The sequence below is a fragment of the Mustela putorius genome, unplaced genomic scaffold, assembly GCF_011764305.1.
Source record: "Mustela putorius furo isolate JIRA1106 unplaced genomic scaffold, ASM1176430v1.1 tig00000083_pilon_pilon_pilon, whole genome shotgun sequence".
Lineage (NCBI taxonomy): Eukaryota > Metazoa > Chordata > Mammalia > Carnivora > Mustelidae > Mustela > Mustela putorius.
The window spans coordinates 932,831-1,077,009 of NW_025421273.1; the positions used below are offsets into that span (position 1 = coordinate 932,831).

At 34.6% G+C, this 144,179-nt stretch overlaps 1 protein-coding gene and 1 long non-coding RNA gene across 3 annotated transcripts; one reads left to right on the forward strand and one right to left on the reverse strand.

Annotated features, from left to right (window-relative positions):
- Nucleotides 1–6,769: 6,769 nt before the first annotated feature.
- Nucleotides 6,770–38,398, reverse strand: LOC101688729. The gene is made up of 5 exons (XR_006603546.1): nucleotides 38,123–38,398; nucleotides 36,939–37,054; nucleotides 36,457–36,533; nucleotides 27,372–27,627; nucleotides 6,770–11,808 (listed from the first exon to the last, which is right to left on the reverse strand). It is a non-coding gene; the product is annotated as an uncharacterized LOC101688729 (long non-coding RNA).
- Nucleotides 38,399–39,363: 965 nt separating this feature from the next.
- PCDH10 (protocadherin 10) lies at nucleotides 39,364–99,405 on the forward strand. 2 transcript variants are annotated; one of them, XM_004747911.3, is made up of 5 exons: nucleotides 39,364–42,029; nucleotides 43,563–43,621; nucleotides 44,175–44,281; nucleotides 52,000–52,305; nucleotides 98,935–99,405. In XM_004747911.3, the coding sequence occupies exons 1-5, from the start codon at nucleotides 39,399–39,401 to the stop codon at nucleotides 99,000–99,002; spliced, it is 3,171 nt and encodes a 1,056-aa protein (XP_004747968.1). In that variant the 5' UTR covers nucleotides 39,364–39,398; the 3' UTR covers nucleotides 99,003–99,405. The 2 variants fall into 2 exon arrangements, with proteins under 2 accessions (XP_004747968.1, XP_004747969.1); XM_004747912.3 differs by lacking the exon at nucleotides 98,935–99,405 and adding an exon at nucleotides 78,827–81,359.
- Nucleotides 99,406–144,179: the final 44,774 nt, after the last annotated feature.

Genomic DNA, 144,179 nt, shown 5'->3' on the forward strand with positions numbered 1-144,179 from the left:
CTGAGCCTAGGCTGAGGGGTGGGGGAGGGAAATGGGTCCCACAGACTCCTTTTTCCCTAGAAAGGCAATGCCACCTCTCTCAGATGCACTCCAAGAAGGGGGAAACTTCTCTTCTAGTGCTTCTCTGGGTGATCTTCAGATCATGCGGTCTGCCCACCCCACCCCCCCATGACCTGCCTGCCTTCTATATAGGAGCACTGCAGTGCCATCAGGGTTCTACACCAGCCACACAGCAGACCACTAAAATTCCAGTCTTTGAGCTCCATTGGTTGTAAAATCTCAGGAAAATCAGCCCCTCTCATTTCCCCAGTCAATGGCTTCAGAGAAGTGTTTTCCTTATGGGATCCACCCCTCTACACTCTCTCTCAATACTGCCTCTTTCTGAGACCAGGGCTCCCTCCCCTCTGCAGCACCTATGATCCTTTTCTCCCCCAAAACACATCTCCATAACCCCTACTTTCTACAACGTGGCCTCCTCTCTCCCTCTAGTTGTGCAGTTTATTCTGTGAGTCCTCTGATCAATTTCTTGGGTATTCAGGATGATTTCATATTTATCTAGCTGTGTTTGAGGGAAGAGGCAAGCTTCGGGTCCCCCTACTACTCTACCACCTTAGCTGCTCTTTGCCTCTTTTTTTTTTTTAATTTAAAAAAAAAATTAATATATTTTTTAAAGATTTTATTTATTTATTTGACAGAGAGAGATCACAAGTAGACAGAGAGGCAGGCAGAGAGAGAGAGAGGGAAGCAGGCTCCCTGCTGAGCACAGAGCCCAATGCAGGGTTCAATCCCAGGACCCTGAGATCAGGACCTGAGCCAAAGGCAGTGGCTTAACCCACTGAGCCACCTGGGCGCCCTGCTCTTTGCCTCTTAATGTAGGCATCTATTACTACAAGTTTTGCTGCATCCCATAAGCTCTGGTATGTGGTGCTTCCACTTTCATTTGTCTCAAGAAACTATTTCTCCTTTAATTTATTATTTGGTCCATCAGTTTTTCAGGAGAGTGTTAATTTCCATGTGTTCCTGAATTCTCCAGTTTTTCTCTTGTTATTGATTTCTAGTTTTATGCCACTGTGGTCAGAGAACATATTTGGAAAAAATTAAATATTAATGAATTTTCAAGAATTGTTTTGTGCCCTAATATATGTCTGTTCTAGAAAATGTTTCATGTGCCCTTGAGAAGAATATGCATACTGCTGCTGTTAAACAAAACATTCTGTACATGTCTGTGAGGTCCATTTGGTCTATAGTGTTCAAGACTGCTGTTTCCTTATGGATTCTCTGTTTGAATGATCTTGCCATTGTTGAGAATGGGTATTAAAGTCCCTGTTATTGTATTGCTCTTTATTTCTCCCTTTACTTCTGTCAGTTTTTGCTTTACATATTTAAGTGCTCTAATTTTGGCTCTAAATTTGTAAAAGTACAACTAAATTTGTGGAAGTACTCTTAAAACTTCCTGATGTACTGACCCTTTATCATTTATAGAATGACCTTTGTCTCTTTCTCACTGCTTTTATTTTAAAATATGTTTTGTCTGATATTAGTATAGCTTCCATCTGTATTTCTCTTACATAAGTATAATTATACTTTTTTTTGTTTTTTTTTTTTTTTTTGGTTATCATTTGTTTGAAATGGCTTTTTCCATCCCTTTATTCTCAGTCTGTGTGTGCCTGTAAGGCTAAATTGAGTCTCTTGCAGCAGTATATTGTTGGACATTGACTTTTTGTTTTTTAATCTATTTAGCCATTCTGTATCTTTTGATTGAAAATTTTAATCCATTTATGTTTAAGTGATTATTCATAAGTAAGGAAATATTATTGCCTTTGTTAATTGTTTTCTGGTTGTTATGTAGATCTATTGTTCTGTTTCTTATCTTGCTTTCTCTTTTGTGTTTTAATGTTTTTTAATATCAGTATACTTTGTTTCATTGTGTTCTTTTCTGTAACTACTACCAAAATTTCCCTTATAGTTACCATGAAGCTTAAATAAAACATCTTAAAGTTATAAAATTATTTTAAACTGCTAACTTCAATAGAATTTATAGACATTACACTTTTTTTTTTCCTTCTCCCCTCACATTCTAGGTTATTTCTGTTACAATTTACATGTTTTTTATATTCTGTAACAATAACAGATTATTGTACTTATGATTTCTTTTGCTACATTCAGTTCCATTAACCTACTGCTTGGAGTTAATGCACCACCATTACCTGCAAAATCTAACTATGACCATATATTTACTATTACCAATGAAATGTGTGCTTTTTGTGTTTTAATGATGTTAATTAGCATCATTTTATTTCCACTCAAATAACTCCTTTTGACATTTCTTATAAAAGAGGTATGGTGCCAATAAATTCTCCCAGCTTTTGTTTGGGAAATCTTTATCCTTCCTTCATTTCTGAGGAAAAGCTTCAGTGAATATAGAATTATTGATTGAGTTATTTTCTTTCAGTATTTTGAATGTCACTCATTCTCTCCTGACATGAGAAGTTTATGTTGAGGAATCCACCTATATTCCCTTGTATGTAACTTCTCTCTATTCTCTTGCTGCTCTTGAAGTTCTTTGTCTCCGACTTTTGACAAAGTAATTACACTGTTTCTCAGGGCAGCCTATTCAGATTCAATCTATCTGGGGTCTTTGGGCCTCACACTTCTGCATGTCTATCTCTCTCCTTGGATTTGGGAAATTTTAGTCATATTGCTTTAAATATACTTTCCATCCCTACTCTCTCTTCTTCTGGAATTCCCATAATGTAAATATTTATTTTCATTACATCCTACAAGTCCAGGAGGCCTTCTTCCCTATTTTTCATTCTTTTATCTTTGTGCTTCTTTGACTAGTTAATTTCCAATATTTCTAGGTGGCTGATTCTTTCTTCTACATTATAGAAGTCCACTTCTAAAATTCACTATTGAATTCTGTAGTTCACTTGTTGTATTTTTCAACTCTAGGATTTCTTTTTGTTGCTGTTGTTTTTAATGGCTTATATTTCCTTGTCAAACTTCTTATTTTACTCATGCATTCTTTTTTTTTTTTTTTAAGATTTAGTTATTTGATAGAGATCACAAGTAGGCAGAGAGGCAGGCACAGAGAGAGGAGGAAGCAGTCTCCCTGCTGAGCAGAGAGCCTGCGGGGCTCAATCCCAGGACCCTGGGATCATGACCTCAGCTGAAGGCAGAGGCTTTACCCACTGAGCCACCCAGGTGCCCCTCATGCATTGTTTTCTTAATTTCATTTAGTTATCTAGGTTTTCTTACAATTCATTAAACTACTTTAGAGGATTATTCCCTATTCTCTGATGGTTCACAGATCTCCATTTCTTTAGGTTTAATTATTGAAGCTTTATTTATTTCATTTAGAGGTATCATATTTACCTGATTTTTTGTGATTCCTGATTCCCTACATTTTTATCTGTTCATTTGAGCAATGGGGCTCCTCTTCCAGATTTTACAGGTTTGTTTTGGCAGAGACTGTTTCTCACCAGTCAGCTCAATTAGAGTTTCTGGGTATGTCTGCTGATAATGTCCTTGGGCAGCTGGGGCCTGCTATCATGATCTATTTTGAGGCTAGGCAACTGTTTGAACTCTGAGTACAGGGATAGCAGGTGTCTCACTGACAGAATAGTTGGATAGGATTGCTGGCTTGGTTCCCTACCCAGGTGAGGCTTAGGATGGTCTCTGTATTTGTGAATATTCTGGTCAGACTGGGACTGGGACTATAGTAGTAGACAGGGCTATGAAAGATTCCCTGCCCTAGAAAGAAAGCAAGCCAGGGCTATAACCTGTACAGCTTGTTGCTGGGGGTGGAGGGGAGGTTGCTGAATCAGGACTGAATGTACACTTAGTTCTTGGGTCAGATAAGGCCACCAGTTTTGCTCTGCAGACAGGAGAAGCCACAGGCTACACTCTGGGTCAAGAACCACTGTACATAGTCCCACTGTTGAATCAGCTATGTAGCTTCCTGTTTGCTCTTATTAAGTTCTCTGGTTAAACAGACTAGATGCTGAATTTAACAATGAACAGGGCTATGAACTAGATTCTTTGCCTGGGTGCAGCTGAAGTAGCTCTAAAACTGGTGAAGCTCTTTGTTGTCTTAATTTAGGATGACTTGTACCCCAAGGTCCCTGGCTGTACAAGGCCACTGGATTTTCTCTATAAACTGCTGTTTTTGTCTGTCATTTCTTTTGGCTTGAGCACTAAACTGCACACCTTTCAGGTGTTTTTGCCAGATCTTCTGGTTACAAGGGACTGAAGACACCCTCCACAGCAAGTGGGGCTATATCTCAGCCTCTTTGCCAGGACAGGATGGGAAGGAGCCACTCCACACCACTCTCAATTTCCCAAACAGGCTCCATGTTTCAGTGGAGACTGAGGCCACTCTCAGCCTTCTATGAATTAATTCTCCCACCTGTGCATAGCACAGGAAGCCTCAACATGAGGTACTAGTTTTGCTCTGGGGGCAATCAACTCTGCTTGTCTGCCTCATAGCCCTATGAGTCACATGAGAGTCTCCATAGTGGGTGGGGCTATGGCTCATGACTCAGCCTCTATGTAGACATACTGGGCTTTAGGCTAGCAAACTCTTCCTTTGAGGATCTGAATCAGGCAGATCTGCACCCTTCCAAGTTCCCTGGTCAGAGTGCACCCCTGATTAGGTTCTGCAGATGAGCAGATGTGCTCTTTGGGATCACTACTTGGGCACTTCATGTATCAACTCAGTCTGCCAAGATACAAGTGCTGGTTGTTAGAAATCCCTCCCACTCTTCTCTATGGCAGTCAGATTCTCAGTGATTGAGCCCCACAGATTCTCTTGCAATCTTCATGATGCAAGATCAGAGTGAGGGCTCCCACAAAGACCTGCAAGTTCTATTTTCCTACTGGAAAAAAAAGAGGCTCAAGGAAGACCACTGTGTATGGTACTATGCTATCCTGGGAAAGTGCAATGCAGTCAATATGTAGCTCTTTCTGTTATCCTTCTAATGCAGTTTGTCTTGGTCTCTGAGGTATAGAGGTATGCTTCAGCCTCACCCCATGTTCTAGAATTCTCTCAGTGATATCTTGTTCTTGAACAGATATCAGCTATTATTCTTGTGAGGGGAGCAAAACCAGGATTGACCCATGTTGGCATACCGGTGATGTAATTCTCCAAAACACCTAATTTGAAATACATTCTCAGTATCCTTAGTTTCACTGTTGAAATTCACTGAAATCACTGAAATTCACAAAATCATTAAATAAAGATTTACTTATGAGCTTACTATTCATTGACAATATAGTCAGCTTAATAAAAATTATACTACTAAGATATTAATTTTGAATAATGTGCCATGAACTTGTATTCCACAAGGAGAGAAGACGTAGCTCTTACCTACCAAAGATGAGTTTAAGGCTTCTAATCTCTTAAAAAATGTTCTAGAAAATTAATTAAATTACTATCCCACCATCTATGAGAATTCTTGAAACAATTCCTCAGGATTTCATTTGGAGAATAAGGCCATAATAAATCAACTAAAATCCATGAATTTATGCTATTTGGGAATACACAAAATAAATTTTTGGTTTTTGAAAATACACTCTGTGAACACAAAAGCACCGTGTATGTATCATGCTTATATTTTTTTTTTTGATTTTTTATTTTTTATAAACATATATTTTTATCCCCAGGGGTACAGGTCTGTGAATCACCAGGTTTACACACTACACAGCACTCACCAAATCACATACCCTCCCCAATGTCCATAATCCCACCCCCTTCTCCCAAACCCCCTCCCCCCAGCAACCCTCAGTTTTTTTTGTGAGATTAAGAGTCACTTATGGTTTGTCTCCCTCCCAATCCCATCTTGTTTCATTGATTCTTCTTCTACCCACTTAAGCCTCCATGTTGCATCACCACTTCCTCATATCAGGGAGATCATATGATAGTTGTCTTTCTCTGCTTGACTTATTTCGCTAAGCATGATATGCTCTAGTTCCATCCACGTTGTTGCAAATGGCAAGATTTCATTTCTTTTGATGGCTGCATAGTATTCCATTGTGTATATATACCACATCTTCTTGATCCATTCATCTGTTGATGGACATCTAGGTTCTTTCCATAGTTTGGCTATTGTGGACATTGCTGCTATAAACATTCGGGTGCATGTGTCCCTTTGGATCACTACATTTGTATCTTTAGGGTAAATACCCAATAGTGCAATTGCTGGGTCATAGGGCAGTTCTATTTTCAACATTTTGAGGAACCTCCATGCTGTTTTCCAGAGTGGCTGCACCAGCTTGCATTCCCACCAACAGTGTAGGAGGGTTCCCCTTTCTCCGCATCCTCGCCAGCATCTGTCATTTCCTGACTTGTTGATTTTAGCCATTCTGACTGGTGTGAGGTGATATCTCATTGTGGTTTTGATTTGTATTTCCCTGATGCCGAGTGATATGGAGCACTTTTTCATGTGTCTGTTCGCCATCTGGATGTCTTCTTTGCAGAAATGTCTGTTCATGTCTTCTGCCCATTTCTTGATTGGATTATTTGTTCTTTGGGTGTTGAGTTTGCTAAGTTCTTTATAGATTCTGGACACTAGTCCTTTATCTGATATGTCGTTTGCAAATATCTTCTTTTAAAAGTCCTGATTTTGTGCGCGGTTGCTCCGCCGCTTGCCGGGAGCCGGCCCCTCCCCCCGGGGTCTATCTTCCCGTCGCTTTGGATTCACTTCTCCGCCAGTCCTACCTTTCAGAAAGTGGTTGTTTTTCTGTTTCCAGAATTGCTGTTCTTCTTCTCTTCGATCTGCCGATGGATTTTCAGGTGTTTGCGATCTTTAGATAAGCTATCTAGCTGATCTCCAGCTAGCTGAAGCAGTCTCAGCTTGCTACTTCTCCGCCATCTTGACTCCTTCCCCTGTATCATGCTTATAATGCTAAAAGTATTCTACAATATTGGTAAGCTAAAATTTAAAAGACAACTAAATGCAGAAATAATTACAAATATGTCTCTAAACAATCAAATAGATTTTGCAGTGTAAAAAGAAAAACAATGATTCTTTTGAAACATAAATATCAACAAAATTCTGAGGAAGCTAAACTAAATATTTAAAGAAATTTTTTCTTAAAGGTTCAAGAGGTCTTCCTCATTTTAATCCCATTACTTAGGAAACTCAACCCTATGCAAGACAACAGTAGAAGCCAGGAGACCAGGTTCTAATTGACATTTTACCACTCTTTCACTTTGCCACTTAAATCAGTTAAATCTGTCTACACCTTAGCTATCTCCTCCTTAAAATTAAGAAATAGATTAGATGATTTCTATAGTTGTTTCTAGTTTTAAAAGTCTAGGATTCTGATTACATTCTAGCTTGAGACCAAAAATCTTTAGAGCAAGATAAAGGCTGCCACTTAATGATGATGTAACCTTTATAGATTATATTCTCACAAACATTATAAGAGGGGCAAAAGCTTGAAGATAATTGAATGAAAGACTTAAACTCCCTCAGAGAGGTACATGACTCATTTCCTCACTTCATTCAGGTCTTGGCCAATAATGCTTAACAAAAAGTCTTTCCTGAACACCCCATGTAACAACCCACCCATTGTTCACTGGACACTATCATTTTTATTTTTCTTCTTAGTACCCCTTACCACTGTGTATTTTACATGTTTAATATTTTGGATGTTTATTTTCTCCACTAATATAAACTTGATGAGAACAGTTTTGTTCTTTCTTAATTCAGAGTAGTGCTGCCAAAAGAATGATACTTAGTCTACTCAATGAATGTTTGATGATTGAATGGCTGATGCTTTCAACAATAAGTATATCCCCATGACTGAATCCATAATGCTGGAAACGTAAGCTGGAACATGTTGTGGAAGGGCCTGTACAAGATTCTAAGGCAGAGTTATCCAATAAAACTGTGTGATGATAGAAATATTTTAAATTGGTGCTATCCAATTCAGTAGTCACTAGCCACAGTAGCTTTTGAATACATGAAATGAAGCTGTGATTGATGAACTTATTTATTTTATTTACTTTTAATTAAGTTTACATTTAAATGTAAAGACCTGAATATGGCTGTGGCTACTCTCTTAAGCTGTGCATTTTCTAAGGAATTTGGAACTTTAAAACCAAAGAGCCATGGAAGATTTATAGGAGGAAAAATAATGGGATGAGAATTGTATTTCTGAAAAATAATACTGAAAGTAACATTTAAAATGAGAAACTGGAGAACTAAACAACCAGACAGAAACTGCAAAAATCTGGATATTAGGGACTGAAGACCTGAATTAGGGCAGTGACAGGATGAATGGAAGGGGAATAAATGACTGGGAAACACGGAAGAGGCAAAATAAACAGGATTTTAACCTTTTTTTTTTTTTTTTAAATATCTGCATGGTCAAAGGTTAAGCGAGAGAGACTATCCACCATGAGTCATGTTCAGATTTCCAGGAAGCCCTCTACAGTTCACTCTTGCAATTCATGCACAATAGGGATGTTAAGAATTGCTAAGTATTCTCCTGCCTTCCAAAGTAAGTGTGTAAAACAATCCACATCTTTCAATCACTCTTCCCCAAGTTTTGGTGTCCCTTCTTTATCGGTGGAAAGATACCCACCCCCTTCCTTTTGGGTTGGGTTTTGAGACTTTAGAGGGCTTTCTAGTATAAGTACCATAACTCCTAGAGCATAGAACAAGGATGAAATAATAGCAACAACTGGCCTCAGGAAGAAAAAAGGAAGAGGGGTTTATGGAGAAGAAGAAGACCAGTTTTTTTACCAAAATATGCTGAAGCATGTGCATTTCAGCTCATTCAGAGTCTGCTTCTGTAACTGTTCAGGAATCAGAGTTCTCATGATTCTCCCCAGGATCTGGCTTGAATACTTTCAAGCAAATAATAGATGTCTTCCCTATCATTCTTCTACACCTCACTCATGAGCCATCTTCTGGCACTGTAGCACCATTCCAGCACCATTGGGACTTCTCTTTCCAGTCATGCCTAAGAAATCTTGGCTCCTTCAACTCCCAGGCCCTTGGCCAGAGGAGCTCTGAGCCAGGATTTTGATGTTTTTTTAAATCTGAATCCATCTTTGCTGCTACAGGTGATTAGAATGAAAACACCATCACTAACAAAAGAACCTAGGTAGCAGAGAAAAACCATACTAGTGTCAAGAAACACTCACTGATAAAAATTCAGATCATTTTGGATACTCTTTAAATCCAAATGCCAAAGTATCAGTCATGGTTCAAAAATCAAATGAATACATTTCAAAAAAAAAAAAAAAGTCTTTGCTTGCTTGCCTAGTTGGTCAAAAACAAGTCCAACTAAATTCTGTGTCCAATTTAAAGCTGACATTAAATCAAGACATTTTCTCTCTCACACACACATACACATACATATATAAAATATATGTAAGCACATACACATATGAATTGAAAAATAATTTAAGATTTAAGATGTTATCAAATAAATCCACTTTGTTCCTCATTCCTGTAGAAAGCCATCTGGGAAAAGCAGGCACAGGCTTTTTTTTTTGTTTTTTTTTTAAATGGAGGAATACATTTTTATTTTAAGTTCACATCTAAACAGTGAAACCCTTTCTATCACAACACAAGGAAGACTTCTCCCACACTGGCAACTGTTTTTATATGGTTGGCAGGTTTCAATGGATCTGAACTCATATGAATAAATTCCAACTACTCCACTGGATGAAAGCTCACACACTTCCGCTTTTACAGATGAAGTAGAAAATAACTGTCAGATGTAAGAAGACTAAAGAGTGATTTAATATTTCATCAACAAAGAAGCCTTGACCCTTATTTGCACTATTAAAATCTTAATATAACAAAGTCATAAAATGGTACAGTCAGAATTTAGAAGCAAATAAAATTCCTTGGCAGATCAAGAATTCTTGCCACCTGTATCTCAAAGCACAAGGAAGCATACTCTGCGTTCAGGCTCTGTAATAAGCACATTAAAGTCAAAGGTGTATCTATATATCTCAAGCTAAGTAAAAATGAAAAGAAATGCCTGAGGGCTCATGTTCTGAATAAAACTGTCTACATTTTGAGAAATTCCAGTCTCTATGGACTTCTAATAATTACAACAGAAGGAGATTGAGCCAAAGAGACTCAAAGGAAATTGAAAAGCATGATTTTCAGGGAAAACCCCAACACCCAGAATGACAATATAGATTACTTAGATTTCAATCTATATCAACTAGTAAGACAGTGTATTTGTGTTTGGACTACAGCAGCATGATAGAACATAATCCATCTGAGAGACTAGCATATAATAGCCACCTTTTGTATTGTTCTTCTGAAAGACAAGTGATTATAATTATAAAGTACAAGAAACTTATGAAAGAATTAAATTTAAAACCTAGGAACTACTAAAAATTTTCAAAATAAGAAATAATACTAAAAAGCAACCATAGGTAAGAGCATGTGCAGAATACTGCTTACCACTTAGTGGCTAATGCTAGTCAAGTTTCAGTCTTATTTTGAATAACTAAATTTTCATTAGAATTTAGGTATTATATGGATAATATAGTAATTTCTAAGAATTAAACAGATAATAAGTTATTCATAGCCTTATGCTAGAAGACAAATGAGGATTAGAAAATCTCACAACTGTGAGCATATTTATCTGAAGTACTATATTGAACTATACACTATATTTTAGTTTTTTTCTTAAAATTTATCAATTAATTACTACATTTTCATCACTTTGTTAAATAGGGTCAAAAGATAGATATTCCCTTTTTTTTTTTTTAAGACTTCCGTTGCCTATCCCATAACCTCAGAGGTATAGCCTTCATCATTGATTTGGACCTAGTAGAAGAATCTGGAATTACTGTCTGTTTTCAAAGAATAATTCCTGAGATACAAGGTTGGAACTTATCCCATTACAAACATCAAAGTGTGATTTTCAAGGTTTTAAAGCAAATAAAACTGTATTAGCTTAACGGGAAATAAGTATCCTCTTAGGAATAAATTTCAAAATGGCAACCATAGTCAAATCTATTGCCGACAAATGGTAAGTGAACTTCTCTAATTGGATCTTTTTTCTTGTTTTGCCTATCTTGCCCTTATTTCACTGATCTAAAATACTTGCTAAAAAACAAACAAGGAAGAAAGTCTATTTGCTAAGCAAGTTGTCCTCGAAAGACTCCCTATGACTCACCCAAAAATTCCTCAAAGAAAAAGAAAATACATTAACTAACATGTAAAACAACAGGAATAACTTTTAAAAAGATTATAAATGCAAATAATTTTACTTGAATATGGATAAGGGATGAATGCTCATAGGGAGAAATTTGGAAGTAGTTTAAATTAGAGCAGGGCTCTTTCACTTATTTTTAAATTGGCAATGTCATAAAAAATATGTGAATTTGTAACTTTAAAGTTTGAAAATGCATTTAAGGAGAGACATCAAAGGAGTCTAAAAAAATGAAAGTTAAGCACATATTTTAACTCATAATTTCCTAATGCGTCCTTGAGTATATTAATGCCATTCAATCTCATAATTTTCATTAGTAATATGATTATAATTATATATAAATATATATTTGTAGTTTTCAAGAGATAATTGAAATGTCATATATAAAATATCTGGTAAAGAGGCATGTAGTCAGATACCTAACCTAACATGAAGTAGGACCAACACTGAAATCAGCTGAGGAGATTCTCTATCCAAAAAACACTATCAAAGTAAAACCAGTTTCAAACCCAGCCCATTTTTATCCATACTTACTAGATAGCGAAGGCCCACTGTAAACAAATCTCCCAAGAAGATGAAAATGAGCAAATTAAGATCTGCCTCCAAGTTAACCTAGAAAAATCAATATACAAGAAATGTACAACACGCCAAAAGTGACAGAATTGCTCGCAATAAGTAAGACTTGATTAAAATACCACCATCTCTAAAAAAGGAAGTGTCAATCAGAGAAGGTTTGGTTGGTCAGAGAAACACAGACAAAAGGAATTACAAACAGTAGCACTTTTAGGAAAGAATAGGAAGTTTTTTAAGCACTAATCTTTATTTATTTAGTTAGTTATTTGACAGACAGAGATCACAGGCAGGCAGAGAGAGAGGAAGGGAAGCAGGCTCCCCACCGAGCAGAGAGCCTGAAACGGGGTACCCCTAAAAGCACTAATCTTAAAAAAAAAGATGGACTGAACTGATGTTAAAAGAACTCTTGCTCGGGACGCCTGGGTGGCTCACCGGGTTAAAGCCTCTGCCTTCGGCTCAAGTCATGATCCCAGGGTCCTGGGATCAAGGCTAGCATCAGGCTCTCTTCTCAGCGGGGAGCCTGCTTTCCTTCCTCTCTCTGTCTGCCTCTCTGCCTACTTGTGATCTACTTGTGTCAAATAAATAAATAAAATCTTAAAAAAAAAAAAAAAAAACTCTTGCTCATCAAAACATATACAGAAGGAGAACAAGACAACCATTATATGAAAGGAAATATTTACATAACATAAAATAAAAATTTTATTTAAATATTCTGGACTCCTACCCAGAATAATTAAAAAAAAAAAAGATATAACAAGAAAAGATAAATTGGAAAACGGGAAAAAGAACTGAACTGGCAGTTCATAAAAGTACAAATCCAATAAATTTATGATACTCATTGGTAATTAGAGATACTTAAGTGAAAACTGTCATGGAATTTGCTGCACACCTATGAAATTATCAGATAATTAAAATTTCGGTCAATGTCATGGATTATTAAATATGTGAGAGCAACGGAACTCAAATAAACTGCTGATGAGAGATATATTGCTACAGCTGCTTTGAAAATATGTTATCATCTAGTAAGCATATATCTCACATAAAACTGTGCAGTTACATGAGGACAAATATACAAAAATGTTCATAACAATAGTGTTTTTGATAGACACAAAAATATAACAAACATATGCAATAAAAATAAAATTTACAAGTTGTAAAGAAAACAAATTAAGCACAGCCACTCTCAATAATATCTATGATTCCTATACAGTATTAACTGAAAGAAGCATTACACAAACTAAAATATGTGATAATGTTTCATTTATATAAATTAAAAAAATATATAATACCATTATCTCACTACATGAAAAGCAAAATTTTAAAGAAGAGTAAGGAAGTGATTCACTGTAAGTCAGAACAATTCTAATGAACACGGAGAAAATCATTAAAGGAAACAGTGTACTTTCAGATTGCTGGGAGTGTTCTATATCTTGATATGGGTGGTGGCTACCTAAGTGATCACTTTATAATTACTAATTATATTGTACATTATGTATTATATATTTTTCTGTACTTTTGTTATATTTCAAATTTTTTTAGCATTTTAAAAATTTGGCCATGCCCAATGTAATGGGTTGAAAAGTGATGTTCCAAAAATCTTCCCACCCAGAACCTCAGAATGCGAACTTATTTGGAATAAGGATTTTACAAATGTAGTTAAGAATCTCTAGAGACCATGCTGGATTAAGGTGGGTCCTACATCCAATAACAACTTTCCTTATAAGCCACAGAAAAAAAGAGACACTCACATACAAGAAAGAAGGACTGCCAAGACAGAGGAAGCAACTGGAGTTACACTGTGATATGCCAAGGAAAACTGTTAGCCACCAGAAGCTAGAAAAGGCAAAGAATTCTTCCTTAGAGGCTTTGGCAGAAGCCAACACTTGATTTTGGATTTCTGGCCTCCACACCTTTGAGAGAACAAACATACATCGTTTTAAGCCAGTAAGTGTCTGGTAACTTGTTGCAGCAGCCTGAAGCACTAATACATGCATCCTACAGACAATATTATACAGAGTCCTTTACATTTTGGGCTGTGGAAACGGCCTTGGTTACGATTCTGACTGAATCACTTATAACCCTTGGACAATTCATAATAATTTGTAACCTCAGTTTTCTCATGTGTAAAATGAGAATAATATTATTAACCTTAAAATGCTGCATTAAAGGGTAAACAAAAAAAGATCTCATTACATTAATACATGTTAAGGGCCTGGACAATTACACACATTTATGTAACAGTGTGCCACAAATAATAGCCTATTCTTCAGAGAAGACCACCATGAGATGAGAGATGAATTAAACAATTTTAGTAATACTATAAGATTAAATTAAATCAAGTTGTCTTATGTCTTATTTCAGGAACACCTACCAGCTGGTCCCAGAGAAGGCTTAACTACATGAAATAAAGATTTTTCTAGTCATACAGGTTTTTACGACTCTGGTCTCTTTGAAGTTACTCACTATTGTGGTTAAATACATTCTGCTCATATGCATCAGTCTTATACTGTTGGTCAATATGAAATGATACTAGACAAACAGAAATAATTTCAATACATTCAGAGAATCAGGTTATTCAGCAACCTAGAAAAATCCACTTAAATGAAGACTTTTTAGGAAATAAACTATTGGTCCCTCCCTAAAAAGTAATCATACCCTTTTTCTATTCTATAAACTTATTTGAACCTCTACAGCAAAGCACGGTTCTAAAGGACAAAATCATCTAAAAATGTAGTCACCAGGGTGCCTGGATGGCTCAGTGGGTTAAGCTTCTGCCTTCGGCTCAGGTCAGGATCTCAGGGTCCTGGGATTGAGCCCCTCATCAGGCTCTCTACTCAGCAGGGAGCCCGCTTCCTCCTCTCTCTCTGCCTGCCTCTCCATCTACTTGTGATCTCTCTCTGTCAAATAAATAAATAAAATCTTTAAAAAATAAATAAATGAATAAAAATAAAAGTGTAGTCACCATCTCAATGGACATTTATGGTATCATTTTCATATAAACAAAATTAATTCTAATTATAACATTATCACAGTTATCATAATTGTTCTTTATTTAAATTTTTAAACAAGAGACCAAATGAAACCAAAAATAATGAAATGTAAAACACAACTACTATTTCCCTTAAGGAAATATTTATAGTTCAAGAGAATTAGTAGTATTAATTTTTTTAAAATATGATCATCAGCTTCTGCTTTGGAAACATAATTAGAACATGTACCTTTGGCACCTTTGGCACTGGTAAAACTGTTTTGAAATTTCTCATCTTTAGGAAGTTTCTTTTTCCACGAAAAACTTATTCATTCTCCATTCTGACTAAACCTATCCATTCCCCTTCACTGAGCTTCTTACCTTCCTAACTAAAAATGCAAGTATTAAGTTGAATGGTGGTTCAGAGTAGAAATCCTGCCTATTTTTTTTTAAAGACTTGTTGCTTATTTATTTTTAGAGAGACAGAGAGCAGAGGCAGCAGGGGAGGGAAAAAGAGAAAGAGAAAGAACCTCAAGCAGACTCTGTGCTGAGCACAGAGACCAAAGAGGGGCTCAATCTCTTGATTCTGAGATCAGGACCCTGAGATCATGACCTGGGCTGAAACCAAGAGGTGGTCCACTTAACCTGCTGAGCCACCCAGATGCCTAGGTGCATCTCTCTCTAGGGAGATCCTGAATAATTAAGAAGAAATAGGTAAACTGTGATTATGAGTTGACATAGGGTCTCTTACGAATAAAACTCTTAGATCTAGTATTTAGCAACTCCGGGTCTCAATTTAAGTCATTTAATCTTTCAGACCTAAGTTTATTCATTTATAAAATGGAGATTATTACACCTACAGAAAAGGCTTAGTGCATATAAAAGCATTCAATACATTAATAGATAGCATCACTTAATAAATTTTAATTGGTCCTCAGCCTCAACACATCCTCCATTTCTGAGTCACCTTTTACTGAGTTAGCTTCATTCTTCACAAACCCTGTATTTTTGGACTACTGTCCTATCTTCTTTCTTATCTCTCATCCAAGCTTTTTTTTTTTTTAAGATTTTATTTATTTATTAGACAGAGATCACAGGTAGGCAGAGGGGCAGGCAGAGAGAGAGGAGGAAGCAGGCTCCTTGCCGAGCAGAAAGCCCAATGCGGGGCTAGATCCCAGGACCCTGAGATCATGACCTGAGCTGAAGACAGAGGCTTTAACCCACTGAGCCACCCAGGCGCCCCTCTTATCCAAGCTTTTTGAAGGATTTTTCTGTTTCTCTTTAGTTCCTCATCTGCCATTCATTGCTCAACACACAAAAATCTGACTTCAAAATAAGGCTTTTTTAATATACATGCTGTGATTTATACATATCCACATTTCGAAATGCAATCTATATGCCAGTGACTTAACATAGAACTGTGAGATGCATACTCAATCTTCCATTCCCTTTATCTATTTAAATATAAAAAGTCATTTTTTTTTGTTTTGTTTTTAGCTTTCCATGTTACCATACAGAGTAAAAGATAATATTTCCAAGGCATCCTGGTAACCTGGTGAGATACAACTAAATTCTTGTGAAAGAGATATAAACAGAATGGGGTGAAAATTTGGCTAAGTCTCCTTAAAAGGGAGGAGTTATGTCTTCTTCCATTTTGCTACTGGATACACCATTGTGATGGAACATTTACACTAGAAATATTGAATCCTATGGAAGGGGTGCCACACCTTGGAATGGCAGAATGAATATCTGAAATAAGTCTGGATGAATGACTTTTTAGTGTTCAATTCAGCCTAAGTTGGCTTCCACTATGCTTCTTTCACAAGTGAAAAAAGTTAAGCACCTGTGATACGGGAGTCTTCCTGTGTGTAAAGCTTAACTAATTCAATCAATTCTATATACTTTAACCAAACCTTTTTGATGAGGTCCAGTCCTCATCAGATTGCTGATTGCTATTTAATATTTCAAAAGATTGCAGATTACAGGTTATTATTTAACATTTCCAAAGATCCTCAAGGTTAATGCATCTGAAACAAAAACAGTTGTCTCTTCCAAACTTCTTTTTCATATATCTCATAAACCTACATTCCCATAAATCTACATTCCTTTGGATGTTTCTGCTCTCATTTGTAATATGAAATAGTCAACAATATTACCTTGAATTGACTTGAATTCATCTCCTTCCAGAGTTTACCCCCATTTCAATAGTACACTCTTATCTCTAGCTCAATTATAGAAATTTAATGCTACATATGAATATGGTCACTGAATTTCATATATTTGAGCAGGACAATTTATATTGGCCAATGATATCAACATTTTTATAAGCATTAGTGATGTCTGAAACATGGACAACAACAGTGGCAGTTTTTCTAGAAACAACAGATTCCAATATTTCATAGGATGTCTCACCCATACACTTTTTTTTTTAAGATTTTATTTATTTATTTGACAGATCACAAGTAGGCAGAGAGGCAGGCAGAGAGAGAGAAGGGAGGAAGCAGACTAGCTGCTGAGCAGAGAGCCCGATGCGGGGCTCGATCCCAGGACCCTGAGATCATGACCTGAGCCGAAGGCAGAGGCTTTAACCCACTGAGCCACCCAGGTGCCCCTCATCCATACACTTTTAACATTTGGAACTTAGTACTTTAGAAAATCAATTGAACACTCTGGTAGGACTGGTGATACGTTTTTCCTGATGAAGGAATTCAATCAGTATATAAATATACGTATTTTTTTTAATATTTTATTTATTTATTTGACAGAGAGATCACCAGTAGGCAGAGAGGCAGACAGAGAGAAGGGGAAGCAGGCTCACCACCGAGCAGAGAGCCTGATGTGGGGCCCAATCCCAGGACCCTGGGATCATGACCTGAGCTGAAGGCAGAGGTTTTCCCCACAGAGTCACCCAGGCGCCCCTATACGTATTTTTTAAATCATCTTTATTCCAGTAAAAGATCTGATTTGAATTCTGTTGTTAGCAAGTAATTATTTCTCATAAGAACATTTCACAATTTCAGCTAACATAAAGTTATTAATGTGAATTCACTACAATAATCAAAATTTTGAATTACCGAATTGTTTTACAAATTAAAATTATTCTACATGACTTCTGGTTGAACATGGTTTCCCTCTGATGCCTCTCAAAACTGTATTAAAATGACATGTAAAAAAGTAAATAAATAAAATAATGAGTAAATTAATTTTTAAGAATTACATATACAGAAGAGAATGAGAAGAAAACACAGTGGATGAGAGATGTCAGGAAATTTTTTGGTAAAAGAAAAGTAGATGGATACTTGATAACTGACATAGCACTGCAAACAAAGCCAATGCTAAAGTGTCTTCACAGGAAGAAAGTCATGTCCCTCCTTAGACACCAATGAATTGTTCAGGAATTGGAGTTATCAGTAGAGCAACATGGAGAGCACATGGGATAAGACTGAAAATAAAGATTTGTTAAAAGATGGAATAGATCACTTCTCAGATATTTCTAATCATTCCCCCAGTCCTAAACATACCCCTTCCTTCCCTCAACACACATTAACTTTATGCAATTGGGAAGTACAAGAGGCTGTTATTTCTGGGTCACCAAAGGTGACAGAGGTAAATAAAAATAAAAACAAATGTTTTAACACGAAAACCTGCAGAGTCAAAAGTGGCATTTCCAGCCCATTTTACATCTTTCTGCAAGAGATTAGAAGATCCTGCTTTGTGCAAATTAGTCCCAGATAAGTGATCACAAACATTCATTTTTAAGAATCCCTGATTAGATTCTTCCTACTGTGAGGGACACATATTATTCTCACACTGACCCTGGTACACTGAGCATCCAGTGAACTCTTTTATTCTGATCATTAAAGCAACGTTTTAGTTCTGCTTTAAAACTGAATTGATGGTCAACAAGCACCACACATAAAACAATCCTATAAATTAAAAACATTGAACAAAAATAACAAACAGAAAATAGGATCTGAGAAGAAGAGTATATAGGAAAAGAATAATAATTCAGAAAAAAATCTTTTTTATTCCTCAGAGAGGTATTAAAAGGGTACATTAAGAATAAAAAAACCTCTTATGAGTTAAATATATGATAGCAGACATAAAAATATCCAAAAGAAAACCTGGAATATTAAATTGAGAAAAAAATTAGACAGCAGGAAAAAGATCACAAAGATATAGAAAATAAATAGGAAAATATAATAAAGGTAAGACACTGATTTAATTAAGTTTTAGAACAACAAAATAGAGAAAGAAATAGTATCAAAGTATGTCCCCAAACTGAAAGATAACATATATATGTATATTTAAAAAGATGTATTTTTAAAAACACACACATTTTAGAGTGGAAAATGGCCCAGTGAGTACTCAGCTCAGTGAAATGTGTTTTTGTTTTGTTTTGTGTGGAGCAGCACATAGGTTGTATCATCCTGAAATTTCAGAATACCAAAGATAAAGAGAAAAATCCTAAAATCTTCTAGAAAGATAAATAAGCACAACAGGTCACATTACACAGAGCTAGATTTAGGATCAGAATGTCAGATTTTTCAAGAGCAACCTTGGGAGCTAGAAGAAATGAAATCTTCAACTTTTGACAAATAAACATTTCTGAACTAGAATTAGATCTTCAGTCAAAATACAATGTTCAACAATGTTTTTCAGAATTCTATGACCTCAAAAATGTGACTCCCAAGACAAACCCCTTTCTCCTTTGTTTCTGGACAACACATTCACCTAAAATTAAGGAAAAACCTAGAAAGAGGATAAAGATACACATAAAAGATAAACTGAACAAAAGAGAACACACAGGAAATCTCCAGATGATGGTGAAAGGAAATCCTGGGATTGATAACTATTTCTCTGACCTGCAGCTCAGCTGCTGCAGAACAGAGTAAGATGCTGGCAGTGAAAAGAGAAAACAAAACAAAACAAAAGAATCTAAAAGATTATCTGATATTTAAGTACTGAGGGAATTTTATAGCATTTCTGGAGAATTTGGAGAGATAGGTATATACAAATTAAAGACATAATTTATCATCCCCTCCATATAAAATCCATTGCACAAGAAAGCAATTATATTCATAGCATATGGCATTTAACTCAGATATAAATAAATTTCATACTTATAATAATGTAATCACCAAATAATATTTTAACCAAAATTATAGTAAGATTCCAGTGGGATAATGGAAGGTATAGAAGCATGTTTTAATATGTATGAATGCATTGTTAAAAGAGCTTCTACTCTGGGACATTCCTAGCTATATGCAGCCTAAAATTGAAAGGTCAAGAAATAAAAATATCAATGGAGTATTTAGATACATAGCTAGAAATATCCAAAGAAAAAGCTTATAAAGTTCAAAATACTTGCCCTTGGTGACTGGGTATCTTGGATGGGGAAGGTGGGAGCAGACAATTCCCATTTTTTGCACACTGAACTATTTAGTTAAAATGTATGCAAATGTATTACATTTAAAATTATAATTAAAATTAGTTACTTTTAAGCAACTGTAACCTGAAACATGCTAAAATCTAAAATATTTCTTAGGAACATAAATGTTATGATTAATAAATAAGTTGAAACTGTCATATCAAAGTGATTGAAAAAGAATGCTTTCAACAACAAAAAAGAATGTTTTCAACTATTTTTAAGACTTTGAAAACTGCTTGATCTCTATGTATGTATACTTCTCATATATGGTTTTTTACACTATTTGTTTCATATACTCTTTTCCACTGGGCCAAAAAAGTTCAATACTACACCAAAATTTTCAAAAATTCCAAATTAATCAAGTGTGAATTGATAGATGCTAGACAGCAAAATCCCAAATGCTGGCATAAATTTTGCCTTTGAATCAATCTCAACTAAAAAGTAGCAAAACTGAAAATAATCTCCAAAAAAATCCAGTATTTTACAACACAAAAAAATCATTGGTAAGGGGAAAAAAAAGCAGTCTTCATCATCTATTCGAGTTGAGGTAGGAAACACAAACAAAATGTTGCTCATTCTATTACTTGTGCATTCAATTCTGCAATTTATGTTCTCCCTGTCTTGTGTTCATTTTAAGAAAAGTTACCCCGCTTTTTTATTAAAGTGAGAGGGAAAGGAAAACATTAAAGGGATTGGCCTGGTATAATGCATTTGCAAAGGTGAAACCTTAAAGTGAAATCTAATGGGGCACAGGATATCAAATGAGCTTAAGGATTTAACTATAACCAGGGAATAAAAGGTTATTCACTTTGCAAAATCAAAGCAGTCTCTGACGAATCTAATTAATGAATAAAATTATTGTTTCTTTTACAATAGACCTTTAAACTATTTCTACTCAGCAGTCTCAAAATGATCTCACTAGGAGCTACTGGAGTTATGGAGCTGAAATGGCAGCTACTGTTTTTCCTAGTTTCCTTTATTCCATAAAAGGATTAGTAACTTACATTGGGCTTCAAAACACTTCTCCACTAGCAACTCCCCTCGGCTTTGTTTCTCCCCAAAAAGTTTAATCTAATTTAGAGTATTCAAAGGGGGAAAGAATTGGGTTAATTTTATAAAGTAATTAAAAGCATGATGCTTTTTATTCAATTGCTTCTAAATTAGGACTGCCCTTTCAAAAGAAATATTAAGCTGAAACAGGTAAAGTTCACCTTCATAAACACTACAATTAACTGGGGACAGAAGGATCTATATGTAAGCCATGTGATTTACCAATATCCACAAAATAGATTAAGCAGCTCTCAAACTACATTTTAAACTATTCAGTAGAGGTCAAAATATTAAATCCCTTACTCTTAAAGATCAATGAAATCTATTTTCATATTTGAATACGTCTTTATCAAAAAAACATATTCATGCTTTTCTGGTAACAAAATAAGTTAGATATTGGCCCTAGATTTGACCATAGAGAGACTTCAACAAAATATTACTTATACAAAAGTATATAGTCTGGAATTTTTTAGTGAGTCATTTAGAATGACTACACCTAAATCAAATGAGTAGAGAGAAATGTAAAAAGGTAAAAAATCCTCTGATTCAATTAACTAAAGGCAAGCTCCCTCTGACTTTTTACAACTCAAGATTCTTCTGTGGATACAAGTAGGCTAATTAAATAGGTAGCTTTGTGCTGCTTAATTACTCACATTTCTCCCAGAAAGATATTATATGAAATTTAACAATTATTCTATAGAAACTAAAACACATATTTCTAATATGTGATAAAATTATTAGAAACAAGACATCCACAAGCACATATGAGATAATTACATATATGGTGTACTGTACCGAGCTCAGTGTATGTAAATGCAAGAATGATTTTAATATGATTTTTTTAACATTTAGAATTAAAAATATATTCATTAACTGCGTTATCAATCTGTAAAATAGGAAAATCTTTATATAAAAAATAGGTTTGCAGCAAACCAGGTACAGCAAATCAGTAAGCTAAATATATATGAAGCATCTTTTTAAAAAATGTAGATTAAATACAATCTATAATGGTACAATTTATTTACCAAATTCTAAAAATATAATCTATACAAAATAATTTTCTTTATGAAAGAACTTTAAAAATAACTAATCAAGGACTTCACAAACTTATTAAATACATAAATGTAAAGGATTATTACCATTAATGTAATTTAGTATTAACTTTGTATAAATGTGAACCACTGTGTTGAAATCATTCTGAAATATATTAAAAATGTCTCTTTCTTATTAAAAGGACTACAAGCAAAAACATTTAACTTTTTCTCCTTGTCTTCATTATGTACATCATCACATGTGTAGCACTTAACTGAATTCATACAGATACCTCTCCCTGTTTTCTGATGTATCTGGTGTATCAGAAATATATAGTGATACTTCTACCCATATCCTGCGTGTCTTCCATCTCTTCTTATCTCTATACAGCTATAACCCAGAAAGAACTAAACCATGGCTCTCAAATCAGGTACTCAGACTAGTGGTATCACTTTACCACTTTTCTTTCATATGAAATTTTTTAACTAGAAAGTTTTTGTAAGCACTGAGCACAATGTGCCAAACATATAGGACTTCATTTCACATTTTTAAATAAGTGAGTAAATAAGTATATGAAGTTAGTAACAAATAAATATGTAAGCTTGGAAGATAGGAATTTTGCTAAAATAAAACTTGGAAATTGAGGCAGCAGGAGAAAATCTTTCAGAGCATTAAAGCAAGAGTGAGCATTTTGTAATCACAGAGTATGCATTCACAAAGGAAAGTCTTATGCAAGACTTCTGCTTGCATAAGAATGATATTTTTGCAAAGAGCAATGGAGGCAGGCTCTTGGAGCAGTCAAGTTTGATAAAGTTCTTTGTTGTCAGTTTCCATGTGAAACTTACGTGTTCAAATGACAATAACTACATTTTCTTTCTTGCTTTTAATTTATTTTTATTATTGTTTAGCCACTCTTCATGGAAAATAAGGGTTATGATAATGTAACCAACAAATTCTCCTAAGGTCTTCTGGGAACTCAAGATCTTAAACCACAGTTTTACCTTCAGTGACACATTCTTAAATACTACCTTCCATTACTGCCAAAGGGGGGAAAAAAAAAAAAAAAAAAAAAAAACAGGAAACCTCCTCTCTATCCAAACAGCCCCTTACACCTTTTCTTTAAAAACCTTTTTGCCATTAGAATGACAAAGTTATCTTAGTGGTTCTCGCACTAATTTAGTGTTTGGGGCAAATCCCCTAGTGGGAAAACATTCAATTTCATGGCTAATGAGAAATCTACTTTAAAGCAACTCCTGAAGGAAATCTTAAGAAAGAACAGTTAAGGTTGTGTTTTTCTCTTCCTATGGCAAAACAACCATAGTCACTTAATAATAACACACTCTATGTCATCTCTGAATTCTATAACCCTCACAAATTTCAGAGGTACTTAATTTTAAAGATCCTCTTAACCTGTTCAGTTTTTTCTTTTCTCCATAGCACTTTTCACCTTCTGACATGCTAGATGATTTATTTATTTAATACATTGATTTGTTGTTGTCTGTACACACAAACACTAAAATGAGGGCAAAACATTTGTCTATTTTATTCACTAATATATCCCAAACACCTTGACACATGGTAGATGCTGAATATGCATTTCTTTAAGGAATAAATGAATGAACCAAAACTTCCTGCCATTTTTTATTTCATTATATTTCATATTGAAGCATAAAGATGTATTAACTTCTGGGGAAGGCCCTATATTAAATAAATTTGAGTTCATGAACTTGAAATCTAGATTATCATACAGATCTATGCAAGCACAACTGAAATAAATGATTTTTTCCTAGGCTCTAGACAAACACGCAAAATAAGGCCGCTGTACTCACTGCAATATCTATCCGCATCTTGAACATGTTTATTCATTTATTTATTTTTATTAAACCTAGGCATCTGTAGTGGGAAAGATTGAGATCTCAACTAATATAATAATAAAACATTCTCAGAAAGACATAATCTGTGGGAATATGATAGCTCCAAGCATAATATGTCTTTCATGTGAAAAGATATTCATTCTTAACATAACTATTTGACTCAAAAGCTATCTGAAAGAGTAAACTATTCAAAAACAGGGAGGCTAATTCCTGGGGTCCATTGTATTTCTCCAATCCAAATGGGAGGAGATTTGGGGTTTATTTTCATGATTTCCATTTGTTTTTCAAATGAATTTAGCTCAATAATTTAACTAAAGTCTTCTTACATTTCTGGAAGCCTATGCCTACCTCTGGACTCCAAATGCTTAAGGTTATTCAGACTTCCAAATGCTAGAGAACCACATCTTATCAAAAAACAATAAAAACTGTTGGAAAGTACTTCAGAAACACTCAAGTTTTGAGAACTTATCTTTTTGACCTTGAAAAAAATCTGAAGAAACTGTTTCTGAATTCCTCTACATCTACTTATTTCTTATTAGAATTAATAATATTTCAGTATCAGCTTGAGAGAACCAAATGATCCTAAAACAACAGCCCAGCATTAATGTGAGCATTTGCAAGCAAGCAAATTTATTTGAAAATTATAAGTTACATATAGGCCAAAAATTGCAAGATAACTGACTGCATTAAAATAAATAAATTATGGTAGGAAAGGGACAAAGCAAGCAAGTAAACAAACATAAAATATCCCCACAACAGAGAAAACACATATACAAAGTAAATACCACTTATTGGTTAGCAGTATAGTAGCAATACTGGGTAAAGTCAGCCCTACACTACTAATTATTGACTTGACCCTCAGCAAGTATCTCAGTCTACTCCATTGTCAATTTTCTCCTTTATATGAAAGGATTTGGGATTAAATAAAATGGTTTTAGGTTAAAAGGGAAAGAGATTGTTTTATAAAGTTCAACATGTAAAACAAAGCAACAGGAAAATCCAGGGCACTGGAGTTTGACCTGCTTGCCTCTTTGGCTCTCACCTCCACTCTGCCACATCTTCCAACCCTGCATGTCTCTGAGTAACCTTCATAAATCCTTTGAACACACTTTGTGAAAATTTCCGGAAGGAATGGTGTCAATGGACCACTTTAATGCCTAATGTTCTTATTCTCCATAAGATGGGTATGGGTATTGATCATCAATTTAAAGTTTTTCTGTTTCTCTACAACATGTATAATTTTATAATCATAGTCATGAATATAATGCTTTCAGAGTGGAGATGAGGCATAAAGAATAGCAATTTTCTACTTCTTCTCAAAGATAGATATCACACCTCAAGAAAGTAAATCAAGAAAGTATTGAATTTTTATAATTAGCAGTCAAAACACATTTGCTTGTAACTTTTAAAACAGAAGATGTAAAGACAGAATAAAAAAATCTCCTCTCACTGGTTTGATATATAATTCTAAGAGAATTTTCAGTTTTAAAATTCTGATGTTAATATTAAATCAACTGGTCAGTGAATATTATCTGTTTCTAATGTACCTTTAATAACATTACCAAAAAAAAAAAAAAACTTTATATCTTTCAGAATAAACTTAAGCTTTAAAATACTTCCCAAGAGCATATTCTTATTTGAGGAAGTTTATCTGATATTTTTATATCAAAAACAAAAAGATGAGGGGAGTTTAGAATGGAAGTTAGAATTATGAAAAGGTTAAATACGAAATTGTTAACCAACTGAGATATCTCCTATCTACCTGCAATACAACATAGAATTTAGCTGTGTATACTGCCACCTATAATTCACTGAAATAAAACACATTCTTCTCAGATAAAAAAGAAAATTTGCAAATGTTGCTGAATACAATACAAATTCAGCAGGGATTCTGTGATCATCAGCAATTTAAGAGAACAGCACCCTATTAAAAAGATGTTCTTAAATGCCATAATGTTTAATTTTAACCTATTTTATTCATAATTATTTAAGTTAGAATAAACTATAAAATCAACAGCATTTCTATCCTTATATCTAAAATTCTTCTTCATATGTAAAAGTTCAGAGCACAGAAATAGAGGCATTCCTGTTAAGTCTTCAATCTATAATCAGATCTCACGCTCCCATGAGTGTCCTTATTTTAAACATAAAAATGCTACATAAGTCATAAGAAAGTCAGCTAAGTCTAAGCCACCAACTTTAAGAGTAAGAAAAAAAGGAGCATTTGTTTAAATGAGCATTTATTTTAAATTTGTGAATGAATTTTCCCATCCTAGATTAATTCAGGTGTGCCATTAAAAGAATCATGACAAAGATCAATAGATTTTTTTTTTTTTTGAGATTTTATTTGCTTACTTGACTGATCACAAGCAGGCAGAGAGGCAGGCAGAGAGGCAGGCAGAGAGAGAGAGAGAGAGAGAGAGAGAGAAGCAGGCTCCCTGCTGAGCAGAGGGGCTAAGGTGGGGCTTGATCCCAGGACCCTGAGATCATGACCTGAGCCCACGGCAGAGGCTTAATCCACTAAGCCACCCAGGCGCCTCAAAGATGAATAGATTTTTAAAATAAACCGTGTGTTCTAGGTTGATATTTACCCTTTTTTTTCTTTTGCTTTTCAGAGATAAATCTTATGTATTTGATTATAGAAAAATAGTTAAATAAGAAATGATATACTAAAACATGAAAGAAAAACAAACATTTCAGACAAATTTTAATTTGAATTTCAGTAAGAAATAATCATAAAACAACCAATATCTTAGTTTTCCGATCATAAGACATCATCCAAGCTATCTATGCATGTTAGAAATACTCTCCACTCGGAGGGTGGGGGCCCCTGGGTGGCTCAGTCGATTAAGCAGTTAAGCATGTGCTTCCAGCTCAGGTCATGATTCGGGGTCCTCAGATGGAGCTCTCTGCTCAGCAGGGAGTCGCTTCCTCCTCTGCCTCTGCCTACCACTCGCCCAGCTTGGACTTACCTGCCTTGCTCTCACTTCGCGCATGCGCTCTCTCGCTCACTCTCCAAAGAATAAAGAAAACAACAACAACAACAACAAAAAACTTTCCACTCAGAATCTGAAAAACAGGTTATTAGTTCAGGATTCCCTAACTGAGTAACCTTTTACGAGTTTCTGGGATCTCAACACCAAAAAATGGGTATTTTTCTAACCCTGGTAATGAAGAAAGGCTAACAATATTAATTCCCCTCCTCCTAATTCCCCTCCTCCCACATCAGTGTCAAAAGGGAACTCACATTGCAGTAAGGAGAGGTCCAAAAAGTTCAAGCCTCGATTTCCCCTTCCAGAATCTCCATCTGTTGCCACCATTGGCAGTTTTGGTTAATTGGGGTGGGGATGCCAGGAGCGCCTCAGAGGAGAAGGCTACTGTTCTCCGTTGGAGGGCCTCACGTAGTGGAAGAGCACAGTTTCTGCTTTCTCTCACGTTTTTGTTCCGGAAGTGTTTTTTTTACTTGCCTTCAGGAGTAAACCCGAAGAGCACAGCGTTAAGCCCTGTTGGAAGAAAGGTATCTGAGCTACATAAACCTGCCGCGTTTGAAAGGATTTCAGTCTAAAACCGAAACCAAGTCTCAGAGGTTTTGGAGATGGAGAATCTCACGCATGCGCTCTTAGGGAAACCTGGGATACTGATTTGCCGTAAAAGCCCCATTTAAAAAAGAGGAAAACTTATTTCTGGGCCAATGGACAACCGCGAAGAATCTCTCCCTCTTCTCAAGCCAATAAATTTACTGCTTAGATTCTGGCTGGACTCCCCACTCTTTGCACACCTTGTCCATTGCAGCGACCTGCGGCCCTCAGGGTCACAAAAGCTCGGTTAAGTTTTGCCTTCAGATTTGTAGTTCTTTTGCTATTCCTGAATAAACTAAATTTCTGGTAATTCGAGTTTACCTCTTTTTTCAGTTGACAGATGCTATAATAAATCTAATTATCCCATGGTTTTATATCTTTTAATTAATGCTCAAATCCTGCAGGTAATTCAATTTCATTTATCATGAAATATGAAAAAAATAAACCTTTCTTTTCACAACAGACATCAAACTTCTCCTTTTTAAACCAAGCAAACTTATAATCACCTGATGTGCCATCTATCCTTTTCCATTGGTACTTCTTAAAAATTTTCCTATACCAAAAACAGTTTTAACTAATATGCTTTTTTTCCCCCTAAAGTGTATACTTTACCTTTACACTGAAATCTTTCATTCTGGTCAACTAATCCTGACTTTATTAGTCTGTGAAAAACCTCACAGGATTATTCTGAATCTTGCATATGTAAAACTGTTATCAGACTAATTACAGAATTATTTCCAAACTCCATAACATCTAAACTACAATATGGGTCTGGCAATTATGGAATAAGGAAGCTGGGGATTATGAAAGATATATATATAGATATATATATCTATATATATATCTATATATATATATCTGTACACACTAAGGCAACTGATAGCCTTTTCTTGAAGTGACATAATTCCATTTAGGGAGATTAAAGAATAGAGAAGCTTAGAAGCAAGACAGTGTCCCCTCTGGCTTGAAATTCAGTGTATCACTTAGAGTCTACAAAATTAATCAACATTTTTTTAACTTAATCCTGAAATACTCTTCTAAAATTATAGTATCTTCTGATTCTGTCTGAAGCAGCAAATGTCCTCCCATCTCATCTATGCTTACCCTTAACATCTAACATTCTAATCACAGAGGACTCCTTAGTTTGTCATGACCTTATAAAAGGAATAAAATAATTCAGAATATTGGCCATTTTACTTACTCTATTCATATTTGTATATAAGGTCAACACAGTATATATGAAATAGGGTGAAAATTAGAAAATAAAATCATAATGATACATCACTTTTGAGTAGTAATTGGAGAGAGAAGAAATGTATTTCATTAGTTGTAAGCACTTACATGGTGAACTTTCCATCTTGGGTTTCTTTGCAATAACCAACTTAAAAAGACCTTTCTCAAATACAGATTATTAAAAACATAGATTGTGGAATTGAGCAAAATATCTTAGAAATATCTTTTAAGAAGAATAATAGTAGAAATTTAAAAGGTCAATCATTCATTTATTTAATCAGCACATTTTTATGAAGTACCGGTTATGCTGCCAACAAATCCATCAAAAATGTGACGAGTTAGCTGAATGTCTGTTAGGTTCCTTAGACTTAAGTAATACTTCTCTCTCTTATCTGTCCAGCAGAATGAAAATATGTTCTTGTTAAATTAGATACTTAGGTATTCTGAGTAGGAAAGGTTAAAAAATGGTTTGAGAAAATCAGCAATCAGCACTTCATCATTAGATTAACAACAGCCCCAAGGTCCTCAAATATATATGCTAATGAACAAGCAATAATATTACATTTTATCATAATTCTAAGGCTGAACTTTGGCTATTAGCCCAAACCATACCAAAAGCATTACTCAGGTATGTATGCTGAATGAGGATATCACCCTTGTCTACTGACCTTAAATTTGGCCAAGTTCTTGCGGTGGTGATGGAGAGGAAAAAAATCCAATGAAACAAAATTAAGGCCTTCGGACATGGCAGACTTAAGGAACTGAGTCCAGGGTCAGGATATTGCCCCATAATTGCAGAGATTATTTTGCTGTTTTATGATCCCTACAGAAAGCTTTTTGCTCTCACTGCCTTCACTTCTCCACTGTGCAAACCCCTCTACCCTGCTTCAGATAGTTTTAAATCATAACAAGAGGCACTTGGTTGGCTCAGAGTGACTGACTCTTGATTTTAGCTCATGTCATGATCTCAGCGTCCTGTAATCAAGCCCCAGGTCAGGCTCTGTGCTCAGCATAGAGTTTGCTTGAGATTCTCTCTCTCCCTCTCCCTCACCCTCTGCCCACCCCCACCCGTGTGTGCTCTCTCTCTCTCAAAAACCAATCAATCATAACCAAAATGCCCTTTAATGAAAATCTTTGCTTAACTAATTGGTTTTATTGTAGTCTTTTCTTTATTCGTTATGCACTTGGTGGTCATAGTCATATGGTCATATAAAACTATATGTTTTAACAGTTTTTTTTCATTCCGTTCAATGATGTTATTCAAACCTTTTAACGTATGTTCTTTATATTTCAAATTGAGTATGAATCCTTAAAAAAATATATCCATGATTTACATTTTTTCTATTCTTTCAGTATTCCTATGACTGTGCTCCTATCACACTAGCACCCATGCATATTTTTGTTTCTAAAATTCTAAGAAGCTGCTGAAGAGAATACAATACTAGTAACAGCAATATTAGGCAGAAAAATTACAAGGAGAAGGATGCTGAGGAGAAAGTCAGATACGATTGAGGCTTGAGACTCAGAATTGAGTCTAATTCTAACAAACTCATTCTGTCTTAAGTAACTGATATTCACTAATTTGTTTTTAATTTTGAGAATTTTAGTACTCATCAGCATGAATAGAATAGTAGGTATAAAGGCTTTACATTAAAGAACTGGAAGAAAAATAAGTGAGCCTATCAAATAAGTGTACTTTAATCCTAAAATTTTGATAAAAACAGAAGAAAAACAAATTTGCACAATGAAAGAGCATGTTCTTAACAAAATGATTTTAAAAATCTGTCTACATGTCAATATTATATAAATTAAAAACATAGAAAATTTAAAATTATCTGGAAGAAAACAAATAAAAGTTTTAAAATAAAACACGACTATGAGAAAAGGTCATTATTGATTTTTATGTCTTGGTACCTAATTAAAATGTTGGTTTAGTCTTTTTCTTGTATTATTTGCATCCAATTTTCAAAATTATAATTTCCTGTAAAATAGAAACAATGTGAAATTGTTTTTGCACCTCAAAGTAAATAGTTTGTGTTTCATGAAGGAGATAAAATAGTTAGGAATCAGTGCCAATTATTCTCAGTAAGCATCCTATTTAAGGACACTTTCTTCCAAACATCTTGCTATAATAATATTTAACATTTATTGGGAGTCTACTATGGGCCAAGAGTTTTACATTTTAGTTAAGCCTCACAATGATTCAACAAGGTCCATATATATTATCATATTTTAACAGATGTTCAGCATGTTAAATACACTTTCACAGAATTTCAAAGGAATTAAGTAAAGTGTTCAAGTTCTCAAATATTTTGAGAAGCAGGGATTTGAGCCTAGTTTGACTTGATTCTCAAGTTTATGTTCTTCATAATTGACTGTACCATTGCCTTTCACAGTTGGGTACTTTTAGAAATGAGTAAGATATAGAACCTACCCTGTAGAGTCTACATTGCACATTCTCTGAGTGACTGGATACACTTCTAAAAGAAATATGATATTTTCCCCTGTCAATACTTATTATCAAAATAATAATACATATTTTACTTACAGCAGGTAAATAAGATTCCATAATCATCTTCATTTGATTATTTCTTTCCATATTAAAATTATTTTAAAGTTGTTTCCTTTCATTTTCTGCTGGCACAAAATTGTCAAATAAATTTCTTTAACTTTAAAATAGAAAGTTATAACAATCTTTTCTGAGCAACACTGAAGAAATTAGTATGAAATGATATTAGAAATTTTGCTCAAAGAAAGTTTTCCTTTTAAATTAAAGACAAGTTCAGAAACCTATAAAAAGTAAACACTAATATTTGAATTGTAAAAAAACTGATATACTTCTTGGTATTTTCCTAGCTTTTAACAAACTCTAATAAACTAAGACAATACTTCTGGAACCATTGATTAACATTGTATTTTTCAGGACTGGATGAAGCAGAGCTCCCTTCCTTTTGGACATATTTGTTTTATCAATTTCCATTTTCAGTTATTAAAACCTACAATTCACATGTCAGACACTTTTGCATGAGAAAGAGGTGGGTGCTAGAAACCATTCACTCTTGTAAGAAAACATATTCAAGCTTGGGTTTCCTGACAATACTCCCTCATACATACACACACACTCACACACACACACACACACACACACACACAAAATAGCTCCTTAAATTCATTTATGAATTTCTCCATGGCTCAACTCAATTTACTAGCCATTTTGACTAAGATAAAACCAGCACTATTGCCGTACAAAATCTGGATAAACCTCACCTCTAAATTAGCTCTTTTTTGTTTGTTTGTTTCACCTCTTAAATAAATCTAACTCAAACTAGAAAAACATCATGGTATAGGAAAGTGAGCCTCAACATGAGCATCAAAAGGCCTGAATGTGAATTTTGTATTCATTCAAAGAGTTACTTAAACTCTGAACATCCTTAGTATCTTTACCTATAATGTTGAAATGATAAACTCATTCTAAATTCTCATTTTGTATACTTATAGATATGGGGAGGGATATGATAACTCATGTAAGAACGCTTGGAAAACATTGGCTGTTGTTAAAAGTCATTAGTCAAGGGGCGCCTGGGTGGCTCAGTGGTTAAGTGTCTGTCTTTGGCTCAGGTCAGTGTCCCCCAGTTCTTGGTTCTTGGATTGAGCCCTGCATCAGGTTCCCTGCTCTGTGGGAGGACTGCTTCTCTCTCTCCCACTCTCCTGTTTGTGTTCCCCTCTCTCTCTATGTCTCTTTTAGTCAAATAAATAAAATCTTTAAAAAAAAAGTCATTAGTCAATTTCATCTAAAAAGCCTCCAAAAACTGTAATAAAATAAAGCACTTTACAGTGTAGCATACTAGGCCCATTGAAATAAGACATCAGGAAAATCAAGTTTCTGATTTATAAAAAGCTATACTAAGTAGGGTGGCAATCAAACCAAAATAGATAATTTTTTATTAAAGTATCTATTTACTGTTTACTATTATAATTCCAATTATTAATTATTAATGTAATTCTCAAGTTATGTTTGATATTCTTTGCTTGGTGTCTGTCTCCAATAACATTTTCAAACTCTTCAGAAAATAATGCTATGGCTTATAACCCTAATCACAATTTGGGTAATCTCATTTTGTATTTATAAACTCAAGGGGCTTTCCCTGAAGAACACAATTTATACTTACCAGACAAATGCTATTATTATGCTGACTGTATCATTGTCAAATAAGAAGTAAACACACTGGGGAAGAAAAAAACACAGAATTCTAAACATCTTTTTTTCTTACTTATATAAACTTAATCAGGGCTTGCAATTACTTTTTGAAATTGTTCTGAATCGATCTTAATGTTTCAACCTTCATTTCTACCATTGGGCTCCATCAGTAAAACCCACACATCACTTATATTAGCAAAGCAGCTTGCCTTTTAAATGTGATATCTTGTAGTTCTTATTTACAATCCTAATCACTTCATTGATTTCAGTAAACTTGCAGTAAGAGTGATTATTAATGCTGTCAAAAGCAGAAGCTGTGATTCAATTTTTCTCTTTTTCTTTTTTTATAAACCTGGATAATTAAGATTAAGCCTAATAATGTGGCTCTGGAGGCCTCTGGGTAATTAGAAGTTTCCTGTGGTTGAGTACATAATACAGCAAAGACAGTCTTCACTTAAAATTCTACCCATGCCCTAAAATACTTATATAAGCCAAAAATGGTTAAATAAAAGTGCTAGGAGTAGACACGCATCATAACACAGAGGTAACTAAACTTTATTTTTTCCCAGACTCAAAAAACAAGCACCACATAAAATTTAATCTGATTTTTTTCCCTGTAATTTATGACACCCATAAGATCTATTCTGTCTACTAAGACCAAAATAAAATCAAGGTATATGACCTTTTTACTAACTCAGGTGTGTCTTTAACACACTAAGGAATTAAACAATGTTCTGGAAAAATAGGATAAAACAAATATGAAGAAGGTAAGAGACATTTTGGAGAAACCAGATTTTTCAATATCAAAAGCAATAAAAGGAAAAGGTAAGATGAGATTATGCATTTTGATTTTCAGAGAATGAGGTCATGATGTAATAAAGCTTGTCATTCTAAATTAGATCTATTTATTTGCATTCTGAAAGGTGTGGAACAAAACGTAAGTTTCCAAAGGACTATTAATCACTCAAAGACACGATATGTGAAGGAGCTGCTAGAATATTAGTATTTTCAATGTTCACCCTCTGTCCCCTACTCAGAAAAAAATATATATATTTGGAACCCATATCAGACACCATTGCCTAATTTAAAAATATTCCTGGACCTCTTATTGATCAATATCTCTTATAGAAAGAATGAGAGTGTAGCATCTGAACTGAAACAGTATTATTAGAAAATGATATCGTGAGCATTAGGATGTATAATTCATGTTGCTTTCATTTGCTCAGACCATTGTAAAAATCCATAAATCATTTTCTTCTTCATGTATTGCTTAAGTGCAATTTGTCATTTTGCATTAGAGGGCTGCTTCAGCTCATCAGTGCTTTTAATTCACTGTTTAGAGTTTAACAAAACGCTGGCCCTGTCTGATAACTGAAAAGACATTGAAATGTGAAGCCGCACCAATATTAACTAGGTTAAACAAAATGGAGAAGAACATTTCTACTTTGAACATAAGTAATGTTTTAATGGAATAGCTAGTATTCCCAATCCCCAAAACATGGATTGGTTTGTTCTCTGTTGACCAGAACATTATAACACAGTACCTAAAGAGTCACCTAAATGCTTATAATAGCGTAAGTTATAAATCTTTTCTAGAAACTCTAGTCAACATTCTCTTTCTAAAGTAGATGATCAAAACTAACACAATGTCTTGCCCCCAAAGCCTTGCCTTCCTACCTCTTAAGTTAGGTTATACTACTACAAATAAACCTGTCTCATGGATACCCATAAGAAATGCAGTAAGGTCCAGGTCCTCTAAGTTTGCTCTCTGCACTCTCTTTGCTGGGAAGATAAATGCCAGTATCATGTAGCTCAATCCTGGTTGGGTCGAGTGTTTGAAAGACTTCTCATTGACAATTTAAAATTTTCTCTTCCATTTCTTAAAAAAAAAAAAAAAAAAAAAAAAAAAAAAAAAAACCTTCTCAAAGCTCTGGGCACACTGCAATAATAAGAGGATTTAGAAACAAATTGCTTTCAAGTCAAGTTAAATCACTGCAAACACTCATTTATCCAAACGCTGGTTAACAAACTTATTTCCCTCCCGCCTTTTCCAGAAAAGGGTAGAGAAGAAAGCAACCCTGTTACCTAGTTTTGAAGTTTGTAACTATGTATATAAAACAAATTTGTGGGATCCTTAGCGCCCCCCCCCCCCCCCCAGTTTCTGATGTACTTAGAGGCCAATGCAATACATGAGTGTGCATTATCATTCTCATACACCAAGCAGGACTTTTATGACAATTGATTTTGATACATCCCTCGAAATAATAACTACTTTCCCCTTCTAGTTTAGGATGCAATTTGTTTTAGCCCATATGGTTGGCTCCCCTGGAGGGGGTGTTGCGGGTGGGGGATAACGTGTGCTCGCTAGGTGCTAGGTGTTACTGCTCCCTCTGCGGTCCATAATGGGAGGAGGGAGGAGAGTGGGATGCAGTACCACAGTATATTCTGCACTTCAAAGAGGTCGTGAACCCCTCTACCGAGGTTCTCATTTTTGTAATCATGGCCTCACTAAATTCCGGGGTTCACCGAAGGAAATGTAAAAGGAAAAGGAATTAAGAGGCCTTTTTAAAAGGCTTTTGTTTTGTGGGTGGCGGGGTGGGGCTGTGTAATGGTTCCAGGGTAAAGAGGCGGGGAAGGCTATTGATGCCAGTATCTGAATCTTGCCCTGAATAAAATACTCTCTCAAATGCCCTTGGATGGAGCTACCTAGAGGGAGGAGGACGGCTGGGCTCGGGTATGTTCTCCCTGGCAGAAGACCCCGTTGTCACCCCGAAGGTCCCGGGCAGCCTCAAAGACTAGAAGTCAGAGAGGCGAGACCTCTAGGGGACCCGGGCCGGCGTCGCCGGCGCGGACACAGGCCTTCGCGATCCAAGAAATCCTGCAGAGCCCCCAACAGGCGAACCCTGCCAAACGAGAAAGCGCCAAAGAAAAATTCTCTGGCTTGTCCTATGCTGCTTTAGCCGCTAGGAGACGCCTGTAATCCACGTTTGCAGAGAGAATTCCCAGCTCAAACACAACAGCTACCAAAAAAAAAAAAAAAAAATGCAGCTCAAGTGTTACAGTGGATGTAGTGATTATTTACAGGCAAATCTGGCCATCTTTCCACGTTCTCATCTTCACCTCTGGAAGCTCTGTGGCTCTCAGCGAACGCCCCAAGTCGGCTCAAACTTCATCTACATTTTGAAAACACAAACCCTCTTCCTCAAACAATTTCTGGATCTGCATTGTCATTCAGCCACATGTCTCTCACATGCTAACACGCGTGCACTCGCGCGCACACACAAGTGTTTCCAAACGTATAAATGAAAACATTAGAAAATTACCGTCATTTTAAAAATGCTCCAGAATTCTGATGAGTCAGTTGGAAGAGCTCAAAATATTTCATTTCAATCCTGCAGATCTACAGAAAAGGAAGGGGGGTAGAAAATACAGATGCAATGCCGTTATTAATATTCAGATACACTATAATCTCCTTTTCATTGATCCACAGGTTCTTTTTATAAACTGCCACTCCATTCTCAGCAGTAGACACGATGCTAAAAATCATTTTAACTGCAGCGGTTTTCTCTTGGCTATGGCCAGTAGTCAATTTACTGCAGCTGAAAAAGGATTAGCCATTTTTGCTGGCATCTTTTCCTTCTAACCGCTCAAAGGCAGGACCCATCTCCATGAAAGAGCCAAGAGTGGGGGTGTCAGGGCACTAGACACGCACTCACGGGACTCACAGAGCCATGCCTCAGTCTGTAATCACGCCTGTGGACACTCGCTCTCCTTAATTCCCTGCCACGAAGAAATGTCGACGTACCTCGGGGTTGGGTAAAGGGCTCTCCTTTTCTCGCAGGTTGTGGCGGTGTTACTCTCGGGTCATTCATTACCAGGAAGCCGCAGGGGACCATTCTATATTGTGGCATAGGAAAAAGACTGAACAGGGACAGCTTTAGTGAATAACAACCCTCTACAGCCCATTAGTTAATATAAAAAATATGCTTTAAAAATCTTTTTCTTGGAGAATTGACATTCATTCCACACTCTAGATTGAAGAGTTCGCGCTGTATTTTAACTTCACAAGAACTGGATGCATGGATGCGCTGCTCTGCCCTCGCGTCACGGCAGTGGGCACTCAGAGCTCCTGAAGCGCATCCTTCGAGATCGGGGTGTGTGGTTTGGCGCTCTTTTGGGGCTTTGCACAGTCTTGTGCACCGGGCCAAAGAGGATGGATGCGAGCACCATTAAGTGTGCAAGCGCATTTTCCGATACCCGGAGCCCCACAGACTAGGGCACTGCATGCGCTCGGCTCCTGCCCACCTACCCATCCTCACCCCAGCCCGTGTTCTCAGCCGCTCCGCTGTTCCCATCCAGCGGTCTTGTCTCAAACTGGGCAGCAATCGGTGCCCCGGTTTAGTATGGGGGTGAGGAGGGGGATCTCCAAATGTCAGAAAAAGCAGAAAATAGCCTGAGCGCGCCGCCGCAGCGTAGCACTTGGCAGGGTGAGGCGCAGGGATATCCAAGGCGCCGCGCAGCGCCCAACGATGCTCCGATGCCAGCGAGTCGAGCGTTAGGCTGGCGTGCTTGAAGGCAGTGCTCAAACGAAACTCCTCAGTCATTGATCAAAGCGCTCTCAGTTTGAACTAGGTCCCCAAGGGAATTAATCTATTTGGTAAGAATGTCATGGATATACACCGAGGAAGGGAAGAGGCAAGTCTGAGGGGTCTGAACATCTATAGTACCTGTCCTCCCACATCCCTTAGCGTGAATCCCTGGGCGTTTCAGGACCCACCTCCACCCCACACTCCAACCGCTTCACTCCTTTCCACACAGCCCCTTCAGACCCTCACGCTTAGTTTTACACAATCGATATCTAAAAAAAAAAAAAAAAAGTCAAACTCTGCCAGAGTCCCTTAATTAGGTAACCCCTGTAGTTAGTGGCCCCTCTGCAACTTTTTCCCTTCCCGGTGATTTATTTCCACGATCAGTAGTAAAGGAAAATACCTTAAAGGAAAAAGAATGTTAGCGTCATTGGAAACCCCGATCCGAAGAGAGGACACCGCTGCTGTTGCTATTATGTTTTCGCATTTGCTGATGCAAACAGGGAACCTCTGTATTCCCTCTCCATTACCTGCGGCTGGGGACTGGGAACTTTCCGCGGCAGAGTCCCCAGCCAGCGCCTCGGGACCTGCGGGGCTGTTCTCACTCTCACACTCACACTCACCCCGACCGCCAGCCCGGACGCGGGTTCCATCCCGCCCCTCCTGGCTGCCGAATGACGCACCTGCTTGACAGCCAGTTTGGCCAATTAGCGGCGACTCGGTGGGTGGTGCTCCTCACCGATTGGTTGGCAGAATGAGGGCGCTGCGCAAAAACAGAAAAGCGGAGCGTTCGGAGCTCAGAAACTGCCAGCCGAGATCAGGCTGTAGGGCTGAAGCAGGAGGAGGGAAAGACTGGAAGGAAGAGAGACAGGTTAGAGGGAAAGAGGCTTGGGAAGAAAACAGCAGGAAAGAAACTGGTCATCACACTTACAGAGAGGCAGATGGTGGTGGAGATGAGGACAGAGAGACACAGAACTATGAAAGCCAAAAAATACAGATAGAGCGAAAAGAGGAGAAAATGCCAAGAAGAACATCCATCCGGAGAAATGAAGAGAATGAAAGTTTTATGCTGCAGAGCCGTTCTATGTTTTTCCGGCACAAAATTCTCTTGCTGTTTTTAAGCCCTTTTGCATTTGCCAGCCGTTGACATTGAGGCATGTTCAGCGGTGCCAGCAGCATCTCCTCTTCCTTCTCTTCCTCTTCATCTTCCTCCTCCTCCTCCTCTTCTTCCACCTCCTCCTTCTTCTCCTCCTCCTCCTTTTCCTCCTCCTCCTTCTCCTCCCATCAGCAAGAAGACAAACCGAGGACAGTCTTGAAATATCGAAATTTCCTCCTTGGGATTTGCCAGCGCCGCGTTGCGCCAAGACTGTCGGAATAAAGGACGCTGACTATTGTATTATTATTTTATTAATTGGTCAGTGGGAAGATTACAGATGAGGAAAGGGGATGCCTGTCACCCTTCCTGCGCTAAGATTGAAAAATGAGGCTGATTTGGGGGAAGCCCTAAAATGAAGCAAAAGGAATAAGATTTTTAAGGACAGAAAGCCACAGGAGCCCCCCACATAGCGCACTTTTATTTGTATTTTTTTTTTCAGATTTTTTTTTTTTTTTTCGTGGTGGTGGGGGAGGTGATTGGGTGGCTGGCTGGCTGCGGGAAGCTGCTTCCTTTCCCTTTGGAGATGATTGTGCTATTATTCTTTGCTTTGCTCTGGATGGTGGAAGGAGTCTTTTCCCAGCTTCACTACACAGTGCAGGAGGAGCAGGAACATGGCACTTTCGTGGGGAATATCGCTGAAGATCTGGGCTTGGACATTACAAAACTTTCAGCTCGCAGGTTTCAAACGGTGCCCAACTCGCGGACCCCTTATTTGGACCTCAATCTGGAGACCGGGGTGCTGTACGTGAACGAGAAGATCGACCGCGAGCAAATCTGCAAGCAGAGCCCCTCCTGCGTCCTGCACCTGGAGGTCTTCCTGGAGAACCCCCTGGAGCTGTTCCGGGTGGAGATCGAAGTGCTGGACATCAATGACAACCCCCCCTCCTTCCCGGAGCCGGACCTGACGGTGGAGATCTCTGAGAGCGCCACGCCGGGCACCCGCTTCCCCCTGGAGAGCGCATTCGACCCAGACGTGGGCACCAACTCCTTGCGCGACTATGAGATAACCCCCAACAGCTACTTCTCCCTGGATGTGCAGACCCAGGGGGATGGCAACCGATTCGCGGAGCTGGTGCTGGAGAAGCCGCTGGACCGAGAACAGCAAGCGGTGCACCGCTACGTGCTGACCGCGGTGGACGGGGGAGGAGGGGGAGGAGGAGGAGAAGGAGGGGGAGGCGGCGGGGGAGGGGGCCTACCCCCCCAACAGCAGCGCACCGGCACTGCCCTACTCACCATCCGAGTGCTGGACTCCAACGACAATGTCCCCGCCTTCGACCAACCCGTCTACACTGTGTCCCTACCAGAGAACTCGCCACCCGGCACGCTCGTAATCCAGCTCAACGCCACAGACCCAGATGAGGGACAGAATGGCGAAGTCGTGTATTCCTTCAGCAGTCACATTTCGCCCCGGGCGCGGGAGCTCTTTGGACTCTCCCCGCGCACCGGCCGGCTGGAGGTGAGCGGCGAGCTAGACTATGAAGAGAGCCCAGTGTACCAAGTATACGTACAAGCCAAGGACTTGGGCCCCAACGCCGTGCCCGCGCACTGCAAGGTGCTAGTGCGAGTATTGGATGCTAACGACAACGCGCCGGAGATCAGCTTCAGCACCGTGAAGGAGGCGGTGAGCGAAGGCGCCGCGCCGGGTACAGTGGTGGCCCTGTTCAGCGTGACCGACCGCGACTCAGAGGAAAATGGGCAGGTGCAGTGCGAGCTGTTGGGGGATGTGCCGTTCCGCCTCAAGTCTTCCTTCAAGAACTACTATACCATCGTGACTGAGGCCCCTCTGGACCGAGAGGCTGGAGACTCCTACACCCTAACAGTGGTGGCTCGGGATCGGGGCGAGCCGGCGCTCTCGACCAGTAAGTCGATCCAGGTACAAGTGTCAGATGTGAACGACAACGCACCGCGGTTTAGCCAGCCCGTCTACGACGTGTATGTGACCGAGAACAACGTGCCGGGCGCGTACATCTACGCGGTGAGCGCCACAGACCGCGATGAGGGCGCCAACGCCCAGCTAGCCTACTCAATCCTCGAGTGCCAGATCCAGGGCATGAGCGTCTTCACTTACGTGTCCATCAACTCTGAGAACGGCTACTTGTACGCCCTGCGCTCCTTCGACTACGAGCAGCTCAAGGACTTCAGCTTCCAAGTGGAAGCTCGGGACGCCGGAAGCCCCCAGGCTCTGGCTGGTAACGCCACTGTCAACATCCTCATCGTGGATCAGAACGACAATGCCCCTGCCATAGTGGCGCCCCTCCCTGGGCGCAACGGGACTCCAGCGCGGGAGGTGCTGCCCCGGTCGGCGGAGCCGGGTTACCTGCTGACCCGCGTGGCCGCAGTGGACGCGGACGACGGCGAGAACGCCCGGCTCACCTACAGCATTGTGCGGGGCAACGAAATGAACCTCTTCCGCATGGACTGGCGCACTGGGGAACTCCGCACCGCGCGTCGGGTGCCGGCCAAGCGCGACCCCCAGCGGCCTTACGAGCTGGTGATCGAGGTGCGCGACCACGGGCAGCCGCCCCTGTCCTCCACTGCCACCCTGGTGGTGCAGCTGGTGGATGGAGCTGTGGAGCCCCAGGGTGGGGGTGGGGGCGGTAGCGGGGGGTCAGGGGAGCATCAGCGCCCCAGCCGCTCTGGCGGCGGGGAGACCTCGCTGGACCTCACCCTCATTCTCATAATTGCGCTGGGCTCGGTATCCTTCATATTCCTGCTAGCCATGATCGTGCTTGCCGTGCGTTGCCAAAAAGAGAAGAAGCTCAACATCTACACGTGTCTAGCCAGCGACTGCTGCCTTTGCTGCTGCTGCTGTGGCAGCGGGGGCTCGACCTGCTGCGGCCGCCAAGCCCGGGCGCGCAAGAAGAAACTCAGCAAGTCGGACATCATGCTGGTGCAAAGCTCCAATGTACCCAGTAACCCGGCTCAAGTGCCGGTGGAGGAGTCCGGGAGCTTCGGCTCCCACCACCACAACCAGAATTACTGCTACCAGGTCTGCCTGACCCCTGAGTCCGCCAAGACCGACCTGATGTTCCTTAAACCCTGCAGCCCTTCACGGAGTACGGACACTGAGCACAACCCCTGTGGGGCCATCGTCACCGGCTACACAGACCAGCAGCCCGACATCATCTCCAACGGAAGCATTTTGTCCAACGAGGTAAGGCTGAAGCGAAAGGACCACCATCTCTCATCTCCTCCATCTGAAAGCCTTCTCTAGCCCGGCCCTTGTATCTCTGGTGCACTGTGTATTTATATTTAGGATATTAACTTATTTGTATCTTTGTGGGTGCAGGAATTGGGGGGAGGCTATCCCACCCCTTCGTATGTAACCTAAACTTCGTGTTGTCCCTAATTTTCTGCGCTCCACCCCTCCACATTTACTTTCATTTCCTCCCCTTGGTGCTTTGCCACCTTGGACCCTCCTTCTTCCCTCTGGCATAGTTCCTTTAAAATCCTAACCCCTTCTCAGTCCTTCCTCTTTTCAGAATTCTGAGGGGAGCGAGGGAACTGCGATGGAGGAACTTTTTGGTACTGGCAAAGGTTTTTTTGCGTTTGTCCCAGGCATTAATAAAGTTAATTCTGTTTGCTTTGTTTATCGATGCTTTCAGTCGCGTGTAAAGTAAGCTATAGATTGTTTAACTTCGCACAGTTGTCTAAACTCAAATGCATGTTTTAGTGAATAAGTTATCAGATCCTTGTCCTCTGAACTCGGGTTGCAGAAAAGCCTTCAGTTCTGCTCTGGACAGCATTTACAGACGCTCCTCAAGTCCAACGCCCACACAGTGTGAATTTGAATGAAGTTGCTTTGGCACAAATCCCTGTAAGCGTAAACTAACAAAAGGCTTAAACAATTGTTACCTTAAATACATCTTTTAGCTAATAATCACATTTTGCCACTGTTCTTGATAAATCACTGCTGTTGGCTTTCTTCCTCAAAGAATTTGGCTTGTCAATTCTGATTTCTTTTTAAAAATGGAGAAGTGGCAAAGTTGGAAGGAGGGAGGGAGGGGGAGAACAGAGTTGATTTATGTACAAGAAGGTTTGGAGCAGAAAAGGTGTGTGGATGGTGGAGGTGGGGAGGAAAATGCAGAGGGTGTTTGGAGGGGGATTATGAATTCCTTTCCTGGCAGGTTATTTTATTTATTTGAGTCTTAGATATTATTAATTGACTTTCATGAATATTTGTACAGCTCATTTGTATCTTAAGCACATTTTGAAAATAAACAACAAAATAATTCCATAAAATATCCAAACTTTTTCTTATTGAGCGTGCTGTTTTTCTTGTGTCAAACCAGTATGCACCTAAACACTTTTTTAGGCCACTGGAGAGTATACCTAGGTTGATTCTATTAGGGATAGAATAAAATAAACTCTATTAGTTTATGAGCCCTAGCTATGAGGTCATTTGCATTCTCTCCTTAATGACACACACACATGCACACACACGTTTAAAATTGGCCTTTTATTTTTGCAATTTTTTTTAACTTTTACTGAAAATCTAGACTGACATGTCTCTGCATTTTGCCCTTACCTTACCCAGTAATCACTAGGATGAGGTCTTAGAACAGCTTGAAAATACATAAAACTCCACACAATTACTTAAATTAGACTCAGTTCCTAACCTCAGAAGAAGACTATTAGTTAAGCCCTTAGCATTCAAATGCTCTTGATTTATTTATTTTTTTTCTAGACTAAACACCAGCGAGCAGAGCTCAGCTATCTAGTTGACAGACCTCGCCGAGTTAACAGGTATGGACTTTTTTTTTTTTCCCCTAGCCGTGTGTGGACAGTTTACTACCTACTAAAATTAGGAATTAGGTGTATTGTCCAATATTAAAATATAAGACGTATAAAGCATCTCCAGCTAGGTCAGAACATAAATACTGATTATGTTGGGGTTCCTAGACAATACATTAAAAATATGGATATAATTCATCTATATAAAACTTACTGAATATATTTAAATATTTTAATATTTTATCAATTTATACCCCTACACTGCTTCTGATAGCCTCCCTTTTCCAGGTGGATATATACTCTCTTTTATGAAAATGATATACACATATGCATAACGCTAATCATAGAATGACTAAAGTGACATGTCTTAAAGGCTCGAACTGACTGTTCTGCTCAGTTTTAAAGAATTAGGCTTAAAGTGATGAAAACTAGCTTTCTGCAGAAATAAAGCCAACTGAGAGGTTTATGAATCTGCAGCACCATTGGTGACCATGTGGTGGCAGAAGAATGTTTTCTGTGTTTCTTCACATTTTTTATTCTAATATTCACGTTTTTGTACTTCTAGTTCTGCATTCCAGGAAGCTGACATAGTAAGCTCTAAGGACAGTGGTCATGGAGACAGTGAACAGGGAGATAGTGATCATGATGCCACCAACCGCGGCCAGTCAGCTGGTAAGTGTGTTCAAAAGGCAATGCTGACTTTTAGTTTGTTGTTGTCGTTGTTAAAAGTAAATCTAGAAAGAATGATGTCCCGGGTAATTTTCTGTAGGTTCATGGTTGGTAAGTCCACAGGAAAATGGTGTCATCCTATGTTGATAATTGTATATTCAAGGGGGATTATAAAAATCTAATGTTCCTTTGGGTAAAGTTAGAGATGCGTTGTGAAATATGATAGAAAATGAGCTATTTCTTTCTTATGCAATGTTCTTTAGTGTAATCATATTGCATAAAAAAACCCTATAGATTTCTCACCTGGTCAGGCCTCAGTCTTCAGTCAAGTAAGGTATTATTAGACTTGTTTATGGATGAGGTAACTGAAGATGAATGAAATTAATTGACCTGCACAAAATCACAGAGAATAAGTGGTGATTGGGAAATAGAATCCAAATTTATTCCTTTTGAGAGCAATGCATTTTGTAAGCCACTGAGTATTGAATGAGAGAAGGAATGGTGATTAAAAGTCATGAATAGGCTGAAAGCAAGATTTCCAATGCTGGGTTCTTAGCTTTCAGGTCATTAGTAAACATTTCATAATGTGTATTTTCTCAGGCATCCTAGGCTTCCCCATATTTTCAACAGGGTCCCTGACCTGTCAAGTGTTGACTCTCATGTGTATTTGTATGTAAGGCTAATGATACCCCCTGATGGGGTTGCAGTATAATGCATATATTTTACATTGTTTATTTTACTTTTTTCTATATAAATTTAACTGTTAAATTTTATAAGAGGCTGATAACTCTGTTTACTAATCCGTAAAGAAAACACTTTTAAAAATAAAACATATACCTTATAATGATGAAAATGATTTCACAATGGTTGAATTTTCTTCCCCCTTCATTTGCATTTCAACTAAGAAAGGTGCTTGTTGATTTTTTTTTTTTACTTTTTATTTTTTGATTGAGTTTTGTGTTTTTCTGACACATAAAGAAATAGAAAGGCAAGTTAACCTTTATAACTTATAAAAATGTCTATCACTGGGCCATCTCTAGATTCAACTCTGTTCACTTGATTTTGAGCTTCATTTTGGTTAATGATGTAACCACAGAGAGATAGAGCCCTCATTTTCAAGGTAACCTTGGTCCTAGAGAGCACACATTCCTTAACACACTTGGTGGACCTCTGAATGGTGCTGAGGCAGTGTGTCAAAGGGCAGTACCCGCCCATGGTCTCCTGGCAGCAGTGGTTACTGCAAGCCTCTCACTTGGCTAATGTGTGCTGTGTCTGAGGCTGCCTTAGCCTTGGGAAACACAGGCAGGAGGAGGGGGAAAAAAGGCTGCTCAAGGGTCTCTTTATATTGCTGCAAGTCATTAATATGCAGACCTAATGAGACTTGAGAACTGCCAAGAATCCCCGGAGGTCCCTGCCCCTTGCGGGCCTTCACGCTAAGTGAACAGAGCATCTATTTAGTGTCTGGGAACCTGACAACAAACCAGATCTTGCCAGAAGTTTATATTTGAGTACAAAGTCCCTTTCATTTTTGGCCTATATATGGCATATGATTTATTGTTATCTTTAAAAAGCTATATGTTTAGAATTGTTCATTCCCATTCGTTTTTCAGGGTTTCTAATTTAAGTTAGCCTTTTTAAACTTTTAAAACAAAATGTTTAATATTTAAACAGTATCTGCTGCATGTTTCCTTGGGTGCATTTTATTCTTTTCCCACTCCCCCACCCCCTGCTTTGTTTTTTTCTGTAGCACTCCAGTCTCAATGAACATTTTAATTAGTTTAGTCCGTCAGACATAATGAGCTATAATAACCTAACCAAAGAAAGAGAAACGAATAAACATCTGCAAAAAGTGCTAAATTTGTAAGATGGTTGGGAATAGATTCTAATCAATGCGCCTTCCCAGTACCTATTTTATTTCTCAGAGACTCAATGTTGCCATTTTGGTAATGTTTCTTTCAAATTATTTGAGATGTCAAAGATTTAAAAGGAAAATGAAAATGCCAAATTGTGTCCTGGAAAACATTTTTAAAAAGCAAGGCAGTTTGTATTTTTCTTTATCAATAGCAAAAAACATTTCCCTATCCCTTTACATTCTTAAACATGAAAAGTGTTACAGAATTAATTTATTTTTGTATTTCTTTGGTGGTTCCAGGGCAGTTGCAACATACTGAGCACAATAATTGCTGTTTGAGAATTGTAATGACACATTTGTGTTAAGAAGTAATCTCACCTTTGTGTATTGAATAGCAATCAGATTTAATGTCTAATTTTATTGTAAGAATGCTTTTGAAGTGTTTTCTTTTTTAAGTATAAAACCCTAAATGCAGAAAATTGAAATACATTTACTTTTATGACTTTCTCCAGTTCACACTAATGTTGTGTACCATAAACTTTATAGCAAGCAGCTGTAATATTTCCTTAAAGTTAAACCCATTTCAGGTGAATAAGTAGCTCTGTTTTATTTTCTTGTAAAGCCAGGTATTGATGACCTTCCAATTTTGTAATATTTAGGAAATATTATTCACAGCACATCTATTTCCAGGTTTACGATATGGAAAAAATTCATACCATGACAAATTTTACTTAGGCAATTTTTAGGGGGAAAACACCAGGTTATCAAGGAAAAATAATACTAGAAAGTCATAGACCCTGACTTCTGTCTTTCAGTCTGTACCTCATTCCATATTACATACATTATATATACTACTGAGCTTAGTGCTTCACCTGTTTAAACTTCTTTACTTACTGTTTTTTCTCAATTTCTTTTCCTATGTTAACATTATTTTGTATTTATTTATTTAGATATGTCTTCTATTTATTCTTCTATGAATAGTTTTCTTTTTTGTTCTTTCTTCCCTACCCCCATTGCTTTTCTCCTTTCTAAGCCATTTGCAGTCACCAATCTTGTTCATAGAAGGGCTTTAAACACGGAGGCAGCTGCACAGAGAATCACATAAGCTTTTTCAGTTTTCTACTGCACCTGGCTCCATGTGTGAAATTCTTCGGCTTGACCACTGCTCTGTGGCATTTTCTTTCTATAGCCTTGTCAAGGTGCTTTCCGTTTTTTTCAGTGCACTATTGATGTATTGGTTAGATATGGCAGAAGTCCAGGGAGATGTGGTAAATATATGCATAAAAGAGGAAAATCACAAGAGGAAAATCTGATTAATCACAACTCAAATAGCCAAAAAAAAAAAAAAAAAAAGTCAAAGTGTACTTAAAAGAAATATAGTTTCACTTTTGTTTAGTATCTTATTAGATTAAAAGAATTTTTTTGTGATTTGCAACACTGATATAAACAGTTTAGTTGTATATTCTTAAACATTTTAACATTATTGCAGATACATCTGAGGAGATTTATTCAGTTGTAAGAATGGTTTTTGCCTCATTTTTAAATATTTGCAATATGCATACCCCTGGAGTTAATTGCTCCTTCTTAAAAAGCATATTGAAGAAGATAACCCTAATAAGTGATTCTGTTAATGTTACTTGTTGTGGTGTACCTGAAAGTTGTCAAGTCACTCGTTCTTGTAAATTCTTCTTTCAGTGACAGTTAGCTTCTAAGTGTGTTTATTTTTTAATTAATTCTTGAGCTTGATACATGATACAGGTCAATATTAGGCTATACATAAAAACAAATAAAATGATTTGAATTGTCAGTATCTTCAAACTAGTAGGTAAAGTATATCATGAAATGTGCTCAGCCATTGCACAACTGTTACATTATCCACAAGACAATTTATGATTTATCGAAAGTACAAATTTCTCTTTCCCAACTCCAGTAAGAATTTAGATGCTTGTTGATTAGTGTCTGGACTTACAAATAAAATGAATTTACATGATTGTTTTCAAAAGCTTATTCAGGTTTCTGGTGAAAACCTGAACTACAATTGATGTTACAGAAAGATTTATAATTGGAAAAATATATGACAAAATATTAGATAAAATAGAGAAAAATATAAACATTTTAAATGATAAGTAGGGAGAAATTTTAATGTACATGTTTTGACTTTTTCACGAGTGAATTATGCTGATAAATATCTGACTATGAGCTATATTTTCCTAAAAATTATAGCAACTTTTGTGGTTGTAATTAATATCTCTCCATTTTTTTGGTGCTAAGTGGTTAAAGGAGGACTGGAAATTTCTTCAAAAAATTCAGTATTGATTTTCTTTAAAATTAATTTATCATGTTATGAAAAATTAAACATTTTTATGAAACTTTGGTGCATGAGGAAGAAATGTACCCATAACTTCATATTAGTACATTCATCAGAAAACAGCACAAATTGAATACAATTATAATATTTTTGAAATGACAATTCATTCTCAGTGGTACTATTACTGCCTCTGACTATAAGGAACAAGTTACTTGCTGGTTAAAAAATATGTATTTTAAAATTGGCCTAAATATATCTTTGCATTAACAGGCAGTCTATCACGTCAGCTGTCATGCCTTGTAGAACAGATCATTTCTGAGAAGTTGTAAAAATAAATAACTAGGAGAAGAAATTTCAAATTATATATATATATATATATATATATATATATATATATATATATAGACATATTTCTTAGAAAATACCAAAACTTCAAAACTGAGGTTTGGTTGGCCTGTATTTTTCTGCTGTACAAATCTTATAGGTTCTATAGTAAGGGCATTTGAATAAGAAAAACTAAAATCAAGTTGAATTTATTTTCTCTTGGGACTTCAATTTGAGATATTAAAAAATTCCAAGAGCAATGTGAAAGGCATGCATTTTAATATGTCACCTGCCCTATAATACCAGGCATTCCTGTATATCATGTAATTTATCACAATAAAATTGAAATATAATTCTGTTTATTTGGTTATTAAAGAGTATGTTTAATGGGCCTGGGGATAAATAAAAAAAAGGTAAATACTGTTAGTCTTTTAGAGACTCCCTGAAGTGAGGAATGATTATAGGAACATTTATCTGTTCTCAAACTATATATCTAAAAGGCAAATGATTTGAAATTTATTGATGTACTGTTTTTTATTTTTCTTTTAATTTTGTTGGTATGTCTCATATTTTTTTCCTCATGAGAAATCGGTACACTTGTTTTATAAGTAAAACTGGTGAAATATATTCATGCACAATTTGTGGCACCAAATTTCTCATTCTGGTCGTATAAAGCTGTGTGTTATTACTATGGGAATCACACTTTAAAAGTACTAATTCATAAATACACTAAGAACATTGTTTACAAGTGTTTTCTTTCTTCTGTCAAGTAAGATTATTCTTCCAACAAAACTTTATCATATTTCACATTTTTCTTGTTATGCACACGATATATTTTCTGTACAGTTTCTTAACTCATGAGAATTTGATTACATCATCTAAGGGAATTTTAACTAGCCTTTAATAACTAAAGAAGCCAAAAACCAGAAAAATCATTAGCTTCAAGGAAAAAAAATGGGCAGAGCTGCGTACACACTATCTATAAAAACCAATCCTACTGAAAGTAACTTCTAATATAATCAAACATTTTAATAATGTTGAGAGACTAGTTTATTACAATCTTTCTATAAGAGAGATGATCATATTTAAAAATATGAGAGTCTGGGTACAGGTGCTCAAAAAGACTTAGAAGATTATTAATGGTTCTGTGTAATATATTTAAAATGATATTTATCAGTCCACGTGAGGAAAACTTGCATTAACACCAAATTTGCATTGTATACCCATCTTTATTAGGGTCTAATAATACAATTTGATCTTACTATTTGAATTAATTCCACCAACTTCAAATTTAGTGCCTTGAATTTAATTTACAAACAAATGATTGCTCATAATAATTGGACTTTTAACAGTAGTTCCATCTATCAAAAATTCTTCTTTTCTCTATCACACTGCAAATACAGAGCAGTTCTAGTACAGTATACAGTATTCAAAATACAAATCTCTCTGGTTCTATAGCTTCTGCCGATTTTGTATGTCAATTTGTATCAGGGACATTGTCCTTCCCTTACTCTTTTCCTTTATACATAACTCCTTGAAGAAATTGGATAAAAAAACTGAGCTACTCTGGTGTCTAGAAAAACATTGACTTGTTTTACATGCTTTTTTAGTCTGGGTCCTTATCCTGGTTTCAGCTCACGTTTTAAGTTCCTCAACAGTTCACTGATCAGTAATTTATTTCCCGGTTTATGCATGACAATTATCAATGGAACATTATAATCGAAGTCAGACTCGGCATTATACATAGTTTAATTTAAAATAAAAAAGTCATAAAGTGACTAAACTATTAATAAAGTGAGATTAATATAGGATAAGAAGCTTTGTTTTATTTCTTTAAACATAATTTACATAGTTCACTTTTCTGAAATCCAAAATACTTGTGGATAATCTAGAAGATTAATACTCTGAAATTTTTTTTCTATATTTTATTCATACAGATGTTACCATACACACACAAACAAGTAAAGCAGTTTGTGACACAATACCATCAGGAATTTATAAACTAAAACTGACTCAAGAGTTCAAATCGCTCATGGTATTTATAAGAAGAAACAATCAGATGGGTTCATTAAACAAATATTAATCTGTCAGTTAAAAAAAGAAATCTATACTCATTTGAGAGTTTCTTTTATACAGAATAATCACACTCAAATTACTTTAAATTGATCCTGTTTAAAAACAAGCACAGTAAATGTGTTGGTATGTTTAGAAAAATATTAAAATGTGATTTGGGTTTATGTACTTGTTTTTCTGCGTGGGGTATTTAACAAAATAAATATCAAAAAGTATTCTATAATGCTCAAAAATTGTTATGCTTTGCTTAAGAAACTGAACTTTTTTGAGTCATAATCAGGTAATGTTGAATAATCTTGTTAATCTGTGGGAGACGGTGAAATTTGAAGATTTCATTTGAAATCTGAATATTCTTGGATTAGTAGGGAAACAGTTCTTTTGTTGACTAGGACAAGTGTTTTTCCAATATGGGACAAGTAATAAAGCATTTGTCAATAGTATCTGTACCTGACTCAAAATACACTTGATTACCCTGGTTTCACTAATTACAGTCGTTTGTTCTGGGTTTGTCTGCTGTGGTAAGTGATAAGTGGTTTGTAGTAATATGGGCTACCAGAATGTCATTAAAATATACCTTTTAGGGTCATTTTCTGAGAACCTTAGGAAGCATGCTTTTGGCCCCTCATGTAGTGTTTCATTCTTGTTATTTATGAGTTTATCAATATGAGTGCTGTATTTCTGTTGAATTTCACTTTTTTATTTCATATCCAGATTTCATAATCTATATATCATCATTTGTGCTTCACATAGTTCGATGCTTTTGTCTCTAAAGAAGAAAAAATGTTGGATGTCTTATCATCGTTAGAGATTATGGATTATAAAAGAATTACCCTGTGCATTTTTCTCTCTTATGAATTTCACCAGAGATTAAAAAAAAAATTGTCCTTTTTCTACTCACCATTCCCTAGTTACTTAAATAATTTAGGGTCAGACTTTTCTCCCAATACTCAGAGAATTTTAGAAACATCTATCTCAGGGTCCTCTTTGCTAGAAGTCTAACTCTTTGGAAAACAGTACAAAGACATATTTGGTTCTTATGAGGTTAAGGCAAGAAAATTTGGGCAAACCACATTTACCCAGCACTCTTTATGTTACCTGTAAACTCTCACATTAATGAAACCTGAATCTGGAGTTTCTTTTTTTTTTTTTTTCCCCTGGTTAAAGGTATGGATCTCTTCTCGAACTGCACTGAGGAATGCAAAGCGCTGGGCCACTCAGATCGGTGCTGGATGCCTTCTTTTGTCCCCGCTGATGGACGCCAGGCTGCTGATTATCGCAGCAATCTGCATGTTCCTGGTATGGACTCTGTTCCAGACACTGAGGTGTTTGAAACTCCAGAAGCCCAGCCTGGGACCGAGAGGTCTTTCTCCACCTTTGGCAAAGAGAAGGCCCTTCACAGCACTCTGGAGAGGAAGGAACTGGATGGACTGCTGTCTAATACACGAGCGCCTTACAAACCACCATATTTGAGTAAGTATTACATAAAAGGCTTTATCAAAGTATTCCCTTTGAGGGAATAAGTTCAACATGCCATTCTTCTTAGTAAAAATAGAGTTCAGGTTGTTTTCCAAAACAAGATAAAAGTGACTCTTGGATGTAGGCAGCACTTTACTATGGAAAAATGAATATACGTATCAGGAAGACAGGTTCCTGTGTTAGGACATGGTTGTTGACAACAATCAAACATAACTTTTGATGCTGAAAACATTTTCAAATGTGTTTCATATTTCCTTTGAATATTGATCTCTTGTTTACTTGATTTCCATGTTTTTTTTTTTTTTTAAAGATTTTATTTATTTATTTGACAGACAGAGATCACAGGTAGGCAAGAGAGGCAGGCAGGGAGAGAGAGGAGGAAGCAGGCTCTCTGCGGAGCTGAGAGCCCGATGTGGGGCTCGATCCCAGGACCCTGGGATCCTGACCTGAGCCGAATTATCACATAATGCCAGCATTATCACATAATCATCCTTTTTCCATAGTGACATTAAACATTTTAGGCTACGTTAGGAAATCAGTGCAGCCATCACTTTGGTCATTCAATGTAATTTAGAAATATGTTGATATGGAGTAAGTCTCTGATCAGACTCAGAGGAACTATGTGAAGGAAACATAGAAATAAAGCAATAATCTTCATTTACTTAAAATAATATGTTCTTCTAACATGGAGACATTGAAACCTGTATTCAGCTCTTTCAATATTGGGACCATATTCTCTAAGTGGATTATTTTATACAACCATTGTGTAAATAAAAATGCTTAGAGATTTTGTAGTGTATTTCCTTTGAGGATCTTGGCAATGAAACAATCCTATATTCTCTACTACATAGTTATCTTTTCCTTAGTTAATGGGTAAATGCCACTGACAATTCAATAGGTTGGTCGAACCATATAAACTAATGTTTGATAAAGGTGAAGCTCATAAAAACTCAGTCAAAAGATGACTTTTATCTTAAATAGCAGCTCCAACATACATGATGTTTTCTTTCTTTCCTCTTCTAGTGTAAAAAGTCATAGAATCATAAGCTAGGAACAAAAATGAGACAGATTGCTGATGTGTCATTTCTTTTATGATTTATGGATGGGAGGAAATCGAAAAAATACTGAAAGGAAAGAAAAAAGCTAGAAGAACATATATTTTAGCTCTTGTGAATGTAAAGATGAAAGGCATTTCATTGAATGCATTGGGGACAAGATTGCTACTCTAGACATTGATAAGTCCTATGAATAACGGAATAGATCTGCCACAGGATATATACATTGTGATGGCAACAATGATTAAACTGTTTTATGAAGGATTGCCCCTAACTTTTCAAATTACTCAGAAATACCATTACCCCACACATGATATAGTAAGTATTTTAGCATTTCAGAACCAAATAATTGCTCCTAAACTATTAGGAGTATAAATATAATTGTATAAATACAATATGTATGCTGTATATTGTATTGAGTATAAATAGTTGTTCCTAAACTATGCTCTCTATAAACTATTGATACTTGTTTTGCTTTATCTTTCGAAGTTAAAAAATACAAGGAGAGCACATATACTTAAGGAAAGTGTTGAAATGTCAAACATAGTAACTATGATGAAATTTGGATGCTTGAGTCCTAAAGTTTAGCTCACACATCTGCACACATTAGTGATTTCAAATAGCCTAAAATAGTTATGTGTGTTGCTAGAAATCAAAGAATGCATATGTTATTTAATTAAGAAAATTAAAATTTGTTTGCACATGATGCAGAAATGGTAAAATAAGTTAGGTTTTAAAAACTATTTTATTTTTTCTGTGTTAGCCAACTCACACCACTTAAAATTTAGGGTTTGGGCTGAAGTGTGACCTGGCTGAAAAATAAGCAGAAATAGAAGTATTTTATTGTTTTTACTTATACTATCCTTAGTTCTTCATAGAACTTCAGATTTCAGGGCTTAATGCTGTCTTATCTTAAAAATTATATCATGGTTCTGATTTAATAGACATAGACAATTTTATGGTTAATTTGATGGTATAAACTACAAATAACATCCCTGACCATTTTGCCCTCCAAATTCACATGAGAATAGTTGTTAATACTTGTACTATTTATCATCAGGCATGGAAATATTCTCACCTTCTACATTGAAAAGAATGTCCCTTACATAATTAAACTAAGAACTTGGCACCTATAACTTGTTTTTAACCAGAATGCCTAAATAATTATTGGAGTAGTAGTTTTCTTTTGTTGGACATGCATTTATTTTTTTAGTGAATATAAAGTTTACTTAATCTGAAGAAAGTAGCTGAATATTTATTTTTGTAGAGCTCTAAAGATAAAGCCTAATGAAGCTACCACTGTCATTTATAAAATGATCAGGAAATGATAATGCTTAATAATACAAATGAAATCATTGTCTATATCCAGGAACTTCCCATTTCTATACTTCTGATTATCAAATTTAAAATTAAAAATCACAAGGAACCACTTCTACACAAAAGCACGTGTATGCAAATGCTAAAAAACAGTTTGTGTTTTTTAAAATGCCCAAATACAACTATGTTTCCTTTTTCTTTTTTTTATAATGTGTAGGGAAAGATCCACAAAGATGATGCATTTAATGAAATGGAAGTTATTTTTTAAATCAAGAATAGCAATTCAAACTTGTTAGTCACAAGCACTATGAGCATGCTTGCTCTTATTTTTGTTATAATGTCGTAGTTTGTTAATACTTTGATGAAAACCAAAGGGATACACTGAAAGATTAAAGAAATAAATACAAACGTGTAAAAAATGGTTGTATTCAAAACTCAGTGTTTTGATTTATCTTAAAGTGCGAGTGAATTTTAGCGTAGCTTTACCTTTTCAAAGTCATAAAAAATACTAAAATATCACCTTAACTTTTAATAAAAATTAATCACTGTTTTTGACACTTATTAAAATAAAACATGAAAAAAATATTACCTGGAGTTTAAAAATAATACCACATTTTATTGTGAAGAATTCAAGAATTTCTTTAGTATTATAGACATCTTATTTAAAATAACAGTATTTCAAATGACACAATGTTATACAGAAAAAAAATAAGGAGCATAAAAATGATTTAAGTTCAAGAATAAAATACATAAAAGCTATATTATTAAGAAAATTTAGAAAAACCCAATAGTTAACACAACACCTAAATATGACTCTTGCAATCATTTTTACTTATGATTTTGACTTCACATTTTGAACATCATTGCTTACAACTTTTGTTAGTAAATAAGCATATCTTTTGGTTCTAATCAGCATAAACAGTACAGTAGTAAAGGTGTAAGGGTTCATTGGAAACTTGCTGATTTCTTGTCAATAAACCTAATCAGTGCCTAAGAATTGACAACAATCAAAAGACAAATAAAATGAAATTTCACCTAAAATACATTTGTGAAAAATCCTTCTTTCATTTATTTAAAGGGTCATACAGTAATAAATTATACTGAACGAAATGAAAAACATACATTGACATAATTTTTTAAACCCTTAATCCATGAAATTTTCGAGACTCACAGGGCTGTAGGGAACTATTTATTGAAGTGTCATGGTTCATCCTCTGTTCACATTACACAGCATTTAGACTAGTCGGTGTGTGCCAAAAAATTACTGGTTTTCTCCTGACCTAATTTTATTTTTGCCTACTTTTTGAGTCCTTTTGAAACTTCAATTCAACTCAATCTTAACATAACACAAGAAAAGATGTCGGAACTTTGAACCATCCCATTTGAAAAATTGCTGACATTTTACCTAGACTTTTTTCAATAAACATCATTTTGAGAAAGTTCTTTTGGGCATCTATGTTATTTCTATGGTGCACTTCAAGTTTTTAGTTGATTAAAATTGTAGAGCATGTTTTAAAATAACAATCCCTTCATTGTCTCAATCTGCCTTCTGTGCGTTTTTGTAATTTAACTCAATAGTTTGGTAAGAGCATACATAAGATTCAAAATAAAACAACTTTTCTTATTGATACACATTACCCTCATATTTACGAATCCTTGTGTATGTTTTCTCTGGGATTTCTATATTCCTGTAACGTCATAAACATAGCATCAGTTTATCAAATAATGAAGTCCATAAATAAGCATTATTATACAGGGCCTTTTTAACGTCTGTCTCTAGGTCCATACATCACTAAATGAATGGACATCTTTTTCAGGATATTGTTTTCCTAGTACATATGTTAATTTTAGTACATATGTTCCCTTTTTCTCCAAGTTGTGTTACTTTTTAATAATATCTTATTTCTGAGACTTTGGCTTCTCTCACTCTTCTTTATAAGAATAGCTCTAGATTTGTGAACCTAACTTTCTCACTTTTTTAGTTTAAATCTTTGTGACAAATCCCTGGTCTTTGAATCACACCAGTCCTTCTGTTTTTCATTAAATTCCTTTGTTTAGTAATTAAAAATTGATCTCTCATAATTAAAGTAGTTTACTCACCTCAGTTTTGTGAGCAGGAAATAAATGATAACTCAGGGTCAGGAAAAAACCCAATCCCAGTTCATATTCTCTGTATATCTACTGTTAGATTTAATGTTCACTGAATTTTATATTTTACTTCTTTGAAAAATGATAATCTATTCATGATTTGTATTCTTACTGCAGTTAGCTGATGCAACAGCTGCCTGGAACCTTCCTGTAACTCCAGATAACGGAGATATTATCACATTATCTTATTTCTTCTGTAGTTGTTCAGTAATGGTCTACCTCAATTAATACGACTTCAAGTGAAAGCTATAAAAATCCTTCTGAGGTGGATGTTCATTTTGCATCTACACATCTGGCAATTTCTGTAAGCATTTTGTTCACTTTCAGACATCAGTGCTTCTCAGTGACTTATCACCTGTCATTTAAAACCTGTGCCTTTGGGTGCATTGGAACTGGTTGGTATCCAATACTCTCTTGGCGTATTTAGACTCATTATCCAGCTATGCATGTTATAAATGCTAAAAAATTACGTGATAAAAAAATGAATGAATGGCTGAATGAGTATTTTGAAGTACCCAAATAATCTTTAATGCTGTCATTATACTATCATTCACACACACGTCTGTACACAGTTTTGTTTTGTTTTTTTCATCTCTAAGCAAACTTTATTTTCTTCCAATTTTTAAAATATGTTTTAAATTAGTTATCCTTCTCTCGTGGCTATTACAATACTACAAGTTTTTATAATGGGAAAGAGATTGTGAACTCATTCAAAATATTGATATGCACATATCCAAGGTGCTTTGTAAAATATGATGGAGTTTTTCAATACTCTGAGATTTTAAACACCTTTTAATTCATTCTAAAAACTTATATTCTAAAAAGGTGTTAAATTTGTTTCATACTTGTTAACTCTCTTAGAATTTAAATACTCCCTTTCGTACCAGATCTTTGAGATAATCTTTCCTTGACATATTTTACTTACTAGCAGCTTTCATAGTTTAGGTCTTATCTTTCACTTCTTTGTAAAGCTAATAGATACAAATTTTCATCTAGTGTAGTTACTTATTTTTCTTATATAATTCCCATGTAGGAATTATTTATTTGCATGTTATTAATTATATTTTTGAACTGACAGATACTTGGCTAAATAAAAAATATATTTAAGGTTTTTAGAGAAGATTTAATTGAAAGAAGTAATTAATATCTTTACTCAATATTTTATAATCCTTAGTATATGAGTCTCCATCTACTATTTAAAGAAGTTTATTTCATGTATACTTTGCATTTTATTGAGCTAACATTTAGCATGTTAATATTATTTATATACCTCATTTTATATTACAGATCATTTCCATCTTCTTTCTTATTTTGTAATTGGAAGTAAATCCATATAAGCACTTGCCCATCATGTGAGCCTAACAAAGGAAGATTATCAATTAAAATATAAATAGAATTATTCAATGAAAAGGATTATCTACTTGGGATTTTTTCCCCTGGCTCATCATACTGAAGATGTGTGGGTCAAAATTCAAATGCATTAAGTAAAGTAAAGAATCTGGAATATATAAATTCAATTGCTTATAAGCATCATTAAACATTATTTAATACTCAATGTGCCAGACAATTTTTGGGTGAGTCTGCTTCTTCTAAAGTCCTTTTAATAGGAATTAGATAGCATCATTTAGACAATATAGCTTGGAAATTTGGACTGTGAGGTTCATTGTTCAGGATTAAATAATACTATCAAATTAGGACTAAAATCAACATAATGGGAGTCAATTTAATGTTTCCCAAAGTATAATAAAAATCTTGGAAGTTTTCTATCGAGATCCAATAAGACTCCCTAATTACTTCATTAGTGGTCCCTAATCACCTACATCAGTTTAGGTGAGGACAGTATGGAGGATTTGAAAACACTGAATCCCAAATGTAATTACACACCAAAGGACATGGATAAGGACAAATTATAAACTAGAAATTTTCACAGATAAAAGTCAGGGTTTTATTTCTGAATCTTTCATCAGTACATTTATGACATTATACTTGTACATTATACCTAGGCACATACCATTTTCTTTTTCGTAGGAATATCTTTCTTTTAGCTATGAGATTGAAAAGATTATATGCGAATTTAATTTCAACAACATTTCCATTATCTGTACAGTAGAGTGTTATTACAAAACTTCCATAATCTGTAGAGTGTTATTAAATTATCAGTGACAAAAAAATGATCAATGATAGCTTTTAAATCATTGAATTGGACAGGTGATTGTAAACATATTTTCTGTGTTTCATTTCATGATTCTGTTGTGTGGATACATTTGTGCATATAGATATCTCATATAGAAACATTATATTTTTAATATGATTTAATTTTTAATTTAATCTCCCTATTATTTTAGCATGATTAAGTAATGGTTCCTTCATTATCAGAAGCTGCTAAACATCAGAATAGTGGTTTTTGAGAAACAGATAAGTGATGTAATAAATTTTGGTCTGTTTCTTTATTTTTAAGATACTGATTGTACTTTTTGAGGACCAGTGTATTATAGTAAAATTAATCATGACAGTGTGGAGGAAATAGAGGCCTATATCCTGAGGAAAGCATTATTGTTACTGTTTGTAAATATGTTATAATAAGTAGGACTTTTTTCCTCTTTTCATGCTGCTATTAGACACAATCCTACCCTAGATTTCAGTATTACCTGTGTTGGATATTCAATGGTGTATCTTACACGTACTAGACAAGTGAGTTAGTTTGTCATCTAGTGGTGTAAGATTCATTTTATGCCAATGACTGTATTTCAGCTGCCAGTTAGATAAAGACTGCATTATTCATAAAAAGTGTTATTTGTAAATATTCTTTGTTATAATTTTCAAATAAGTGTCTTAAAAAGGAAAAAAGACCCAAGCCGGGGAGAAATACATAAATAAAATCAGTATCAAATATATATTTCTTGAGTTTAATTTTGAATCATGCTAGATAAAGAATAGCCATAATGAAGGGAGTCTTTGTGAGCTCACTAAACATAACATTGGTTTTTGTCTCAAAGTGCGACACCTGGTAGAAAGTTCTGAGTCAACAATGACAACAGTATATAAAGTGTACATAATAAGTTTCTGGGATACACTTGATCGTGTATATAAGATAAAACATTTCCCATGTAGGTTTAATCAAAATAGTGTTAGGAATTGGTCCATAGATATGAAGGTGAATGTTAAATAGTTTAACTGTTGCTGTCGTTTCATTCTTACAAAACATAGAAAATCTGGAGGCTGACCTATAAAATTAATATGAAATTATTGTGTTCTTTCTTCCCTACTGTTAATAAACCTAATGCCAAAACTAGTCCTTTTGCTAGTCACTGGTGGTGTGGGTTTAAGATTTATTTGCCAGAGAAGTACTCATCAGATGATTATATTGAAGGTCATGAAATCAAGATATGTTTTGGTAGCTGTATCTTGATTCTTGAATTACCTCAATCTTTTTGATAAGAACAAAGGTAATAGAAAACAATACTATGTAGAACCCACAGAGTTCTACTAAATTATACTTTTAAACATAAAAATGATGGGTAATTTCATGCATATACAAAAATTGAGTAGTACTAAACTCTCCATATTCTCCAGCCTGAACAATGATCAATTCTTGGCCATACTTGTTTCATCCAAATGCTAAAACACCATCTTTTCACTCAGATTTTTCAAGCAAATCCAGAGATCCTACAGCTTACTCCATTAATATTTCAGCATATGTTTATTAAAGATTAAGTTTATTTTTAACATAACCACAAGAACAGTATTTCTTTAAGGAAAGTTCTTACTATCATTGGTTGTCTCATTATTATTCAAATTTCCATAGTTGTTTCATAAATATTATTTACTTTTACATTTATTATTTATAATTTTCTCATAAATATTATTAATATTACCTACATTTTATTAACTTGATTCATAATTAAAATAAGCTCCATACATAGCAACCCATTTTTAGTTTTTTATTTTTAAATTTTTATTAAAGTATAAAATACATGTAGAAAGGTGTAGAAATCACAAATGTATAACACAAGTTTTCACAAAATAAGCTCACTTGTATAATCAGTGATCCCAACATTAACTTGGTACCATGTCTAGTAGCCAAAAAGTCCTAGTACTTCAAAAAGTACCTCAAAAAACCTTGTATTCTGTCCTCTTCTACTACCACCCCAGGAAGTGTCACTATCCTGACCTCAAACTAAAAATGAAGTTTTCTGGGTTTTTAAATTTATATAATTGAATAAATGAAATAGAATATTTTTGTTTCACTAAAATATAATAGCCAGATATTCTCTCTGATAATATAGGGAAAGCAATCAGCAGAGCCTAAAATATACCAATATGTAAACTAAAAAGACAAGTTAGTTAGCATGTACTCCCCTTGAACATGATTGCTCTTAACTATTTTTGGAATTCTTACCATGTCTAGTCTTTCACAAATGCTTGGTACCTGTCTTTATATCTTTCTTATTTGTGGAAACATTATCTGTTAACTTAGTGGTATTTTATAAAAGCAAATATTTAAATATGTTCATTTGAATACCAGATTATATGTCTGTATTTCACATTTCTTTGAGTCTAGGTTAGAGGATTGTGGCAAATTGGCACTCAGGATGCTAAAAGGAGACTTACTAAAATAAAGAGATTAACCTTTTGGAAAATGGCATATCTAAAGAGAGTTTAAAAGGATTGAGGGACTGTGAATTGAGAAGAAAAGGGGAGAGGTGACTTAACAAATGTTAAGTGTTTAAACAAATACTACATAGATAAGGATCAGTTAATCTGTCTTTATTGAGAGCAGAAAGGAAAAAAATGGATCTATATTGCATCCTGAGAGATGTGAATTACACATTATGGGAAATATCCTGACCCTGACATTGGTATTTGCTCCTGAGAGATGTGGAAACGCTTTACCTAGAGAGCTTTACAACTACAAACGTAGGCATATGTCAGCTGTGATTTAGTAGAATGGCACTTTCTAGCCCTGATATGTATTTCCTGCGGAATACGCCTTTCCCAGCACTGGGGCTGGTGAAGGAGTGAAGAGGATGAGGCTCGGTTTTACTGGAGGACAAAGGAAAGGCAAGTGAGAAAGCCTAGGTTTTTATACATTCCTTTCCCTTTCTGTTTCCGTGTAGATGGCTTGTATTCCTGAAGGATTTTGAAAGGGAAAAAATTGGATTCGTAAAGCCTTTTTTGTCCCCCTCACATTGAATTGCAAAGGATGGTTAAATATCCAGGACCAGAAATTTAGAAATCATAGTTTTAGAAGGAAATTTGCGGACATGTGTATAGGGCAAACGTCGAGTATAAAATGTCTATTACATTTATAAATATATAGAAAGATACGCAATATATAACATAGATCATGTCTTTTGAAAGTATGTGTTACAACTTAAAAATGTATATAATAATAATAAACAAAAGGAAGACAGATGACTAGATTTTAAATATCTGACTTTGTCAAATACTGAATCTTCATTGAGCTGCTTTATTTCTCTTATAATCAGAATTCTCCACTTGTGGTATCATTTTATCTTCTGCTGAATTTTAAGGAAAATCCTTGATATCAGTTACTGTGAAATGGCTCACGATTAAATAAAAAAATGAAACAGACATTAATAATGATTCAACGTCAAGTTGCCTCTTTTTTTTTTTTTTTTTTTTTAAAGATTGTATTTATTTGAGAGAGAAAGAGATAATGAGAGAGAGCAGGGAGAAGGAGAAGCAGGCTCCCTGGAGCAGGAAGCTTGATTCCAGGACCCTGAGATCATGACCTGAGCTGAAGGCAGATGCTTAAACCGACTGAGCTACGCAGGTGCCCCAAGTTGGCTACTTCCTTAAACCTAGTAGTAACATGTGCTTTCTTAATTATTTTGAAAGATATTGCAACACACTGTATATGATTATTATATTTTGGTTACTTTGGAGAATAAATTAAAATGTAGCATTGGCCTGAAAACAGAAATCATGAATGAATTACATACTTAAGAAAAATAAAATGAAAAGAAAAATAATCAAATGGGAAATTGTATTAGCTAAACATTAAGTCTAAATCTACTAACAGTAGTAGCTACTATTGAAGGTCCATTTTACAGGCAAGAAAAGATGAAATAAGACACGATAAAGGCACTGATTTCATAAATACACAACCAGTGTTATAAGGTGATAGTTATTTTTATCTATCAAGGGTAATGAAGTAATTTTTGAATTATATATAGGAATAATTTGTGATTATATAAATATACTTAATTATATAGAACCAAAGGGGCTGTTTGGTATTAGAGAATGTAAAAATGCCTTTTATTGATAGACTGGAATGAATTCTATCTCCTTTGAACTTTACTAAGCTAAGTATTTGGGAAATCAGTATTTTTTAATTATTTATGGGATGGTGTGAAGATAATTATTTCTCAAATTATAAGAACAAAATATTGACTCATTGAAATACTGAGAAAGGTACTTTTTTTTGATGCAGGCTTACTTAGAATTATTTTTAGGAAGTACTTGATATTAAATGATTTAATTTTCATCGCTCTCATTTAATATCGAGCTTGGAATCTAGGGACATAATTCTTGGGAATTTAAATTACTTGCTTTGTAGGAATTCTTCATAGAAATTATATTTTCATAATGCTTATAGGGAAGTTGTGCTAATATATCTAAAATGGGGAGATATAATCTTCCCCTTAAATAAAATCATTTAAGATAGTTTATAAAAAATATATTATATTGCTTTGAGGTTAATTTATTCTATTCTAATTTATTCTAATTTAATTTAATTCTATGCCCTTTATTAATCTTTCAGAGTTTTTCATATTTCAATTACTTCCTAATTTCAGAAGGATGTTGATAGGTCCTATTATTTGTAATACTATTATATATTGTAAAGTAGTGCCATGGCAGTGTAGAAGTATAAGGAAAGTGTTTAGCTAGCTGTTTAGGCATGTCTTCCCAAGCTACTGACAAAAACAGGGTGACCCACATTCAAGAAAACTTATTGTTGAGATCCTGTTATATTCCAAGCATAGTGGTTTTCAGTTTTGTTCGCCCTAGAACTATATTACATAAATGTTTTCTAGGCCAACTATATAGGAAAATGATTATGGCTCATGAACTCATAACCATCACATGCGAAAATAAGATTAATATCTTAACTTAAATACATATGTAATAACGGAATCAATTGAAATACTTGAGAGATATCCAGGAGGAAAACAGAAATATTATGAGAAGTTTGGTTGAAAAAGTAAAGGGCATAAGGTCAGGTTCATTGTTAGTGATCATATATAGCCTTATGCATCATCATTAAGTAGAAGGATACAGTATCTTCTGCATAGATCGACATACTCAGATCAGGTCATCTCAGTGTCACCTGCTCTGTGCCAATCTAGAAGTACGCAAATATATATTTAATTATTGATATCTCCCCACCCTATGCCTCATGCTAACTACCAGCCCTCTTTAGAGGTAATTTTGGGGAAAAAAAGAAAAAAAAAAGAACCATATTATGACACTAGTAAAAAGTTCTCAACTCCCTCTTTAAGATGTGCATGAAGCACAACCTTACTTACCTCATTGGATTGTGGTCTTGGCAAATACTTGAAAAATATTCTAGTTTTGTTTTCAGGGTAAGTTTTCCCAAGCGTCACCAATTTTATCGATTTTGACTTTATGATAACTCAAAATTATTTTCAGCAAATACCACTTTCTGATTTTGTTCTTATGGTATATGTGTACTTCCTTTGGACTTGTAGCCCATGATATAATTACAAGAGTAGGTCTTTATATCTGTCCTCCTATCAGAGATATGATGTGGTATAGTTAAGAGCTCCGTTGTAGGGCTGATCTGCCAGGGTTCCAATACTGATCCAGCCAGTTATTAGCTGGGTGACTTCTATAATTTCTTTAACCTTCCTGTAACTCATTTACCTCATCTGTGACATAGATCCTCAAAAGCTCATTGTAGAGATTAAATTATTTAACATATCTGAAGCAGTGAGTGCTTGGGCCCAGAGGAAGCACTCATTAAGTGTTCAAGGCAACCATATATTCAGTTAAAATTGGAACAATGACATCAGCCTGAGTATGGAGAAAATTAAAATTCTGGCTCAAATAGAACTAATTATGCTTTCTTTTACTCCCAGAGAAAAATCAGACTCCAAATGTTCTTTTCACAATATATCACTATTTTACATCTGCAGTATATATTCTTTCATATAATACATATTTTTTAAAAGTACAGTATCCCTATTTTTCTTTTATATCTATGAAATCAATGAAACCGATTGAATAGAACCAAAGGTGTAATGACCACCATTTTATGGTGATGTTAGTGACAAAGTGTGATTTTAAAATGTCATGTTCTCATTATTTTACTTACCTTGTGCATTTACAATGAGTAAAGATACTTGATCGTGTACGACAAACAGTAAAAATAATCTGACAAAGAATACACTTTTGAGATGATAGATTCTTATTTCAGTATAAGCAGCAGCATATTATATTTGAAAATAAAGAATTTATATTTCTTCAGGCCAAAAACAAAAATTTTAAGTGATACGAATAAATGCCCATATCTAATTTGACACAATCTACATTTTGACAATCGTACTAACACATTAGAATAAATTCTGGCCTTAGGCAGGGCATTGTTACTCCAAAGAGTTCTGATATCCTTGTGTCAGAGACGCAGATGCCCAAAGATCATCACAAAGTAAATGTGAAAATGGAGTCTTTCTATAGGATATATGATAGATATCTCTGTCTGTCATAAATCAGTATTTGAACATGCAGAAGCTCAGATATTTTCTTGCCTCTTTTTCTTCACTAAAATCCCATTTGATAAACCTAATTCTCTGAGGCAGCATTGTATATTTAGGTTTTTGTAACTTTGTCTTTAAAAGTCACATAGAACTAGCAAGTGATGTCAGATGCTCATTTGAGAAGTGCCTAAAAATCTACCCAAACTTTACTTTTTGTTTATGGTTTTTTTCACTGGGCTCTCTGTGTACATACAGTCCATGAGTATGATTCTATGTATTTTCTGTCTCCTGCCTTCCAGGTTGGTTTTGCATGTATATCACTAATCTGCCTGAATAACAATAGCCCTAACAACTAAGTTTTAGTGCCTGATTACAATTCAACATTATATATTCCTTTTATGTGCATATTTCATATGTTTTCATATGAAAATAAAAACTTCTCATCGTTTTATAAAATGATGAAAATTCCTGCACTTAATAGTACTGTTGCCAAACTATGGGGAAAAAAATGAAATTTTAAAACAGATTTAATTGTTTTTTCATTTACATATCTATGAATGAAATCACAGCGTCAACTGCAATTAAGCATTTTCTCTCTTCTCAAAATGCACTGTTTTTCAATGATTCTACTTTAAGTTTCTCAGCTCATTAACAGATACAGATACAAGATATTTACTTTACTATAATAAATGCCTTTGGCTATCATTGGAAAAGATCTCTCAGAGTGTAACCAAGGAAGGATTTATAGAATTCTACTTTGCCGCCATTATTGGAGCACTATCTGAATGATTTTAACTGATAGAGAAAAAAATGTGTTCTTGGAGTACAGAATTGAACAAAAGTGCAGAAATAGAGAACAAATGTATATGAAGAAGTAAATAATATAGGTTGCCAAATCTATAACATAAATCCAGGGGGAATAGTTAGAATTAGTTTGAAATAGTTTAGGGAATAGGGAATAGTTTGAAAGTTATGTTTTGGAGAAATTAAGACTCATTTTATGTAATAATACCAATAGTAATGGTAGCTAACAATTCTTAAGAATTTATCAGCCTAGCACTCGTGATTCTAAAAACTTTTCAGATATTAATACATATAAACCTTACAATAACCAAATGAAATAGGTATTCTGGCCCATTTAAAGATTATAAAATTAAGAAAAAGAAATGTTCAGTAGCTTGTCTGTGGTCTGATGGCTAGAAAGAGAGAGCTAGACTTTATTTGAGACCCCCTGATTCTAGAAGGAGCTTTTGTTTGTAACTCATTCACTATTTGAATCCCAGGCTTCAGAAAGCGAGCACTGTTTAGAGGGGATCAGAAAGGATGTGTTGGGTGGTGTTTTTGGTTTTGTTTTTTTGTCAGCAGAGTGTTATTGGCATTGTCAGGCTTTGTGGCAATAAGAGCCTGGTGGACGACGACAATGAAAGGATTACTATTAGAGAAATTTTGAAAAAAAAAAAAGAAAGAAATAGAAAGTATTAGAATTCTCAATGTAGCAATAAAAGATAAAGAAAATAGTTATCCAGGACCATTCTGAAAACTTTAGACTGAATGATTGGGAAAAGTTTGCACCCCCACTGTACTACTACTGAGGATCCCGTGCTGGAAGGCAATACATGTTTTTGTTTTTATTTTCTAAGATTTCATTTATTTATTTGAGAGAGAGAGAGAGAGTGTGTCATTTATTTATTTGAGAGAGAGAGAGAGAGAGTGGGAGTGCGGGTGAGGAGCAGAGAGGGAGGGGCAAGCAGACTCTGTGCTGAGTGCTCAGACTTAGAAAGGGCTGCATCTCACAACCCTAAGATCAGGAACTGAGCCGAAACCAGAAGTTGGGAGCTCAACCCACTGAGCCACCCAGGCACCCAGAAGGGACTACATTTTGATTGGAAAACTAATAACCAGCTAGGAGCATCCCTGAAAGTACGTATCAGTAAGATGGAGAAGATGAAATATGTGTACTTTATTAAATTAATATTTAATATTTTTGGAAGTGAAAAGTAGATACAAGGAAAGATGATAACAAAATATTAGTAGGTTGAGGTTATTTTTGGATAGGAAAGATCTGATCAACGCATGTGACCTTTAATCACTTAAAATATGTTATTTTAAATGTCATAATTAAAATTGGCCCTGTGTTTTCACTATTTCTGTGAATTGCCAACCAGATGTTCCCAGGATGAGACTTAATTGTGTGTCTCTGTGAAAGAATAAACCAGAAGCTATATTTTACTTAAAAAAAAAAAAATCAATTTCACAGTTGAAAAGTAAATTTAATGTTTGTTTATGATCATTATCCTCCTTATATTTTTGTTTGTTAAGATGTTTGGGAAAAAAATGTTTCGTGCTTTTCTGTAGGTATTTAGCTTTTATTGCTACTGATACTACTGGAGGCTTGAGATTCCATACAGAATCACGTCTTTGAACAGCTCCTTTCACCACTTTTTTCTTTCACAATTAACTTTGTATTGAGTGATCAGCTCCAAAACACCCAGGTAATCATGTGATTGCAAAATATTTTATTAAATTTGGGAGATTTAGGGTGATGGAACGCAAACTATTTCCAGATTCATAAAGTATAAACTCTCGGTCTTCACTGGGCTCTGTGAGGAGATGCAAGTGTACTTTCTTTTGCATTCCCCAATCCGAGTCCTTTCTGACTAGTTTGCCAAAATTAACGAAGACCCTTCTGTTTTTCCATCTGGCTTCTACCGCCAAGTGGAGTATTAATTTATATTTATAGACATTTGACTTCAATAGCCTCCTCTGAAAATTTTGGGAAGCTCCCTGTTGTGACCACAATATTGTTCTGTAGCTTAAAGTTTGTTTTATGTTTAAACCCTGCCTACAGTCTTTGCTTCCTGTCATTCAATGATTGTCACCTTCTTGATACACCATTTTCCCCAGGTCCTTGTGCTTGGACACATTCTGTTCTCCCTCTGGAATTCTCTCTCTTCTCTAAAAGCACTCATTACATCCGTGTGGCCATCTCTTACTCATTTATCAAAATTCAACTCATTTTACCTTTAATAGGCAGCCTTTCCAGACAAAGACAGATACACCTTCTTCTTATAACTTCTAGATTTTTATACATGATTCTCTTTTTAAAATATCTTGTAAAACAATTGTTTTTACTATTGGATTGTTAAATCTTTTAAAGCAGAATCCATGTGTATTCATTTTAGAGTCTCAAGTCCCAGAATTTTGTCTGGAGCAAAGTAAACACCCATAAATGCTTATAGACTACACCAATGAATCAACAAATGAAACATCCTAAAGCTAAAGAAAGCAAGTGCTATTTTTTTTTCTCTTTAGTTATCTAGATAGGCATCTTCCCAACTTACACAAATTAATATAATGATAATAATGTCTTAATGCCAAAACAAATAATCAAACAAACCCCCAAACCTAACCATTTTCATTCTTAACATAGACTTCCCTGATTTCACCATCTTTCAAACTTCCATAATTTCCATGTCCTTTTATTCTGGCCTTAACTATATTAGTCCTTTTATTCTTTTTTTCTGATTGATCACTTTCTCTTTAAAAACTCCTTAAGCCTCAGGGTGACTGGATGGCTCCCTTCGTTAAGCATCCAACTCTTGATTTCAGCTCAGGTCATGATATGAGAGTCCCTGCAGCAGAAAGTCTGCTTAAGATTTTCTGTCTGTCCCTCCTTTTGACCCTCCCCCACACGCAGGATCCTGCACAAGCACACCTGCTTTCTCAAATAAATAAATAAATCTTTAAAAAAAAAAAAACCAAAAACCCTAAGCCTCATGTTTCACCATCACCTACTGCTAATCTCACTAATATATTTTTTCAATGGTCTGTTGTGTGTCATCTGTTGTGTGTCATTTGCAAACACGTATGTAAAAATTTAAGTAAATATAAGGTAATTAGACATGAGCATAAATGGAAATCCATTGTAATACATGTTTACAGGCAGGGACAAGAGATTATTCATAGTACAGGATAACTATGGCTACAGGTAATTTATCTGACTTTCCTTTAGCTTTGGGGAGTTTCAGTGTAAGAATTTTTAAGTGTTGGATATTTTCACTCATCATCATTATTGCATAAATTATTTCCAGATTGGTTCTTAGATAGTTATTTTTCTGTGGTCTTGTGGCAACTGAATATCTCAGATTTTTTTTTGAATAAGACAAAATTTTTATTTGTGTGTGTGTGTGTGTGTGTGTGAGAACTTTATTATATATGCAGGTAGGTTTGTACAGTTATCATGTTTTAATAATGTTATAGATATATATAAACATACATTGTTAATACTATTTAACTAGAATCTGTTACAAGCCTCAGCAAAGGTTGATTATTTAAAATTTGAACTCTTTCCTAGATTTATTGTGATATTGTTCATAAATAGTAAGTGCATAGCATGACTTTTATTTATTATGTGGTTAAATATTTATAGTAATTAAGACGAACTCTATTGAAACACAAAATGTAAAGTCATGAGAGGTAATATAACTATTTAAGGATCCAAATCTTGTCACTTAATTAGTACATAACTAAACTTTAATAAGCACGATATAATCTTATTTCAATATTAGCATTTCTGAGATTTTTTTAAAAGGTGAGTTTGGTTCACTATCAGTTTTCAAAGATTTTATTTATTTATTTGAGAGAGAGAGAGAGCATGAGAGAGCAGGAATGGGGGCAGGGAGGCAAGGAACAGAGGGAGAGGGAGAATCAGGCTCCCTGCCCAGCAGGAAGCCCAGAGCATAGGCTGAGATCCTGACCTGAGCCCAAGGCAGATGCTTAACTGACTGAGCCACCCAGATACCTCGCCTATCAGTTTTCAAATCTTTATTTATCTGATGGTAGGTTAAATTGAAAGGGCAAGGGAGAGGTGGTTAAATGAGTTTCTAGGGAATAACTAAAATTAAAATGTACACAAAGGCTTAGATTTTAAAGTACTTAAAATTATGTTTATTATGCAAAAGAAGAACATTTTATCTAATATGCTATATCTATCTCACAAAAACAAAGATTTCATTCAAAACAAGGTTAAAATTTAATCCTGATACAAGGAACTAATTTAAATGACCATTAAGTGTCCATCTATGTATGATATTTAATTCACTAAATATGAATTTATATTGTAGATAATGGAGTTTCATTTCTCTTTTTCTAAATTTTATTTGTATATATTTTCTTCTTTTGAATTTCAAATCTTAATTTAAATTTATAAAATTTTTTGATATCTTAATTTTAAATCATTTTAGATGGAAAGACATATAGAATATATGAATTACAGTGTTATAAAATAATTAGAAAACATAATGCAACATTTTTCTAGGAAACACTGTAATATTGGCCTCAATTTTAATATTGACATTTGCAGTGTCATGAAGCAGACAACTTAGGGTAGGTGTGCCAGGTTTAGCAAATAAAAGACATGACACCTGAATACTGCATGGGACATATGTATACTACAAGATGTTCATTATTGATTTGAAATTCAGATGTACTTGGGCACTCTGTATTTCCTCTGCCAACCTTGCTCAAGGGGTTTTGGAAGTGCATACGTAGTCTTGGGTTTCCTAACCTGTTTTAGTGTGAGTGGTCAGCCTTCCAACCCCTCTCTGAGCCAGTAGTTCCTGTTTTTAATCTGCTATTTGTTTTGACGTAGAAGCAACTGAATCATGTTAGGGGAAATCATAACATTAACAATATTAAATAAACGGCCATTTTTACACATAGTTTCTAAGTCGTGTGTATTGTGTGTGTCTTTCTTGAAAATAAACGTGTATAAATTGTATTTTAGTGACCAATCTAGAAGATTTTCCACTTATTTCCATGGCTTAATTATCTAAGCTTTTACTTAAATTATTTTGAAATTGTATCTCTGTTTCAGTAGGTTAGTGGTGCTTAATTAGATGTATGTCTACATATTTTTTGAAGGCAGGTCTTATGTATTTATTTTTGAAGTTTTTCCTTTCTTTGGTGGAATTTATGCTTGGTTTTCATATAAAAGACAAAGTTGCACACATCACTAATAGTTGATCGAATATCACAGTACAATGATGTTTGTTGCGGAGAGATCTATATGATCCCTATACCTGTAGGAATGACCAATCCCATTCAGGCATTTTTTCATGCCTTCTGCTTTGAAAATTAATGCTAATTTCAACCTTACAGCGAAATAACTAATTTGATCTTATAATGTTGTTTTGAAGGAAATTAGTTGAAATACAAGTGTCTAAATGTCAGTAAATGTTATCACTCATGATTCTCAAAGAAAAAAAGAACTATTTATTCTTTAAAGGAACATACAGATATCTTGTTAGAATTCTAGATACATAGAATAATGTTATTTATTTAACTTGAATGAAAGTATTCTTTGTCATTACTAAAGTCAGATAGTTGAGTGGATTGTCTTCAAAACAAATTTCAAGGATCCTTCTGCATTGCCAGGATAAAAAATGTGATTTTCAAATCAATGTTCATATTTTAGTGGATTATGATTCCAGGAAAATTTTAACGATATCATAAACATAAAGGGCCACATATGTTAGAGTTCTATTGCCTCATTATATACCAGTGTAGGGTGGAAGCATTTAAAACCTAATTCAGTCTCCAAACTCCATTTTAAGACACCAATGAGGTAAGGTGGTTTAGTTCATCAAAGAGAGCCTGATGGAGTGGCCAGAGTGTGCTGGGTAGGGTCATGTCCTATTATTTTTTCCCTTCAGAAAAAAATTTGTTAAGCTGCTGAGTCATAATTTTCCACATTTCTAGATGAGTTTGGAATAGATACCTTCAATCTATAAAATTTTATGCAATATCTTGCCATAGTAGGTTTTTACTTTTCCCCAAACATTTTAACTTTAAAGTGTAATGTTTTTAGCATTTAAAAACAGGTATTTAGAATATTGACAACTCTTGTGTTTAGATGGAAAAATTATGCACGATTATTGTTTTTAGCTATCTTGCTTAAATCAATTTAGATAATGATAATAATCAAAGTGTATTGTCTAATTAAAGGAGCTGATACACTATCACTGGTTTTTGCTGTAGTGTTCAAATCACTCTTAATTAGTCTAGTTAATTGGAGTCAAAGATTTTTTTTATATATAATTTTTTATTTTTTAAGTGGGTACGAGAAGAATAAATGAAAGAAAATGGGATTGGGAGGGAGACAAACCATAAGTGACTCTTAATCTCACAAAACGGAGTCAAAGATTTTTAAACCAAACAAAACCATGATTTTACATCTATCCTGTCAAAAATATTAGTGGTACTTGTGTGGTTGCAGTAACCCACGGTCCAGAAACTTTCTAGTGAACCAGTTGTAAATGTACCAACACCTTTGTGTGAAGGTAATTTTAAATTACACATCCCACATACACACAAACGCATGCAAGTATATAGAAACTTCTAAAAGCTTATGGATTCTCTATCTAGAAGGAACCCATGATGTTTTAGGGGATTCATTTCCTCATGCAAAGCTATGTGAGAGTCATGGTATATTGTCACAGTTGTGGAATGTACTTCTGGACAAATGAAGCTACTATTTTCAAGGTTGTTAAGTCTTTTAATTAACTATAAAACTTGGCTTGAAAATAAACTTTGAGCAATAAATTCTGAAATTTTCACTGATAGTAAATTCAGTTCTTTGCACAGTGCATATACTTGAACTTGGGGGTCACATTACAGCTTACAAAAGGAATTCCTTCTTTGCACATACTGTTCTTAGCAAATTCATTTTTAATCCGTAGCCTCAAATTACTATGCGGTCTTCATCATAACTAAAATAGAGCAGTATGGGTTATGCTGACTATTGTTCAGTAACAAAAATTCAATGGAGTACATATTAAAGATCTAATTAGCTTTATTAAATGATTCACAATCAGATGGCATCCCTTCTAGCAAATACAAGAGCCCTCCAAGGAATTTTACAAAATGGAAGGTTTTTATAGAAGAAAGGTGGGGCAAGAAAGTTGTTAGCAAAAGTAAAGGATTGTTCCAGGCAAGGCTGCTTTCCCTTGGGGGAATAAGATAGGGAGGGGTCTTAACATGCAGATTACCTCATCTTCCTTTGGGGAAGGGAGAGGGCACTTGTGTCTGACTCACTGGTGCTAATGGTTCATCAAAGAGTTTTTTCTGACTGGTTAATACTACATTTCTCCGGGAGACTGAAACTGCATTTAGATTAGGTATGAGGCTCCAGTTTAGGAATTTGATCTAAGTGATGTCATTTTGAAAGATGAAAATGACAGGCAGTGGTTTTCTTTTTAATAGTAGTTAAGGGTGCTAGAATTGCTAGAGCTAGAATCCAGTCTCTGGAAAAAATGGGCTCAACATCCTAGGCTCCTCTCTTAGAAAAGATCCATTTTACTCATTCATTCATGTCAATTTCTCTACCACAAAACTACACTTGCCAATTTCTTACCTCTTTAAATACGCATGAATTTATCTTTTAACAAACATTCATTAATTGCAATTCACATTGTAAGCACTACATACACATATAGACTGACCTGAACACTTGGCTTTAATGTGTATCTTTCTTGCATGTGTGTTCTGAGGGATTATTTGAGTCATTTATTTCACAAACTTTTCTTTCTAAAAGACTAATCAAGTTTACATATGGGAACCACTTCTCCAGATGAATTCTTGTTTTCCAAATATATTCTATAATTCCTTACTGCTTGACGGAAGGAAGAAGGGACATTTAGCATGAGGATGTTGTGAATGTTACAAAATAAATGTAAGAATACAAGTTTATGCTGCACTAAGCTAGTACTATTGGACAAAAGACAACATATATTAACTGAAGGCTTTCAGTCTTTTTATAATTCATAATAAACTATACACTTGAATCAATTTTTTCATTATGTATATCTTTTTTTTTTTAAATATTGTATTTATTTATTTGGCAGAGAGAGATCACAAGTAGGCTAAGAGGCAGGCAGAGAGAGAGGAAGGGAAGCAGGCTCCCCGCCAAGCAGAGAGCCTGATGCGGGGCAAGATCCCAGGACCCTGAGACCATGACCCAAGCCAAAGGCAGAGGCTTAACCCACTGAGCCATCCAGGAGCCCTCATTATATATATCTTAAAATTTAAAATCTTTCTGTCATTTTTTTGTGGAAAGGAAACATCTACAATGTGAACCATGTACAATTATATTTTAAAATATAAAAGCAAATCTAATACTCTTCAAGGGGGAAGGAAGGTAAAAGACAAGTCAAGCAGTGACCCACATTTAGTAGTTACCGCTACTATGCTTATTGCTGGACTTTACAGTTAAACAATAACAACAACAACAACAAAATTAGCAAGATTATGAAAGAGAATCCTCGAAAATATCTCAAGAATAAGATAGAGGAAAGTTAAAAGAATTGATTATTCAACTGGACAGACCTCTAATGGAGGCTTGCTTTTAAACGATATTTCAGTTTATGATATGCTTTTACTCAAGGAACAGAGGGCAGGTGTTTCTGACTTCTCTAAGGGTAATGGGCTTTAACTCTTGTCTGCTAGATTCACTTTACATATAAAGAAATATCCTGACCGTGAGGCTCATTAAACATTTTAATGTGCTTTGGAGTAGGTTACTGATCTCAGCCTCTGGAAGTTTTTCACTGCAGTGGAGTCTCTGGGATATTTGAAAGCTGTTCTTTCTTTCAGTCACAGAAATAGGTTAGGTCCCTTCTCATATTTATATATTTCTTTAGCTTCTGTGCTTCATACTTTGATAAAGTATAAAAGGTACTTTGCTTCCTGTTATGCAAGTACATAAATATGAATATTTAAATTATTATGTTGTCATTTTAATATATTACACCAAACTATTTTTCACCAAGGTAATTATACTATTATACATGGTATAAAATAGGATATCAGTACTGATATTTTTACTATTGTCCTTGTAACATACATGCTTATAGACATCGATCAGAATTTGTAGAGTCCCAAAGTTTAATATTATACTTTACAAATTATCAAAGGCAGTAATAGGAGTCCACAATATGAGGAAAAATATGCATCCTGGAACTTTCATCAAAAAATATGTTAAATATATGCGTACATATGTATTAAATATATACACATGTATGTGTGCTAAACTACAAAAATGTAAATATTTGAGTATCTCTTTTCCTTAAGAGTGATTTTTTTTCATCCATAGTTCAAACAATAAGATAAAGCCCTTAAATGTGAGATTTCTGTGATTTACTTTGAAGAATAAATGCAGTGAATGAGTAAGTAGAAATAAAAAGAAAAACTAACAGTCCTTTTCCTATTACTTTAGTTTTGACTGAAAAAATCTTTCATCTTTATCAAGTGGCAAGTTCCCTACATATGCTAATGAATAGCTAGGGGGAAAAAAACTGCATTTATGAATTCAAAAGAAAAAGCAGAAAATTTCCAAGTATGCTTTCATAATTCCAAAACACACGTAGAATACATCAAAAGCATAGAGATTCAATGTATTTGACCCATTCTCTATACCTTGAAATGCTTCAGCAAATGCATAGCCTTAACATTTAACGCTGTGGAATAGCTATCTTTGGCACTGACTCTAAAATGTAATAACATTGCTTTTTTATATATATGTATATATTTGTGTGTTACTTGTCCAACATTAACCCAGACAACCCCCAAAGATAATGAGTATTTAGTATTCAAACTCAGCTCTTAAAAGCCTTGAAACCAAAATGTATGTGACTGTAACTGTAGTAATAATATTTCATTTTCTCTAGTCTGTCTGGCAGGTACTTCACATTTGGGAAATTTGCTTCCGAAATGGAGGAAATCTTCCCTCCTTGTCCTACTTTGTTCTGACCTTCAACTTCAGCCCTTAACACTTGTCCTATTCAGATTTACATTTCTGAATTAACAGATAGGTGGGAGAGATAATTTAATAAAAAGCGATTATATTATTCATACAACTGCTGGAATACATGCACTTTTAAATAAAAGCAACATGCTCATAACTCTAAGTAGTAATTAAAATATGCATTTAAGCTTATGTTTAGACTTAAGATATCAAGTATAATCTGTGTTAAACTCCTTTGTTCTTAAAACTCTGGACTATTTTAATAATATAATTTCTTTTTGTATTTTGCTTGAATCAAATGAACATATAATATCCATGCTAATAGCTTTTCCTATAAGTAATCTTTTAACTTAATTAGAAATATTTTATTGATTTAAATATGTATCAGGTTGGCTAATTTCTGCACTATACTATGATGTAGTTTTTCAGTATTTTAAGTTTTGCACATAATAAACTACATTATAGGTTGAGGACAGGTCACTCGAGTTTCTTTTGTCCTCGAACTATAAGTGTTCGAGATGTTTCCTATAAATTAGTTTCCTATAAATGAGCATTTTAAGATGCTTCCTCTAAATGAGTATTTTAAGAAAAAACTTCATCCTATAAATAATACCTCTAACTTATTTTTAAGAAAAGTAGTATTTTTATAAGGTGTTCATATTTCCTGGTTGTCCATGAAAGCATAAGGTTATGTCTTATGTAATTTTTAATAGTGTTCCCTTTTACTTACAAAACTGTTCATCTTGGACAATAAATTATTTGGTCACTGTAATTATTTGTCCAATTCATTTTACAAATCTGAATTTCTACAGTGCTTCATTATTTGAATTTACTGAAGAATTTTAAATTCTGATGGGTATAAACCAAAATATTTAAATCAGACATACTCAAGTATATCATGAAACAGGAAATTTGAATTCAGCAACATAGGAAAATAGGATTTGACTATTTAAAAAGACCAAATTTATATTTGCTTTTATAGAATATTCTCTGTAGCATTATGACGAGGTAAGTTATAATAACTACCATGTTAGAGCTAACTCGTTTTATAATTCATGATATTATTATATAATATTACAAACCAAAATATGTTTTGTTTTTGATACTAGTTACTATATAGTACATGAGTATATTCATTTTCACTTTATTTCTGTCAATGGTTGGTGCCTCACTTTTACAATTTTAATTGATGTGTCAGCTAAACAGTGGCCTAGGGAAGAAATTTTTCATAGTCTGGTCACAAACTGAGCTTGCGAGGAAAAATAAATGAGAGAATCAGGGAAACAAATTAGGAAAAACATATAACCAGATAATCTACTTGAAACTAATGGAAATACCGTAGATGAGGAATTGGACTGACCTGTATGTTCTTACGTTTCTGTAAAGAAAGAAAGAAACAAAAAGAAACAAAAAAATCCAGCTATTCACCAGATTGAAACAATTCAGTTATGCTCTTTAGAGTAGTTCTTAATTTTTAATTCTCTCTCTCTATATATATAATTTTATTATAATTGATTTTAGGCAACCGAATTGCCTCTTACCACAATTGTACACAGTTTTCAGTACCTTTTTATCATATGTCTGCTATGTGCCAGATACTGACATAGGGGATGCTGTTTCTGTTCTCATTGTGCTCATTGGCAACTATAAAGATTATGGATAGGTGGGAAGAAATACCCATTATCATTATAAATAAATAAAATACTTAACATCATAAAACCTAAATGATTGAATTTAGAAATTCTACTTCTGAACTCAATACATTTTATAAGATTGGGCCAAATTCAGTATTTTTTTCTCTTTTCACCTTTACCTTCTTTATAAGAAAACTGATTCCTTTTAGGGGATGAATTTAGATATTTTTTTTTTAATTTTGTAGACATAAATAGATTTGGTTTTTGCATAATTTCAAAGATGAGATAAAGTAAACCTAGAAAATGTGAAATATCCTTTAGCTATTTAACTACATAAACATTTTCTGTTATAGTTTTCTGTATTATATATTGATTTAATAAATATAATTTAGAATTTATTGCACCAAACATAAACCAGTTGGTTGTTCATAGTAACAACTCTAGAATGTTTAAGAGCCACACATATTTTTCTACATTCGACCATGCATAAGTAGTGAAGTGAAGTAGGGATTGTTAAGTATGTCACTTTAAAAAGTTAGTCTGCACATTCCTGGTCATTGGTATATAAAATATACATCTCCCACACGAAAACTGATTTTTTAAAAATTAAAATTGTCATTTTTAGAAAGCCAAGCACCAGAATGACTTGACTATTAGAAACCAAGTTTACCACAGAAATACTTTGACACTACATGGGTCTGGTATAGGGACACAACTTATTTCCAGTTGTATTTGTTTCTTTTACAATGACATGCACTTCTAAAACTCCAAAACCCAGGCTCCTTTTCTTAGAGTATTTTTCTTTCTTTTTCACAGCACGGAAAAGGATATGCTAGTCAATTCTACAGGATTTACCTGAAGCAGCATGATTTGCACAAAGTCGACCAACAAAAGCATCAACTTTTCAACTTCATTATCTTGGCCATCCAGTTAGTTGTGTATAACTGAGTATTAGATTGCCGGCGGAGTCATCGTGGCCAATTATAGGACCTAATTGCTCTCAGCAGGCCTGAGAAATGAGTTGAAACGTGCAGAACTGTAGAAACTTTAGAGGCAACTGTTTTTGCCTCTCCGATCAGTGTGTGCCTGTTTACAGCACTATATATCTCTCTCCAAATGTCACTGAGCCCTTTAGATGTTTATATTCACCACGAGAAGCCAGTCATAGAGATAAAGGAAATTTGTGCATTATAAATGCAATATCACTGTTTTAAACTTGACTGTTTTATATTATTTTTGTGTGATCAAGTGTTCCCCAAACTATTCCAACTTTACAAGAGAGATTGTGATTATGTTCTTTTCACCTGTGGGTTATAAAAAATGTTGTATTCTGAAGACCCACAAAATATCAAAGACATTCTGTAGTTTATACACCGTGTTGCAAAGTGTTTACTGTACTATTTCAAAGATTCTAAATAAATATAAAATATATATATTATATTATATAATTTTCCTAAAATGTGGTACAACTCAGTTGGTTTTTAAATGGATTCATACAGTCCACATCACACAGTAAAGTAAAAGGTAATTCAGGGTCCCAAAGATAAACTTACTAAGAAAAAAAAATCATTAATAATTTCATCCCAATTTTCATATCTTACTCAACCCTGTTTTTCCTTGTTTAAAAGAAAATGAAGCTCTAAGCTACAAAATTTTGTCAAGAACTCATACTGAATTTTCAATGCCAAAGATATAGCTGTCGATGTTATCAAAAGAGCACTGAACATGTAATAATATCAAAATCTCTAACAATCTACATTCTTTCGATTCTATTTCTATGGCTTTGAATTTAGAATCATCTAAAGTTTTTATAAGGAATCTATAAATTCTCCTGTATTTGTTGTTAGAAAAAAACAAAAGCAAACATTGGGTGTCTGTACATTTTGTGATGTAATATCTGACATTGAGATGACTATTTTAAGAAGTCCTCAACCATAGAACTCACACGGAATTTTATTTTACATAGTTTTACATAGTTTTGTGTCTCCCAATAACACATGAATATAAAATCTATTTATAACTCTATATGAATATATAGAGATATATCAATATCTGAACTGATAAAGAGTAAGTGTAAGATTTAAGGGATCTCTAAATTTAAAATAAATAAATTTGGAGATAGAAACATGATGTTATTGTTTCAGTATTATCTTACATGTGAAAGTTTTATAGCTTAAATATAGCCAGTGTTTTATTAATGAAACAAATTCTCCCGGAGTCAACCTTGAAAGGTTAACCTTGCCTTTTATTTTGGGGTCAATGAAGTTAATTATTAAATCTGTTAAGATGTACTTCTCTTTCTTTTACATAGTTTTCTTTTTCTTTTTCCCTGCTGTTGTTTATTGCTTAACTAAGAGAGAAATTAAGAGAGAAAAATCCGAGAATTTGAGATAATCTTCTTAGCAAAAACCAGAATTCTCATAGCTCCCCTCTAAAAAAACCTTCAACATATGTGAATGTTTGTCCAATACAAATTACAGATCAATTTGGTAATATTTACCTTGTCAACTGATCTTGTGAATTCAGTGATAGTTTGAGCTGTGCTATATTATTAAGGAACAGACTAAAACTTAACACATAACAAATGTTTCCCACCTAGTTTTATGGTCATTTAAATGGGAATATATTCCTTCAATTTAACATTAAAATGCATATACATATTTATATGTCCTTGATATGTATATATTTGAGTGGATTTTGGCATCACTCATTTGACTGTTATCGAATTATAGATATTAATACATCATAATCCTAATCATTTTATACATTGAAATAATATGTGTAGTGTTCCAGCCTTTTGGGGACCCTTTAAAATATATAAAACTAATCCATCACATATGACACAAAAAGCACACCCATTCACATAAGTGCAGCAGTAACATTTTCTCAAACTTTTGGCACTACTACATTAATATTTTGAATGATAGACTATTTTAGTAAGGTTCTATTTCTATATAATTTAGCTGGATAAACGTCTGTTTGTTGTAATTGCTTTTTAAACAAGAAAATGATTTTCTTGTTGAGTCACTCTGCTTTAATTAAAACCTTTCATTCATCATTTTACAATTATGGGGAAAAACACACATCCATCTGCCTTATCACATGCATTAAAAATAAGGATATTCTCACTTTATGTATTACAGTTATATTCATTCATTCAACCTTAAGAAAGTTTCTTTAATTATTTAGCCCTTTATGTCATTGTATATAATCTCACTTGGACAAATTTTTTATGCCATATATTTATGCATTAGTTTTTTATGTCATAGTAACAGTTCTAATTTGCATTTAAATTCTTAAATTATATCATTAATCTACAAAAACAAACAATAAGAAAAAACAAAAAAACTTTACCCAATTTTTGGGAAAATTAGAATTATTTAAAACAAAATATTAAATTTTAGTTATTAATCAATTTTCTATTGCATCCAGAATAAATCAGAAATTACAGTTGAGTAAAGATATAATTTTGGCAAATTGGCTAAAGTGTTATCTACCAATGATGGTGGAACTATAAAACAGAAAAACGCAATCCTCCAATAGTAAAGGTTTCCAAGTTAAAGTTTATTAGAGTAGCATGAAAAGGAATTTTAGAATAGTTTTTCTATTTAATTCAGTTGTCCTAATATCCAGTCTTATATAACTTTACACTTATCAAAGGAAAATAATATCTAAATTATTAGAAAATACTTCATCATTATTTCCAGAACAAATAATCATGATATTTACTCCTTGATAACATGGTTAGTTTTAAAATAGTAAGAATGTCAAAATACTTTCCTGTGGAAACAGTGTCTTAATGTTTCAAAGGTATGTCAAACGACAATTTTTAGAGATATTTTATCCACATGTGAAATTCTAATTTTTACCTTACAAACATAATTCTGTGAAATCATTTTAAATCCAGTACTTAAATATCATGTCAGGATTACTTAACAGAAATAATGGTGTCACTATAAGTGTATCATCTTTCTTGGGAAATATGAAGGGAATATGTATATTGTTTTTTGAAGATATTAAAAGCAATGCCTTTATCAAACATTGCAAATTAAGTACTATAGGAGATTTAAATATTTTAATTACTCATCCTCTTGCTTTATTTTCTTAATAGCGTTATAATTTGACATCAGATCTTCTGTAATGTAGAAACTCTCCTATTTCTCCGACAAGAGGAGGAACAAAAATCATCAACAATTCTCAACAAAAACTTAATAACTGCGTATGCATTGTACCATTTCACCTTACAAAAAGTATTTATTAGAGTAAAGGTAATATTTAATATAATTACCCAGAATATTGCAAATGTTAGGCAGGATAAAGAAAATTATGATACTGAAGGATAAGAGCACTGTTAATTGTCATTTCATGTGATTTTCTTTCTTCCCCCTCATATTTCTATGTGTGCTTTTAATACCCCAGGAAGTCAAAAATATTTAAAACATTGGTATACTTGATAATTTTTCTGAAAATCCTATATTTTTCATATTACAATTTCTTGGGTTCTTTATCTTTTTCAGCTAATTTTGTAGTGGTAAAGGCTTTGCACTTAACATCCTTTTTATGTTCCTTTTTAACAAGGAAAAACAGAAAATGACAAAATTCCATATTTTTTATGTCATGGAGTAGTAAAATTATTTTATATATTGTTAGCACTTCAAAAAATTTCCCTCTGCTAGGTCCAACAAAATGCTGATATAGTAATTTGTGAAACTACTGTTCAATAGAGCATTTTTTTTTCTTCTAAAACTTGGCATAGGTTTTAGATTATAGCATTCGATGAGGATGCTGGTAGATGGGTGCCGCCAGAGTATTGCAGGCAATAATATGACTAAAATTCTAATACCTTTAGTGTGCATGCATGTATTTCTAAACACTGTTATTTTTTAAGTATTTGTAAAATTAGAAAAATGACTTTTATTTCTTGAAAGCTTGTCACATGCTTTGTTTGAAGTTTTACACTCCAGATGTTTTTGAGTTGCATGAAAAATTTGCATTAATGATGCAATATTAAAATTTCACATGAGACTCAAAAATTTCTGAATGATAGAACTCAGACTTTCAATACATTCTTACATCGTGGAGCTGAAAGTAAGCAGGGAATTTCAGCTCTGAACACATTTTGAGACAGTTATCTGTGAGTGAAAACAGGGTATTATAACAAAAGATGAGTTTAAATCTTAACTATAGTGTTTGTTACTGTGAATGCTATAATAATACATAAGTAAAATGAGTGTAAATGTAATATATTATTTTATACTGCTGTATACATATGAAATAAATAAAACTAGGATACATATTATGCCATTTTTCCATGCATGGATCTTCCACTGACGCCCGTGGGAGCTTTGAATAAAAATCAGTGGCAAAATATGGCCCTAAGTTTAAAAACAACTAATGCTGATTTAGTAATTTTAGTCTTAATATAACAGGTCTAAGGGGACATCTGTTCAAAACTGAGTCTTATTCAAAGAAACATATGCTAGGTTTAAAGGATTTCATGATATTTATTCTTCTGAAAGTAGACATTTAGTTCCATATGATTCTCATGATTCCTACAATGAATATTTTAAATATATATATATATATATATATATTTCCACCTAATGTTAAATATTTTTTAAATTTTTTTTTATTTGTAGCAATACCAAGGGTCCACAGGGAACGATATAGAGAAGTTGTACACAGGATATGAGTGCCTTCAAGCAATAAGAGGAAAACATTTTATCTAAAATTTTAGAAATTATTTCATATTTAAAGTCAAAGGAATCATAAGAAAAAATAAAATACAGATGGGTATCATTATTCAAGAAGAAAATATAAATTATGGAATAGATTTTTTTATAATATAAAAACAATCTAAATGAATCTTACAGAAATTTACAGTCTGAAACAGATAAAAGGTAATAGAAGAAATGTACTTTGTAATCTCATCTGTGGTTTATGTAACTGATTTTCTTGAGTTCAGACTACATGAATCTGGACAGAAATTCATTTTATGAAGCAATGAGAGACAGGACTAAGTTCTTCTTATATTTGGACATCAAATAATGCCAACCCGATGGTGGAAAAGTACTAATTGAAATACACAGGAATGATGATTCTCAATGTAACGTTGACAGCTATAACTGCAACTTACTTTGTTCCCCTAGACCTGTGCCTCCTATCACTTACTTTTACCCTTTCTGGGAATCATATCATGGAATCTTCCATTTAACCAAGACTATGAATTTTCAGACACAAAAATTAAATTTTATTAAATTACACACCTATAGTAAGGTCCAACAATGAGGGGAGGTAAGGATGGATGGAAGTAGTATCTGCTTTCATGAAAATTCTAGTTTGCCTTGAGAACCAAAGAACTCATAGGAAAATACTGAATAATTAAATGGTCAAATAATTAAGTAATCAAATTTGTGGTCAAAACCCAACTGTGGACATGAGAGTAATTAAATATACTAAGATGAGAACATAAAACAAAACTATAAGTAAATAGAATAGTAAAAATGTAGAATAGAAGAGTATGAAAGCACATCACTCATGGTAAAAAAACAAATAGTTCTTTGTGAAACATTTTTTCTGATACATGTGTGAAATAGGTCACAATGTGAAATATATTTCTTGCTGTGAATCATTGCCCAAATGTTTGAAAAGCACTGCACCATATGATCACTATTTCAAATTAAATTTATTTAATGCTGTAGAAAGTGAAGGAAGATCTTTTCAAAAAGTTCTTTCGCATCTGAATCTTGATCTTTATCTTTGTAAAATATGAAGTACACTTAGCTGTAAAAGTCTTATGAGAATTCAGTGGACTGACATGTAAAATGCATAGCACAATGCTAATGCACATTAGGTAGTGTATTTTACTATTAATATCACTTTCATCCTTTTATCACTATTCTTGATTACCAGAAGTATGGAATACAGTCTACAAATGGAAATTATTCCTTTCTCAAAACTCTAGACTGCTTTCAAGTTGTATTTCAGCAGTGCTTATTGCAAAATCTCAACATGCAAGCTGACTTGCCTTGGGTATCCACTCATTAGCTCAGTTCACCTTTGCCTCTATTTATTGGTGGTTTGGAATCCAGGAAATAAAACTCACAGCTGCTGAGTTCCAGTCATTTCCCTTTGCTACTCTCAAATAGCCCTCTATTCCTACTATTGAAAAAAATATGTGTGTGATTGCACTAGGATATATTTACCTGATTTTTTTCCCCCTCAACCCCTAATGTGCTTTTTGAATAACTTTCTATTTCCATGCAAATAAATGTTTGTTGGAATTACTGAATAACTGACAGAATGATATTTTTTTGCATGTGACTTATATTATGAAATGAATTTGGGCAGTGTGAAATAACAAAAATTCAACTGAGTAAATTTTAAAGATCTGACTTCATTGACCAATTCATAAATCAGGCAACATCCCATCTAAAAAGTAGAAGAGAGCTCTGAAGTGCTACAGAAAGGGAAAGGTTTTTAAAGCCAGGACAAGGGAGTCATAAACAAAATAAAGGATTATTTCAGGAAAGGTCACTTCCCTTTGGGGAATAAAAGGATCTTATTATGTGGGTTACTTCACTGGTGCTGAGCAGAAAATTCCAGACGGACTAATTAAGATTGCATTCCTGGGGAAGGTTGAAACTGCAATTAGGTTAGGAATAAAGCCCCCATTTGGTGATGTGGGTCTAGCAGAAGTGACTTCATTTTGGACCTGTGGCTTCCTTTTTAACAATTCCTTCCTTTTGATCAGACTGTCAGCTTGACTGAGAGACGTGATCAAAATTCAAGGCATTAGCACCACTCTCAGCTACCACTTGGCAGTTTCTGCTGTTTCTTTTTGTGGTATCCATAGGTCATGGTTCCAGGTTCACAGTCCTTAAATTTGTTATTCTCTTCGCTTCTTTTCTGGAATTCTAGTCTTAGGGAGATCATTTTCTTGGTGGTTAGCAACTGTGAACATGCACTTAAGCCTTTTGAGTGAATACAATGCACTAGGGCGATTATTATGATTATAATAGGCAGGATATTTTTAATGTTTGGAGTGCACTTTGGAGCCATGGTTCCCAAAACCCAAGCCAATCAAAATCAAATGAGTCAAAGACCCCACTAAAGGGGTCTTTTTAAGCCAAGTGGCTTGTTCAGGGATCCAAGTACCCAAGATTCAACTTCCTCAGAAGTGTTAATCCAGGTTCAGCAGGTAGTGGTGGCCACAGCACAGACAGATACCTCCTTACTCAGCTGAAAGAAAATCGAGGACTTTCTTGTTATCAAGAATGACCGTGTTCAGAAAGTCTAAGTCTGAGTTGTTGTGTAGCTATTGTCTTAGCAACAGATTCTGCACTACCTTCAAAAGTTAAGGAGAGGGTTCTGATCATATTCTTATTTACATTTATTCCTAATCAGGGAAGTATGGCCCTGCCAAAGGAAGCAAATTCTGAGTCAAATTCTGAGATGAATACATTTGCCCCTTCAGGGATCGGTTAGGATTTCAGCACATTCAGAGAGTAAATCTCATAGCCTAAAATAAAGAATCATTCTGAATACCTTGCAAAGACGTGTGCTGCTGGAGAGATCTCTTAGTGATTGGGAGCAGATCCAATCTAGATACTCATGGGAATGTGAGAGTGTGATTGTACAAAGGTCTACATAGCTATATGAGTTGAATTGCGTAAGTACAGTTATAATTGGAGAAAGGAAAAAACAAGGCACTAGATGTTCTGTCATAAAAGTTGAACTTGGTAAAAGACTTCTAAGAGGGACTGTCTGAAGCTCACCATCATTAGCGTGGTCTGGAAAGTATGGATGAGGGTGTTAGATTTCCAGGCCAATGCTAGAGTAAAGGAAAGACACAGAAAAAAAAAAAAAAAAAAAAAAAAGAAAGAAAGAAAAGAAAAAAAAAAGCTTTCATGTTTAGTTAAAGGAGGAAGTTTTAATCTGGTGTGTTGGGTGGAAGTAGTCTACCCTAATGTCAGCTACTTGTATTCTTTGTCAGTTTGATTAAGGGGTCTTCAGTGTCTGTACAGGACCAGATGTTAGGTAAAGCCTTCTTTAGCTGCGAGATGTGTATGTACCGTAGACTCGGTGCCTTCCAGTTTTGCAGCAGTGTTGGTGGTTCAGCGTGCTTGGTAACATCCCTTCCAGTGAAGTTCAAGAGGAGTCTTCTGATGATGATGTTTCCAGAATATCTAGTCACCAGGCTTCAGACAATGGCCACGAACAGGATCCTTTGAATTAGGATCTGGGAGGGGTTCTTTAACCAGTTGATACTCTTTAGCATAAGGCATTAAATACTTACAGTAGCTCACCATACTAGCAAGACAATGAGGGAACAGCAGAAAGTTGTATACCAATAGACATTAGTGTACCAGTGACTATCTCACATAAAGTTAGTTTATGTTTCCTAAAGGGGGTCTGAGAACAGTCAGCAAGGCCAGAGGCAATACTGTAGGTGAAGGGAGTCCAGTAGTTTCAACAAGCATAACGATTTTGTGTTTGACAATACCATTAGTTTTCCCGACCTTGCCTGATGATTGAGGATGATAGGACTAGTAATCATTCCAAGAAGTCTGCAAGGTTTTCGTTAAGGCTCAGATGATTCATCCAGTGAAGTGGGTGCCTCTATCACTGGAGACTGCAGAAAGTAATCCCCAAGTGGAATCACATTCTCTAATAATTTCTTTTTTACTCTGAGAGCATCAGCTTTGTAGCAGGGGAAAGTTTCAACCACCCAGAAAACATGCAGAAAATGACAAGTACATATCAATAACCTTACAGTAAGTGGCAACTGAATGAATTCCAGTTAAGGTGCTTGAAAAGACCAGAGGGAGTAAGTCTGAGGCCTCATGGGACAAAAGTAGTTTCTCTAGGATTATAGATTTGACAGGTTAGATGTTGGTAGTAAACTATTTGCACAATTTTATGGAAGTTGCTACATCAATGTCTATTCATAATTTCAGTAATGTTAAAGGCACCGTGTTGGATAAAGGAATGAAAACCTAAAAATTGGGGTTTACTAGAGGGCCAGGAAAAACCAACCTCTTGGGTTTCCCATTGCCCCAACTGTTTATTTAATTTACAGCCATTGTTTGCCCATCTTATTTTTTTTGATTCAGGATCAGACAATTGCTATGTTACAAGCGTCTCAAGATGACAAAAGTCTAGCAATGAGGGGTTATTTTTTGCTGAAGCAGAAGGAGTTCACCACCTGAGTTGTGACTTTTGTTACTGTCTCTGCATGAAAGTTAGCTATATTTCCCTGACATTCAATTTCAGTCTTTTTCGCGTGGACCTCAATTTTGATGACAGCAATTTCAGAAGGTAAAAGAATAGCAGTAAGAAGTTCATTTACTCATGGTCCTTTTTTGATTAGGGTCTCAGAGGACATAAGAAAATCCCTTGGTTTCCATAACATCCCCAAATCATGGATTGCCCCAAAGGCATACTGGCTGTCAGTATAAATATTAACAGTTTATCCTTCCGATAATGGGCATGTTCTGGTAAGGGCCTGGAGCTCTCCTTGTTGGGTTGGGAGAGCTCTGCTTGTTGTGGGAGATTCCCCTTTCAAGTAGTCTCTGATGGATAGTAAGACAGTATGATCTTTAAACAAACAAGATTAAATCAAGATAATAAAGGAGTGCCATGTAAACCTTCCGTATTCAATATCTGTTGCAGTGAATGGATCCCCCCCCCAACCAATGGTTGTAATTGTAGACATCTTGAAGTTGTCATTTCTTAGGTTGGCAGACCCTGTTCCCTAGATCTGTTCAATTTTTTGTTCAAAATTGTCTTATTTTCTTTTTTTTTAATTAATCAAAGCTTTGTTTCCTCATAATGAAAACTAGGTTTTTAAATTTACCACCAAACTAAAGCAGTTCATATTAATCTGTGACTAAATTAGTGTTTCTAAAGGGGTGCTTAAATTTTAAAATATATGTAATTAATTATTAATTAATTCATGTAAAAATTTTATTGAGAATATTGTATAGATGAAGACAGTTTTTAGTTTGCTTTATCTTACATATTTACTTTTCTTTGAGAGAGTAGTTGCTAATCATTGGATCATTGCTCACCTAGTCTGCCTGGAATAAGAAACATTTAATGAATGTTACAATTATCTAATTTGGAACACCATCTCCATCTGCTTGCTCCTTTATCATGATGAGTGACTCTTCTCTTAATCAATGAAAAGAGGGATGAAAACAAGTATTGGTGTAGTAAACTACATAAGACTGAAACTGAATTTTATTCTAGAAGTGTGAGAGTTTTTAATATTCTTGTTGTGTTTCCTAATCAATAATGGAATGAATGGCCAATTTCAAGATTTTCTAGCAATATACTTTTTTCAAAATTGATATTTGTGTGTGTGTGTGTGTGTCTGTGTGTCTGTATGTATGTGTCTGTGATGGGGAGAGATATTAACCAATACTAAGAGGCTCATGGAAGAATGCATGGATAAAATCATATTATAGGCAAACATATATTCTATACATTCTATTAATTAATCTTTATACTATCAGAATGTCTGGTTGGAAGGTAATGATATATTTGATCTTCAAGAAGCTGGCATGACCTTTTCCACATGTGGGAAATCAATGATCCAATTTCTTCTGGCATTTTGTGGTCACATCCTTATTTTATACTGGCTACATGGACTACAAAGAGACAACACAATGGTATAATAAAATGTATTAAGTAAAGTTGAATTAGAGAGAGAAAGTGAGAAATAAGAGAGAAAGAGAGGGAGTGAGGATACAACCATTGCCTTACTTCATTCTCCAGTAAGCTTTAAGAGATTGAGAAACAGTTACGATTTTTAAAGTTTATGTAGTCATATACATATGTAAGTTAAAACAAGGAGAAAGCTACTGAAAATAAATGATGGTTGGGTAATTCTAATTAAAATATGATAAAGACTGAGGTAAAGCGAGATACCTTAGAAAGGAGTAAAACAGGAGAGCCTGGGTGACTCAGTTCCTTAAGCATCTGCCTTTGGCTCAGGTCATGATCCTAGGGTACTGAGATTCAGCCCAGTGTCAGGTTCCCTCCACAGTGGGGAGCCTGCTTCTCCCTCTACCACTGCCCCACAGCTCATGGTCTCTCTCTCACTCTGCTGTCTCTTTCTTTCTCAAATAAATAAATACAATCTTAAAGAAAAAAAAAAAGGAGTAAAACAGAGAAAGGATATATAAATTTTATTTTAAAATATACAGATACCAAACTATCTCATTGGGATGTTTCTGTAGAGGTGTGTTTTGTGTTCATTGTTTCTCTGACAAGGATGTATGGATTTACATGACAGTGTTTGCAAATATTTTAAGTTTAAAGGTGTCTCAATAATCTTGAGAAAGTCCACTTGCAATTATAGGGACCAGAACAGGGGAGAAAGTGGAAATGCCATTAAGAGTTCTTGCAGAATCATGTTAGATGACATAAAGTTAGATGACAAGTTTTCAGCACTGTGATTATTAGTCAAGAGTATTGCTGCTGAGGTGGTAAGTATGTTTTCAATTACAAGTCAGGTAAGTGGAGTGATCAAGGATATTAGGTATTTTTAAAATTTAGATATGTAGCACAGTTTTAGTTTCGATATAATACTTCCTTTAACACTCTAGAAGAATCTATTCCAGTATTAGATATAATAATAATTAAGAGATGAAACTAAATGCTGCAAATAATGACACTTTATGATTTAGATCATGTTATGAGATAACTCATAACAATAAAAACAGAAAAAAAAAAGAGAAATTGGGATAATGAGAAACCTATTGTTGTAAATCTAGCTAGTAAGCAAATGAGCACAAGTAACTTACAGACTGGACTAGTAAAAATGGAGGTGGAAGGACAGAATTGAGAGACAATTGAGAAAGCAAACAGATGGTACTTTCTCCCTGGGTAGGTGGTCAGATGACTGATGAGGGAGAGGGAGAAGTAATTATGACTGGGAGTTTTGGTTTGTCTGAGTGGATCATGCTGCCTTCAAGGAAGACAACATAAAAGAAAGAAAAGGGTAATTTTATTTGTAGGAGAGGTTGTTAATTTTCTATCATTCAATTTCTGCTATGCTTGCTGTCCAACTGGAACCCAAACTACATTATATTTAAACATATCAGAATATTTTAAATTTTTTACTCTTATAATCAAATGACAGTCTCTGCTATATTTTACTTTGTTTTCTCTGTGGTAACATTATTATTATGACCATTTAAATTAAAACTTTTAAGTTGAATTTTTTTTATGATTATTTGGAAATAATTCTACAAATACATAATATGTAAATTAGAAATATTTTGAAATGTTTTCTTTTTTCTTCTGTGCAACTTTGGCTAGTGTTTATGCCAAAAGTGATCTTGACTAATTTAAAAAGGAGGCAGATTAAGTCAAAACCTCTGTCTCTTTTTGTGACATACCTGACACTACATAATGAAGAGGAAGACATATAAATAAAAATAAACAAGACATGATAATTGTAAAGTAGTTATTTATCTTTTATCTGTTTATCTTTTTTTATCTACTTATCTTCTATTATCTGTTTGACCTGTATTCATCAACTCCTATTTAAACTCTATTAGCAATTAATTTTCTTTTCTCTTTTCTTTTTAAGTGGACCCCATGGAATAATAAACTTTTAGTGCAGAGCAGGTCCTTGAAAATATTCTTGTCCTTAACTTACCTATGAAGCAAATGAGATAAATATAGACCAACTGATGGAAGAACATAACCATAAATGTAAGGTCCAAACTCTTTCTCTTGACTGAATTCTTAACCTATGCCAGGCTACATCTCTAGTCTCTGTGTCTTATTTTAACTTGAAATTCTAGGAGTAACTATATTTGAAAATATAAAAATAAGCTATAGCATCTAGAACTTCACTTTATATTTTTGAATTTCAATGCTCTCCCTACACCACATGCTCATTTCTAAGGATGATTCCCATGTAGAAGGCACCATGAAATGTGGCCTAAGAAACTAAAGACAGTTCTGACTGTCCTTTTATGATTTATATTTAGAATAAACTGTTTTAATATATGCATTTTTATTCCTCTTAACCGCCATGTTATGTTGGCAGTGAATAAGCAAAACTAGAGTCAAATAGAAGTACATCTCCCAGAGAAATGTTATTAACAACTGCTGCTTCATTGAGAATAGGTATGAATAAACTGACTTTACAAAATCATCATAATCCCAGCTAATAAATTCACCCAACCTAGCTCAACTTACTTCAACTAATTTAGTCAAAATAAGTAGTCAAGTAAAGGGTGATTTTAATTGTCAGCTATCCATCCCATTGGCGAGGGAGAGATTTCTACCTTAGGGTTTTGGAGATAGGGAACATGCAACATCTGATGCTAGAGAGACAGACAAAATTGACAACAATTTATGAATCACATATACTCACAGACCGGGGAGGACACCACACAAAATAAAGGGCCACACTATGGGGGGTGGGGTGGGGAGGCTATAAGAAGCAGGCTTTTTTGGTATCAAAAGGGAGGGGTTCTGCTTCCGCCTCTCTCTCTGCCTGCCTGCCTACTTGTGATCTCTCTCTGTCAAATAAATAAATAAAATCCTTTAAAAAAAGGGAGGGGTTCTCCGTGGTTTCTGCTGGAGGATGTGACCAGGGAGAATTCAATGGAGCTAAAGGAGAAATGAAACCACACTACTGTAATCAGCTGTAATCAGCTTCCCCCTGATAGGCAGAGCTGTTTGGCCAGGGGATTGTTTCTTCCTGAGAATGAGGAAGGTGAGGTTAGACCATTCAGGGTACTCCTAGATAGGCCTGATGGCAAGGTAGAACATAATATTGGGCTTTAATTTTAGTCCTTACACTTTAATTGACTCCTTGCTATCTTGATACCAATTTTTACCTTGGTGATGAACTGAGATTTTTAGGTAGTAGAAGTACCTCTCCAGGACATGAAGTAGGCACTTGACCAGGAAGAAGACAGTGTGAGGAGAAAAATAAATATTTTGAGTTGCTTCCTAGGCATTTCAGAGTATGATAACCCTGTTCTTGCAGAGAGTCTGGATGTTTAGATAAGGACCTGAGCTTAGCATTCCCACCAGAAGTTCCCACTTTGCTCTTCCTGGGACACCTTTTAAACTAACCACTTAGAATTAAGCCAGTGAAAAGTCAGTGATGTCCACTGCAACCCCTTTTTAGGTACTTGCTACCCTGTTCTCAATCGCCTGCTTACTCATGGCCTGGGACAGGGATCTGCCTTTCCCTGGCTCTTTGACCACAGTCCTGAGATTTGTAAGTAAAAATCTCGTGACTTTACTTCCTTTGTGTGAGTGTACTAAAATTGTTTTTGATCAGAATGACTGTGGTTTCACTTTCACAAAGTGGGAGCTTAGATACTGAAGGAGATATCTGCCAAATTTGTGAGGATGGCTTATGCCTCTTCATTCAGCAGATCGTAAACTGTATATTTTCAATTGAATGCATCAGCCATGGGTCTCCCCAACACAGAGGCCCACATAGTGAGGTGAACTTCAAAAATATGAACTTTAGAGGTTTTTCCCTTTATGGCCAATAAAGGAAATTGAGGAACATGTGTGGCATTAGTACAAGGAGTGCATGTCCCTAGGGAATGTGGATTTAAACCAATTCATGCCTGTGGCAATAACAGAGTGTTATTTGCTTTCTTTGGAATTCTTTGAAGGAGGCATTAAACCTCTCAACTAAACTGTCAGCCTGAGGCCTATAGGGGACACGGAAGTTGTATTGAATGTCTTCTTCCAGAGCCTAACAGTGTCTGTTTTGAGAAGTGAAATGAATGCCTTAGTCATTATCAATAATCTCTGAAATTCCAAAGGGGAGAATAAGAATGTTCTGGTGAGGCCAAATTGTGGCCTTAGTATACATAGTGACATCTGTTTCCTTGATTTATATTTTAGGTCTCTGTGAAACAAGAGATTGCTAGAGTTCTTTACCTCTAAGGGAGCAATTCTTATAAAATATACCAAGAGTTTAGAAAAATGTACATATGGAGCCATTTTCTGGCCAGGGTATCTGGTGCTAAGATGACTGCCTCATATATAGTCAACTGTGCTGACCCTTAGATCCTGCATTATCTGGGACATCCTAGATAAGGAATAAAAAGCAGAACATTCCACCAGGTTCCATCATATGTAATGGTGGCAATATGTTCCATAAAGTGTATAAACTCCATTAATGATTCACTAACTTGCTCCTATGGGGCTTTCCATGTTGCTTAGGGGGCTGGGAGAGGGTTGACCTCCTTTAATACTGTGGTAACTAGCAAGGATCTGAGGAGAGGTGAGGTTAGACCTTCCTGAAGATGGGATGTGTCAGAGGGTCAGATTTGACTCCAGCTTATAGAATGGAGGGCTTGATAACTCTGCAGATCTTGTGAGTGCTGGTTCCTTGACCCAAGGTGTAATGACCAGCATGGTATGGAAGAATAGATGCTTAGGGTCTGTGAGAGACTGTTTGTAGAGGAGCTCAGTATGTGGCCAACAACTACCACTGCTAGTCAGTTTGTTAGTTGAGTGGTCAAGCCCCATGATTAGATGATTAACCCTTTGGCCTGCTGGTAGCCAGCAGCATGAAGACAAGTCCAGGCACATTGGCTAGGGACGTTTCATTGAAACAGCAGTTGTGTCACCTCCTCCATTATTTGGGGAGAACCTGGTACCCCTTGTTCTTTCCCCTTGTTCTTGTTCTTGTTGTTCTTCTTCTTTTTTTTTTTTTCCCCAATCAGTGCCTGGTGCATAGGTTGTCTGAAATGTATACTTGGGATAGCAGCAAGGGGAACGGCAGCACAGGAAATGGGCAAAGTATCTACACTTGCCCAAACAACTCTTATTAAGTGACTTAGGTGTCATGATTAATTCTCGCTAGGGAGGTGATCTTCTTCCTTTCCACAAACCTCATAATAAGCCACCCCTTGACTCTCCCTGAAGGTGGACAATCACAATAATGTCCAGATGGCTGCCCCAAGTAGTTAGTGATGGTTCTCAAGTTAGATGCACTGACCAGAGAGCTCTAGCTTATCTTTGTAAGTGGAACAGAAGCACCAGCTGATCGGGTAAAGTTTTATATTGTCACTGCCATTACAGGCAGAAGTCCTAGAGGCTCTTGCTAGACATAGACTGACTCACAGTAGAACATATGCTAAGGAATTGTTAATTAACAACATATCTCTTCTTGAGGACAAGAGCATTCTGTGGTGGGAAGGGAGGACAATATCTGCTAAAGACAACACAGTGGCCAATAGGCCAAAGTGCAAGTCCACCAGCAATGACAGTTTGGTCCCAGGCAGCCATACCTATATCATGAAACCATTTAGCTATCCAGGAGCAGTTAATTTAAGCTGACCATGTGTCCTTGGTCATGATTGTATCATCATGTAAAGAGTTGTTTTACTTACCTCTTCATCACCCCTTTGGTGAGGGAGAAATTTGTGTCCTAGAGTTATGGGGTTGGAAAATATGTAGCACCTAATACTGGACAGAAGAAACCAACAGCAATTTACTAGTCACAGCCTTGGAGTGGAAAGTGGCAGGAAGGATGCTGCGCATGGCCATAAGGGGCTACATTCAGTAACAGAGTGAATAGCCAGGGACTGCAGGAGGTATGCTTTGTAGTATCACTGGGGAGGCATTCCTTGGTTCTGGTGAGATAGGATTGGCTTGTTTGAATTGGCTTGTTCTATAAGCGAGCAAGGAACTGACACCCACCTTCAACTGGTTCCCCTGATAAGTAGGGTTGTTTGGTTAAGGGATCTTATCTTTGGGAGCAGAATGGACTGAGAAACTTGGGAGTTAGGTTATTTAAAGTCTTCCTTGTTGTACCAGATGTCAAGGCAACACATACACTGGGCTTAATTTTGTTTATACCATAAGAGTGAGTGGTATGCTGTTGGACAGGACCAAAATCTTGAACAATTTAAGTCTTGGTTAGGCTTGCTTCCAGACAAATTTGTCAGATATTAAGCTTAAGTTCTTTGAGAGGTTTCCTGCATTGCCTTCCAAAATAGAACATTTTCCAAAGTAGAAACTAAACTTTTTATGAGCATAGGTCCCCCAGCTCCTATGGAAACTTATGGGAGGATCTCTTTGTCATCAAGTTCTGAAATTTCATAGTTATCACATGATTTGATGTAGATCTGTTTCCATCTGAATTTCGGATTCTTGAATTATTGCTTTCATCATTTCTTCCCTTACTTCTTTTCATCTTTTCTTTATCCCTTAATATTTAGATATTGAACCTCCTCTACTGACCTACCAATTTTCTTCACTTTTTCTTTCCTACTTTCCACAGTTTTTTTTTTTTTTTAAGATTTTTATTTATTTATTTATTTGACAGAGAGAGAGAGATGGAGAGAGAAAGCACAATTGGGCAGAGAGGCAGGCGGGGGGTGGGGAGCAGGCTCCCTGCTGAGCAGACAGCCAGCTGTGGGGCTGGATCCCAGGACGCTGAGATCATGACCTCAGCCAAAGGCAGAGGCTTAACCCATTGAGCCACCCAGGCGCCCCCACAGTTTTTTAATCTACTTTCTCAGAAATGTTCTTATCTTTATCTTTCAAACTTATACTGAGCTTTTTATTTCATTATATTATTATTAAGACCAAGATATTTTTTTAATGTTTTCTCAATATTCCTCTCTAAAGGTATTTTGAACTCTTTTCATGTATACAATATTTTCTCTTATTCACCTGAAGAGATTAATGATAGCTTATATTACATTTTATTTTCTTGCAATAGTGTCTCTTTCCAGGAATCTACAGTAGAGATTTTTTTTCTTTTTTTGCCAATGTCTGATGATGCTTAGCTGTGTGTCTGTAATTCAAAATGATACTCTAAAAGGCTGAAGGTAAACTCTGCCCTTGTGTGGAAAACTTGTTGAGTATTTTTGTCTATAGGGTGATCTTGCTGGATCATGTAATTGAGGAAAACCCAAAGTCAGTATGTTTGGTATATTTTTCTTCTTAGACTAGTTAGAGGTATCCAGAGACATATGTTCAGATCTTCTGCCTGGAAGTATAAGCCTTTGTACTTGCATTCTGAAAGTTAATTGGAGAAAGACTTCTGGAGACCCAAGAGCCTAAGTTTTCTGGGTATGATGATCTCACATTAAACCGTACCTGCTGTCTTCCAATGTAGGCACCTCTGTTTTAACCTCCTTAGAGAATAAATTTCCTGTCTCCTAACCAGAGAGGATAATTGATCACCTGCATATGCACAGTCGATGAGAGAAACCTGGAGTCTAATTGCTTCTCAATGACATTTTTTGATCCTTCTCTTTATTTTTATATTCACTCCCACTTCAGAACTAATTTGTTCTATTAATTCCTTAGCCTTGGAATATTCTGTGGGATAAATCAGATTTCTTCCCTCATACTCTTAACTTCCAGCTCAAGATTACATATTTTTAAAACTAGTACTTTGATAGCAACTTACTGATCCACTTCCAAACTTCCAAAATGTTGTTATAACTGTTTGCTCACTTGTTTCTTTGTCTTTTGCTTGTTCTTATAGGCTTTTCTGCAGAAAATGTTCTTTTCATTTATGTGAGGTTTTATGAAAAGCAAAGGTTTGTGAATGAATTCATCTCTTCTCTCTCTTTAAATGGAAGCTTAAAAATAAGCTTTCACATAATGAGCTAAGTCTTACAACACAAAGTCATGAAAAAATCGGCTCTTAGATTATGGAGAGTTTGTGGGATTCTTGCTAGAAGTACATATTTCTTTATTGTTAGAACCATATAAAAGACACATATATGCTTCACATTTGGTTACATTTGGGAATTAATATTTTAAATGTAAGATATACATATTTTCTCTTTATATATCAATAAATGAAATTATAAAAAATAATATGCAATTTCTATTTCCCAAATGTGACTATTACAATGATTTATTTTTCTTTTGGTTTGTAACAAGTTTAACATTATTTTGAGTTTTAAAATTGATAAACTTTAAACTTGAGCTTTAGATTGATAATGGTAAAACCAAGTAGATGATATGCATTGTTATATTTGATATAGATTAGAATTGTAATTATTTGTTCAATTGTTTTTAAGATTATTCTATTGTTTTTAAGATTATAATTATGTGTGAATATACATTTTGAAACCTGATAGTGCTTTTCTCTTATATTAGTTTATTCACCATATTATTCTATTTTGAATAATGCCTGAAATTAGTGTCCAAAAGTATCAGGCAACTTGCAAGCTTTAGTACTTGAGGTCAATTTAATTACACTGTGCATGACAGAAACTAGGCCATTTGGGTATTGCCTTTGCCACCAGCAATTGACACCTGAGTGTTAATGAGCCGGTAATTAAGAGCTGGCACATACAGACGCATTTTACTGTTTGGGACTAGGATAACCATATGCTACATAACTTCTGTGCTAAGTATTTTGCTAGCTTCAGAATTTACACAATTATGTTTGTGAGGTTTTTTTTTTTTTTTAAATCTTTCTTTTGCCATGGTAAAAAACAAAAAAAAAGATTAACAAAGAGTTACTTTAAAGATTTAAAATAACCGTACTTGTCATTTTCTAGTTATGAAACGTTTGAAAACTACTAAAGGCATATTTGGAGAGCAGATATCTGGAAAAAATAAATTTGTGGAGTGGCAATTACTTTCCCTTTAAAACCACAACTACAGGACTTACATTTTCAAAAGTCTTCTGTAATATAACAAAATACCAAAAGCAACTTAACATGAATGTAATATGTAGGGTAGGCAGCCTCTAGGATGGCCCATAATGATTATCACCTCCAGGTATTGAACTCTTGAGTATCCCCCTTCTCCTGAAAGTAGTTGAGTTATGGAACCCACTTCTATGAAACAGAATTTGGTTCTGGTGTTAGATTATATAAAGGTTATGTTTTCCGTCTTGGGACACTACTTGTACACTTTCTCATTCTCTTCTGAATTGCTTGCAGAGATGTGGAGGCAGCTCTGTGGTGAGACCCATGTGTCACGAGATCGAGGCCCTTCAACAAACACATGAATGAACTCTGAAGCAGACGCCCTTTCCCAAATTGCATCTTCAGAGGAGACCACACCTTCTGTCCACAGCTTGAGTGCCATCTCAAAGGAGACCTCAGGCAGAGGTTCCCAGTTAAAGTACACTATGGGTTTTGAATCATACAAATTTGGAGAATAGTGTTTTCCAGCAACATCTAACTAATACCATATGGAATTGGCAATCCTATTGTCTGCCATAGCAATATGAATTATTGATTCTTCTGATGTGATGTGTATAATCAAACAATATGTATAATGTACCTGCATCATGTTTTTGCTGTCCTCTCCAATTTTCCTTTCTTACTCTTCTCCTCCCTACCTCACAAAAATAGTCCCCAACACTTTCTTGATTAATCTTCTATTGGTTTAAAAAAAATAAAACTGTTCTTAGCAGATGAAAAATGTATTAACTTTTGTGAATTTTAGTTGTGGGAATTACTTCTAATTTTCTTCTTTGAAAGAGTTTGCTTTTCCATCGAACCCTCTGTAGGACATAGAGCCTTTTATATGCAGATTGATATAATTATGCTTTGAAATAGCTTTGAATTCCCTGTAGCTTAAACTGAGAACATGAAAGGCCAAATGTTATATCGAACTGAAGGATATAAAAGTGCACGTACATCAATCCAAAATGAGATATAGAAATGAACAGCTCTTTACACTGTGATGTCAGTTTTTGACAGATTATTGAAGGATCTTTATAACTGCCGAGACTGCTTTGGGTAGCATGAAAACTCTGCCTGGGGATAGTCTTATCGGTTTGTATTTTTTATTCTTTCAATACCAAAAGGTGAGTAGATGTTAAGTGAAACAAGAGAAATACTCTCTGACAAAAGCTTTAACTCTCTTCCCCAAAGATGACATCTGGCCCCAAATGGTAAAACGTAGTGTGACGCGATGATGGAATCATCCACCCAATCTGTCATGCTAGAGCTGGCAGCCTGGATGAGGAGGTTACATTTTAGGAAGTCGACAGAAAACCCACTTGGCAATCATCACCTCCGGAGAGATCCCAGTGACAGACAAGGGTCTCTTCTGCTCAGGAGGGGAGTTTATTGTGCTGGTGACAGACATGTCAAGAGGATTTAAAGCACCCACATCCTTTCTTGTAACTAACAGGAAGATAAAAGGATAAAAGGAACCCAGTGAATTTTTGTATGTTCAAAACCTTGAAATCAATGCCATGTTTATTTACAAGCAGATTCTAAAACACCTAACTTTTATGTTGAAAGAGTATGTACTGCTCACTCTTAATACCCTAACTGCTTTGCGTTAAGTAAAAGTACATCTTAGAATTGTTCTTTATATCACTCATGAATAGAGCTTTTTTTTTCTGCTTAAAGGGCAGAAATTATAATCCAAACAAAAGAATGAAATATGCATCTCATCTGGGTTTGTTAGTAAAGGGGGATAGGTCTTAAAATTGAAGATGAAAAGTTCCTAAATTCTGGTGTTTCTAGAATGTGCAGATATTAAGTAAGTATAATTGAAATCAGATCAAGGGCAAAGGGTAAAACTTTGAACAAAATATATACTTTGATACTAATACTGATTCAAGCAGAACTGAGTAGATGATGAATTTAATACTTTTGTATTCAATCTAGGCTAGGGAAATGTATTGTGTTTAGTACTTTGCAAAGCTTGCCACTTATTAATCTGCAAAATAGATATGAAAGGAGATGATGTACTTAAACAGTAGTTGTGAAAAAACATAATCGTTAATTAGTTCTGATACTATAATCAAAAAAACATATATACCCATATACTAAAATGCTCTTTTCAGGAAAGGATTGACATGAATTTAAAAGAAAATTCAAAGGCTTTAAAAATGTAACTTAATGTATATATTAGATTAGTACCACTCTTAACTTTAATACTATAGAGAATAGACAAACAATATGAAACGGGCAGCATGATGCCTCTGAAATTATTTCAAACTAGATTATCTCCTAGCTCTACTCCTAAAAACCTTATGACCTTGATAGAGTTCTGCAGTTGATTTAGAGACTCAAATCAGTTCTCATATCTCAATTAGGGTCATGAGTCAAGTTTTAGTTGGGAATAATTTAAGAAAAAACAATCTCCATTTTATAGAGAGAATATATTATGACCTGCTGGGGAGGGGGGTGGGGCATGGCATACTCATTCCGTAAATGCATGTGAAATCCCCTGTTCAGTAGAAGTTCTGGGTAGGAATAAAAGTAAACTAAAAAAATCTTACAATACTGTGAAGGACCTACTAAAATGGTTCTAATTATTAGCGATAAGGAAGGAATAGTTATATTTTAAGTTATATTGGCAGGTGTGACTAAAAATATTTTCTTGATAAAGGTGGTAAAAGACCATCTCTACCATGAATTTTTTTTAAAGATTTTATTTATTTATTTGACAGACAGAGATCACAAGTAGGTAGAGAGAAGCAGGCAGAGAAAAAGAGGGGAAAGCAGGCTCCCTGCTGAGCAGGGATCCTGATGCCAGGCTCAATCCCAGGACCCTGAGATCATGACTTGAGTGGAAGGCAGAGGCTTAACCCACTGAGCACCTGGCACCCCTCTACCATGAATTTTTATACAATTTCAAATTGTGGCACAAAGCAAAATTAACACAGAGGACTCACATTAAAAGCAAAACTATGATAGTTTTAAAACTATAATAAAAGCTAATATTTATTAAGTATTCCATCTGTGACAAGTACTGTGCTATTCATCACAACATTTATATGAAAAGTGATACTTTCAATCAATTCGCAGTTGATGAAATCATGAGAAGCACGTAAACTTGATTATTTCTTAATTATAAGGTTAGTGAGTATTGAAGCTTCAAAATGACTTCTGACATATGGATCCTACTATCAGCTGCTTTAAATAACATGGCAGAAGAAAAGATAAAATGAAGCAATTAAGCAAATAATGTTTCATTAGAAATGCCCATAATAGGTATATGCTGAATTTTAAAGGTAAACTAAGATATATACATTCCTCTCACATTTAAACCACATGGTCTTGTGGTCTAAAAAAAGCTCATGTTGCAAGTTTTAGAAGTGATAAAAAAGACTAACAGATTTAAATTGTAGGTTGTATGCTTTTCCCTACATCTCACACTATCCTGATTCTATGTGCAAGTGTGTCTGTGTGTGTGTGAATAAAATGAGGTAGGAACTTGATGGTCACAATATCAGACATGAATAAAATAGTACACAATAGAGCACAGTCGAATATGTTGCAGTAAAATGTGATTTAAAGATCTCCTTGCCTAAAGTTTCCCAAAACGTGTTACATGAACCTTCAGTGTTACTTGATCAAAGGTGGGAAAAATGGTAGAAGTTAAGGAATTTTCATTTTCAAATGGATTTTGCATGCTACATCCATTTCTGAAAGATTTATAATTCCCCCCACTGTGTTAAAAGTCTCACAGGAATCTTTTAACTTAAAAAGGTCCTGTTTAATGTTTTTTAGCCTAGTATGTGTATATGTATACACACACATGTATATAGGCAGGTATGTTATATGTATGTTTATATACATAATGCATGTACATATATAAAGTTTAATAGACATTTCACCTCATCATCTAAAAGGGTGTCTATCATCCTTCAGATATGCTGTGAAAAACAATGCTTTTTGTTTGAAAACAGATTATTTGTAATTGATTTGTACAAAATCAAGGCTAATAAGGAACACTTTAAGACACTGATAAATTGCATTTATTATTTATTCTTAATTAAAAGGAATGGAGAGAGGGGAATTAATATAAGCATTGGGAAAATATTTTGGAGATATCTATTTTTTAACCTTTCTAACAGGAAGCTTTTCTAACATGATTTACCTAATTAATACTTGATGTGTGCAATTATCAGTAATAATAGATCATGTCTACTTTTTCAAGTTTGAAAAGTTCATCTAGGATAAGTATACATATACTCCCAGTTCAAGAACCAAATGATATGAAAATTAACATAAAACTTAATAAACTTATTTTTCTGAGAAATACTTTCTAGTAAATTGAAAATTTGACAATAACTTCTATAGTTAGTTAAATTTCATCAAATCAGATTGCACATAGTCTAAGCATTGCAATGTAATCTCATTTCATACTATTTTCTATTCCTTTCCTTTTCAATATTAAATAATAACTACTTTCTTCAAGTCTGAAATCCAAGCCTGAGTCACCCGTAGTTTGCAGTGGATTACCTTGCTTCTTAATTCAGAGAGATAGTTTAGTCATCAGAAAGGATGATATAACTTCTAAAAGTCTCCTAATTTCTACTTCACTTGCATCCGTCCTTACATCTTAAAAAGAACATTTTTTTCACTGTTTGTATTTGTCAAGGCTCCTCATAAGCAATAGGATGTCAACCTACATGGGCTTAATAGGAAAGAATTACTTTCATTCAGGTAACTGAAAGGTCTACAGATGGGTGTATTCAAGGATCCAAATGTGAAGACAAATTTTTAAATTCCAAGGTTAATCTATTCACTGAAGATTTTAATCCCACTGCTTCCCTCTTGCCTCTTGGACATCTTGCTCCATTCAGTTGTCTCGTCCTTTCCTTCTTCCTCTCCACTGTTTGTTCCTCAGTATATAAACATGTTCAAACTACCCTAACTTAAAAGTCACATCCTTACACAACATCTTGTTTCATATATGTATAGTCTCACACTTTGTCTCACTAGCCCAACCACTCTGATGTCCCTTCACTTCAAACCCTCATGTTTCTCAGGCCAGTTCCACAAATTCAATACACCTGGATATTAAAGCCTCATTCTGGATCCTGTAGAACTTGTCCCAGTACTGTTGACTTTCCCTTGCCACAGAAGGGGTCAAGGTACTCTCCAAAGCTAGAGCCTATACTTCATTCAATTCAATTCTCAGAGAATCCTTGCTTTCCAGCTCTTCTGTTCACTCTTTAAGGTCTCACTTCTAGCTCAAATGAGCCAAGGCCTCCTCTTACTAAGGTAATAGCAGGCATATGTTGCTTTATTGCCCCTCATGTAAGTGCACCTTTTACAAATTGAAGATTTGTGGCAAGGAACTCCATTGTGCAAGTCTTCTGGTATCGTTTTTCCTACAGCATTTGCTCACTTAATGTCTCTGTGTCACATTTTGGTAATTCTCACAGTATTTCAAACGTTAATAATTATTATTGCATTTGTTAGGGTGATCTGTGATCAGTGATTTTTGATCCTACTATTGTAATTGTTTTGAGGCACCATGAACTATGCCCACATAAGACAGCAAACTTAATTGATAAAGGTGTGTTCTGCTTGCCCCACTGTTGGGTGATTCACACCTCTCTTCCTCTCTTCAGGCCTCCTATTATCTCCTAATATTTCACTGATATTAAAATAATCGTGTGAAAGGAAGAGTCACATGGCTCTGACTTTATTTATTTATTATTTATTTATTTAATGGCTCTTACTTTAAATCAAAGCTAAAAATGATGAAGCTTAGTGAGAAGGTATATTTAAAGATGAGACAGGCTGAAAGCTAAGCTTGCTGTAACAATTACCTAGGCTGTGAATGCAAAGGAAAGTCTCCTGAAGGAAATTAAAGTAAAGGCATGAATGATAAGATAACAAAACAGCCTTACTGCTAATTGCGGAGAAAGCTCCACTGATCTTGATAGAAGATGTAACCAGCCACAGACGTTCTCTGAAGCCAAAGCCTAATCCAGAGCAAGGCCCTAAATCTCTTCAATTCTATGAAGACTCAGAGAGGTGGGGAAGCTGCAGAACAGTTTGAAGCCAGCAGAGGTTGGTTTATAATGTTAAGGAAAGAAGCGTTTCCATCGCATAAAAGTGCAAGGTAAAGCAGTCAGTGCTGATAGAGCAAGTTATCCAGGAGATCTAGCCAAGACAATTAATTAATAAAGTAGATCTAGCTAAGACTACATTAAACAACAGATTTTCAAAGTAGATTCTCAAAGCAACATCCTTCTATTGGAAGAAGATGCCACTTTGGGCTTTTGCAGTTAGAAAGGAGAAGTGAGTACCTGGTTTCAAAGCTTTAAAAGACAGCCTGACTTTGGTTAGGGGCTAATGCAGTTGGTGACTTTAAATTAAAACCAATGCTCATTTATCATTCTGAAAATCCGAGGGACCTTAATAATTATCTAAATCTACTCTGCCTGTGCTCTGTCAATGGAACAACAAAGTCTGGATGACAACACATCTGTTTATAAGATGATTTACTGAATATTTTCAGTTCACTGTTGAGATTTACTGCTCAGGGGAAAAAAAAAGAAAGAAAATAAACAAGAAGATTCCTTTCAAAATAGGACTTTTCATAGACAATACATATGGTCAACCAAAAACTATGATGGAGATGGACTGTAAGATTCATGTAACATACATTCTGCAGCTCATGGACCGAGAAGTAATTTCTACTTTCAAGTATGATGATTTAAGAAATACATTTCATAAGGGTATAACTGCCATAGATAGTGATTCCTTTGATGGATCTGGATAAAGTAAATTGACAAAACTTCTGAAAAGGATTCTAGATGCCATAAAGAATATCTGTAATTTATGGGGAGAGGCTAAAATATCAATATTAATATGACTTTGGAAAAAGTTGATTCCAACCCTCATGAATAACTTCAAGGGGTTCAAGACTTCAGTGGGAGAAGTCACTACAGATGTGGCAGGAATAGCAGGAGAACTAGAATTAGAAGTGGAGCCTGAAGATGTGACTGAATTGCTGCAATTTCATGATAACACTTTAAGAGATGAGGAGTTGCTTTTTATGGATGAGCACAGAGAATGGTCTCTTGAGATGGAAACTACTCCTGGTGAAGATGCTGTGAAGGTTGTCGAAATGACAACAAAGGATTTAGAATACTACATCAACTTAGCTGATAAAGCAACAACAGGCTTTGAGAGAACTGACTTCAATTTTGAAAGAAGTCCTTCTGTGGGTAAAATGCTTTCAAGTTGAAATCATTCATGAAAGGAAATTTTAATAGATGTAGCAAACTTCACTGTTGTCTTATTTTAAGAAATCGTCACAGCCACCCCAACCTTCAATAGCCACCATCCCGATCAGTCAACAGCCATCAGCATCAAAGCAAGACCCTCCAGTAGCAAAAAGATTATGACTTGTTCAGAGCTCAGATGATAGTATTTTTAGTGATAAAGCATTTTTTAAACTGGGTGCCTGGGTTGCTCAATTAAGCAACTGTCTTTGGCTCAGGTCATGACCAGAGTTCCAGGATTGAGTCCCACATTGGGTTCCCTGCTCAGCAGGGAGTCTGCTTCTTCCTCTGACCTTTCCCCCTCTCATTTTTTCTCTCTCTCACTCTCTATCTCTCAAGTAAATAAATAAAATCTTAAAAAAAAAACCCTTTATTAAAAAAAAAGTATCTTTAAATTAACGTATGAACATTTTTTAGATATAATGCTACTGTGCACTTAGTAGACTCTAGGGTAAACACTGGGCAACCAAAAAAATTAGTTGACTTGATTTATTTAAATATTGCCTTTATTGCTGTGGTCTGGAACAGAATCCACAATACCTGTACAATATCTCTGAGATATGCCTGTGTTTGCACAAAAGTAAAGCCACTATCTGAACACAATAAAATATACTTAAAAGATCTATGACCTGGTGCAGTGAGAGAAGGATAGACAACAAAAATTTGGATATTTGACCTGCCCCTTTAACTACAGACATTCCACTTTTGTCTATTTTGGGTCTAAGATAACAGATAATATTTTAGAAGATTTTTACCAGTAAAATATTTTAACGCCATTAACTTACAGGATTAACTAGAAACAACTTCGGTTCAGACCCTGACCAATAATTATAATTCAACCTTTCCTCTTCCTAAATATGCCTCACATTTTTCAGTCTAGGAATGCCAAAATATTTCTTCTTAGTTGAACAAACGTTCCTCAATCTCTTTGCTCCTGGCACTTGGTATTCATTTTGTGTGGAACAGTCTCAGTCACATTTTATTGTCTAATGTATCCCTAATCATTTTTCACTCCTCAATGGTTTAAATGCTAATTTCTCTGTGACATCTTTGACTTACCAAAATAATTGTCTACACTTCTTTTACTTGATCTTTTTTGTTCTTTTTCTAGAAAGTGACTTGAAAACAAAACAAAAGATGACTTTTGCCTTCACGGTGTTTATAATCTGGACATATCTGAGAGTCACATAAAAAAGGCTTAAGAATGAGGAAGACAATTTACAAATCATTGTTTAAGTAAGATATGTTACAAGGTAAGAAATTATGGAATAGGTCTATGTAGAGTTTATTGGAGAAGACTTATTTAGAGAGATTAGTTTTAGAGATTACAGAAAACAAAGGAAATTATGTAATGTGAGCTCTATTATAACATCAGTAATAAGCTGTATGTTCTTTATAAATATAGTAAAGGCCACGTCACTTTATTTTGTTAATGTAATAATGTGTATATAGTAAAACAATATGTTGAAAAATTGAACAATTTAATATAACAGTTGTGGAAGGCTTTTATATTGCTGTATGAATAGTTAATTTTTTATTTTGCTGAATAGAACAGTTACCATCTTATCTGTATACTGTCATCAAAATAAAACCTAGACTTTTTAGAACATTAGAACAAAAGGCATTCTGAGGTTTCTTTCCCATTCTCTGTTTTTTTTTTTTTTTTTTTTAGATTTTATTTATTTGTGTGACAGAGAGATCACAAGTACACAGAGAGACAAGCAGAGAGAGAGGGGGAAGCAGACTCCCCACTGAGCAGAGAGCCTGACATGGAACTCTATCCCAGGACCCTGAGATCATGACCTGAGCCGAAGGCAGAGGTGAACCCACTGAGCCACCCAGGTGCCTCTTCTTGCCCATTTTCACCTAAACTATTTGGGAAGGATTTTTCTATGTCCAAGGTTTAGTTTGACAGTGGTGTTATCATTATAAGGAACTATAAAGAATTCATTTTATCATCCCAGGAGTTTAGCATTATGGCCAATATTAGTATATATTAAATATTCATTTTAAGTTAAAAACCTTTATGAAAGAAACAGCTCAATTCAGGTTGGTGAGAAGTAATATGAGAAGTAATACAGTTTTCTTTCCCCCCTAGGATGCTATATAAAAGTAGAGAAAGTTTATTTTGACAACAGAAAGAATATGTGGACATCTTTCCAACTTTTTGAAATTGTTTCTTCATAGTATAACTTAATTGCCTTTAATGAAATGATATGAGTTCTTTGAATAACTGTACCCTCTAATTTTATAGAGAAAATTATATTTAGTTGACTTGTACAACACGAGTATGAACTGCAGGTCTGCTAATACATGGATTAAAAAAAGACAAATCCCGTACAGTACTGGATTTCTTTTTTCTGTTCTTTATGATATTTTTACTAACATTTTTTTCTCTAGCTTACTTTATTATAAGAATGCAGTGTATAATACATAAAACACACAAAATATGTGTTCACCAACTTTTTGTGTTATTAGTAAGGCTTCTGGTTAACAGTAAGCTAATAGTAAGAAGGAATTCCTGTATGTCTGTTTTTTGTTTTTGTTTTTTCCTTTAAGACAGAGTAGAAACTTGAAGAGACACAGTAGTTTCAGTTGTAGAAGCAGAAGAGTCAGTAAATCCCCATTGTGTTCAGTTGACAACAATGATAGTTGGGGAAGGCAAATAGTAACAATGTTTCATAAATCCCATAGGGCAAAAAATGATATCTCACACTGAAGTAGCTCTCTATTAGTCACAGGGTCCTGTGTTTGAGCTCCACATCAGGCTCTCTGCTCGGTGGGGAGCCTGCTTCTCCCTCTTTCTCTGCCAGCCTCTCTGCCTACTTGTGATCTCTCTCTTCCTGTCAAGTAAATAAATAAAATCTTTAAAAAAAAAAAAGATTTTTTAGACAAATCTATGTTCAGTGTTTGGTTTTGCCACTTTCTATCTTGGTAATTGTGGGCAATCTCAGTGAGCTTCAGAGACTTCATGAGTAAACTAGTGTTTGTAATGCTTTTCCCCCAAGCATTTGCTATAGACAAGCTATATATAAAGTGAGAGTAATCAGATTTTTTTGTTGCTATGATGTTGATGGTGACAAGCATGGTGATTTTTAAGTGAGCCACCATACCAACCCTGGCTAAGACTATGTGATACAATGATGAGTAAGATGGTTCAGAACTTCATATTCAAATGTTCCTACATTGTACAAGTATTCCATGATTATGAAAAAAACTATAATGCAAACTGGACAAGACTGACTGAATTGTGTTCATCTGGTCTGCAGATTTCACCTTTTTTTTTTCATATCAGTTGGAGCAGAGTAACATCTTTTTTACTTAGAAATCAATACTTAGATGAGTAAACTTGGAGGACATCCAAAGAGAAGCTGTATTCCTTCAATCATCAAGTATATCTTATGTTCTGGACTCTGTTTAAACGCTATCATAAACAGTTTTACAGAATATCTGAACTACAATGGAGACATCAGAATTTTCACTTATGAAGGTAAGAATAAAGTCAACACCCCCAGATTAAAGTAAATTGCAACTGACAATAAGGAGAAATTGTAAAAGAGAGCCAGAGGTATCTTAAAATTTCCAGGTATTTGTTTTGCTTTTAACTTTGTTCAAAAGTATACTTCATCACTGTAACTTAGCTTATACCTCAAACATACCTGAGGACTCTTCATTTCAATAATTGAGATACTCACTACCATTTGTTGTATATTAACAACATTCCACTCATTGTGTTAACTAATTTACATTACATTTAATTTTTACACCACACACTATTGGTCAAAACACATTAGAAATAAAGAAATCCTCTCTAGGTATATTAAGCAGGAAGAAATTTATTACAGATTATTAAATGCCTCACATAATCCTAGGGAAGGTTAAGGAAGGGATCTTTGATTGAGAATTCAGGAACCCTTGTTAATATTATGTGGCAAGACCAAGTCCCTAAGAGAACTACCACCTCTCTTGATCAGAGAGAGTCTCAATACTGTCACTGCTATAGTCAGGAAACTGCCATTCTCAAGAAACCACCACTACTTTGGATAGGAAACTTTTGTAAGCAGTATAGTTCTCTAAACTATATAAACAAACTAATATACCCTCTGGTTTATATTATACATGTAAACATACAGAGACTCAGAAAAATCTGCCCTCTCTATAGTCAAGGGTAGTATGCTCATTACCTGTTTTCCTAATCACTGTGGAATATGTTTCTTGAGCACATTCTCTGGTTTGAGTTTTGCTGTGAGCTCCATAGTACAAAAAACCATCTTTCAAGTTTGAAATCAAGACTGAAATGAAGCAAAATATGAGGATTCTAATGAAGCTTTTATTAAATTATATGGGAAACAAATGCTGAGTTTATTTTTCCATCAAAGCAAGTTAAACATCAGTGGTAATTGATCTACATACTTAAAATGCCAAAAGAAACTTCTGATAATGATAAATTCATTGATTCCTTTACTAGTTAACTATGGTTGTCCAGAGACAGATTTTATTTATGTATTTATAGAGAATCCACTTCTCTTTTATGTATTTGTGTATTACAGATAACTTAAACTACCAATGTCACTTTGCTCACACACTTTAAATAGTACAACTTCGATATTTCATTACTTGGTATACAAATATCCTGAGCCATCTAGTGAATTATAGAAGAAATTATGTGTTCAACAAAGGAGACTGCTGAAATCTGTTGTGCAAATCTGCTGCTGATCTTATACTTGTCATTTCATAGCTGCATTTTTTAAAAATTTTCAGACATTGTATCAGACTACATGTTCTTGGCAAATAAATATATAATATATAATACAAGGTCAAGGTTTATACAAATATAAATATATAATACAAGGTCAAATTAAATATGTATAAAAATTTATGAAAGAAAGAAAACTGCCATATGCAGATTAATAAACTTGGTATCCTTTCAAATTAATATTCTTTATTTAGTGGACATTATTGGAAAATTCCTAAAGATTTTTATAGGAGAAACATATTAAAAAGTTTACATTGTATAGTCTGCCTGATTTCTCGTGAAAAAGCCTCACTAGCCATATCTATTATAACAGCTTGCTACTCTGCCTTCCAATCTTCCTGTCTCTATTTCCTTTCATCCAGGGCTCTGTGTTCTCTGTGTGAGTATCCCTTTATTTATAATGAAGATGAAGATGTAGTTTGTGGTCCTCTGTGTAATTAACTCTGTCCTAGGTTTCAGGATGGAAAGGTCTGTTCTTAATGCAACATTTTTTTTCCTTGTTAAAATTGTAAGAAAGTTTCAAAGGTTTAAGGTTAATAATTTAAAAAATTAGTTGTATAAAACACAGCTTTAGAATTCTATCTATTAATGTTGCACAAGTAATATATATAAACACATGCACATATGTATACTTACATATATATACACACAAAAGCACATACATACATACTCTTACCTTGCATCATAAAAAAAAAAAACTGATTGTCAATAGATTGCATATTTTAGAAGAAAATATTGTGCAATATCTTTGTGACTTTGAAGTAGATAAGATTCTTAAACAGACCTAATGATAAGTGAAAATAATTTGGATTCATCAAAAATAAGAATTTCGATCTTCACAGGACACCAGACACTCGGTGAAAAAGCAACCCATAGAAGGGAGAAGATTTTACAGTACATATTTTCAAATAAAGGCTTTTATCTAAAATAAAGAACTTTTACAAATAGTGAAAACACATACACCCCATAGATATATGGGCAAAAGATTTCAAGAGATACTTAACAAAATAAAAAATTCAAATAAACAAAATCAGTAAGCATAAGTGACTAACTGCATTGGTCCTCAGATAAATGCCAATCAAGACCACAGTCAGATACATTATATATTCACTGTACTGGCTAAAAGGAAAAACTGACACGACATATTCGGTGGCAGGATGAGGAGCAGTAGGGACTCTTACACAGTATGGAATTATGGGTAATATTTACTATAGAGCATAAACATTTTAAGAGCCAACCACTCCAAAGAAGGGTTTACATGAGTACACCAAAAGACATGTTTGAGAATATTTGTAGAAATTCTATCTGTAGTAAACATACACTCAGATATACAAATACAGAAACAAAACAATAAAGCCTAGAAAAACAAACAGGTTACTCTGAGAAATCAAACAGAATAAAACTATTCAAGTGGCCATCAAAAATAGGTGGCTAAATATATTTTAATTATAAGTATATAATGAAATATAGCAATGAGAATAATTCACCTATAATTGTACATAATGATGTGAGGGACTCTCACAAACAGAATGTTGAGCTAATAAAATATGACATAAAAGAGTACACATTGTAAAATTCTGTTTATCTAGCATACAAGAAGAGGCAAAATTATATACGGTGTTAGAATTCAGAGTAATGGTTATCGTTTGTTTAGTAATATCGAACAAGTGTAAGGAAGGATTTCAGGATGTTGGTATAATTCTATGGCTTGATTCAGGTGCTGATTATTCAGGTGTGCTTAATTGGGGAGCAACTCTATTATTATATGTGCAGTTTTATGTTTGCAGTTTAATTTCAGCAAAAATTTAAAGACACTAAAGAACACAGTTATTCCATAGACATCCAAAACCTTCTCTGAGATGTTGGAGAATTTTGTTGTGGAAATAAGCTGCATCTGACAGAAAAACAGGTAATATCCAAGACAATTTAAGGGAAAAAAATGACAGAGCTAAATCATCATTTGGGCATGAATTGCCATGTAACATGGAGGTACAAATGTAGCCGTTACCATGTAACTCTAGGTTAGAAATAGCTGTCGTTAATAGAGGAGTATTTTCTCTCATATGGAAAGAATTATGCATTCTACTGTTCCCAACTCAGTAACATTTACTACCAGTTGTCATTTTAGATTACCAATAACTGAAAATGGTAAATTAAGAATGGGTAGTTTGTTCCTGATGGAATGATACCACCAACAAGTTGGATTCTATTTATTGCTCACTAGGTAGTCACAGCTATATGGTTGATTTGTGTGCTATAGGTACAACACGCTGCAGAACATGTGTGCCAGAAACAGTACATTTTATGGTTTCCCAAATTAAATTGTATTTGACTCTCCTATCACATTTGCCAGAGTGGAGAGATGTCCAACTAATGTAGATTCTTTCTCTTATGCTACTGTTCTTTTGACAAGAGCAAGAAGTTGTACGTGTATACTCTTGTCAGTAGAAAAAGATTTATGTGAAACAGAAGCTTTTCTATTGCTCCAAAAGTAGAGATTGTCTTAGTTACTAAATTCAGCAAGCATTTTGAATTTGTTTCCTAACTTGATATATTGGTGGCATTTAAAATATTTTTTCACCAGATGCTTATCTGTCCTTTTAATTGTGTTCTAAAGAATTATTCTTTTCTGACTTTCTTAGGTTTTTTCATTTGTTTGCTTTTAGCTATAATTTCTCCATCTCATTTTCCCCCTCCTTTCCCATTTAATATTGGGTTTCCCCAAAGGTCTTTCCTGGACTTTCCATCTCCCTCTGCATTCTCTGCAAGGTATCTATCCATCTCCACGTTTTTAGCTACTACCTGTATGCATCTTAAGGCCTAACAACTTATCTTAGCTCCAATCTAGGATTAACTACTCATAGCTATTGTTCTGTAGGCACTTTATAATCAAGAGGAATAAAACCAATTGAATTGTTATAGCAAGCATATTATTTCTTCTGAAATACTGACACGAACTTAACTTTTTCTTAAAATTTATCATTACAACGTAGGTTCTACCTCCAAAGTCTCCTCGATATACCTGTCCTCTTCCATCCCGATATATTTAAACTTGACTGAAGCTTTTTTGTACAACTTACTGCAGTTTTCTTTTTCTTTATTTCTTTTTGTTTTGTTTTGTTTTTTTAGTAGAACCAACCTTAATCTTTTTTTCTTCTAATACACAAGGCACCAAACTTTTCTTTTTCTCATATTACGTGCTTTACTAAATTCAATCAGAGATTCCCCATGTTATAGCAGGTGAAGTATAAACTCCCACCAATGTGACAACACCATTTCAATCTCACCTTTACTACTTTGGGTCACACACTTTCCACTTGGGGAGAATAGATTGCCCTCTCTTCATGTTTCTTTGACTTTTCCCATATCAATGTTTCTTGCCTAGAATATTTTTCCTTTCTAGGTACATGGAAAATTTCTCCTCTATCTCTTAGGTTCAGGCAGTTTTCACTTGCTCTGTGTTGTCACTCTGATAAGTTTAAGTGCTGAGAATAAAAGGATACACAGAAAGACAAAGTCTCTGCTCTCAGGGAGATTAAAGTCCATCCAGAGCTGGAGAGAGACAATAAACAGGTGAACAAATAAATACATGAGAAAATCACATATTATTATACATGCTTGGAAATAAATAGAAAGTTTCAGCACTTGAACATAACTAGTTGGGGAAGGAATTTTAGAGGACATCCTCTATGTTTGAGCAGAGAACTTGAACTGGGGCTTTGTACCAATAAGTAATGGCATTTAACTAGCATAAAAAAGAGTGTTTTTCCTCATTTGAGAATTCCAAAGGTAGGTGGTTGGTATGATGGTTTAGCTAGAGGATGATGAAACCAGTGACTTACTTATTCTTAGTTTGCTGGCTTTTTCCCTGGTGCTTGTTTCCTCATGGTTACCTAATAGCCACTGCATTTCCAACCATCCCACTTCTGTTCCAAGCAGAAAGAACTAGAGAATAGTTACATTTGTTGCGTGTCTTTAGGGAAAGGACAGATTTCCCAGAGAAGTGTCCAACAGCTTTTTACTTACATTGGATCGCCACAACTGGGAACTATGTAAATGTACTAATAGCAAAGGAGTTTAAGAAGGAGGACTTCTTTGCTATATTTGGCTTTGAATGAACATCATCTTTGCCTCCATGCAAAATTTTAACCAAAAAGAAGGAGATAAGCACATGGATTTAGCAACTATTTCGTGAATGCCAAAGACCTTAGGTTGAGAAATAGCTGGCTGGTCATGTCAAGCATCCCAGACGGAGACAACCTCCAGCACAGGCACCTGAGGTGGGAGAGTCTTTTGTGCATCTGAAGAATAAAGGTAGGCTATCATGACTTGCTAGGAGTGAGGACGATGGGGTGTGGTGGATGATGGATTCAGAGGTACAGGATCCTCAGTTACTTAAGTTGAGGAGTAACTTTTTATGCATTTCTTTATTCTAAATACCTTGCACAGTCTTAGGCTGATAGTAAGTTTCTTTCTTTTTTTTTAAAGAGTGAATTAAGGACAACACTTTATATAAATATATGAAAGAGCTCTGTGATTTCCTTGTTTATAAATAACTTTAACTGTATTCACAGGAACATACGTTAATAGGTCAAAATCATCTCATGAGTGGTAATCTTCATTTTCAGCATTATTTGTCTAGAGTTAATCATGTCATTTGAAACCATAAAGGCCTAATTTTAATTGTCAATTACATCAATTCCATAATTCCTCTCTACATATGTTGTTTTGGTTTGTTTTGTTTTGGCAAAAGAAGTCGTATGAAAAAAATATACATATTGGCAAGTTAGTCTCAAGTATCAAAATAATTTCATAAATTTTCTATTTATTTTTAACTGTGGAGTTATGATCATATTTGATATTTCACAGCTGTGAAAAATTCACAAATAACTTTGTTCAATAGTATTTGATTAAGAAATTACAGACTCTGATTTTTAAAAGTGGGCACTGAAATTTGGGTAAATGGTCTATTTAACCAAATGTTACATTGAATATGTGATGTATTAACCCTAATTTAAGTGGTGTGCAATTTTTTATCATATGAACTGAAAAGAAGTGATTGACCCTGTTATTTTCAAAAGCATTACTCTAAATTGCAACTAGTGTTACACCTTACATCAAGTAGTACATATTTCTTTCTTTGTTATTGTTCTTTTGAATTCTTTTAAAATATAAAGCACAAGTTCCAATGAGGAGAATATTAGCCATAATTTTCCTTATAGTCATAATAGAGAGCTATTTGTGGAAAAGTTTATAATATGCTACAATTGATTAAATTCAGCACCATACTATGTGTTACAACATTCAGAAAGGTTTTGTGATTTTTAATAAATTCTACAAAATCAGTGAATCATTTTCATTTTGTTTCACTTAATTAAGAATAAAATATGTTTAAAGTGTGTGTGTATATATGTACACACACAGACACGTATATGTCCACACACAGAGTATATCCACACATGTATATATCCACACACACACACACACACACACACACACACACACAGATATGCTTTACATAATTTTTTTCCATTTGACTCCTAACATAAAGCATCTTTGGTAAATTTTAGTGTAATTAATAATAATTTTTTTCTAAAGCATGGAGTTATTTTCCAGGTTCCCATGTACCTTATACTGAATTATTTTGAAAGTCTAATTTTTGTTTCTTTTGTTTCCCATCTGGTCTTCTTACATTATCATCCTATGATCTGTTTCCAAAATAATGCTGGGAAATGGAGTGTTGATTTCTTCTTTACTAAAATATATTTTCATTATTTTTAAAGTAATGAAAACATTTCTATTTTTGTTCAGTTAGCTGACAACACCTTTTTCCATTATTTTATTTTTAGCTGGCTAAGTTTAAACTTGACTGTGTGCCTTTTAAAATTCAAAGTGAAATAATCAGACCATTTTACTTCCATTTGCCATCAGCTGAAGGATTAGTTACTTCAACTAGAGGACAATATAATCAATAATGTCTAAATTTATGCCCAAGATGACCATCCTTGAAGATATCCTTTTCTTTCTTGGAAGCATAGTAAATTCCATCATAAATTTGGCCAGGAAAAAGACCCTTGATTCCTTTTAAGTGTCTGTCACTCTCTTACAGTCCATTTTTATGGAAGGGAGGTAAAATGATATATCACAAACCATTAGTCATGAAAGGTCAATCATATCTCCTAAAATATACTATTCTACCACTTAAGTCCCAAATAGTTTTTATATACAGCTAACAGACTATTTCTTATCATTTTCATATTAAAGTGATCACAAAATAATTGTACACTCAAACTTGGAATTATCAGGATGATTTAGATCTACATTATTTTCTTGGATTAAAAAAGAAAATTAATTTAGCAGGCTTATACTTCCTTTTGTTACTGACCTATAATTTCTATCTTCATATGCTTTCAGAAAATGCAAGCTACAGCACCTAATAAAGATTAAATAATAATTCTAATACTTAACAATGCTTTCCAGGTTCACAAACAATTGAAGCTGATAGCAAAATTTTACTGTGCTTACCATACTTGTTCTAGAAACATGAAACTTCATCAACAATTGATATTTTGAGAAAATACAAAAAAATGACATAGTATATAATCTCTTATAACTGGAAGCAAAATCTGTTTCATCTCCATAAACTGTTACGTTCGGTTAGTCTGAAAAAAGAAAAAAAAAAGTCATGTTTATTTATTTTTCTGATAATAAAACCACTTAAGTAAGATACTATTTTCCTCAATTAAACATTGGCATTCCCTTAGGTACCACACTATGTATCTTTATAACTTCTCCCTACCTTTTTCTATTCCAAACAAATTCAAACACATAATTTACTTCATTAGTCACAAAACTGTTCTATTTTTCCAAATTAGAATTCAGCATTTCCCAGTGAAATATCTTTCTGGTATTAACTTCTTAATTTCCATAGGTATGTTCCAGAGAATAGTCCATGTAAGAGGCCTTCATGTAAGGACTACTTGAAGAACTAAATTAAATCGTATTTTCTATAGAATGAAGACTTCTACTTTCTTTAATCTCTCATTGCTGTGTCAAATATCATAGTATTTTTAACTATCTTTCAAACTTTCCTCTAAGAACTTTCTTTTGAAGTACACTGTTCAAAAGTCTATACATTCTCTTAGGAGAATTATGACCATTACTCATGATAGCAGACAAATTGCTATATTCTATTCCTTCATCTTGCATCACTGTATCAGAGTGTATTTAAATGTGATGCTTTTCAACCATGTATGCTCTGACACCATTAATTTTCCACTTTTCACAACACATTGCTCTCTTGGTTTTCATGGTATTGTATTCCATTACTACTTTATGTTTACCTCTGTATTGAATCAGTTTCGTATATACATGCTTTTCCCTTTATTTATATACTTCTTTTCTTGAACTCTTCCTGTGATATCAGTTTCTCTTTACTCTTGTTGGGTTTAAGACTCATATCTTAAGCGATCATTGATATAACTATTCACTAGGGATTGAATTTCATTGTTTCTCCATATCTGCCTATCCTTTAATCCCCACAGGGATATCTTAAAATCTCCCTCCCAGTTTTTCCTTAGCACCTCAGGCCATGTTATTAGCTGTCGCAAAATGTCAAAGTCTGAAATCTGGAAGCCATTTTGTATCCAAAGTGTCCTTGCCTTAGTTCAGAGAGTTCCCTTATTCACATAGCTTCCTTATCCTTTTCTCTGTCCATGATTTCATATCTACTTCTCTTCCCTTTACTGCTGACCTTTTCAGTTTATTGTTAAAAATATTGGCACAGTATTTTCAATAATGTGCCAATTAGATGATACACTGTTCCCCTTGCCTACCCTACCTTTTCTCTCTGTTACTAGTTTCATGTAAAATATTGCAAAATGTTTCCTAACTTCCAGGAAGTCTCTCCAACATCCCATCTCAGGTTTCCATAATGACTTTGATTGCCATTTTCTTGAATGCAAAGTGTTGATTATAATTTCTGGAATATGACTAGATTCCAGTGGTGGACCACAAGACAGAGACATTGCACTTCCATTTGAATTCTTGTGACTTAGTGGAGTGCATGGGGCAAGGTAGGGACTCAATAAATATTTGTCAAAATCAATGAAGTGAATGAATGTATAAATGAATACCTACATTCTTCACAGGCAGCGCTTGTCAAGGTAAATAGCTATGGTAAGGGAGGTAATGCCAGAAACTTACATTTTCTTAGTTATTCAGAGGTTTTATATGCTAGGTAAGTATTAATGCTGTCTCAATTTATATGAAATATTTCATTTTAAGAATTTATTTAAGGAACCTTGTTTCACAACTTTGTAAATCTCTTTAGTGTCTGCCTATTAGAAGAAATTTGGATTTTCAGCCTCTCCTTCCACACTCAATCTCTTACTATATATTTATGTCTAACCAATACGAAGTAAATGTCTCTATAAGGCACACAGATATGTAGTTGAAAATGAAGGGGAATTTCAGTAGTCTTTTGGGATAATTATGGGTATTTTTCTTTGACATCATACTAAAACTTGACAAATAGTTGTTTCTAAAGGTTAGTGGTAATGCAGAATCTGAATTAGTGTCGATAAACTTCAGATTCTATTTTTAAGAAAAGAGCTTTGACATTGTGGACCCCATTAAAAGTGTCTCAGAGACCTTGAGAATTCCTGGAGAATTCTTTGAGAATCATTAGCATGTAGAATCACAAAATTTTAAAGCAGATTGTACTATATATAAGGCATAGTATTAGGTCTCCAGAAGATTACCATCAGGAATGCTAGCTAGTTGAGACACCACAACATTAATGTAGGAGAATGTTGGTTAGGACAAGGGCTAAAATAGTGAAGGTTGTGGAAAGCTGGTTTTAATAGGTTTTGACTTTGTTGGATTTAAAGAAGAAAAGAATTACCCTGAGCTCTCAATATTTCATTACCTGAGATATTGTTGCTGATTTCAGTAAAAGGATCCCTAGTTTCCAAAATTGTCTCTCACATGTTGTTTCCTCTAAACCTCCTGTATTTTAATCGCACTTTCCTGGAGGAAAGCTAATTTGATAGTGTTGGAAAATGTGGTCCTAAAAAAACCAACCAAACAAACAAACAAACAAAAAAACTCCAAGTAAGTGGATCAGTAGAGTATCAGTATGTGGGATCATTAATAATGTGAAGAAATTTGAATATGTCATTGATTTGAAATAAATTATTAATTATGTCCTGGAATTAACAACTTATTCCTTAGTTTTTTCATCAATAAGATAAGTTGTACCTAGAAATTACCTTTAGGTCTCTTCATATAATACTATGATAAAATACTACCACACTATTAGTATTACATGCTCCCTAATATTAATATAGTTTAATAATTCATTACACATTACTGAGAAATCATCATTAATTAGTTGAACATTTTCTTTAAGTTACAATGAATATCACTTCCTGTCAGTAATAATATATTAAGTTGATTATATTTCAGGTATTATTCTCTTAAACAAAATTGACTCTTAAAAATATCTATGGTTTGTCTCCCTCCCAATCCCATCTTGTTTCTATAAAAAAAAAAAAAAAGAAAATATCTATGAATGAAGTCAAAAGGTTAACACATTCAATACTTAACTGACATTCTTCCTAAAATATCATCAATTATTCCATTACGATCAAGATGAACATTTATTTTATTTTAATTTCAATAACCTACCTAAAACAAAAATAGAAATAACAAATCTTTTTTTTAAATTATTAAGCATACAGGCATTCATTTTCCTAACTTGTAACAACTCAAAGTCTTCTCTATTGCTATTAGAACACCTATTCTGGCTCCGTTTAAGTATTTTGAGTGAAAGATAGTTTAGGAGAAACCCATTAAATTTTTCTTTATTAATTATGCTATTAAAATTTATATTTAGAGTCAAATTCTACCTATTTATGACTTCCACTCATTACTCCTCGTGGCCTTTGGAACTTCCATGAATATCTTCTTCTAACAAAAGATTCTTCAACTATTTGTTGATACTTTTTAATCCTTTATACTTAAAGTTTCTGACACTTAGGACTTGTTTTCTTTTCTTCAAATTAATTAATTACAGAATATGAGTTTTAAACATTTTTAAAAATCAGGCCAGCTTCCTCTGAATAAAATTAACTTACCCACATCTCTCCTAAATCTTGGCCCTCCAAATCGCACATAAGAATAGTCCAGAAGTGGCCTTGCATATGCTAGATATCATGATTTATATAATAATAACTTTTGAATTATAATGTGAAAGAAAATATTTTATTTCTTCATATAGCTCTTAAAATTAATATTAAATCAAGAAAAATAATAACTTTGAAGCCATGAGTGGCTCAGTCAGTTAAGTGTCTACCTTTGGCTCAGGTCATGATCTTAGAGACCTGTGATTTATTGGCATTGGGCTCTCTGCTCAACAGGGAGCCTACTTCTCCTTCTTGCTCTGCTCCTCCCACCCCCCCAAGCCTGTGCTCTCTTTCAAATAAATACATAAAATCTTAAAAAATAACAATAATTTGGAAATCATAAACAGAACTGACAAATTTAAAAATATTGTCATTTCCTGAGTTTGTGTTTTTTAAAAATGCTTGACTTGATGATTATGATTGTATATTATTATTTTATGGCAACAAAATAAATTGTAAGTGCTATACTGTATGAAAAATATATTAACTTTATATGTCTCATAGAAGGCTGTAGAAGTTTTAAATAAAAAAGATGTTTAAGATGTAAAAGATGTAAAAGTTGTAGATGTAGTAATTGTATTTTTTATTTGTTTGTTTATTTTGTCTGCTTATCATGGTTTCCCATATATTTTCTTCTAGAGTAACCCACCAAGTTTCCTTTAGAGAATTTTCCCACCATCTGTGGTATTGGTGTGATTATAATTCACTGAACCCAGACTTGGGGTGTAGCCTTTGGTGGAAAGGTAGAAGTTTCCCACTGTCTAAATTTTTCTGAAATGTGAGGAGGTTAGTAGTTAGTAGTTAGAAAAGTTAGTTTCTTTTTTTTTGGGGATTTTATCTCATAAGGGTGTTAAGGTGGGCTGCTGGAAGTCTAACCTCTCCAGAAAATAAATGCAGCCTATTTGAAGAAGAAAAGAATGCAAACAAGAAATTAAAAAAAAGAAAGACAGGCAAAACTAAGCAAATGAGAGAGAAAGATATTTGATGACATTATTTATTTGCATTTTAGAATCCAGATGAGATAAATGATTTTTTTTCATGAATTACTTTGCAATGGTATTCTATTCTTTGCTACAAAATGCATCTTGATTAAAACAGAAGGTACTTAATAACTTTTCTTCAAATGCATATGGAATAAATTAAATCAATTTTGAAATGATCTATGGTAAAATTTTTACTTCTTCCACTGTATAGGATTTGAGTATCTAAGAAATATTACCTGGTGGAGATAATGGAAGATAATTCCATGTTCCGATTCTACCTTTGTAATACTATGAGAAAGTCCTCTAATGTCTTTTATAATAGGTCATCATCTGTGCCTTTTCTTTTGAAAAGTGAATATAAACTCTGTCATTTCATTTAATATTTGATTTATAGAGTTTCCCAAATATATTCTATATTACTTTTTTATTATGGAATAATTAACAGTAGGAGTAAGGAACAGATTTCTATTGGGAGCTTATAGATCACTTCTAAGTTTCTAAAAATATTCAATACTTTGTCTCTGTTAAGATTTGGCCACAAAGCCGACAATTAGCTCCTTTCTTTAAAAAATTGATTACACTGATAATGAGCACTTATCTTAAGTTTGGCAAATTTACTTAGTGGTTAGTACTGAAAATGAAGTTTTCTGTGTCCTTTCCATGGGTTCTGAAAGAGAGTAGAAGCTCTTCTAAAATAAGCTTCTACATAATGAGACATTAATCGGTGCCATTTAGCACACTACTGCTACAGTGGGCTAGTTCACATGTGGCAGTAAAATTTCAGAGCAAATGTGCCTTTTGAAGTATCTATATTTTTACTAGGCATTGATTTAAGTTTCAGAATGAACAGAACACTCTATCAGCTAATTTCCATATATATTTTAGGTTTTCTAATATAACATGGTGTTAAAATAACTTTATTTTGAAAAATCCTCTATTTATTTAGAAAAAACTTCAATGGGAAAATAAGTTTCCAGAGACTGCTTCACTAATACTGAAAGGAAAAATGTGTTTTTTTATTGTATAACCTATTTTGTATGTACCACACAACAGGAGGAAAAGTTATCTGGTAATATTTTGGATATTACTACTCTCAATCTGATTTAACAGAGACTGGCAGAAAAGACTTCATGCTTTGTTTTCCATTAATGAAGTTAGAGATGTAAAAGTTCTTTCGTTTGCACACTCTCTTTTTAATTTTGTTCTTTTATTTTATAAATTCTTGAATATATAATATCACATATCTTTTATGACATTTCTGCTATTTAATGATTATTTTATAATTAAATCCAGAAGTTTGTACAAAAATAATAGATCTATTATTCACCATTGGACCATACACCTTGGTTATGGACTAAATTGCTCTTAGTTATTGTTATTGTCTACAAAAAAACGTTTACAAAATTCTATTTGATAGAGGTTGCTCCCAATTTCTTTCCAACTCTTATTTTTATGATTTATAATTTTATAAAAATATAAATTATTAATATATGATTCTTTAGATCCAAGATCTAAATTTGCATATCTGTGATTAGATATCTGCCTCTGCATAGGAGGACCATTTATATGGTCAGATAGTACACTGCACTGCTCTAGAGTACTCCTTAACATAACCAACATGGAAATGATGCCCTCTAAAGATGTAGAAAGCACAATTTACACAAAATGTCTAGCAGACCTGAATGGATCATGCTACATTCTGCTCTTACCCTTATCTCTTTCCTTAGACTTCTTGCTCAGGCCTAATTTCTTGAGATTGGAATTTATGTCCAAGTATCACCATCCTGATTGCTCAAACTTTTGTGGATTTTTGGTCTCTCTCTCTCTTTTTTTTTTAAGATTTTTTAATTTATTTGACAGAGAGAGAGATCACAAGTAGGCAGAGTGGCAGGCAGAGAGGGGGTAGCAGAGTTCCCTCTGAGCAGAGAGTCCGAAGTTGGGCTCAATCCCAGGACCATGAGATCATGACCTGAGCCAAAGGCAGAGGCTTAACCCACTGAGCCACCCAGGTGCCTGATTTTTGGTCTATTAGCAGTGATGCTGACAACTGACAATTGCTTAGTGTGGAACTATAGTCTTGTCTTTTCTACTCTCTTTATGGTAATGCTATGCTGTATGACAGAAACACGGCTTGAGTAGAATAGAAATTTTCCACCAGGAATATATGAGAATTTCAGTTGCTCCACATCTCTGTGAACACTTGGCAGTATCAGAATTGTTAGCTCATTTGCTGTGTGTCATTATATATAAAGTAGTTTTAATTTGCAGTTTTCTGGTGACTGTTGAGCATCCTTTTAGACATGTCATTTGTCTACTAGACTTATCATTTTTATATTACCCTCTTGGGGTCTATTCCCTAGAACTCCTGCCATCTTTTGAGAGCTCAGAAGTATGTATTTCGTTAGCATGTACAGTTAACTGTGAATTTCACCTGGGAAAACTAATGTTACATTCATTAACTTTGATAATCAGACGAAAGCTATTCAGCAATGTGGTATTTTGAGTGTTAGTCCACTACATTTATTTCCACTGTTAATTCTATGTATTATTTATTTCATATCCTAAATCATCTATTGGTGGAAAAAAAGAAAAACCACTGAATTAGAATACTATGATATTAAGATACAAAGATCGTAGAATTTAAAAATTAGCCTCAACATAAACTTCAACAGACCTCCAATTTTTATTCATATGACCAAACAAAAATATTTCAAGCAAACAAAAAATATATACATATCAAACTATATATATGATATTAATATTTTATATATATTATATATAACACATATGTAAATATAATATATATCATATATTATATATATACTACTAAAAATTAGGGCAGAAAACAACACTGTATATAGATGAGTTTGTGAATGGCCATGGGGCCATAATGATCCTCAAGTGGATAAGTAGCGGAGGGAATGCTATAACAAATACACACCTACTGATGATAGTCAATTGTTGCCTATTTTTCCACAGGAAAAAGGAGAACTACCTTAAATTCACAAAGAAATGTAGAATATTTGTATTTATTTAATTAAATATAATACCCTACCCTTCCTGGGTATGCAGTGCATGAGTTTATCATAGTAAAAACAATAGGTATACAAACTACAAGAAATATTCTAGAAAGATAAGTTATGATAGAACCAGCAAAGTGGAACTGCAAAAATACTGAATCACAGGTGGGCTGGATTATAGGAAAGGACTTCAAGCAAGCCTGAAGCCTATTTCTTTTTCTCCAGTTAAATTGCCTCATTTCCTCCTGAATGAAGGTAAACATTGAATGTGCTAGAGTTTAAGGGCTTGGGAAGGTTATCTGAAATGCAATGTCCTGATCTGTCCTCTGTTTTGTCTGTATCGTTTCTTTTTTTACAGAAAGGTTAAAAAAAAAGTCTTTATATTAAAAGGACTTCCAGCCTTTCATTGTTTTTGTTGGTTTCCTAAATTAAGTGCTGTCATTCCTATGACAAAATTGCTATCAAGAAAATAAAACAGAATGACATTCTAAATAGCGACTGGCGTTACAAAAGGCGATAGTACTTTAGTTTGGAGAGTAAAAGAAAAGTTTCTCACAGGGAATGTCATTGGAGTTATGACTTGCTCCTAGGCAAGCAGGCGAATTCAAATGTAAGGAATTAAGTAAATAATTCAGGATTACATTTAGATAGTTATAAAGCAACAATAACAGCACTAACATAAAAAACTACTGCCTCAATTTCCCACAGGGAATTGGAAGCCTGAGTGCATATATTTTAAAAAGCGTAGATATGATATGTTAAATTGTATTTAAAACAATTTTGTTAGATAACTAATATAGCTAAAGTTGTAAGTGCTTTTCTGAATGAACTGTATTATTTAAGTTTATTTCCTGGTCATGAGCTAAGTTGTATGTTGTAATGAATGAGCTTTTATGTTCTGAATGCCCATATAAGTTAAGTGCCTTTAAATAACTTCTGTTTGTTTTTCTCTTTTCCTATGACTCAGATCACAAGTTTGTATTCTCTTTTCAAATCAACACAAATTTTTATATGAATGCTAAAACTTTCAAGCTTATTTGCAGGAAAAGTAAGAGATGTGATTTTTTTTTTTTTTTTAGATTTTATTTATTTATCTGACTGACAGAGATCACAAGTAGGCAGAGAGGTAGGCAGAGAAAGAGGAGGAAGCAGGCTCCCCCCTGAGCAGAGAGCTCAGGGCTCGACTCCAGGACCCTGAGATGACCTGAGCGGAAGGCAGAGGCTTTAACACACTGAGCCACCCAGGCAACCCAAGAGATGTGATATTAACGAGTATTTGTGAAAATCAGACATTATATCCTATTGATGTTTTCAAGACTGACTTAATATTCAAATTTAGTGTCTTTCAAATAAAAAAAAAAAACTTGTTAAGGAAAGGATTTACACTACAACCTATTATGCATAAATACATATATAGAGACACAGAAATAAACATAATTGAAACACAAGATTCCAAGCACTTTTTGGCTTTACTATATGTGATACACCCTGATATCTACTGGTGCATTTTCTGTTTTATAATTTTTTATGCTGAGGAAAAACTAGGTAATATATGGCAGATCCGTATATTTGAAAAAAAAAATGTTTTTTCAGTTTGAAAAACTGTTTGAAAAACCTTGAATTTAATAAATGCCAAAAATGAGGACACTTTCAATTAAAATGGATTTATAAACTGCATTTACACTTTTATTTTTTTCTGCCATATTTTCTTTTTTTTTTAATTTATTTTTTATTTATTTTCAGCATAACAATATTCACTATTTTTGCACCACACCCAGTGCTCCATGCAATTCGTGCCCTCTATAATACCCACAACCTGGTACCCCAACCTCCCACCCCCCACCCCTTCAAAACCCTCAGATTGTTTTTCAGAGTCCATAGTCTCTCATGGTTCACCTCCCCTTCCAATTTCCCCCAACTCCCTTCTCCTCTCTAACTCCCCATGTCCTCCATGCTATTTGTTATGCTCCACAAATAAGTGAAACCATATGATAATTGACTCTCTCTGCTTGACTTATTTCACTCAGCATAATCTCTTCCAGTCCACATTGAGATATCACCTTACACTTTTATTTTTAACTATAATTATTCATCTATAGGGTGGACAAATTTTTATTCCTTTGAAAGAAAGACATCTTTCTTCATAAAGCATATCATTGTCCTTCTGAGTAGGATTGCATACCAGGCCTTAATTAATGAGTGGGTTATGGTTAACTCTAATACATGTTCATAGACTTATGTGAGATTCATTTTTAAATAATAAACAAAAATTATACAAAAAATATTTTTTATTCTTTTCAGAATAACAATACCAAAAAAGAAAAAAAAAAAAAAAGCTTCTGGATCAACTTGCAGAAAGTAGAAGCAAATTCTGTGTTATTATTTAGAATCCTCTCCTTGTCCACAATTAGGAGCCCCTTTTCATCTACCATAGTCACCTTACTCAACCCATTAAATTTTAGTGACTTTTGATCAGATCGAAATATCCAGTTAACCTCAGAAGACAAAGTTTTGCATTACTTTATATTTAACATTAAGGATATTAAGAAACACTGCAGGCACTCAAATGAGTTAGAAAAAAATAATTTTGAAAATGTTTGAATCAATTCAGTAATATTAAAATAAGTACCTTTTCCTTTAAAGTGCTTCATGAAACATTATATTAGCTTAAATATCATGTGTTTTTATACACCATATTCATGATCTATAAACATATATTACAGCAAACATTTCTTCTGTTCTATGACTTTTTCTTTGCTGTATTTTCCTAGCAACCAGACCTGCACTGGGCATATACTATGTACTCAATAATATTAATGAACAAAGTGACTCTATAATAGCCTTATATAATCATGTTTTCATAAATTATGACATATGTTAAATGTTATGTTGACCAAGAGGAAATAGCCTTTCAGGAAAATAAAAACTTTAAGAAAGAAACAGTGCCATTTTAATGAGTTATTGATGAATTGCTCCAGGATAGCAGAAAAGCATTTATACACTGGAGCTAGTTTAAAGACAGGTGACCTTTTAAGAGATTAGTTAACCTTTCAGCAATTTTGGAGAGTTACTGTTTTGAAAGATAAAGGTCAGAGTAGAACTCAGAATGCAGTTATTGTCTTCTCTGTCTCCATGCCTTTAATTTTCAATAAACTAATTCCAACTGTAGAGTCTGTTCACAAATAGATTTATTTTTAAAATAAAAGGACAATATAGGTTACAAGTATTTTTCAGGTACTCAATATGAATAATCCAGACATGAAAACTCAAAATCTTAATTTATTTGTAAATTTCACCTTTCATCTTTGTCATGCTATAAGTTACTAAGACAAAAATGCTTTTGAAGAAAGATGCAAGATGCTTTTAGTTATTTTTTTCCCTCCTTAAGAAAAGTTCATTTCATTTTTTTGTTTAATGCAAAAAAAAATTCTTTTTATCAGATTTAGTCATTCTAATTCTCTTCATCAAAGCCCTTGTATTCCTAAACCTGGTGTTATATATCTCCTTAGATGTGTTAACACCAAAAGGAAAATTGGGCTGAGTGCTTAGAAAACAGTTTTTCTGTGCAGGGTTTCATATACTTTGTGCAGAGAAAATAACCTAAAAATATTTTACCATTTGTAGATTTTGGTCTGGTTGTGATAAGCAAATGATCATTAACCTGACCTACATGCTCTCTTTCTTCTTTGTAGTTTCCTATATCCATATTTTAAAATGCATATGATTTATTTTTTGACCTATTCATTTCAAAAGAAACTACCCTATAGTCTGAAAATAAAGAAAATGTGGTTTTCTGCAAGATTTGATGATATTTACAAAGAGGTTAAGGCAATTTTATATTACCTGGACATATAACTTAGTTTCTGATGTTTTATTCATAGTCAACCATGAAACAAGTATAGATGATACAGTGCCTAGACTTAAGAAAGCATAAAATAAAATGGCTAAAAGTCATATTATAACAACTATAGTCCTGTTTGAATGAACTAGCACTATATTGAGATGGCAATAAACATACAAATAGAATTTTCATGTATTCAAAGATCTATCAGTACTGTTACAATAAATTTCACTTTACGTGGTAATTATTGTTCACCAGGTCTCATCATTTCAACATCAATGCATTCTTAAAAATGAAAGAAACCCTGAATGACATTTGAATTGTCCAGTCATTCAGTAAAGTAGAAAGTAAAATGAGAAGAAAATTGAAGTTAGGTGAAAGATGTTTTAAATAAATAAGAGGTTTTTTTTATTCTTTAATATGTAATTTAGCATTGACTTTATTATTGCCCTATGTGAAAGTCTCTTTGGGTGGGGAAATAACATTGAAAACATGGGCATAATCCTCATTTGTACACCATTCTGTAAGAGGGCCATACTGAGGGCACCAACCAAGTGTTAGAAAATAATAAGAAGAAGTCAGGAAGTAGTTTCTGGTTTGGTAACCAGCTTCTTTGATCTCAACATTCTAATATTTCTGAATGTGTGAACTTTGTGCTTATGGGTCAAGATGACTGCAGTACTTGCTAAAATTACATCACACCATAGGCAGCTCAATGGAGGAACACACAAAGACAAAATGGGAAGTGGTGTGCAATATGTATCTTTAGTTTTCAGTTGACTCTAAGTGTGCATTGTACTTAGTTTCAGTTTTTTGTTTCTATTTTTGAGCATTTCTAACTATTCATAGTGATTAATATATTATTTTCTTTGAGGTCTTCCAAAGATCGGAGGAAAAAACATCATTTTCTTTTGTATTACAATCAAATTTATTGTATCTGGCAATCACTTGTCTGTGTCCACAGATCCTCTTATCAATCTTAGATACATTACGTTCTTAACTTCTTTTTGCTATGTCTTAAAAATTTTTGCTATCTGTCATCTTAGGAATTCTTTCATCACTCATCAATTATTCCAAGCCATGCTAAGAAAAAAAGATAGTATATGAAAAGATGCTATAATAGTGTCACCATCCTTCAGTGTTCTTTTTCAGTTGTCCCAGGTATTGTATCATTATTTCAAGAAGGTATAAAGAAAGTTGACAGTCTGCTGTTACCTTTTACTGAACACAGTTGAGACTTCAGATTTGCATTTTCCACTTATAATGACAAAGAGAAGAAACTTGGTAAAGTTAAATGTTTTGTAATTATTGGAAGATAGGTGCAAGGAGACAGAGTTGTCTTAGAGCTATACAATCCAACATGTAGTTATTAATAGTCACATGTGACTCTTGAGTGTCTGAAATGTGCTCAAATTAAGATGGGCTGTAAGCATAAATTATGTACCATATTTTGAAATTGTAGTATAAGAAAAAGAATGAAAAATATATCATAATTTGTATTTATCTCATGTTGAAAGGATATTTGGAATGTATTGGGTTAACTAAAATATATTATTAAATTAATTTCACCTATTTCTTTTTACATTTTTAATGTGACTATAAACTTTTTAAAATTATATATGTGATTCACAGAATTCTATTAGCACTCTTCTAGACTCTAACAGTGATAGTGAAGCATTTTTGTCAAAGATTTTAATCCAAAATTTGAGGGAAAAAATGTGAACAGACCCCTTGTCAGAGACTGGTGTATGTCTACTCCAATGTTTACTGTCCTCTATTACTTTAGAAATAAAAACCTCTAAGTATTTTAATGAAATACAGTCATTCAGAATAAATACTGTAGTTCCTGACAACCTTTTTACCTGGGGTGTGACTAAGTTCTGGACTGTAAAGTATTTGAATTATTAAGTGATACCTTCTGGAAAAAAATTTATTAACAGGTTATCACCAGTTACAATATGCTTCCAGTGAACATTCTGAATTCTTTCTTTCTTTCTTTCTTTTTTTTAAGACGGCTCCATGCGCCAATTGGAGCCCACCCTGGGGCTTGAAGTCATGCTCCTGAGATCAAGACCTGAGCCATGATCAAGAATTGCTTAACTGATGGAGCTAACCCAGGTGACCATTTTGAATTTTTTCAAGTCACTTTATAAATAATATTCTAGACAAAAAAGTAAAAGGGTTTTTTAAAGCTTTATTAGAAATTTTAATAAAAAAAGAGAAGTTCACCATGAGTATAGCTGTCATCTTTCACCATACAACACTATTATAATATTATTGGCTATATTCCCTAAGCTGTGCCTTTTAATCGCATGATGTATTCATTCCAAAAAACTATTAAAAGTAATAAGTGAATTCAATAAAGTTATAGGATACAACATTACTATCCAGAAATCAGCTGTGTTTTTATACACTAATAAGAAAACAACTTATTTACAATTTCACCACAAAAAAATATGCCTGACCAACGATGTGAAAGACCTATACTTTGATAACTATAAAACATTGATGAAAAAAACTGAAGATGACAAAAAGACAAATGAAAAAATTTTATGCTTGTGGGTTAGAAGAACTAATATTGTTAAAATGCCCATACTACCCAAAGTAATCTACAGATTCAGTGAAATCCCTATCAAAATACAAACAGCATTTGTCACAGCACTAGGACAAATCATACTAAAATTTGTATAAAACTGAAAAAGACTCCTAATAGCCAAAGCAATGCTGAGAAAGAACAACAAAGTTAGAACTATCACAATTGTAAATTTCAAGATATACTACTCAGCTATAGTGGCCATTTTCCATTCTCTTGTTGGGTGAATGCCCGGTGCTTTCTCCCAGCCAAACCCAGATTGAATCACACAGACTCAGCAAACTTCTCTTGAGTTTTAGCCATGGCCTCCACCTGGAGTCTGGCTTAGGATGTCCATCCGTAATCATCCTCCAGAGCAGGGTCATCTCTCCCCTTCCGTGACAGACCTGTGGGTCTCAACTCAGCCTTAAGACGTACTGAAAATCGGAGGATGTTCCTGATGAGCAGAATTTGTAAGAACTGTTGGAGTGCTTCTCTGGTCCTCTCTCACCCTGCCATGTCATGATGCATTTTTGGTTTGTTTTAGACCCTCCCCCAACCCCCACAGATTTTGGGGGAATGCCTGCTTAGTGGTTACCTCCAAAATTCCAAAACTGGATCCAAGTACAATCTCTTGCCTTGCTATCTAATTTATGTATCATCTCTCTAGGATTTTGTCATGGAGGATAGCAGCCAGAACAAAGTTGTCTAATTATATGAATTCCCCCCATTTTTTTCTCTCTCTCCTTACAGGAATGGAAATATCTGTTTTACTCTTTATTTGTATCTGGTATAGACATCCTGTATAGCATCATAGCCTTTTCCTTGTCCCATTTGAATTCATCTCTTTTATTTCTTGCAGTTAAAAACAAAATAAGTCAAAACAAAACAAAGAACAACAACAAAACAGCAAAAACAAAACAAAAAAAATTCCCTAAGCAGGTTTATGGTAAAATCTTAGCTAAAAAACAAAAATTCTTAATCCCATTATGAAACTGCCTATGATTAATTAAATAAGGTCAAGAACAACTAAGAGAAAGTTTTTTTTCAGAACATCCATGTCCAAGGTGATTGGTAAATGCTCTTCAGTACACAAAAAGTTTTACTCAGTTCCAAACCTCAAGACAAGTACATGGACAAGCAGCGACATAAAGCATTAATATGAGAGTCTTAGACAGCATGTGACATGACAAGGGAGCTCTATGGGAGATTAAAAGAGCTAATAATGGCTTCTGGTCCAGAGCAGGCAGCACAAGGGTGTAGAGACTCAAAGGTGGCCTTAAATAAGTGCTCATTTAGCTAAATATAGAGTAGAATTGGAAGGTATTTAGATTTGATTATGACTGCAATTAATAACCAGTGTTCAATCTATTGAGGGCTACATTGGATACCTATTTCTCACTAGGAACATATAAGAAAATGGTATGTAAATTATCCCATCTGGTCCTGATGGTTTTTGGGAATGGCCACCATTTACAGTGATGTGGAAGAACTCTGATATGGCAGGGATCTAAAGAACAGAATGAATAAGGAGATACTTGAGATAGACTACATACTTAAAGAATGCCTAAACATTGCATACTAAGAGCAGTGGTAGGGGACAATAATGATGTGTTTGAGATCTATATGGATGCTGTAGCTGTTAAAGCATAAAGAACATGGGTGACAGTGTCAGTCACAGGAGTAAAACTCACACACTTCAAAAAATGAGAATAAAAATAACTAGCTGACACATCCATTGTAATGATTAAGAAAAAATTTGAAGAGAAAATGTAAACATAATATCTGGAAAATTTATAAAACCTCAAGTTGTTTTAAGTATTGATAATACTAACTGATTAAGTGGAAATGAAAAAGGTAATAAATTTGTGGATATAAAATTAAGGCACTGTGAGACTGTTGAAACTATTGTGAGTCACAAAAAAGTAAACAAACTTTTGAGATGGACATGGGCAAACCAGCAGCCCAAATATCCATTCCTCTACTTTGGGCAAAATCCCAAACCAGAAATGGGTTTGTGAGGCATTATGCCCTGGCAAGCCTTTTTATTTGCTTTCACTCTAGCCTAGGACAGGGATAGACACAGACATGCCTTTCTGCTGTTTGATTGTGTGCAACTCCCCTGTGAATGTCAGAAAGTAATTTTGCCAAAGTATAATAGTTTGTTGTCAGGCCAAAGGAGTTTGGATTGTACAAAGAGAACAAGAAGGAAGTAGTTTTTATAAAAAGTTTTACATGGATATATTTACTAATTCTAGTTAATTTTAGATCACTTTACAGAGAAATAGCCTTGGTTCTTCCCTTGATATATTGACATTAGTATGCTCCTTTAGAAAATATTTTTCAGAAAAATGTCATAGGTTTATCTTTGCCTCTTTCAGTTCCTATATAACCCAGCATGCCCTGTGAAATGCCATCTATAGTTTTTCTGACAAAAACAGCACCCCCGTGTCTGGAAAATTCTCCTAAACATGCATTCAAATGGAAGCTCTTACTTTCTTAGAGTCTTTGGTTTGGAAGTATTTGATTTAGGCTAAGGCTGTCATTCCCGCCTCCATTCACAGCTGCTTATCCCAGGCATGGGGATCTGGCTCAAATAGTGCAAATCAGCAAGATTTCCCAGGACAGTGACCTGCACTTCTTTTCTGGTAGTAAAGAGATGTGAGGTGCTAAGAGCTTTTGGTAGACCTGGCCCCTGTCAAGTTAAAGTATTTGGTTTGCAGATACTTCAAAAGAAGGACATCCAGAAACACAGACAACAGAGGAAAAGGGGGTGGGGGATGGGGAGAAGGATGAGGGACAGAAAGCAAACTGAACAGATGGATAGAGTGATGGCTGGAGGGGAGGGAGAAGAACAGTTCTTTGAAATTCCTCCCCCCCTTTTTTAAAGAACATATTGAGGTAGTTTAATCTCACTTACAGTTGAATAAAAAAAAAATTCACAAGTACATCTTTGTTTTCTGAAATTTATATTAATATTTCCACAGTGCCCATGATGATTCTTTAAAAAAATTTTTGGTAAAGATTTTATTTATTTATTTGAGAGAGAGTGTACACACACAGAGCAGGGAGAGGAGCAGAGAGAGAGAGGGAAATGCAGACTCCCTGCTGAGCCGGGAGCCTGGTGCCATGAGGTGCCATGACCCCAAGATCATGACCTAGGCAGAAGTTAGACACTTAACCAACTGAGCCACCTAGGTGTCCTCCCCATGATGAGTTTTAAATGACAGTTTAGCAAACATGTTATTTTGTGAGAGATTTATATAGTGTCTTTCTTTCTAAGTTGAATTAATAATTTGGTCACAAAGAATTACTAAGCACTGACTTCAAGTATTTTTTTTACCTTTTTACAGATTCAATATTTATTATGTGAATAAAGAATTAGTCACCTCAAACCACTGAGCTAGGACCTGCATTTGAAAACAAGTTGACATAATTATGTTGCTGGAATTTTTCTCTCTCATTTTATAAATCACAACCTATTTTAGTATTTTCTGACTGTAGTTTTCTATACTTTGTGTCTTATGTTCTCAGTCTAATATCTTCTAAATTTCATATTAGCAAGATAATTTAACTTGCATGTTTATACAGACTATCATCACTTTATCTCTGAGACTTTCAAATTAGTGTTCTCTTACAATGAATCATGCAGTTGAGCAAATTACTAATCTGAATAGGAATCTCATTGAATTAGTAAAAGTATTGAAAAAATGAGCAAATATATTACATGTTTTAATATTTTGTCAGCTCTGTTCAATTAAATACCTGATTATAACATTTAAAATAACAAAGTTTTAGAATATTAAAAAGTTGTAGTGTTACTAAGAAAAAGGTATCTAGCAGATTGTTTTCTGTTTTTCTCTTAAAATTATAGTTTTATCACTTGGAATGTCTTTTTTTAACCCGGCCAATGAATTGAATTAATGCATCTGCAGTTTAACAGATTTTATTTTATTTTATTTTTAAAAATATTTTATTTATTTGACAAACAAATCACAAGTAGGCAGAGAAGCAGACAGTGAGAGAGGGGGAAGCAGGGCTCCCTGTTGGACAGAGAGCCTGATGAGGGTCTCTATCCCAGGATCCTGGGATCATGACCTGAACCAAAGGTAGAGGCTTTAAACCACTGAGTCACCCAGGTGCCCCCGTTTAACAGATTTTAAGAACAATCTAAAGAAAAAAGGTTATAACCTGCTTATAATTTTCGTATATTAAAAAATGTCATTAGTGGACATTCCTAGAATGTCATATTGAAGAAAATGAAAATATGTTTATTTCATTGAACATTGTATTATTTTTACTATTATTGAATTAATTCTTGCAAATGAAATACAAATTGATAACTCAGTTAAATACTTATTATTTGATTAAAAGATTATTTTCTTGAGGGTGGTGGGGTTATGGACCTTGGGGAGGGTATGTGCTATGGTGAGTGCTGTGAAGTGTGTAAACCTGGCGATTCACAGACCTGTATCCCTGGGGATAAAAATACACTATATGTTTATAAAAAAATTAAGAAATTAAAAAAAAAGATTACTTTCTTGCTTTTCTTCTTGCTTTAGCTGTTCTTTTGTCCCCCACCTCCTTTCCTCACTTTCTGCCTCTCTTCCTCCCTCCCTTCGTCTATTCCTTCTTTCTCTCAAAAACAGTATTAAATGTTCACTCTGTGCTAAAGATTCTGCTAGAAAAAAAGGAATGAGTACATAAGAAAATGCAAACAGGGCAATTTCTCTTAAAGGGTAGGGACTTGGTCCTAAGGTTGGATAAATTCACATTTGAATGTTCCAGATTGAGTGTTCTGGGAGTCAGAAAAGGCAGTCTCAGGGAAGGAAAACTTAGACTGATGGGTGAATCATGCAGGTTGAGAAAAAGTTGATAATGTGATGGAAAAATATTTCCAGGTAGAAGACAGTTTTCTCAAAAGGCAAAGAGGTAAGTTAGGACATAATGAACATGATACCTTAATGGCATTGAAAATAATTCAGTAAGGTACTTGGCATGTAAAACTGGCTCTTGCTCATGAAAAACTTGCAAATCATGTTAAGTTTTGACTTAAATCAGAAAAATTTAAGGATTTAAACAACAGATGAGTATGGTCAGACTTGGGGTTTATAGTAGTTTTGGTGATTGGGTGAAGGATGGATTGACTGGTAGGCTTGAGATAACTACAGGGTCCAAGGAGACCAGTCTAAGTTTGTTGCTCTATTACGGCTGAGAACATGGCCAGAATAGGATAGCAACAACAGACACTGAGAAAAATATTGTTGAAAGGAATTTTGGCTTCTCTGCACCACACCCAGTGCTCCATGCAATATGTGCCCTTCATAATACCCACCATCAGGCTTACCCAATTCCTCACCCCTCCAAAACCCACACTTTGTTTCTCAGAGTCCAGAGTCTCTCATGGTTTGTCTCCCCTTCTGATTTCCCCCAACTTACTTCTCCTCTCCATCTCCCAATGTCCTTCATGTTATTCCTTACGCTCCACAAGTAAGTGAAACCATATGATATCTTTGGGGTAAATACCCAGTGGTGCAATTGCAGGGTCACAGGGAAACTCTTATTTTTAATTCCTTAAGGAATCTCCACATTGTTTTCCAAAATGGCTGCAGCAACTTGCATTCCCACCAGCAGTGTAAGAGGGTTCCCCTTTCTCCACATCCTCTCCAACACATGTTGTTTTCTGTGTTCTTGATTTTGGACATTCTAACTGGTGTAAAGTGGTATCTCAATGTGTTTTTGATTTGAATCTCCCTGATGGTTAAGGATGATGAACATGTTTTCATGTGTCTGTTAGCCATTTGTATGCCTTCTTTGGAGAAGTGTCTGTTCATGTCTTCTCCCCATTTTTTGACATGATTTTTCTGTGTGTGTTGAGTTTAAGGAGTTCTTTATAGATCTTGGATATCAGCCCTTTTTCTGTAGGGTCATTTGCAAATATCTTCTACCATTCCATGGGTTGCCTTTTTGTTTTGTTGACTATTTGCTGTGCAGAAGCTTTTGATCTCGATGAAGTCCCAGAAGTTCATTTTTGCTTTGGTTTCCTTTGTCTTTGGAGATACATCTTGAAAGAAGTTGCTGTGGCCGATGTCAAAGAGGTTACTGCCTAAGTAACTCCTCTAGGATTTTGAAAGATTCCTTCCTCACGTTGAGGTCTTTTATCCATTTCAAGTTTATCTTCGTGTATGGTGTAAGAGAATGGTCAAGTTTTATTCTTCTGCACATAGCTGTTCAATTTTCCCAGCACCATTTGTTGAAGAGACTTTTATTTTCCCCCACTGTACATATTTTCCTGCTTTGTCAAAGATTCTTTGACCATAGAGTTGAGGGTCCATACCTAGGCTGCCTACTCTGTTCCACTGAAGACCCACATTTTTAAAATGTATTATTTTAAGCAAACTCTGCCCTCAATGTGAGCTTGAATTTACAACCCTGAGATCAAAAGTTACATGCTAGACCCACATTTTCTTTTTCTTTTAATGGCTTAAGTGTACTAAGTTTCTAGAGATGTTTTCATGAGATAAAAGTAAGTTAAACTTTCATTTTTTCATTATAGAGATGTAAATGTCTAATCAGGACCATAAAATTATTGTACACTATGATAAATAAATTTATAGAGTGTTTTGGGAAGCTTGGATTCCTTTTCAAATTATATATTTTTTGAGTAATAAATATTTGCATATTGTTTTAAAATTTATTCATCTCAGTCTCTTCATAATTCTAAAACACAAAGTATAAAGTAGTTGTGATCATTAATTTTATGTGTCAGTTTGACTGGCTAAGGGATGCCCTGATAGCTGGTAAAACATTATTTCTGGGTATGATTATGAGAGATTAGCATTCGAATGACTAGACCAAGTAAACAGTAGCACCCTTACCAATGCAGGTTGATATCATCCTATCTGTTTAGAGCCTGAATAGAACAAAAAGACAGAAGAATGTCAAATTTTCTCTCTGGTTGAGCTGGGACATCCATCTTCTTTATCCCCTAGACATCGTACATCAGCACTCCTGACTGTCAGGCCTTTTGACCCAAACTGAATTTCCCACTGGTTTTCCTGGTTCTATAGCTTGCCCATAGTAGATCATGGAAGTTTTCAGCTTCCATTAAAGCATGAGTCAATTCCTATAATAAACAAACAAACATGAATTTTATTTATCTGTCTATCCATTGGTCTTCTATTGATTCTGTTTCTCTGGAGGATGTTAGCTAACATATCAACTTTTACAACTATGCTCTTGAGTATTTTGAAACTTTTCATTGTTTCTAGAATTATTTACTGATATTTGATAATACTTGATTGGGTTATTAATCTCTTGTGGAATAGATTGTTGATTAGATATATGTTTTGGATTTATAGCCTTAAAATCTTTCAATTGGATTAAAGATCTATTAGCAACACTTTAAAATGAAAGTCCAAAAGCTATATAAAAGATTTTAATATTGAGGTGTCTGGGTGGCTCTGTTAAGCGGTGGCCTTCAGCTCAGGTCCTGGGATCCAGCCCCATGCTGGGCTCCCTGCTCAGCAGAGAGCCTGCTTCTCCCCTCCCTCTGCTGCCTCTCTGCCTACTTGTGCATTCTGTCTCTATCTCTCTGTCAAATAAAGAAAATCTTTTAAAAAAAGATTTTACATCCCACTTGTGGAAACTGCAAACAATCCTTACGGTTATATATTTTAAAATAGAGCTCAGAAAATTAAATTTCTCTTCCTTTCCTTAACTGTGTAATATTTTATATGTTAGTAGTTTTCAGTTAAATATTGCAAAACAAAAATGTTTCAAAAATTATTTCAAATTATTTTTCATGTATGATGATTTAACCATTTTGTATAGTTTCTACTATAGGAATCAACAATTTTTTAGTTAATGAAATTTATATAGAAATAACGTAAAATTGCTAAGACATTTTATAAATATATACTATCTTGACATTTTCATTTGTTTGAATATTCCAAATTGATATTATACAAGATTATATGAAATTTCCAGTTCATCAGTAGTTAAATTCATTACCTTTTTAAAATTCCATCTTGTTCTCACTGAAATTTATTCTAAATCACATCATTAGATCAAACACATTCCCTGAAATCTGGATAAGAAAAAGATTAAGCAAGTAACACTGAAAAGCCTAATTAGTGTATTTCACCTTCATCATCAAACATAAGTAGAGAAATGATCAAAACCTTTTAATGGTCAGAAGTTGGCAAGTTTGTGGGCATTATCTTTCATCTGAAATAACTCTTTCCTGCATTATCTCAGAAGGTTAGTTTTTTGGCCTTGTTTGGAAGAGGTTCAAAATTTAAGATTTAAAAGGAAATTATGGAAAGATTTTTTAAACCTTATTTCATGCATATATTTTTCATGATTAGAAGTTTATGAAGTGGGAGAAATTAATGATCCAAAATTATTAAAAAGAAATAATTTGAATTTAATTGAAATTAAATCATGGTTATATCTATAGTTATTATTTTATTTTTTTAAGTTAACACTTTTTAAAATTTTTTTGATACAGAATAATTTAAGTTACATTTTCAAATGGAAAGTTTGAACTTTTGACATATACTCGAATCCTGAAGAAACTCAAGTTAAAATGAAGAAAATTATGGACAAATTAAATATAGAGATTTTTAAAATATATAGATAATTTTGTAGCAAAGAATTTTTCATAATATTAATTACTAAAATTATTGTTTATTGGTTAAAGGAATGTTCAAGCATTTCCTCTATATCAATTAACTCATATAATTATCTTGTATTAGTATTTCCTATATATACAATTGAAAAAATTGAGGCAAAACAGTTATGGGATTGGTCCTAGATAATTGTAAATGCCAATATTTAAATATGTGCTGTTTGTGCTTCTATGAGTACTTTTAATTGTTTTATAAAGTATATAAAATATATAAGATGGCATTAAGAGTTTACATCTGAATGAATTGAACCATACAACCATCTATGAAGAAATAAGACACTACCAATACCCCAGAACCTCTGATCTCAAGCTGCTTTAGAATTATTAGTTCTTTCCTCTCACTGGTACACATTACTAAATCTTCTAATAAATTTTATTAGTTTTTGCCTGCTTTTGGATTTACATAAGAAGGATTATGTAGCATGTGGTCTTTTAGTCTTTAGTCTTTTGTGTTTAACTTCTTTTGTTCAACATTGTGTTTGTGAGATTTATGCACTTATGCTGAAGTAGTTTATTCTCATTGTTCTAGAGTATTACATTGTGTGACTATGTGAAAATATATTTGTTCATTCTACTTTTGATGACATTCAAATTCACAAGAGCAGTTATGAATATCCTAGCACCTGTTTGGTTTTGTTTGGTAAACCTATGTGTGTAATACTAGAAGTTAAATTTGTTGCATTATAGGTTAAGCATATTTCACCTGAGTAGATACCTCAAAAACATTTCTAAAAGAATTGTACCAATTTACACTCTCACCAAGAGTTTATATGGGTTATATGGGTTTCAATTGATTTTTTATGTCACCATTGTTTGATATTTTTCATCTTTTTTGTTTTAACCATTGCGGCATGGTGAGTTCTATGAAAAGTGTTTTTTATTTGCATTCCCCAAAGACTGATGAAGTCGAGTGTCTTATGCTTATTGGCCATATAGGTATCCTTTATTATTGTCTTTTTAAAATTTTTCTCAATTTTGACTATTTATTTCTATCAAGTTTGTGTCTTTTTCTAGAGTTTTGTTTGTTTTTTTTGGATATTCTTGATAGAATAACTTTAATAAATATGTGAATAGCAAATTGTGAGACTGACTTTTTAAAAAGATTTTAATTATTTGAGAGAGAGAAATAGAGTGCACAGGAGCAGGGGAGGGGCTGAGGGAGAAGGAGAAGACTCACTGCTGAGCAGGGAGCCTGACATAGAGCTCCACTCCAGGACCTTGAGATCGTGACCTGAGCCAAAGGAAGATGCTTAACCTACTGAGCCACTCAGGCACCACAAGACTGATTTTAAGATCTAATTTCCTTTATTATTCTACAGGTAACTACCATAGGTAAATTTTCTTTAGCATCCTAAATGTAGAGGCATAAAACAGCTATATTACTGTGCTTACTATGGGTCAAGAATCCAGGGAGGGCACAGCAGAGATAGCTTCTCTCTGCTCCAAAATGTCCAGGTCCTCACCAGAGAAGGTTTGAACAACTAAGGCCTGGAATCATTAGGGAACCTCTTCCCTTAAGTGTCTGACACTTCAGCTGCCATGATTCTAAGGCAAGGTTCAGTTTGAACCATTGAGTGATGCACCTTATGGCCTCTCCACGAAGCCTGTGCTTCTCACCGTGTCCAGTGGAGTTCCGAGAGAGGTTTCTGGGAGGGAATTTCCCTAAAACAAGTATCTGAAAAGAGGCAAAAGTCACGTGATTTCTTCTGACCACGCTGCAGAAGGTAAATTGCATCACTTCTTCCACATTCTATGGTTGAAACAAATCCCAAGGCCATCCCAGATTCAAGAAGAAGGGAATTCAATTCCTCCTCTTGGAGGGAAGTATGTAACCATACCTCTATAGTATGGTTACACTATAGAAAAGCATCTGGAAAATAAGACACCTTTGTAAAATATAATCTTTCATAGGATGGATTTTTTAAAATGTGTTCTGTTTGGGATGTGTCATGCTTTCTAAATAAGACAATTAGTTTTTGGTTTTTTTTTGTTGTTGTTTTGTTTTGTTTTTTTTGGTTTTGTGTTTATCGATTCTGAGTCATTCTCAGTTATTATATTATCTTTCATTATAGCCCGCCCCTCATTTTCTCATTTTCCTTCTTTTTGAAATCCAGTAAGGCAAATTTAAGACCATTTTATCATCTGTTATTTTATCAGCTCTTATTTCTGCTTCTTGTAAAAGTGTGCTACAAATCTGAGTAATTTCTTCAAGTGTGTACCCAGTATCATTACTTCTCTTATCATCCATACTACTTGACTATTTAACTTAGCCGTAGATTCTTATTGTAAGATTACATTTGCCAAGTTTAGAAAATGAATTTGACTCATCATCAAATATACTTGGACTTGTTTCATAATATCTTATCCTTAAATCATAGCTGTGACTCCACCTTCCATTTCTTTTAAACCTTTACATGTACCTATTTGTATTTTATATCTGACTACTTAATACCTTAATTTTTTTTAATTTTATTTATTTATTTGACAGAGAGAGATGACAAGCAGGCAGAGAGGCAGTCAGAGAGGCAGGCAGAGAGAGAGGAGGAAGCAGGCTCCCCGACGAGCAGAGAGCCCAATGCGGGGCTCGATCCCAGGACCCTGAGATCATGACCTGAGCCGAAGGCAGAGGCTCAACCCACTGAGCCACCCAGGCGCCCCAATACCTTAATTTTTGAGCAGATTAATTGTGCTGTGGTATTGTTTCTATTCAGCCTCACTCATAGTTGCTTCCTTGTGTCTTTGATGATTTAGGGTCATGAGCCTTTAAGGCAGGATGTTATTTGCAGAAAGCCTATGAAGCCTGCTTTAATGTCTCTTCAGAGAAAAGTTGCTGTTTTAGGTGAGTTGAGATGCCACTATCTCATCTCATTTTAGGCTACTTTCTTAGTTTCTTAGTTTGGGAATTCCCGTAATACATTCAGACTTTAAATTCAAACTCCAACGCTCCATGTAGTTAGGTCCATATTTTCAAATTTTCATGGGCTATAGATACCCCAGTCAGTATCATTAGAAACTTCTGTTTCTAATCATACCTCTTTCTAAGTGGGCAAATTTTTCCTAGTTCCCTTGTGATTAACATCTTTGTTTTCTACTGGTCTCAGATTTAACCCAACAAATTTTGTAGGCCAAAAGTACTATTTCCAATTCTCGAAAAAGTAGTTAAATGGCAAGCCTCTTGGCTCTGATATTAAAAAAAAAAAAAAAAAATACTCCCCCCCCCAAAATACTCCCCAAATAGCTATAGTTCAGCTACATTTGGCCACCTAGGTTTGCCACTATCCTCCATGTCAGAGTCAAAGGTGGTTTTTTGTTTGTCTTTTGTTTTTTAACTTAGGAGTTCAATTACTCTTTTTAAAAATGTTATATTAAATCCAGACTTGTTGGTATTATGAATCAAGTTAATTTTTTATTATTATTTTATTTTATTTAAGTTTTTATTTTTTAATTTAAATTTTACTTAGTTAACAAGATTAATTTTTAAGATATCAAATCTGCTTAGTATCAAGAATAGAAATCCTTTTGGGGTCTATTTTTCCAAACACTTTAAAAATGAACAATCTATCTGCATTATTTATATGGAATCAAGGCCGTGTGATTTTATGAATGTTATTCAGACTTCAGTATCACAAAAATTAATTTATATATGACTTCTAATCATTAATTTAAGCATTTTGAGATACAAAATCTTAAAAATGTGAACGTGTTTTAGTTTTTCTGAGGACTATTTGAAAATCTTCCAATATGAGTCATTATGCAGTTAAGTATAGGTTATTTATTAAGAAAGTTGAAATTTAATTACAATAATCTTCATAGCTCTTTCATGACTAGCGTAGGTGATACTGCTTTGTCACTGATTATGCTGGACCTACCCCGCCAGCTTTTAGCAGGACCTTTACATTATTTCTAGTGATGATAGCTTGCATTGCAATACCCTAGCATTGACCTTTTCATAAAAGATTTATAAATATTGACTTGTAAGCAGCCTGAAGATCTGGGCTTCTGGAATCCAGAGAGGGCATTTTTGATGGTGGAGACTTGGCTTCAGGAAATCTTTCATTCTCTCTCTTTAACAAACCCATTGACCTTTAGAACCTGGGGCAGTACTAATCCTTTTGGTCTGGCATTTCTTAGCAGGA

Coding starts and splice junctions, on each gene's coding strand:
- PCDH10 (XM_004747911.3), top strand. CDS start 39,399: ATGATTGTGCTATTATTCTTTGCTTTGCTCTGGATGGTGGAAGGAGTC. Junction 42,030..43,562: donor GAAGCATTTTGTCCAACGAG/GTAAGGCTGAAG, acceptor TTTTTTTTCTAG/ACTAAACACCAGCGAGCAGA. Junction 43,622..44,174: donor AGACCTCGCCGAGTTAACAG/GTATGGACTTTT, acceptor TTGTACTTCTAG/TTCTGCATTCCAGGAAGCTG.